The sequence below is a fragment of the Nomascus leucogenys genome, chromosome 2, assembly GCF_006542625.1.
Source record: "Nomascus leucogenys isolate Asia chromosome 2, Asia_NLE_v1, whole genome shotgun sequence".
Lineage (NCBI taxonomy): Eukaryota > Metazoa > Chordata > Mammalia > Primates > Hylobatidae > Nomascus > Nomascus leucogenys.
In genome coordinates, this window is record NC_044382.1 from 19,518,325 (window position 1) to 19,641,691 (window position 123,367).

General features: G+C 39.0%; 1 protein-coding gene and 1 non-coding gene across 3 annotated transcripts; one reads left to right on the forward strand and one right to left on the reverse strand.

Moving 5' to 3' along the window:
* Positions 1 to 25,897: 25,897 nt before the first annotated feature.
* Positions 25,898 to 26,026, reverse strand: LOC115831890. The gene has a single exon (XR_004027379.1). It is a non-coding gene; the product is annotated as a small nucleolar RNA SNORA68 (small nucleolar RNA).
* Positions 26,027 to 47,682: 21,656 nt separating this feature from the next.
* On the forward strand, positions 47,683 to 97,774 carry RNF145 (ring finger protein 145). Of its 2 annotated transcripts, none has more exons than XM_030825777.1 (11): positions 47,683 to 47,743; positions 53,986 to 54,198; positions 62,798 to 62,906; positions 73,983 to 74,074; positions 78,993 to 79,228; positions 81,703 to 81,878; positions 86,060 to 86,200; positions 86,812 to 86,994; positions 92,416 to 92,563; positions 93,551 to 93,907; positions 96,156 to 97,774. In XM_030825777.1, the coding sequence occupies exons 1-11, from the start codon at positions 47,683 to 47,685 to the stop codon at positions 96,519 to 96,521; spliced, it is 2,082 nt and encodes a 693-aa protein (XP_030681637.1). In that variant the 3' UTR covers positions 96,522 to 97,774. The 2 variants fall into 2 exon arrangements, with proteins under 2 accessions (XP_030681637.1, XP_030681632.1); XM_030825772.1 differs by lacking the exon at positions 47,683 to 47,743 and adding an exon at positions 48,021 to 48,368 and having other exon boundaries at positions 53,974 to 54,198.
* Positions 97,775 to 123,367: the final 25,593 nt, after the last annotated feature.

Consider the following 123,367-nt stretch of genomic DNA (forward strand, 5'->3'; position numbering starts at 1 on the left):
CTGTTACATCCTCATGTGGCCTCCAATGACACTTCCGAGGCTGTGTGGGGGACTCATTACCACTGGAAGATGGTGAAAGTTGGGCTTCCCACTTAGCCTTCTCTGAAACCAGCCTGGTGGGGGTTTAGGGGACCCTATAGTCCATCAAGGGTGAAAGTCTAGGCTTCCCAGTCAGCTACTACTGATTGGTGGGGGTGGGAACACTCCTTTTTCTGTGATATTTAGTTGGAGTATGGCAGTATGTCAGAGGTCTCCAAGAACACTCCCAGGTTCAGCATTTCACTAGGAGGACTCACAGGACTCAGTGTATAGTTCCTGTCACAGATAAAATGAGCAAAAGGAATAGCCTCATGGAATGAAGTCTAGAGGAAACCAGGCACAAGATTCTAAGGATTCTCTCCCAGGGAAATTATACAGAGCACACTTAATTTTGTTAACGGGGAACTGTGACAACAGGCATGAATCGTGTCTACAAAGGAAGATTATTAGAGAATCAGTGCCCTAGGTTTTGGGAACAGTTGATTATTGTATTAGTCCCTTTCACTGCTGCTATAAAGAACTGCCCAAGACTGGGTAGTATATAAAGGAAAGAGGTGTAATTGACTCACAGTTCCACATGTCTGGTTTGGCCTCAGGAAACTTACAATCATGGCGGAAGGTGAAGGGCAAGCAAAGACTTTCTTTACATGGCAGCAGGAGAGTATGTACAAGCAGGGGAAATTCAGACACTTAGAAAATCATCAGATCTCATGAGAACTCACTCACTATCACGAGAACAGCATGGGGGAAACCACTCCGATGATCCAATCACCTCCTACCAGGACCCTCCCTTGATATGTGGGAATTACGGGAATTACAGTTCAAGATAAGATTTGGATGGGGACACAGACAAACTATGTCAATCATGTAGATACCCACTGCCTTGCACCTATCAAAACTGCAGACTCTCAGAAGGAAAGCAGCTGTGCAGCAGAAGCTACATTGTTTGCCAACGGTCTAGTCTCAGTGAGCCATTCTTATCATTTGGGGAAAGTTTCATATCTGTGTAGGAACTGTAGGATATTCCCAGATGCCAGCCAAAGACCAATCTTGCAAGCAAGAATTTCTAAGGATAGCAGGCTCAGGCCTCCCATGGTAACTTTTCTGCACATGTGGTTATTAACTAAATGTTTTCTGCCTTACCAGGCTGTTCCTTTCCTGGTCCTTTGTCTAGAGACAGCAGGCTTGGGGTAGGGATGGGGGGCCATTACATGAACCCCCTGGCATTTCTAGGTTGCCTGTATTGCCAGTACGTAGTCTGGGATATATGAAACAAAAAGAAATCCCAAGGAATTTGCTAGCATGTCTTTTAAGGTAAATAGCCAATCTGCCTTATTTCTACCTTCCAGAGTCCGCTTATATTTATTTTACATATACCGTCCAGGGTTTTTAGCTATACTTAGCAGAAGAATAGGGAGACGTGCAACTGCAACTGTCTTGGAACTGGAAATCTTTGTATTACTTTTACAATGAGAAAAAAAGGCATTTTTTTGTTTTCGTTTTGAAAACAAAACATATCTATATATGATACAGCAAACAAAACAAAACAAAACAAAATAAAATAAATAAATAAATATGATATAGCAAGCTTAACCTAAATATAGGGTTGAAAAGTTGCCAATAGGAGTGAAAAACATTATCATGACTTGATTCCACTTATTCTAACAGTAAAATGCATTTTCTCTCATTTATAAAAATAACATATACTTGGCTGGGTGCGGTGGCTCATACCTGTAATCCCAGCACTTTGGGAGTCTGAGGTGGGTGGATCACCTGAGGTCAGGAATTTGAGACCAGCCTGGCCAACGTGGTGAACCCTGTCTCTACTAAAAATACAAAAAATTAGCTGGGTGTGGTGGCAGGCACCTGTAATCCCAGCTACTCGGGAGGCTGAGGCAGGAGAATAGCTTGAACCCAGGAGGGAGAGGTTGCAGTGAGCCAAGATTGCGCCATTGCACTACAGCCTGGGCAACAAAAGCGAAACTCCGTCTCAAAAATACAAAATAATAATAATAATAATATGTACTCATTATAAAAAACTGATTCTACTTTTCTTTGACACAGGTTAATATATTAGTTTTCTTTATTTAGTAAACAAAATGAAAATTTCAAAGTTAGTAAAGATTGCAGGGTGGCAGAATATCTACATTCATTTAATTTCATTATCATTTATAGAGAAGAATATAGAGTAGAAATTTTCCCACAGTCGAAGGGTGGAACAGACCTTCCATAGATGTCCCATGCACAGTTTTAATAGGAACAATAAAATGTATGCTTCTCTTTTATATCCAAAATCATGTGCATTAGAGATAGTATCTTCTTACTTATGGAATAATAATTACAATGTCCCAACCCACAAATTCTAGACTAATGAAACTATTTCTGAGATGAAAATTTTAGCATACTATATTGCTGCCTAATCAACATTCACTTTGAAATCTTAAAAAAGAACATCAAATTGTTATGTTGTAATATTTAACATTATGAGGTAATTTCATTTGTTCATTTTTTTACATCCACAGTGACTCATAAGTGAATAAATTAATATCTCCCATGCTTCAAAAAATATTAATGAAATGTTTAGACAGTTACAATCTAAACATTTACAACCCAACAAGGCAAGCTCTGATTACCAATAAGCTATCTGTAATGACTAGGCTACCTTGTTTTATTCATTATGCTTCCAATCTTCAGGAGACATTTCTTTAGCAATGTGTTTATTTCCAAAGAGCATTAGACAGTATTCTAGAAGCAGCCTTGCCTAAAATTACCCTCTTGACCTTGAGGCAATCAATTTCCCCTGACCTCAATTCTCATTTGTAAAAATGAGTTTATTGAATAGCCAAAAGACAAAAAGATAAATATGTTCTGTATTTCAGAGCCTCTGTGGTTTAATAGTTCTCAAACAACAGCCTATAGGCCTGGGCTAGATTTTGGCAGTTTCCATCAATCTTCCGTTTGCAAAATGAGAAACATAAGAATAACGTAATCCATAAAACCAAATGGAAAAATCATGTTCTTCCCCTTTATTGATAGCTATTATTACTTCCCTGATATCTGCATATATCTCTCCTGGAATTTTCAGAACTTCATCATTCATACTTAAATAAATTTTATAGAAAATTTACATTTAGTATGTAGAATTTATTGAAAACATCAAAGCAGTAATTTTTTTCTTGATACTATATAAATATTACCTCAAGTGACTTGTTTTGAAATATTATTTATGGTTTTAAATAACAGAAACTTAAACATGCTATCTTGAGCCTAAAGGGAGTTGGGGAGAGGAAGCAGGAGAGCAGTATTAGAAAGAGCACAGTACCAGACACAGTTATGCCTGTTGTTGAACCAGGAGTCAAGGTGAGTTCAAGATCCTCAACAATAAATTCTAGATCCATAGACCTTCTCTCAAGAACACTGCCATTCATATGACTCTGACTCCTAGTTTCTGTATTGCTCAGCTCCAAATTCCAAAATCCTGAGATAGAATCTTATTGGCCTCACTTAGGCCACATGTCCTTCTCTGAACCAATCAGTTCTGCCTAAGGGATCAGGTTCTGCCTGAGCTTGCCCCTGTGTACTGGGGAGGGTTCTCAGGGTTGAGACCCTCTCTGTAGGCCTATCAGCCACTCCTGAAGTGAAGTTATTCTACACTGACAGTTAACAGTGTTAATTATTTTCCTAACAAGTCTCAATATTACTTTTCCTTATCTCAATATTCTAGTTAATTTATTATTCATTCACCCACTCTATTTTTTAATGATAGTCACATTTTATCCATAAGAAAATCACTCATTTTCTTCCTCTCCATTCATATCTTAGCTCTTTGGATTTACATTAATTTTAAATTCTACCACCTGGAAACGTATTTTCTGCTGTCACTGCTACTAGCAAATGTAAAAAGTATTAAATAGTTCCAAATTAGTTTATGACTCTCCAATCTTGAAATGCTCCATATTTTAAATCAACATTAATTTCTACATTAATTTTTTTCTTAAAATTACTCTCTCTGAGGTTGGGTGTGGTGGCTTACTCCTGGAATTCCAGCACTTTGGGAGGCTAAGACAGAAGGATCACTTCAGGCCAGGAGTTCGAGACCAGCCTGGCCAACAAAGTGAGACCCTGTCTCTACTAAAAATAGAAAAACTTAGGAGTGATGGCACATGCCTGTAGTCCCAGCTACTCAGGAGACTGAGATGTGAGAATCACTTGAGCCCAGGAGTTCAAGGCTGCAGTGAGCCATAAGCATGCCACTGCACTCCAGCCTGGGTGACAGAATGGGACCCTGACTCTAAGAAAAAATTAATCTCTCTGAATCTGATTATATTTTAATAATTCCAATTTTGATGTAATTCACAATTATTATTATTATTATTTTTATTTTAAGACGGAGTCTCACTCTGTTGCCAGGCTGGAGTACAGTGGCGAGATCTTGGGTCACTGCAACTTTCACCTCCTAGGTTCAAGAGATTCTCCTGTCTCAGCTTCCCAAGTGTCTGGGACTACAGGTGTGCGTGCCACCATGCCCAGCTAATTTTTTTGTATTTTTATTACAGACGGAGTTTCATCTTTTTTGGCCAGGCTGGTCTCGATCTCCTGACCTCGTGATCCACCCACCTGGGCCTTCCCAAATACGCCCAGCCGTATTATTATTATTTTAAACATGGTGAATTTAAACTATAACTTTTTTATCCTCGTGACTTTCCCATAATAATATTCCCAATTAACATTTTAATAATAAAAGCTACTATTAATGCATGTAAATATAATAGATGTGATATTTTATTTAATTCTCACAACCTTTTGGGTATAAAATTAAAATTTTTTGCCTCAAAACAAAAAATGGGCAAACTATAGATTCTGTGTTTTACTTATGGTTTGAGAAAATCACTGGCAGCGATCTGTTTAAAATCAGATTTTGTTGCTCGGTGCTCTGCCTCTGATGTTGGCTTAACTCAGTTTCTGCATCCTCAACAAGGCTGGGGGATGAAAGCCTAAGACTCCAGTTAACAGCCACAGATGTATCATTGTCCCTGCTTTGTAGATGTATTTATTTTTATTTTCAGTCAACGGTCAGCATACCTGAAATCTGGTACTATTTCCTCCAGATTTCCTCTGTAACGACTGATATAGGAATGATGCTTTTATGACCCTGGAAAATGTAACTTTAAACATTAACTAGCTACCTTCTTGCTTTGTATTGTTTTTGTTTGTGTTTGTTTTAATAAACCTCTCTAGTGATTCTTCCATTTTTCAGCTATATCCCACTTCCAGTTATGTTCTGTCTCTGTATAGGCTCACTCTTTGATCATTTTGCTGGTATCCTTGCTATTATTAATGAACGCTGGCACTTGCCAACATCGGTATGTCTAAGAAATGCTCTTAACCCTTTAAAGCAGGGGTCCCCAACCACTGGGCCACAGAAGGGAAGTGGGCCACACAGCAGGAGGTGAGCATGGCGCAGGAGCATTACCAACTGAGCTCTGCCCCATCTCAGATCAGTGGTGGCATTAGATTCTCTTAGGAGCGGGAACAGGAACCCTATTGTGAACTGCGCATGAGAGGGATCTAGATTGGGTACTCCTTATGAGAATCTGAGATGGAACAATTTCATCCCGAAACCATCCCCCCACCCCCACCCCCATTCTGAGGAAAAATTGTCTTCCAAGAAACGTGATCCCTGGTGCCAAAAAGGTTGGGGACCGCTGCTTTAAAGTATTGTCTTTAAGCCCATTGTGCAGATAAGGAAACTGAGACATGGTGATGTTAACTGTTTAAGGTCACACCTCAGGTTTGTGGAGGATTTAACACCCAGGCAGCTTGATTCTAGAGCAACATTGTCCGAGAGAAAGATAATACCAGCCACATATGTGTAATTTTAAATTTTCTAATAACCACAAAAAAAGTAAGAAAAGGAGAGATTGTTAAATAATATTTGGGTGATAATGATATGTCAGTACAAGTTCATTGCTTGTAACAAATGTACCACTCTAATGGGGGATGTTGGTAGTAGGGGAGGCTGTTCCTGAATGGGGTAGTGGGCATATGGGAAATCTCTGTATCTTCTTTTTTTCTGGAGAGGGAGTTTCACTGTGTCACCCAGGCTGGGGTGCAGTGGTGCAATCTCGGCTCACTGTAACCTCCCCCTCCCTGGGTTTAAGCAATTCTCCTGCCTCAGCCTCCCAAGTAGCTGGGATTACAAGCACATGCCACTGTCGCCCACCTAATTTTTGTATTTTTAGTGGAGAGGGAGTTTTGCCATGTTGGCCAAGCCAGTCTCGAACTCCTGGACTCAAGTGATGTGCCTGCCTCCGCCTCCCAAAGTGCTGGGATTACAGGTGTGAGCCACTGCACCTAGCCATCTATGTACCTTTCAGTTTTGCTGTGAACCTAAAACTGCTCTAAAAAAATAATAGTTTGTAACAAGTGCTGTCTCAGTCTTTGTTTCTAGAATTCCTAAAAACACCTAGTGCTTAAGAATATTTTTTCGTAATATTCTGTGGGTTTTTGTGCTTGCCTGGGGTTAACAGTTGAACAGATGATTTATCTTAACAGCTGATTCATTCTCCACTCTGCCCACCCTCCCACAATCAGCAGTTTGCCTATATTTGCAAGTGTTTGTCCTGATGGCATATATACATAGAATTGTGACGGGGAGAATGAGAACTGAACCCTCACCATCACCATGCAGGAATTATTTTTTGTGATCTAGAGTACTCTACAGTTCCTTCAGTCATCATAGTCTTTTTTAGATATCAACAAATCACTCTTTGATTCTGTCTTCTAATTGTTGACTAGATTGAGTGAAGGGAGAGAGGGAGAAAAGTTTGAAGGATGATGTCAATTGGCCAACCAGTCCTTCTGAGTTTTAATATGATGTACACAAGATAAAATCAGGACATATGCTTACATTTGAAATTATCTTCCCTAGCTGAAAGAGAATTAATGAAGAACCATTTGTGGGTACAAATCAGCTCCCCCACTTCTTGGCATATTTCTTTGGACGAGTTACTTCACCTTTTTTTGATTCATTTCTCATATTAGTAAAATAGGCATAATGGTATTTCTCTCGCAAGGTCATTGCCCAGAACGTGGTAATTGCTCAGTAAATGACTTTTAGAGTCTGTATTTTACACTTGCGATTTACAAAACAACCCATGGGCCTACTACTAATTGAATCCAATACATAGATTATTATGTTTCTGAAAAACAAATGCCTGGCAAGGTAATTAAGTTTGCTCAAATCAAACTTAACCTATTATCGAAAAATTCTTGAAAAAAGGGAATAATTTCCAATATTCACATGACATTGCACTGATCCAGCAAAACCCCTCCAGGCAGTCATAGAATCTGGAGTCATTCAAAACATAGTGTTTGATACATTGTGCCCAGTACCTTCTGTTTCTTCCATTCTTTTTTCCTGGAAAAGAAAAGATTACTGCTCTTGTTAATCATGTTTTTAGATCTTGTTTAACATCCTCTCTTGCAGTGCTTGGGTTCAGTTCTTACCTATGTGACTGCTCTTCATGTGCCAGTATTCAAAGGATGAGGCATCCCCTGCCTGTCTGAATGCAAAAGTAGAGTTCTGATGAGGGAAAACAGAAAGAGAGAGATTTCACAGACTTTTCTTTATACTAAATCATGTTAAATTCATTGTGTACTTTATATTCACAATGCATCTCAGTCCATGCTAGCCATATTTCAAATGCCCAATAGCCACATGTGGCTAGTGGCTGCCGTACTGGACAGCTCTGGAATCTGTACTTTTAACCCTTTATTCTGTCTCCCTTTTATTCTTCTATGCTGTATATTTCTTCATTATAATTTTTATAAAAATTCTTTTCAATTTCTCCAAATTTTGTATCACATTGGAATTGAAATAATCCAAAACGTGGCCACGGGAAATTTTAAAAATCAAGCCACCCCCCGAAATATAGTTTTAAGCACCCACTCCAAACTTTCTGAAAACTATTTTATTCATTGTTTGTGGAGAAATATATAGCCATTGGTCCTTTTTCATCTTCAAAACATCACTTAAAATAAGTTTAATTAGTATCTCTGGGTTCAAAATGAAATTTAATTCACTCAACATTTCTTGGGCACCTGCAGGGACACAAACTGTAGTAGTTGCTAACATTAAGACAAAGATGCCTTAAAAGAAGGCATGTATATGTGAGAAGCAGACCGTGAATGTGAAAAAAAATTGTTACCTGCTTTTTTCTATTGTCCTCCACAGTGAAATCTCAATCTTAGCTATCAGTGTGCAATACTACCTCAAAGAAGACTTAAAGTAGATTATAGGCAGATTTTCCCCCCTTTATTTTAAAGGTATGTTTTGCCTTTTTTTTTTTTAATTTGATACAGGGTCTTGCTCTGTTACCCACAGGCTGGAGTGCGGTGGCAAAATTATAGCTCATTGCAGCCTTGACATTCAGGGCTCAAGCAATCCTCCTTCCTCAGCCTCCTGAGTAGATGGGATCACAGGCACGCATCATTACACTCAGCTAAAATTTTGGATTTTTTGTAGAGACAGGGTCTCACTTTGTTGCCCAGGGTGGTCTTGAACTCCTGAGCCCAAACAATCTTTCCGCCTTGGCCTCCCAAAGTGCTGAGATTACAGGCATCAGCCACCATGCCCAGCCATATTTTGCCTTTAATAGGTGTAAGATTTTGATCCTTAAAAGAAAACCTAGGTCCCGAAGGATCCATAGCGTGGCTGACAGAAGAAAAGAATGTAGTTTTCTCCTAGATTGCCTCTTTTAAGTCACCCAGGAAAGGAAATTATTTTAAGACAGCTCTTTTTAAACTGACATTTGTTTAGATAAATACATTAATTATTTAGAGTAAATTCAGCCCCTGCTATACATAAATAAACTGAATTTCAAATGTCTCCATGTGTTTACACAACTGCTCTTACTACAACTACAGTTTGAGTTACTGGGGACTTGTTAAACATCAGCAACTGAAATGCTGTCTTCATACTATCTAGAGATTGAAGAAAATAAAATTCACTTGAAAATAAACTCATAAATACTATCTTAAAAATGATAGTTCTATTGAGCTTCCATTTGAGCAATTGTGTAATCACATAACCACTACAGAGAAACTAAAGAAGAGAAATTGAAAAATACTTTAGAAGATAAAACTATTGCTGTTTTTCTGGACTAACAGAAGAGACTTGTTAAATAACAATGTTGAAAAGAATGTACTTTATGCAGAAATCAAATAAAATGGAGGCAATTTACTAACAAAACTTCCATTTAAATGATGTGTGTTTGTAAAACACTCTCCTGAGAATTATAATTCTATCATGTTTCCATTTGAGTACTTATATAATCACTTAAGAGCAATAAAACTGAAAGAGAAAATATTCAAAAATATCTTAGAAGACAAAGTTTTTGCTGTGCTTCTGAATTATTTTAGTGGACTTAACAACAAAAATAGTATAATTACATACAAATAGAATAAAATGGAAACAATTTGCTTAAAAATTCACATATGGGTAATCTACAGTTATAAAACAATATCGTAAGAATTGTAATTCTCTCTAGCTTTCATTTGAAGCAAGGAATGATCACTTAATAGCAATGAAACTGACAAAATATCAAAATTGCTTATGAAGACAGCAAAAATGCATTTTATGATTCTGATCTTTAGAAGTAGGCTTCTTGGGAGGCAGGATCAATTCTGAAGGTGCATTGCTTCTGTTTTCAAGTTGTGTGAACAGAAGACAAAATCCAGCACTTGTGAAGACATGTTTCTTGTGGCCAGAGAAGGATGTGCTAGGCCATGGCCATCCCCAAGGAAAGAATCCTTGAGGAGGTCCATGATGGCTTTCCAGAGAAGAGAGCATGGCAGAAGATTTGCTTCTCAGGAACATTCCCCTGGGACACATCTGTGCCCTCTGACAGGAGGATGAGGTAGAAGAACAGAGCCTGGGCAGCTGCTTCTTGTCCAGGTGGAAGGGTTGAATCTGGTGTAATTAAATGACCAAGATCATGTGCATTGTCTTTCCTATTGGTCTCCACTTCTGAAGGTGCATGTCTCTCAACATCATCAAAAGAAGGTCTTGAGCACTGAACATCATTGAAAGAAGGCAGCAAAGGAGCACCAGGAGAAACTCTCCCTGTTGTTGTGGAGGAATTTATGTGTCCTGATGGAGTTGGCCTGATGGAGGAATCTGGTCCACAGTAGGCACAGATCCTGGATCCCTGAGCCATCCCAACCTAATGCTCCGCTGTCTTGGTATCAGGGGATCCTAGTATCTCCCATGCATCTGCCAAATTTTCCTTTTGGAATATCAGGGACATAGAGATACTTTATAAAAAGCTGAAACTTAAGTTCTTCATAAATCATTATTTCCCTGAGGTATGGATTTTATTTTCTTGAGTTATCAAAGTTTTTCTCAGCCAATAGAGCTCTCAACCAACTATAAAGAGCTTTTTTTTCCTCGTGATAATTGATAGGATCCAATGGCTTTTTCTAATTTTTCTAGAAGAATTTTAATTTGGGCTGGGTGTGGTAGCTCACACCTATAATCCCAACACTTTGGGAGGCCAAGACAGGAGGATCTCTTGAGGCCAGGAGTTTGAGACCAGCCTGGGCAACACAAGGAGACCCTGTCTCCACAAAAAATAATTTTAAAAAATATTAGCTATGGGCCAGGCGCGGTGGCTCACGCTTGTAATCCCAGCACTTTGGGAGGCCGAGGCGGGCGGATCACGAGGTCAGGAGATCGAGACCACGGTGAAACCCCGTCTCTACTAAAAAATACAAAAAATTAGCCGGGCGCGGTGGCGGGCGCCTGTAGTCCCAGCTACTCGGAGAGGCTGAGGCAGGAGAATGGCGTGAACCCGGGAGGCGGAGCTTGCAGTGAGCCGAGATTGCGCCACTGCACTCCAGCCTGGGCGACAGAGCGAGACTCCGTCTCAAAAAACAAACAAACAAACAAACAAACAAACAAAATATTAGCTATGTATAGTGGTGCATGCTTGTGGTCCCAGCTACTTGGGAGGCTGAGGTGGGAGGATCATTTGAGCCCAGGAGGTTGAGGCTGCAGTGAGCTGTGATCATGCCACTGCACTCCAGCCTGAGCAACAGAGAGAGAGAGGCCCTGCTCAAAAAGAGAGAGAGAGACAGAGAGAGAGAGAGAGAATTTTGGCTAGGATTCTGAAGATGTCTAGCACTTCAGATGCATGACTGATTTTTTCATCTGCTTTGGAAAGATTCTTCTCTTTCCATAGTAAATCACTTTAAATTGAATCTTGCATAACCATTTTATTTTATTGATGCAGTTTAGTAATGACTAAGCTTCTGCTGAAGCTCTGAAATCTCACTTTCAAACTGGATTTTTCAGACTGCAATGAAGCTAGTACATTTTTGAGACTTTTAACATTATCCATAAGTGCATTTGTTATTTTGACTTCTTCAATAATTTAGTGTAGATTTTATTGCTTTTTCCTTCAAGAGTTTTTAAAGATACATTTACCACAGCCATATAAATCCAGCTTCTTCAGAACTTCATTGTAATAACATAGATGTTAATCTTCATGACCTTGGATTAGGCAGTGGTTTCTTAAATATTACACTAGAGGCACAAGAAAAGAAAAAGAAAAAACTTGGACTTCATCAAATGTAAAAACGTTTGTGCATCAAAGGACAGAATCAAGAAAGTGAAAAGACAACCCACAGAATGGGAGAACATATCTGCAAATCAGAAATCTAATAAAGGTTTATTTATACCCAGAATATATAAAGAACTCTTACAACAACATAAAGACAACCCAATTAAAAATGAATAAAGGAGATGAATGCACATTTATCCAAAGAAAATATAAAAATAGCCAATAAGCACATAAAAAGATGCTCAACATCATCAGTTGTTAGGGAAATGCAAATCCAACCACAGTGAGATACCACCTCACATCCTCTATGATGGCTGTAACAATAATTTTGTTTTTAATGCGAAATAAGTATTGGCAAGGAAACCTCAAACTTGAACCCTCAAAACCTGCTGATGGGAATGTAAAATAGTCTAGTTGTAAAAAAAAAAAAAAACATTTCCTAAAATAGTTTCAGACAGAGTTACTACAGTATATGACCCAGAAATTACCCACCCGGGAATATATCAAGAGAATCGAACCATATGTTCAAATAAAATCTTATACACGAATGTTCATAGTAGGCATAGTTTATAATGGGCAAAAAGTGGAAACAAGCTACATGTCCATGAGTGGATAAATGGTATGAACAAAATATGGTAGACCCATACATTGGAATGTCATTCAGCCATAAAATGGAATGAAGTGCTGATACTTGCTACAATATGGATGAAACTTGAAAACACTATGCTAAGTTAAAGAACCTACACAAAAGGCCACATAATGTTTCAATTTATATAAAATGTCTAGAGTAGGCAAATGTATAGAGGCAAAACTTAGATTAGTGGTTATCAGGTGGAAGTGGGGGCAGGAATTGGGAGTGACTGCTTAATGTGTATGGAGTTTCTTTTTGGGGTGACAAAAATCTTCTGAAGTTAGTAGTGATGGTTGCAGAACATTGTGAATGTACTAAAAGCCACTGGTTTGTATACTTCAAAGTGTTTTTAAATGTATTTTATCTCAATAAAAAACTTTATTAATCCTCAACACAATCTCCATTGTCTGAGGCATTAATTATTAATATCTCCAATTCCCAGATCTCATTGTCCTATATAAGAACAGCAGCTCAATCTCTCATCTTCTGTAAGTTTTTTTCAGTTTATTCACTTTACTCACTCTTTTTTATCTTAGCTTCTTGTGAAAGCAGATTTATGCTTTTATGAAAATATGCTTTCATCCAGGCCATCTTTTATTGCCACCTTAAGTTTTTTTTTTTAATTTATCTGATATATTTTAAAGGATGCTTTCGTTGCAGCTACTTGAACTTGGATGTTCAATGCATTTTCTAAAGACCAGGTCTCTCTCATAATCTCTTTTAACCCAGAGTAAAGACGGATATTTCCAGATTTTTTGCTTATAGCCACCAGTTTTTGTATATATTATCATTTGTTCTCAAGTCTGGCTTCCATTAAAGTAGATTGAAATCTTTCAAATTCTATTCGAATGAGGCTAAGCTTGAAAAAAAAATTATGTTTTTCCTCCAGGAAGGCAGAAAATCCAATAGTCCTCTATGTTTACTTGCATAAAGTTCTATTTTAATAATTAAAAATCTGACTATGACTGAAAATACCTTTATATCCTATAGCAATTGGTGGGGGTCTGTGCTAAGGTTTGAGAAGCACTGCTCTGAACTGTTTCTCATGCTTCAGGTATCAGCTGACGTGCACTTTCTCAGGAAGGCTTTTGTAATCCACAGTCTTGAGTCAGGCCCTTAATTATGAACTTCAGATAAGCTCCATCCTTTCCTTCAAATATTTATCATAGTTTATCATCACATGCTCACTTCCACCCAGAGGTAGCTATTATCCTAAATTTTGTGTTAAGCCTATGTTTTCCTTAGACCTTACCACACATCTAGGTAGCTCTAAACAAACTATTATTTGATTTTGTCTGTTTTTTAAACTATGTCTATTAAGTCACATCATATGTGACTTTCTGTGACTTACTACTTGGCTTTCACTCTGTGTTGTGAAATTCATCCATTTATTATGTGTAGTTGTAGTGTATTCATTTTCACTGCTGTATAAAATTCCATGATATGGATAGATGACAATTTTGTAATCCATTTTAATGTCAATAGAAATTTCAATTGTGTCAATGTTTTTTGCTATTAGGAACAATTATGGGCTATTGTGCAATGGAGTTTCTTATTGTGTCTCTTGCTTCACATGTACAAAGAATTTTTTTTTAGTTTAACCTTAGGGGTAGAATTGCTTGGTATATGACACATACTTACTTGACTTTACTAGGTGATGACAAATTGCTTTTCAAAGTTGTTGTAGCAAATCAAACCCCCACCAGGAGTGTGTGAGTTTACAATGCTCTACATTCTTGTCAAAACTTGATATTGTCTTATTTTTACGTTTATGCCAGTCTGGTGGATTTAAACAGTTTCTCATTGTGGTTTTAATTTGCATTTATCTGATTACTAATGAGATTGAATCTTGTTTCCTATGTTTCTCAGCATTTGGATTTCCTCTTCTGTGAAGAGCCTTTTGCTCATTTTCTACTGAGTCATTTGTCTTTTTCCTTATTGATTTGTAGGAATTATTCATAGACTCTAGATACTGATTTTTGTGCATTATATATAACTATCTTCTCCCAGGTATGGCTTCTCTTTTCATTCTTTTTACCATGTCTTTTATTGAAAAGAAGTTGTTAATTCTTATGATTACGTTTTGCTTTACAGATGGTTCTTTTTGTACCTTGTATAACAAAACCTTTCCTAACCTAAGGTCATAAAGATATTCCAGCCGGGCATGGTGGCTCACACCTGTAATCCCAACACTTTGAGAGGCTGAGGCGGGCAGATCACCTGAGGTGAGGAGTTCGAGACCAGCCTGGCCAACATGGTGAAACCCCGTCTCTACTAAAAATACAAAAAAATTATCTCACGTTGTGGCAGACACCTGTAATCCCAGCTACTTGGGAGGCTGAGGCAGGAGAATCGCTTGAACCCAGGAGGCGGAGGTTGCAGTGAGCCGAGATTGTGCTGTTGCACTGCAGCCTGGGCAACAAGAGTGAAACTCCATCTCAAAATTAAAAAAAAAATTTTCATATTTTCTCCTGAAAGTCTTAAGGTTTACATTTGGAACTTCAGTGTTTGATCCATATGAAATTGAATTTTGAATATGGTGTGAGGCAGGAATTCATTTTCATATGAGTCTTTTCTGGTGTAAAGCAAGCCTGGGGGTAAGCGATTCAACCATTCTACTCTGTGGTATATTTTCTAGAAAGACACTCTTGGGCAGATGAAGCAGGAGAAATGCATGAACAAGTTCATGGAAACATTACTCATAATAGCAAAACACTGGAAATGCCCCCAAATGTCCATGAATAATACAGTGGACAAATATTGGGTTGGTGCAAAAGTAATTATGGTATTTGCCATTACTTTCAATAATAATAATAATAATAAATTGGTATATGTGCCTACAATGCAATACCATACAGCACTAAAAATGAAAGATCTATAGCCACACATAGCAAAATAAATCCTTCCAAAACACCTAATTTTGAGTAAATAACCAGATTGTAGAAGAACTCATAAAGCAAGATTCCATGTATGTAACATTTAAAAATAGAAAAAATTGAACAACACAGTAGAGATATGTATGTGCATAAACTATAAAGAAAAGCAAGAGATTGGTTAATAAAAACTTAAGAGCAGTGATTGCCAATGGCTGGGAGGGAGGTGCCTGAAGTCAGGAATGGACACACAGGGTGCTTCAGAGCTAGGAGATGGGACATGTCTCCTCTTTCTTTCTAATTCCAACTATTCCATAATATCGCTCCCAGTGCTGACTTCCTGAAGCCCAGGTCTAATTATGCCACATTAGTGACCTTCTTACCCTCCAATCATCCTGTAAGTATTGGAGTTCCTAGAATTCTTTCCTTGGCTCTCTTTTTATCTCATGTTACAGGGTGATCTTAGTGGGTGATTTCATCCATCCCCATGACTGTCAACTGCCACTGAAGTGGAATGACTCACACATTTGTCTTTCCTAAACTCCAGACCTATATATATAGCTACTGAGTAGATATTTCCATTTGCATGTTCCATAGTGTCTCAGACTCAGTATGCCTGGTGTTCTTACAAAAAGGGGAAATTTGGACACAGAGATGCACACATAGGGAGAAGGCCATGTGAAGATGGAGGTGGAGATTAGGTGATTCAGCAGAAGCCAAGGAGCACCTAGAGAGCCAGCAAACCACCAGAGCTTGCGGACAGGCCTTCAGAAGGAACCAATCCTGCTGACACCTTGATCTTGAACTTTTAGCCTCCAGAGCTGTGAGGCCATACATTCCTGTTGTTTAAGCTCCCCAGTTTGTGGTACTGTGTTCCAGCAGCCCTAGAAAGTGAATGCTATATGCACGCTTGCCATCCCAATTTTCACACCCAGTAATTGATCCTATAAAAATAATTGCACAAGTGAGCAAAGGAGTTATCATAAGGATATTGACAACAGTAGTGTTTATCATTTACAACAGAGAAAACAACCTAAATGTCTTACAGTGAAAGAAAAGTTCATAAATTATAGTACATTCACACAATGGAAAGTCATGTAGCTTTTCAAAATGATGTTGTCAGTATAAAGCTTGAGAGGGAAAGACATTTGCAATAAGTTGCTTAAAGGGGACTACAAAAGAGTATGTATATATATATACTATTGGCCATTTTTTGCAACTTATATATATATGCGTGTGTGTGTGTGTGTTATAAATGCATAGGAAAAAGTCTGAAAGTGTGTCAACATATTTACAGTGGTAGAATTTCAGGTAATTTACATTTTCCTCTCTTTGCTTCTCCATATTTGCTTAAGAGATGTGGTTTAAAAATTAGCCCGTGAGGGTTCCTTGTTTTCCCTCTCCCCATTGCCCCTTTTAAGATTGACTGAGTAGATCACAATCCTTCCATACCTTGGGAAGGAGGAAGAAAGAATAGGAAAAAAGGGGAAAGGACAGGAGAAAAGGAAACATAAATTATCTATTAAAGAACTAGGGGATAAAAAAATATATTTGTTTGTTTGCTTATAAGAGGTGGGGTCTTGCTCTATCACCCATGCAGTGGCACCTTCTTAGCTCACTGCAGCTTTGAACTCCTGTGCTCAAATGATCCTCTCACCTCAGCCTTCCAAATAGCTAGGACTGTAGTGGTGCCCCATCATGCCTGGCTAATTTTTTTTTGTAGTGGTGGGGTCTTGCTATGTTGGCCAGGCTAATCTGGAACTCCTGGCCTCAAGGGATCCTCTTGCCTCAACTTCCCAAAGTATTGGGAATACAGGCCAGGGTTCCCAGCCAGATTCATGAATTTAGGAAGCAAAATATAAGGATAAAAAGGTTTGGGGAGGTAGAGTTGTGAATGAGATGCTCTAAAGCAATATAGGGTGTGAGAGAATTGTGGAAGAGAGAAGAGAGCATAGGAAGAGTATTCTCAGGGGTTACAAATGGGATCCTTTTAAACAATTTCCAAGCAATGCTCATGAAAGCTCAGAATTTCATGTTTTATCATTTTTAGCTGTTGGGATTGTACTTCTTTGAATGCAGCATCAACATCATACAGAGAAAGGATTCAATGAGTCCAGGATTTATAAAGTCACTTTTCTACAATTAGCATATGGGTTCCAGTTTGCAAACTGAAGTACACAAGAAATATTACTTTATTTTTCTCTATCTTCATTTTTATTTGTTGTTATTATTCCTCCCAGTGGCAGAAACTTGGCCTCAGGCAACTAAGTTTTCTGCTTGAGATAATATTCAAGTGGAGGTTGGGGTGGGCAGAAGCTTAGGTAATGAGGTTCATGTGGAATGCATCCGGGCCAGAGGTCTTAGGACAATGGTATCTTTTAAGATGGCCGTCATCCTAGCTGACCTTAAGATCTGCATGATCCCATCTGTCAACCCAAGTCCCTGTCTTTTCTGGTCTGGTGAGTCTCTTTGCTGGGCCAATTCTGTTTTTGAGGCAAGGGAAACACTCACTAAGCCCCTCAGCCACACTGGGCCATGACTACCATATTCCTCACCACACTGTGCTGTGGGAAAACTCTGGGGTCTTGTCACCTGCAGGGCTGAATATGTGAGTTAGGTAGGGGCCCATAGATCCACTTACACCATCAGATCGTTAATATTGTCAAATTGATTGGATTGAAGGATGCAAAGTATTCTTTTTGGGTGTCTGTGAGTGTATTGCCAAACGAGATTAACATTTGACTCAATGGACTGGGAGAGGCAGACCCATCCTCAATGTGGGTGGGCACCATCTAATCAACTGCCAACTTGGCTAGAATAAAGCAGGCAGAAGAAGGTGGGAGAAGCTGACTCGCCTTCATCTTTCTCCAGTGCTGGATGCTTCCTGACCTTGAACATCGGACTCCAAGTTCTTTGGCTTTTGGACTCTTGGATTTACACTAGCAGTTTGCCAAGGGGATCTCTGGCCTTTGGCCACAGACTGAAGGCTGCGCTGTTGGCTTTCCTACTTTTGAGGTTTTGGGTCTCGGGCTGATCCACTACTGGCTTCCTTGCTCCTCAACTTGCAGACGGCCTATCGTGGGACTTTACCTTGTGATCGTGTGAGTCAATTCTTCTTAATAAACTGCCTTTTATATATACATATATCCTATTAGTTCTGTCCCTCTACAGAACACTGACTAATACAGATTTTGTTCCTGGAGTGGTTCAAGAATTTTAAGGATAGAGTTCTTTAGTTGGTTTCAGGGTTTCTGGAATTGGCTGCTTAATCTGATTAGACCCAAAAATGCTAAGGCCTCTACTTTGAATAGTATGGAAAACACTGATAGTCCTCGGTGTGAACTGTTTAGAGAGTTATGCAAAATAAATGCATTTGATACTCCTGATTCACTGCTCTGCAGAGGCAAGGAGTTTAGCGACTCTATACATAATACTTTTGACTATATGTGGAGAATCAAGAAATGTCATAAAGTTGTTTGGTTGCTCCTAAGTTTGCTGGACAAAGTGATGAAAGAAAACGATAAACTCAGGAATTCTAACTCCTGGCTCCAGAAGGAGATACTGAGTCCCAAATCTTCTAAGACTGCCCTAACAGAGAGTTTTATCTCCCGTATAGAAAGAGCTGAAATTGTGGAAAAACAGACGCAAGCTCTTATCATGTGAGTGGCTGACTTGCAATAAAAGGTGAATGCATATCCTTGCCAGGTGTCTACTGTTAAAGTGAGGGCATTGATTGGAAAAGAATGGGACCCTGCAATTAGGAATGGGGATGTAGGAGGTCCCTGATGAGGCTTGAGACACTGAGCTTCTAAATTCTGATAAGGCTTTTTTGCCAGAGGAAACAGCCTTCCCATCTGCAGTGGTAGCAACATCTCCCCCCACCACCCATGCTGCCATCAGCCTTTCCACCTTTGTCTGAGGAGATTAACCCTGCACTGCCTGAGGCAACAGTGATGGCCTCCCCTGAGGCAGTTGCCAGGTAAGAGAATGCTGCTTCTCCTCAGGACCCACCCCCAACACCCCTGTTTGCTTCCAGACCTATAACTAGACTCAAGTCCCAGCAGGCTCTAGAGGTAAAGTTCAGAGTGTGACCAATGAGGAGGTGCGCTACACTCCAAAAGAAATGAGTTTTCTAATTTATAAAGCAGAAATCTGGAGAACAGTTATGGGGATGGACTCTAAGGGCATGGGATAATGGTGGAAAGAACATAAAGTTGGATCAGGCTGAATTTACTGATATGGGCCCACTAAGCAGGGATTCTGCATTTAATGTTGCAGATCAGGGAGTTAAAAAAGGTTCTAATAATTTATTTGCTTGGTTAGCTGAAATATGGATCAAAAGATGGCCTACTTGGCTGGGCGTGGTGGCTCATGCCTGTAATCCCAGCACTTTGGGAGGCCAAGGCGGGCAGATCAGTTGAGGTCAGGAGTTTGAGACCAGCCTGGTCAACATGGCAAAACCCAGTCTCTACTAAAAATACAAAAATTAGCCCACTTGGTGGCACATTCCTGTAATTCCAGCTACTCAGGAGGCTGAGGCAGGAGAATTGCTTAGATCCAGGAGGCGGAGTGTGCAGTGAGCTGAGATCATGCCACTGCATTCCAGCCTGGGTGACACAGTGAGACTCTGTCTCAATAAAATAAAATAAAATAAAATAAAATAAAATAAATAAAATATGGCCTACTATGAGCAGGCTGGAAATGCCTGATCTCCCTTGGTTTAATGTAGAGGAAGGGATCCAAAAGCTTAGGGAGATTGGAATGTTGGAGTGGATTAGTCACTTTAGACCTACTCATCCCAGCTGGGAGGGTCCAGAAGATATACCCTTCACCAATACTTTGCGAAATAGATTTGTGAGGGGAGCATTTACATCCTGGAAGAGCTCTGTGATTGCTCCTCTTTGTATGCCAGATCTTACGTTGGGAACTGCAGTCACTCAATTAGAAATGTTAAATGCAATGGAAATAATTGGATCCCATAGTGGCAGGGGCCAAGTTGAGGCACCCAACCATCAAAGGCAAGGTGGATGTAGTTACTATAATGGACAGCAGAGGCAAAGCAGCAATCAGAATAGTCTGATTTATGTAGAGCTCTGGCTTTGGCTAATTAATCACAGTGTTCCTAGAAGTGAAATGATACGAAGCCTACTCCATGCTTACTTAATTTATGTAAGCAGAAAACTTTCAGGCTGCATGGACAAAAGACTAATTTGAATTATAAAAATAGAGAATCATGGCCTGTCAATCAATTTCCAGACTGGAACCAGTTTACAGACCCAGAAACCCTTGAATGAAAGGGAGGCCGGTTCTCCTTGAGGAAGAACCTCACTATACTACCAACAATTTATGCAGTTAATCTTTATCCCATCCTTCCCTAAGGAGACCTCTGGCCTTTTACCAGGGTAGCTGTGCACTGGGGAAAGGGGAATGATCAGACCTTTTGGGGACTACTGGACATTGGCTCTGAGCTGACATTGATTTCAGAGGACCCAAAACATCATTGTGGTCCTCCAGTTAAAGCTTGGTTAGCTGAAATATGGATCTTATAGGGCTTATGGAGATAAGGTAATTAATGACGTTTTAGCTCTGGTCTGACTTATGGCAGGTCCAGTGGGTCCCCAGACTCATCGTGTGGTCATTTCCCCAGTGCCAGAATGCATAATTGGCATAGACATACTTAGCAGCTGGCAGAATCCCTATATTGGCTCTGTGACTGGTAGGGTGAGGGCTATCACGGTGGAAAAGGCCAAATGGAAGCCATTAGAGCTGCCTCTACCTAGAAAAATAGTAAGTCAAAAACAATATCACATCCCTGGAGGGATTGCAGAGATTAGTGCCACCATCAAGGACTTGAAAGATGCAGGGGTGGTGATTCCCACCACATCCCCATTCAACTTTCCTATTTGGCGTGTGCAAAAGACAGATGGATCTTGGAGAATGATAGTGGATTACTGTAAGCTTAACCAAGTGGTGACCCCAACTGCAGCTGCTGTACCAGATGTGGTTTCATTGCTTGAGCAAATTAACACATATCCTTGTACCTGGTATACAGCCATTGATTCAACAAATGCCTTTTTCTCCATTCCTGTCCATAAGGCCCACCAAAAGCAATTTGCCTTCAGCTTGCAAAGTCAGCAATATACCTTCACTGTCCTGCCCCAGGGGTATATCAAGTCTCCAGCTTTGTGTCATAATTTTGTTCACAGAGATCTTGATCACTTTTCTCTTCCACAAGATATCACACTGGCCTATTTTACTGATGACATTATGCGGATTGGACCCAGTGAGTGAGAAGTAGCAAACACAGTGGACTTATTAGTGAGACATTTGCATGCCAGGGGATGGGAAATAAATTCGGCTAAAATTCAGAGAACTTCTACTTCAGTGAAATTTATAGGAGTCCAGTGGTGTGGGCCTATTGAGATATTTCTTCTAAGGTGAAGGATAAATTACCTCATTTGGCCCCTCCTACAACCAAGAAAGAGGCACAACCCCTAGTTGGCCTATTTAGATTTTGGAGGCAACACATTCCTTATTTGGGTGTGTTACTCCAGCCCATTTATCAAACGACTCGAAAGATTGTCAGTTTTGAGTGGGGTCCAGAACAGGAAAATGCTCTGCAACAGGTCCAGGCTGCTGTGCAAGCTGCTCTGTCACTTGGGCCACATGACCCAGCAGATCCAATAGCGCTGGAGGTGTCAGTAGCAGATGGGATGCTGTTCGAAGCCTTTGGCCAGCCCCCATAGGTGAATCACAGCAGGGGCCTCTAGGATTTTGGAGCAAGGCCCTGCCATCTTCTGCAGATACCTACTCTCCTTTTGAGAGACAACTTTTGGCTTGATACTGGGCTTCGGTAGAAACTGAAGGTTTGATTATGGGTCATCAAGTCACCATGCGACCTGAGCTGCTTAGAAGGCACAAGTAAGTTACATAAGGAAATGGCTCAAATGCCCATGGTCTCCACTCCTGCCACCCTGTCTTCTCTCCCCAAGCCTGCACCGATGGCCTCATGGGGAATTCCCTACAATCAGTCTACACAGGAAGAGAAGACTAGGGCCTGGTTTACAGGTGGTTCTGCATGATATGCAGGTACCACCCGAAAGTGGACAGGTGCAGCACTACAGTCCCTTTCTAGGATATCCCTGAAGGACAGTGGCAAAGGGAAATCTTCCCAGTGGGCAGACCTACCCTCAATGTGGGTGAGCACCATCCAATCATCTGCCAACTTGGCTAGAATAAAGCAGGCAGAAGGTGGTGGGAGAAGCCGACTTGCTGAGTCTTCCAGCTTTCATCTTTCTCCAGTGCTGGATGCTTCCTGCCCTCGAACATCAGACTCCAAGTTCTTCGGCTCTTGGACTTACAATAGTGGTTTGCCAAGAGGCTCTCGAGCCTTTGGTCACGGCTTCCCTACTTTTGAGGTTTGGGGACTTGGACTGATCCACTACTGACTTCCTTGCTCCTCAACTTGCAGACTGCCTATCGTGGGACTTTACCTGTGACTGTGTGAGTCAATTCTTCTTAATAAACTCCCTTTCACAGACATATTTCCTATTAGTTTTGTCCCTCTGGAGAATCCTAGATGGGATTCTGTCATTCCCAGATTTTTCCAGGGTTTCCGCCATTGCTTCCCCATTTTCTCACCAACTTCCTTTCAACACACATGACATGGCTTTGACTTCTTTCTCATAGACACTTACTGATATTTTAGTTTTCTGCATTATCTCCAGTTCTTTCTCTTCCTTTGGTCCTGGAAAATCTTGCCACAACTTTGTGTTGTCGAGATTCTTCTTAGGCCTCTGAGCATTTCTTCATTGTCTTTTTTTTTGGATATTTGTTCCATCATCTGTCCACGAAATATTCAGCTTCTAGCATTCCACTTTTGGCCCACTGTCTTTCTCAGTTTTTCCCAGGTTACCTCATCCACTCTCAAGGATTTAACCGCCACTTCTATGCTAATGACTTTTGAACCTACAGCTTTAGTCCAAAATCCATGTCTTGTTGCTGTATATCTGTCCTTGATCTCCCACAAGCCAATAAAACTCAACTTGTCCCAAATTCTATATATCTTCCGAAAACCTGTATTTTTCTCTTGCATTCTTTCTCTTCAGTGGTGGATATAATTACAAACTGCTTGGTTATTAAGGAAAAATGCTCAGTGCTTTGAGGATGTTTAGTAGAGGCACTCTCTATCTGTCTAGGATGGGGAGGGGGATGCAAGAAAAAGTTCTCTCACTTAGATATTATTGAGGCTGACATCTCCAGATCTGCACAGCTCAGGAGTCTGACTGCATCACTTCCTTGCCCCAGACCTTCAAGAAAAACATGCAGTGGTGTACCCAGGGGGTGGCCACTTTGATAGAGAGGAGCATGTTATCATTGTTTAGCATCGTTGGCAATGTGGTCAGTTTTATTATTGTTTTCTAATACTCAGCAGACAGTCTACCCACTTTTTGCCTGCACCCAGCATGATCCACTCAAATTGCCCTACTCCTTGGTACTCCACTGAAAACTTGGAGGCCTCCACCCTCCTCTCCTTATCCCCATCTGCCCTTCAGCCAAGGCTCTAAGGCCAAATCACTCTGTTGTTCCTCATTTCTGTGTCTTCTCTCACACTCTTCCCTCTGCCTGGAATTCCCTCTACTCCATACACACACTGTAACTGGTTTACCCCTACTCTTTAAGATTCAACTTAAATATTGCTTCCCCCAGGAAGCTGTCCCTGCTCACCCAAGGCTGAGTCACATGCCCTTCGTTGGGCTTCCATGGTATCTTCTAAATACTAAATTTCTGCATTGGCCACATTGTACTCTAATTAATCTGTTCATGATTTTGTCTCTCTCAATTACTGTGTGCCAAATGAAATAGTCTTATTCACTTTTTTATTCACTGAGATCCGAGGAAACACTACATTATTCATTTTCATATCTCCGGGATCTAGGAAAATACTTGTCACAATATTGATGAGAAAGGTGTTTACATCGTGTTTGTGACATAAGCTTTAAATTCTGCCGAACACTTATTTTCATGGGAAAAATAATATTTGGAGTATGCCCTTAGGGTCTCCCTCCACTTCCTTTCCTGGTACCCTTTAGAAACCCTTATGTGAACCTTTCACATATATACGGAAGGCTCAGGTTGGTCTTCAACACCACTGCCTTGATGCTACAAATTTACAAAGTGGAAGACATTTTTCAGTTTTAAAGCATGCTCTTCTCCAGCTCTCTGCAGAGCTTCTGTTTCTGCAAGACAGTGACTGAGAGTCTGGTATTCAATTATTATTTTATTCATTTAACTGCACCAGTAAATAGTGATAGAATTCAGAACTCAGAGCTACCACAATATGGAATTTTTAAAAGGCACTTGAAATCCTTGACGGCAGAAGCAGGGACATTTAAAATACAGAGGACAGGCAACCAAATTGTGAAATGTTCTCTCTGTAATCTTCATCAAAGATATATGCTTTGAAATGATTCCTATTCCAGGGAAGAAAATACAATCTGCTCCTCTCTTCCCATTACCACTATTTACAAAGCACCACCAAATCTTACAGATATTTTCTTCCCAGTGTCTCTCATAACCATTCCTTTCTTAAGGTTTCATAAGACCCATATGAATGTTCTTTGACATCATATCATATTATATGCAGTGATTCTTTAAATAGTATTCCAGTGTTGAGATAGTGAAAAGCACTGGTGTGCTGGTAAATGTTTCACAATCAGCTCTCTGGGGAAAAGAGGCTCTATTGGTAGTGTTTGCCAATCTCCATGGTGTAAATACTCCCACCAAGGCAGATTTCAAGCTATCAACTTGATGTCACTGAATCAGGAGCTGGGGAAAGGTGGAACCCATTGTCTCTACTGAACCAATACAATCTGCTGTATATCAGCTCTAGCACATTTCTGGATGGATGATTAATTTTTCTCAAGCACCATTTAAGACAGGTTATTCTCAGATTCAGAAATCTACCCAGACTTCTACTGTCTGCCATGGAAATAGAAAAAAAAAAAACAGTCTGTCCACTTTTCCCTATCACCACAAATACTGTGTTGGGCTACTTGATTGGTGTCTGCATTAGCTAGTTAAATGATCTCCTTGGTTCCACTATTACCTTTACAGTTCTTCTCCCTACAGCAACCAGAGTAATTGGTTAACACTAATTTGATTGTGTTACCTGCCCGGAGGCAATATTGCATCACACCAGGAACTATGCCACTGGTGCAACACGGAGTTGTGCAATACCCAGGCTATTCAACCATACCCAGCACCCCGACCTCTGTTTAAAATCCTCAGAGGTTTTCCATTACATTTAGGGATTTGTATAATATTTGTGTTTATATAACATATGGTTTAACCTGGTCTCCAAAGGCCTGCATGATCTGAGTGCAGCTTCCTCTTCTGTCCCATCCATGCCACTCTCCCTCTGACTTACTTGGTTCCAGCTTCTCTGAACTTCCCAAATTCCTTCAATTCCTCTGCCATACTAAGCCCTCTCTAGGATCCCACCTGGACCGCTCTTCTTTTTGATTTTTCTCTGGTTAAACTTTCTTTCTGAAGTCTCTGCTCACAAGGCACTTTCCAGAGAGATCTTTGAACCCCTGATCTAAATTAAGCCCCTTCAATTAGTCTCTTTCATGGCACGTTATTTTTTCACTTCTAAGCATTATAGTGGGTACTGTCATTATGAGTGTTTTGGTGTCAATGATGGCAGGCTTTTTTTAAATTTTCACCAGGGATGTAGAACCTCCAAATTTACTGTGAGGGGCACAGCCACAGCCCCGCAAAGGTGACAAGATGTGCTTGCTGTTTGCATCTGTTTAAATCATCACTATAAGAAAGTGATTCTTGGGTTTAGGTATGAGTGATAGCAGTTTTTATGACCAGAAAAGATTATTTATGATGAGTTTGGTTTTTAGAAATTAATATTCCATTTAAGGTTATAAGATCAAATGACTATTTGTCCTTAAGCTTTAAAATTAAAAATAAAAATCACATTGTTCTATTAATGAATAAATAAGACTTTAACAGTCACTTTTAAGGGGGCCTTTGATTAATGTGTGACCCTTTTTACAAACTTTATTTTAATTCTGTTTTTTTTTTTTTTCTTTTGAGACGGAGTCTCGCTCTTTTGCCCAGGGTGGAGTGCAGTGGCACGATCTTGGCTCACTGTGACTGCAACCTCCGCCTCTCGGGTTCAAATGATTCCTCTGCCTCAGCCACCCAAGTAGCTGGGACTACAGGCACGCAGCACCACCCAGCTAATTTTTGTATTTGTAGTAGAGATGGGGTTTCACCATATTGGCCAGGCTGGTCTCGAACTCCTGACTTTGTGATCCGTCCGCCTTGGCCTTCCAAAGTACTGGGATTACAGGTGTGAGCCACCATGCTGGCCAATTTTAATTCTTAAACATTAAAAAATTACATTCATACATTTAATGTACTTGTTTTCATTTTAAGTCATTCAACTGTGTAACAAAAATAATTTAAGTAACTCTAACATATGAAACATAAATATGGTGAATATTAGGTTCTTCTGAATGTTCCAATAGTATCTTTAAATTTAGTAAAGTTTTCTTATACATTGAACTTAAAGTCAGAAGTTAATCAATTATTCAATTAAATATTATACATTAAATTATAAAGCAATTCTGTTTGATTCGCTCATCTGCTATTAATAAATTCTCCAAATAATTACACATATTCTAAATAGCAAGTGCACAAGGTGTTCCTCAACTTAGCATGAATATATGAATACAATGGGTTTGGCTTAATCAGTTTTCATAATTCACTCTTTTATTTTCAATTACAGATCCTCCTAGAATTAAAATGGGCAGATAAAGCAGACAGTTATACCACACCAAACATTTGGTGTAGTTTTCAGGAGGAGGTCACTGAGGATACAAATTGACCCTGGATTTGGTTGGGACTCAGGGTTTTGTGTTCTCCCAACATACTGAGGCCCAGTTATGAGGCCTAGTTATAGGAATTTCATAGCCAGAAAGGGTCCCATGTTCACGTCCCTAATTCTAGTGAAATCTGGGTCTGCAACCCCTCTCCTAGGTTCTTTCACTTTGAGATTGGATTGATTTACTCTTTGAATGGCTTTATTCTATTCTAAATTATCTTCTTATTCTTCTGAGCAGGACAGGCTCAGCTCTTATTGATATATAAATAGAATCCAGTTGGAATTCCATAAATCTCTTTGTAGTTTTGTATAGCTCTATTTACAATGGTAAGATTAGTCTTAATGACAGGAATGGATCTCAATCTACAAACACAGTTCTGCAAAAACTCTTATTTTCTAAATATGTGACTCACCATTAATTTAATTAATTTTTCTAGGTGAACACAAGGCATGGGATTGTTACTTGCTACAAGGCAAGACATACAGGAAAGGGCTGGCAGTGACTCATGGTGTTAAGGTACCAGGGCCAAGTTACCCACCTACTGGAATTTTTTGTTCTGGGGGCTCACTTTCTGGGATCTAGGGGAGTTGCAGCAGTAGCTGCAGCAACAGTGGATGATAATGAGCAACAGCAAGAACAACACGGTGCTGACGAAGGTGAGGAAGATAATGTAGGCAGCAGTGTCCCACTTGGACTGAAAGGGCTGATCCCTGTCAGCTGTTGGTCTCCCCACACTTCCAGAGCCATTACCCCCAGCTCCTCCATGAACAACAGATCCATTTTAGCAGAAGCACCCTGGTGCCACCTTTTAAAAATATACTAGACAAGCACTGTGAAACACATGGGCACTCAGCCACTGTTGACTTTGTGAACAAAAGAAAGAAAGAGAGGCCGGGCATGGTGACTCATGCCTGTAATCCCAGCACTTTGGGAGGCCTAGGCGGGTGGATCACGAGGTCAGGAGATGGAGATCATCCTGGCCAACATGGTGAAACCCCATCTCTACTAAAATATAAAAAATTAGCCAGATGTGGTGGCGTGTGCCTGTAGTCCCAGCTACTCGGGAGGCTGAGGCAGGGAATTGCTTGAATCTGGGAGGTGGAGGTTGCTGTGAGCCGAGATCACGCCATCGCACTCCAGCCTGGGTGACAGGGCGAGACTCTATCTCAAAAAAAAAAAAAGAGAGAGAGAGAAAGAAAGAAAGAAAGAAAGAAAGAAGAGAAGAAGCAAGGGAGGGAGAGAGGAAAGAAGGGAGGGAGGGAGGGAAAGGAAGAGTAGGTTTTAATTTATAATTTGAACCCTTATTCAACAGGAATTGAAAATGATATAGAGTCAGTACTCACCCTTCCCTTTCCTCCTGAGATTTCATCTGGGTTCCAGGTGAACTCAGTGACATCAAGTTGGACAGCTTGAGACTTGCCTTGGGTGGAGTAGTTACGCAGGGAACAAGGGTTTCCAAACCTTTAGAATTTCCTAATAGGACTGTCTTTTGTAATTCATAACATGCCTCTTTGAATCATACCTGACCGGATGCTAATGAGAGAATTCTTAACCTCTAGAGAGCTTCAGGATAGAGCTGATCACCAGGCGACTTTCAGCCCCATCCCCTAACCCCTAACCGTGGGGAGGGGAAGAGGGTCTGGAGATTGAGTTCAATCACCAATGCCCAATCAATCACACCTACATAATGAAACTTCAGTAAAATCTCTTGCACAACAAGGTTTAGGGATCTTCTGAGTTTGTGAACATATTGATGTGCTGGGCAGGTGGATGCCCAGATTGGGCATGGGCTTTCTGTCCACCTTCTACTCCCTTCCTAACTCTATGCATCTCTTCCATTTGGCTGTTTCTGAATCGTATTCTTTATAATAAAACTGCTGTGCTAAGTATAGTGCTTTCCTGTGTCCTGTGAGTCTTTCTAGTGAATTATCAAACCTGGTGGAGAGTGGGGAGTGATATGGTTTGGCTGTGTCCCCACCCAAATCTCATCTTGAATTGCCATGTGTTGTAGGAGGAACCTGGTGGGAGATAACTGAATCAGGGGCTCAGTTCTTTTCCATGCTGTTCTTTATCAGCATGATATGTCTTTATCAGCAGCGTGAAAACAAGCTAATACAGGGAGGGTCATGGGAATCCCCAAATTTGTAGTTGATTGAGCAGAGGTTCAGTTAGCTTGGAACCCCATATCCAGCTAACATGTGAAGTGGAGGCATTGTTATGCAACTGAGCCCATAACTTGTGAGGTCTGCACTGACTCCAAGTAATTGGTGTCAGAGTTGAATTGAATTATTGGACACCCAGTTGGTATCAAAGAATTGGAGAATTGGTGGTCCTTGGAAAATGACAGATTTGCTGTCAGAAAAACAATGCTGTGCTTCATTGGAGCACTACTCCTGTGTGCCTAGAGATCACTTTGCTCTTCTGCACCAAAGAGAAGCACAGGCAGAATCTGTGAGGTTTCAAAGTCCAAGTGCAAAGCCTTCTACAAAGCCATTTCTACTCAATGTTGGTCAACTTGCTGGGCTGGGCCTGGAGAATGTGAGCACCAGTCTCCTCTGCTCTTATGAAGTCCAAACTAATCTTGAATTTGTCATCCCCTGGAGCTTGGCCTGGGCAATGAGATGGGGTGGAGGCTCCATTTTGCCAAGATCTAACACCACCTAAGTTCTAATCACTTCCCTCTGACTCTCCTCCATACTGGGGAAAAGTTGCCAGTCTCTGGGCCAGAATAGCCTTGCTCTGATTCATTGAGTATCTTCTCAAATCACTATTCATGACAGAAGTTATATTCTATGCCTACTGAAAACTGGGATTTTGGAACTCAAGAGCTAGGACAAGGTTTTTGTTAGTTATATATTGGATTCTGCAATTCATCTATATTCTGCATCATTACATGCAGAATACTGAGCTGATTGAATGGGTAAGAGCCAAAGGAGAACAAATAATGCTGGGAACAAAACACACAATGAGTAATTTTCCAAAATATTAACTCAGCACACACTTTGACCATTTGTATTAATGCTTATGGAATAGTATTTGATGTCAGTTTTCCACTAGACTGTAAATACCATGAGGACAGGGATTATATCTTGCTTGTTCATTATTGTACAAAAAGTACCTAGAATAGTACCTGCATCCAAAAGAAAATCAATAAAGATTTGTTGAAGTCATTAATGAATTTAAACTCCTTAGTTTGACATTCAATATCTAAGTGATGACTCCCTGCTCTCATAAGCTAATTTTATTCCTGTAGTCACCAACTTTCTATATCACCTGAATTAATACAGTTATCAGCTTCTATCTGTCACTTATTTAAGATCAGATCATTTATTTGAATATATTGTTTTCTTTGCTAAAAATGTCCTTTCTCCACTATAATAAAACATCTTCCCCTCTTTCAAACTATGCCTTAAAACTGATCCACAAACAACCTTCCATGATTGACCTCACTTGTCTGTACACTCAGTTTCATTCACTCATCCCTTTAAAAATATATATTGAGTAATTAGTCTGTATTGGACACCATTCTAGGCACTGGGGATACAAATGTAAATGAAAAGCTCTCTGTCCAAATAAATAAAACACAAATGAGGTATTTTTAAATAGTGATAAAGGCTATTAAAATACAAACAGGCCAGGCGGGGCAGCTCACACCTCTAATCCCAGCACTTTGGGAAGCCGAGGTGGGTGGACCACTTGAGGTCAGGAGTTCGAGACCAGCTTGGCCAACATGGCAAAACCCGTCTCTACTAAAAATACAAAAATTAGCCGAGCATGGTGGCAGGTGCCTTAATCCCAGCTGCTCGGAAGGCTGAGGCAGGAGAATTGCTTGAACCCAGGAGGTGGAGGCTGCAGTGAGCCGAGATCGTGGAATTGCACTCAAGGCGACAGAGTGAGACCCAGTCTCCAAGGAAAAACAAACAAAAAACGTAGGGCAGTGTGTGAGAGAAAGTGATCAGGGTACAACAGAACAACATTAGATAGTGATTCAGGAAGGCCCTAGGCTGGGTGCTGTGGCTCACGCCTGTAATCCCAGCACTTTGGGAGGCTGAGTTGGGTGGATCACCGGAGGTCAGGAGTTCAAGACCAGCCTGGACAACATGGTGAAACCCTCTTTTCTAAAAATACAAAAATTAGCCAGGAATGGTGGGACACACCTGTAATCCCAGCTACTTGGTAGGCTGAGGCAGGAGAATCCTTGAACCCAAGAGGCAGAGGTTGCAGTGAGCCAAGATGGTGCCACTGCACTCCAGTCTGGGTGACAGAGTGAGAGCCTGTCTTGGAAAAAAAAAAAAAAAGTCGTGATTCAGAAAAGTCCTGTCTGAGCATGTGATGTTTGAGCCAAGGTCTGAATGAAGGGAAGATGTGAGGATAGAGCATTTCTGCTACCATTTTTGTCAGGAGAGTGAACAGGTGCAGAGGGCCTGATGCAAGCATGGGTTGGGGTTCCTGGAAAAGCATAAGTGAGGCCCATGACTCAAGCTGGAGAACTAAGGAGAAGAGTGGTAAGAGATGAGAGCAGAGAGGCAAAGGTGCCAGGTCAGGCTGCGCCCTGTGGGCAAGGAACAGGAGTATGCATTTTGAACATAAGGGACACCTGGAAGGCTCTGAAACTGGGCCATGTCGTGGTCTGATTATCTTTCAGAAATGTATCTAGCCACTGGGTTAGGGCTAGACTACAAAGGTGAAAGCAAAAAGACTAGGTAGAATTTAATTGCAGTAACATGAAATGATAGCTCAGCATGAACTAGGATGGTAGTGAAAATGGAGAGAAGTGGACAGATTGGAGACCTATGCTTGAGGTCAAGCCAGTAGGGCTTGCTGATGGATTGGCTGGGCACGGGAATGAAGACTAGGGTAAATGGGGAAACAGGAGTATCAAATTTGAACTTGACTTCTAGATCTGGGTTGGTGGTGTCATACGCTGAGATGTGGAACCAGGGAAGGAAAGATTAAGGTGGAGGTAAGGGGCAGGAGTCCAACGTTCTATTTAATTCACCTCCAACATGCCTATTAGACATCTAGGTGCAGATGTCGAGTATGTGTTGGGATATATAAGCATGGATCCCAGAGGAAAGGCAGAACAGGTGGTGGTGAAGAGAGCAGACTCTGAACTCAGCTTAGCCAGTTTCAAACCCTGGCTCCTACCTATGTAGGCTTGAACAATTTACTTAAACTCTTTGTGCCTCAGTTTCTTCATCTATGAATTGGGGATAAAAACAGTACTTACCCCGTAAATTTGTTGTGAGGATTAAATGAGTTAATACATATAAAGACCTTAAGACAGGGTCTGGTATGTAGGGAGTGTCCAGTAAGTGTTAACTACTATCATCAATAAGAGGCTGGGATTTGGACACAGCTGAGGGTACAGCTGAGGGCTGGAACACAAATTTGGGAGTCATTAGTGGAATTTTAAAACCATGGGAGTGGATGATATCCCCTCAGGATCTAGTGTGTTTACAGAAGGCGAAAGGGCCCTGAGCCAAGCCTTGGGTCACCCCAACATTTACAGCTAAGGCAAAGTAGCCCTCAAATGAGAGTGAGAAAGAACAGCTAATGAGGTAGAAGAAAAACTGGGAAGGCATGCAGTCACAGAAACTGTGGTAGGTTAAACAGTATTCTCCCCAGAATTCATGCCCATCTGGAATTTCAGAATGTAACCCTATTTGAAAATAGGGTCTTTACAGACTTAATTAGTTAGATCTAATAAGTTCAGATGAGGTCATACTGATTACAGTGGGTCCTGAATCCAATGACTGGTGTCCTTACAAAAAGGCCATGTGATGACAGAAGCAGAGACTGGAGTGAGGCAGCTACAAGCCAAGGAACACCAAGGACTGGCAGGAGTGACCAGAAGCTAGGAATAGTCAAGAAAGATTCTTCCCTAAAGACTTCAGAGAGAGCATGGCCCTGCTGACACCTTGATTTTGAACTTATAGCCTCCAAAACTGTAAGGGAATAAATTTCTTTTATCTTAAGCCATTCAATTTCTGGTCATTTGTTACAGCAGCCTTAGGCATCTAATGCAAAAATCAGGAGGAGAAAGTGTTTTTAAAAGGAGGAGATAATTGGCTAGGTGTGGTGGCTTACACCTATAATCCCAGCACTTTGGGAGGCTAAGGCAGGTGGATCATGTGAGGTCAGGAGTTCAAGACCAGCCTGGTCAACATGGTGAAACCCCATCTCTACTAAAAATACAAAAATTAGCCAGGCGTGGTGGCACATGCCTATAATCCTAGCTACTTGGGAGGCTGAGGCATGAGAATCGCTTGAATCCAAGAGGCAGAGGTTGCAATGAGCCGAGATTGTGCCACTACACTCCAGCCTGGGCCACAAGAGCAAAATTTCACCTCAAACAAAACAAAACAAACAAACAAACAAAAAAACAGGTGGGGAGATGGTCAACTCTTTGAAATGGCTGGTGACAAGTAGAATAAGATCAGTACTGACAAGGGACCACTGGATTTGGTGAGGAAGTCTTTCATGATCTTGCTAGAAAACTTTCAGTGAAATATTTGGGGTTGAATTCTGATTGGAATGGATTAAGGGGAGAATAAAAGGTAGGAAGTTGAGGCAGTTGTGATAGACAACTTTTCAGGATATTTTTTGTAGTGAAGTGGAGGTGAGGGTTGTGAGGCATGAAATTCAAGGGGGGGATTTTTTTTAATTTTTTTATTTTTAAGGGACAGGATCTCACTCTCACCCCGGCAGGATGCAGTGGCACAATCATAGCTCACTGCAGCCTTGAACTCCTGGGCTCAATCAGTCCTCCTGCCTCAGCCTCCCCAAAGGTTGGCACTAAAGGTGTGTGCCACCATGCTTAGCTAATTTAAAAATTTTTTTTGTAGAGATAGGATCTTACAAGGTTGCCCAGACCAGTCTCAAACTGCTGGCCTCACACAATCTTCCTGCCTTGGTCTCCCAAAGTGTTGGGATTGCAGGTGCAAGCCACCGTGTTTGGACACATTTTTTAAACAACCGCCATTCTAATCATGTTTGTATGCTAGTGGAAATGACCCAGTAGAGAGGGGACTTGATGGTATGAGAAAGAAAGGGATTTATTTCAGATTCTAAATGCTGGAAAAAAAACAAGAGGCTGAGATTCAGATTGCTAGTGGAAAATCTGATCTTTGGTTGAAGCCAGGGAACCTCTACCAGGGTACAAGAAAGAAGGCCTAAAAGATCGCTATGGTCTGGTCATTTCATGGTAGATAGACAAGGGATTTGATGGATCACTTCGATTTTCTTCCTTTTTTTTTTTTTTTTTTTTTTGAGACGGAGTCTTGCTCTGTCGCCCAGGCTGGAGTGCAGTGGCGCAGTCTCGGCTCACTGCAAGCTCTGCCTCCCTGGTTCACGCCATTCTCCTGCCTCAGCCTCTCTGAGTAGCTGGGACTACAGGCGCCCGCCACCACGCCTGGCTAATTTTTTGTATTTTTAGTAGAGAAGGGGTTTCACCGTGGTCTCGATCTCCTGACCTAGTGATCCGCCCGCCTCGGCCTCCCAAAGTGCTGGGATTACACGCGTGAGCCACCGCGCCCGGCCGGATCACTTCGATTTTCTCAGCTACTCACTCAGCTGAAAATAGTGGAAGAGAGAGGATGGATGGTGTGGAAGGTTTGAGAAGAAAGCAGAGCATGCCCCTCTGGGAGTAGGAAACAAATGTACCAGGACAATGCAGTGGGATTGTGGAGTGGGCCTGAAGGCTCAGATTTGAGATTTGTGATTAGTTGTGTGATTTATCCAGCAATATCAGCCACTCAGGTGCAGGTGCAGAGCAGACAGAGAGCCAAGAATCCTTGTAAGTGGCACATTTAAATGACACACCATAGAACCTATGGGGGGTGAAGAGAGATGGCAGGACATAAGGAGAAGATGTAAAGAGCTGGTAGGGTCCGTGGATTGGAAGCTTGATGCTGAGAAGAACACTTGAGTAAAGACACTATTGGCCGAGCGCAGTGGCTCATGCTTGTAATCTCAGCACTTTGGGAGGCCGAGGCGGGCGGATCACGAGGTCAGGAGATTGAGACCATCCTGGCTAACACGGTGAAACCCCATCTCTACTAAAAATACAAAAATTAGCCGGGCGTGGTGGCGGGTGCCTGTGGTCCCAGCTACTCGAGAGGGTGAGGCAGGAGAATGGTGCAAAACGCGGGAGGCGGAGCTTGCAGTGAGCCAAGATCGTGCCACTGCACTCCAGCCTGGGTGACAGAGCGAGACTCCATCTCAAAAAAAAAAAAAAAAAAAAAAAAAAAGACACTATGAAAAAAGGACCAGAACCTTAACAGGAGTGGTCAGCAGGAAAGATTATTGAAAATAAGGTTTTTGCAGCCAGGTGCAGTGCCTCACGCCTGTAATCCCAGCAGTTTGAGAGGCTTAGTAGGCAGGCAGATCACCTGAGGTCAGGAGTTTGAGACCAGCCTGGCCAACATGGTGAAACCCCGCCTCTACTAAAAATATAGAAATTAGTTGAGCGCGGTGGTGGGTACCTGTAATCCTAGCTACTCAGGAGGCTGAGACAGGAGAATTGTTTGAGCCTGGGAGGTGGAGGTTGCAGTGAGCCGAGATCGTGCCTGCACTCCAGCCTGGGTGACAAAGCAAGACTGTCTTGAAAAAAAAAAAAAAGGAAAAAAAGAAAATGAGTTTTTTGGAAGTTGATGACAAATTAGCTGAAGACATACTATAGACAATCTCCTAAGTGGAAGAGAGAAGGAGTGAGAGATTCAAAAAGAAATAAACCGTGGCTCATGCCAGAAAGAGTTTATAATCAATTAAGGGATAAAATATGTACCAAGCAGCTTTATAACATGGCAGCATACGTAGGTCCATCTATCTAACTGGGTCATAAGAGGCTTGAAGGCAGAAATTATGTTACGGTTCATTTACATCACACTTAGCATCTGCAGGAATCGTGTGTTCTAATTCACTTATATGGCACCTAGCATCTAACAGATGCTATGAATATGTGCTCAGTAAATATTGACTGATAGTATCTTTAGTATCTTTGAATAATGAAGGTATAAGCATGATAAGCCAAAAATAATAATAATAACAATGATGATAGTAAGTGCTTATCTTCGTTTGGGCTGCTATAACAACATATCTTAGATCAGGTAATTTATAAACAATATAAATGTATTGCTCACAGTTCTAGATGTTGGCAAGTCTAAGATCAAGGCAGCAACGGTTGTCTGGTGACAGCTTGTTCCTGGTGATAGTGCTTTCTACGTGTCCTCACATGGCAGAAGGCGCGAACCAGCTCCCTCAAGCCTCTAATTCCATTTATGAGAACAGAGCCCTCATGACCTAATCACGTCCCAGGGACCCCATCTCTTAATACTATTGCAGTAGATAATAGATTTTAACATATGAATTTTGGGGGAACATAAACGTTCAGACCATAGCAATGCTGCTTTCCTTGTGTGAGACATTGTTCTAAGTACTTTATATGTATAATGACACATCTAATCACAAAATCCTGTAAGGTAGGTGTTATTAAATAGGAAATTAGCCAAAGAAAAGTTGAGTACCTTGGCCAAGGTCACACAGCTGGTAAGAGGCAGAACCAGGCTTCGAACCCAGTTAGAGTAACTCTAGTCTGCACTCTCCTAAACGCCACCTCCATTTCCTATTTAGAAAGAGTAATTAATTAGCCACACTCTACTCAGAAGTCTGTGACCCGAAGCAAACGTTCTTATTTTGTGAAACAATGTGGAGACATTGTACTAGTTTGTTCTCATGCTGCTAATAAAGACATACCCGAGACTGGGTAATTTATAAAGAAAAGGAGGTTTAATGGACTCACAGTTCCACGTGGCTGGGGGAGCCTCACAATCATTGCAGAAGGTGAAGGAGGAGCAAAGGCATGTCTTTTTTTTTTTTTTTTTTTTTTTTTTTTTGAGGCAGAGTCTCGCTCTGCCGCCCAGGCTGGAGTGCAGTGGCGTGATCTCGGCTCACTGCAAGCTCCGCCTCCCGGGTTCACGCCATTCTCCTGCCTCAGCCTCTCCTAGTAGCTGGGACTACAGGCGCCCGCCACCACGCCCGGCTGATTTTTTTATATTTTTAGTAGAGACGGGGTTTCACCGTGGTCTCGATCTCCTGACCTCGTGATCCGCCCGCCTCGGCCTCCCAAAGTGCTGGGATTACAAGCGTGAGCCACCGCGCCCGGCCGCAAAGGCATGTCTTACATTGCAGCAGGCAAGAGCACGTGTACAGAGGAACTGCCCTTTATAAAACCGTCAGATCTCGTGAGACTTATTCACTATCACGAGAACAGCATGGGAAAAACCTGCCCCCATGATTCAATTACCTCCCACTTGGGAATTATGGGAGCTACAATTCAAGATGAGATTTGGGTGGGCACACAGCCAAACCATATCAGACATCAAAGAAAACTCACAGGGGCCTGGTGCAGTGGCCCACGCCTGTAATCCCAACACTTTGGGAGGCTGAGGCGGGTGGATCACCTGAGGTCAGGAGTTCAAGACCAGCCTGGCTGACATGGTGAAACCCCATCTCTACTAAAAATACAAAAATTAGCTGGAGTGGTGGTGCACGCCGGTAGTTCCAGATACTCGGGAGGCTGAGGCAGAATCGCTTGAACCCGGGAGGCAGAAGTTGCAGTGAGCCGAGATCACGCCACTCCACTCCAGCTAGGGCAACAAAGTGAGCCTTTGTCTCAAAAAACAAAAACAAAAACAAAGAAAACTCACAGGGAAGATTCCTGAAGTGTGATTGTCTTTTGTTTATATAGTCATTTCAGGTAAAATAATCACTCATTCATTACTAAGGAGACACGAGTGGGGCTTGAGTTCTACACTCTGTGAACAAACTCATCACCTATCCTGGCATTATCAGTGGGACAGGAAGCAGGTGCAGCATAATGGGGGATATACACATAGAACCCTGACAAGTCTGGGTTGTATCTGAGTTCTGCTGCTGCTAGCTGTGTGACTCCGGACAAGTTACTTGACCTCTCTATGCCTCAGTTCTCTCATTTTTAGAATGGCAATAATTATACTATCTACTTCATAGGTTTTTCATGATAATTAAATGTGATAATTCATGTAAACTACCTAGTACAGGACCTAAAACATAGTAAATGCCCTAAATGTTACTCTTCTAAGTCAACTCCTCAGCATTTCCCTGATTTCCGTGTTAAAGTCCAAACTCCTTCGCATGGCATGAAAAGTCCCTCCTTAACTCCTGGATTGGCCCAAGCTTACCTCATCTTTCCCTCCATTCCCTCTGTAAATCTGAGATCCAATCATAATTGTTTTGTGTATCATTTCTTATATGAACTTTACACTCTGGAAGTAACTCCCAAGATTCGTGACGCAATCAAAATGCAATCTGATTTTATCACTCACTGTCCCTTTAAGTATTCAGAAGGAGTAATTTTTTTCTGCCTTCCAATGGAAACTTGGACAGATATCAAGAATTCTTAATTAGTGGGCAGTCCTACTCACTTTAAGTAAAAAATCAGTCTGGCTTTGGTAATTAGAAATGTGTCAAGATATTAATTAAATGCCTCAATCTCCATTCAAAAAGTGAGAGTTCTCTGCACCTGTGAGGGCCTGTGGTCCCCTTATGCTCTCTCTCCCCCACTTAAATCCTCCCCAGGCATCAGCAGCTGCATCAGACCCCACCTGGACAGAAGCCAGCTGAGGCAGTGCAGGTTGCTGGTGGTCTTCAGGTTGTCTGCATCTGGGAGGTGCCTAAACTTGGTTCTTTCTCTTCAGGGTGCACATCTTTTTTTAAAATATATAGCAGTTTATTAAAAAGAATATATGGATATGCAGCAGTAAGTGACAAAATTGATAAAAGAGGACCCACAATATCACTGATACTCCTATTACTCCATGAAACTACTCCATGCAGTGATTTAGAAGGGACCCTGGTTTGTAGGGTGCACAGATTGCTTCACATTATAGAATATATAACACATAGGAGTTGTAATTTCATAGAATCTGAACAGTCGGCATCACTGCTACTGATATCTTAACTGGTAGAAGCTAGCTGGCTTTTTATAACTGATGAACTATTGTGAGAAGCTGTTGTCTCTCCATGGGTTGTTTGAAGATTTTTTTTTTCTTTTTTTGAGACTGGGTCTGGCTTTTTTGTCCAGGCTGGAATGCAGTGGCGTGATCTCGGCTCATTGCAACCTCCGCCTCCTGGGCTCAAGCCATCGTCCCATCTCAGACTCCTGAGTAGTTGGGAGGGACTACAGGTGCATGCCACCACACCCGGCTAATATTTGTATTTTTTTTTTTTTTAGTAGAGATGGGCTTTCGCCATGTTGGTCAGGCTGGTCTCAAACTCCTGACCTCAGGTGATCCACCTGCCTCGGCCCCCCAAAGTGCTAGGATTACAGGCGTGAGCCACCATGCCCGGCCACGCCCAGCTCATTTTTGTATTTTCAGTAGAGACATGGTTTCACTATGGTGGTCAGGCTGGTCTTGAACTCCTGACCTCAGGTGATCCACCCACCTTGACCTCCCAAAGTGCTGGGATTACAGGTGTGAGTCAGCACCCAGTCAGCTAGCTCCTATGTATTTTTCAACACTCAGAATGTCTCTCCCCACCACCTCAAGAACCCACAAATGGACTAATCCCACCCACTTCACACTATTTACATTTTCACGGTAACCTTTTCTCACCTCTATCACAACTAACCCACACCACTTTGTACATCTGTGATAACCAACCTACATCATTTGTGTCTGTCCCCACTCTAAGACATTGGAAGGTCTTGGGGTCAGAGACTCTTGAGATTTACTGTTACATCCTCAAAACCTAACATACAATAAAATGCAAATTTCCGGCCTATGTGGTGGCTCACACTTGTAATCCCAGCACTTTGGGAGGCTGAGATGGGCAGATCATTTGAGGTCAGGAGTTTGAGACCAGCCTGGATAACATGGTGAAACCCCATCTCTGCAATACAAAAATTAGCTGGCCATGGCAGTGGGCAACTGTAATCCCAGCTACTTGGGAGGCTGAGGCAGGAGAATCGCTTGAACCTGGGAGGCAGAGGTTATGGTGAGCCAAGATTGTGCCACTGTGCTCTAGCCTGGGTGAAAGAGGGAGACTGCTCTTCAAAAAGAAAAACAAAAAAAAGTAAATTACCATTAGCAATAGCATGAGGCATGGAGGAATTAATGTAATAAGAGATATGTAAGATCTCTATGTGGAAGCTAAAAACTTCAGCAGGATCTTAGGAAACTCAACAAGCTGATTCCAAAATTGATATGGAAATGCAAAGAGCCAAGATCCTCCTAAAAACAAAACAAAACAAAGAAAACCAAGTGGGAAGATGTGCTTTACCACATATCAACTTCTTAGAGTCACTGGAACAGTTTGGTGTTAGCACAAGGATAAACAAAGAAACCAGTGGGATAGAATAGAAAGTTCAGAAACAGATCTGTTCAGATATGCGCACTCAATTTATGACAGACATGGTGCTATGGAGCACAGAAAAAACAGGTTTAAAACAAGCATTACACATAAAAAATATTAAATTTAAACTAAAAATTTATCTTCCTCAAAAGACATCATTTTGAGACTAAAAAGGGAAGCTACATAACAGAACATTTTGCTTGACATATAATTGACAAAGGACTTGCGTTCATAATATGCAAAGAATTACAAAAGAAAACAACAAGCAAAGGACAACGTAAGGGAAAACTGGGTAAAAGATTTGAGCAATTCATCAAAAAGGAAATCTAAAAAGGCCCCCAAAATACAAAAAAGTGCTCAACTTTATTGGCAATTAGGGAAATGCAAGTTAAAAACCCCACTAGAATGGTTAAAATTAAAAGGTCTGACAATACCAATCATAGGCTGGGAGACAGGGCAACAGGAACCAGATTGCTATTAGGCAAGCAAGGTGCTGCAATCCCCTTGAAAAACAGTTTGGAGTTACCTAAGAAAGTTGAAGATATGTAGCCCTGTGGCCCAGCAATTCAAGGGAAATGTGTACGTGTGGTCACCAGGAAGGCAAGTGCAAAAATGTTGACAGCAGCATGATTCACCATACCAATAGCTCCAAACTGAAACTTTAATGTTCATAAATTCAATGTTCATAAGTACTAGGATGATTAAATCACATTCTATTCATATGACAATTCTATACTACAATAAAAACGAAATAACTGTAGCCTCACGAGAACATAATTGAATCTCACAATGTTAAGCAGAAAAAGCTAGTCGCAAAAGAATATCTAGGCTGGGCATGGTGGCTCATGCCTGTAATCCCAGCGCTTTGGGAGGCTGAGGTGGATGGGTCATTTGAGGCCAGGGGTCCGAGGCCACCAACATGGTGAAACCCTGTCTCTACTAAAAATACAAAAATTAGCTCGGCATGGTGGTGCACGCCTGTAATCCCGGCTACTCAGGAAGCTGAGGCAGAAGAATTGTGCGAACCCAGTAGGCAGAGGTTGCAGTGAGCCGAGATTGCACCACTGCACTCAAGCCTGGGCGACAGAGAGAGGCTCTATCTCAGAAAAGAAAAGAAAAAAAAAGAAAAAAAAATCTAATACTTGATTATTTTATGCAATTTATATAGCATCAAGAACAGGCAGAACTAGACTACAGTTTTTAGGAATTCATAGGTGGTCAAAGAAAGAAAAGAAAGTGACTACATTAAAGTCAGGAAAATGATTACCTTTGGGGCTAGTGAGACAGCTGTGAATGAAAGGGCATGTGAGGGTCTTCTGGGGTATGAATGAAAGGGCATGTGAGGGTCTTCTGGGGTGTGGACAAGCTTATATTTCTGTATAGTGGTTAAATGGTTGTATTTCATAATAGTATGTGGAGCTGTACAATTGTGTTTTTATGTACTTAATATTATTATTATTAGTTACCTCCTTATGTTCATAGCAGCATATTATACTCAGGGATGGGTGACAAGCAAATTATAAGGATTGAATTCCTTGGGACTCTTAACTGTAAAAATAGAAAACACAACCCAAACTGGCTTAAGCCAAAAAAGGTAATCTATTGGGTAATATAAATTAAAGGGTGAGGAGGTCGGCATGCTGGCTTCAGATAAGGCTTAGAGCTCTTACACCGTGACCATGTCCTGGTTTCTTTTTTGTCTCAGGTTCTCTTTCTTCTGTTGGCTAAATCTTCAGTTGGTTCTTTCCTTTTGTATCCCAGATAGCTGCCAGTAAATTCCTGGGATTACAGCTTTCCTTTTTTAGGTCTAGCAGGAAAGAGAAACTTTGCTCTTCCCATAGCTCAGTCAAAACCTCTGATGTTTAGTCTTACCTCTGATTGGCCCAGTGTGGCTCATGGGTCCTTCCCTGGACTAAGCACTAAGGGAGAAAGGATAAACTGGTGGAGCCCATTCCTGGCCAGTGGCCAACAGACCACCTGTTTATTCAAGGTTCAAGTTGGTATTAGAAAGAAGAAGAGGAGAAGAATAGTGAGGAGGTAGCTAACAAATGTCTATGACAATCAATGTCTATTTTATTTAGTTGAATATCATCACACATAAACAACAACACACAGTTTTGCACTACTCCCTACCTCAGGCTTAATCAGAACCAAGGCAAAGAAAGTAGCTGGGTAGAACAGAGGTGCCAGTTGAGCTAATATCTGAAAACAACAGCAAAAATACAATTTTTTTCTGCTGATGTTAGTAATTCTAAACAGTCACAAGTGCTCAGATTGATGAAAAGCAAAGCTGGCTTGTCAGATTGAATCTTCTTTAGAGATATTTTGAGGTGAACTGAGAAAATCTGAGTATTGACTGGGCAGTAGAGGATTTAGAGAACTATACTCCATTTTCTTAGGTGCGGTAATGGTAATTGGTAAAATTTTTAGAAGCAGCAGGTTGGAGTATTTAGGAGTGAAGTGCGTTGATGTCTATAGTTCTCTAAAATAGCTTAGCAAAAGACACACACACATAGATAAAGCAAACATGCAAAAATTACCAATTGTTGAATTTAGATGGTATGCATATGGGTGATCATTAGAATATTCTTTTAATTCTATATGTTTGAAACTATTAAAATGTGGAGAAATAAAAAATGTTTTCAGAAAAATCTGAAAATTCCAAACAAACAAAAAAGCTGACTTATTTCTATGCTTTCTCTTCTTATAGTCTCAGGTATTAGTTCCATACCAGGGAGAATGAAATACATTTACTTTGGTGTTAAAACAATATAAGTTCTATTGCTGTTTTCAATTATCCACGAAAAGTGTTTATTCAGCACCAGCTATGCGTATGAATCACTTAGTGTTAATATAAAGTTACAATTTCATCTTTATCTCCCTATTAGAGAATAAAAGTTGACAACCAAATACTACAGACAGAAGGAAGGGAACTAGGCCAGGTGCTGTGGCTAATGCCTGTAATCCCAGCACTTTGGGAGGCCGAGGTGTGTGGATCACTTGAGCCCAGATCAGCCTGGGCAACATGGCAATACCTTGTCTCAACACAAAAATTAGCTGATGCGGTGGCATATGCCTGTAGTCCTAGCTTCTCAGGAGGCTGAGGTGGGAGGACTGCTTGACCCTGTCTCGAAGAAAAAAAAAAAAAAAAGAAGGAGGGGGAACTATTGAGGACTTTGTACCAAGAATATTAGCATACATCATTTCATTTATTTTTCACAACAACCCTACGAAGTAGATACTATCACTATCCCTATTTTATAGACAATAAATGGAGGTGTTCTTAAGTTACGTACACTTGGCACAGGGTCCCATAGCTAACAGATAGGAGGCATCTGAATAGAAGAGTAAATCTCTCCTCATATACTGCTGGTGGGAATGTAAAATGATGCAGCCACTTTGGAAGACTATTTGGCAGTTCCTCAAGAAGTGAAACCATAGAGTTACCATATGACCCAGCAATTCTACTGAGACAAATGAAAATGTGTCCACACAACTTGTACATGAATGTTCATAACAGCATTATTCATAAATGCCAAAAAGTGGAAATAACTCAAGTGTCTATCAACTGATGAATGAATACACAAAACATGGTATATCTATCTATACAACGGAATTTTTATCTGGCAAGAAAAGAAAATTAAGTACCAATATAAGCTACACATGCATGGACCTCAAAAATGTTTTGTTAAGTAAAATAAGCCAGACACAAAATGCTACATATTGTATGATCCTCTTTATATGACATGTCCAGAACATGCAAATCTGACAGAAAGATTAGTGATTGCAGAATAATTAATGATTGCTTAGGGCTGGGACAAGAAGGTAAGTAACTGCTAATGGATATGGGTTTTTTTTTCCCCAGCGGGAGGTTATGATGAAATGTTCTGAAATTGATTGTGGTGATGGTTATACAACTCTGTGGATATACTAAAAACCACTGAGTTGTACACTTTAAAACAGGTGGGTTATATGTCAATTAAGCTGTTTTATATATATATATATCTATATAGATATATTTCATAGATATATATATAGATCTATATATAGATCTATATATATTTATCTATATAGATATATTTCATAGATATATATATATAGATCTATATATAGATCTATATATATATCTATGAAAAAAAGAGTGAACCTCCCTTTACTGAATAATCTTGCCTAACAGAACTATAGTTTTCCTTGTAGAGTTGGCTCTCAAAATCAAACCATGAGGGCAGCCAGGTTGAATGGATTCTATATATTATCTAGACTCTTCTAATTAGGGAGTTGATTATTGAACTGGATATCTTTGAATATCTGGTTGTTTGAATTGGATAAAGAAAACCTCAAAGTGCCCCCAGAAAACATTAGGAACAAGAAAGTGCGTGAATAAATGAAGACATGAAAATTCTCCCTCATATTCCCAATGCTGGCTATCCAAGGTTCTTTGGATTTTGGCCCCATCACATGAAATCCGTTATATGATTTTCTCTAGATTTTGAAGGCAGTGCATAATAAAGTGGCCATCAGTTGTCTGCAGATTTGCAACAAAAGACTGTTTCTATGTGACTATTAGCAATAGTTGGCTCTATCCGGAATTCAGGAACGAGTCTTTTGGAAAGGCTAGAACTGGAACATATATGCACTCTTTCAAACTTTGTGCTGACTTCCTCCTCAATGTTGGATGCATTTAGACAGTAAGGAAGATAACCTTTCGAATCCTGAATGGTCTGCCATTGGGCAGTCATAAACATACCACTTCTTTCCTTCCAGCACCCTGGGCAAGTTCCTTTTATGACCAAGCTGTGGCATTTAGACATTTCCTTACGTTTCTTCCAGGTACTTAACGACAAATTTAGCTCCCGGCTTTTCCTGATTTGGGTGGGTTTCTGTGCCTCTAGAAAGCACTTCCTCTACACTTGACTGAGCTCTTTTATTTGAGCTGCCCTCTCTTCACCCACCCCACCCCCACTTCTCTTTTCTTTTGCGTTTCTTTTTAGTTCTGTTTGATTACCTGCTTCTGGAAATGTGGAGCTTTCCCATAACTGGATTAGCAGCACTATAATACCAGTAACCCTTTCATTACTAGAGTAATTTTCTTTACTTGTTTTGAACTTCAGCATTTACAGGCAGCTGCTATTAAGTTAAAAGGTAAAAAGACATGTGACTTTTTCCTGCTTTTACAAGTCCAGAATACTTACAGTGAGGGTTACAGGGCTTTGAAGCCATTTCCCCCACTTTAAAAAAAGGAAAGGTAAGAGCTGAAGTAGGTCTCTCCTCCATTTAAAACACAAATCCAGTTAGAGACCAGCCTGACCAACATGGAGAAACCCGGTCTCTACTAAAAATACAAAATTAGCCAGGCGTGGTGGCGCATGCCTGTAATCCCAGCTACGTGGGAGGCTGAGGCAGGAGAATTGCTCAAACCCAGGAGGCGGAAGTTGCGGTAAGCCAAGATCACGCCACTGCACTCCAGCCTGGGCAACAAGAGTGAAACTCCGTCTCAAACAAACAAACAAACAAACAAAACCACGCAAATCCAGCAACCATACTTCCTTTTAGAATCACATTTTCAGGATTCTGCCATTTATCCAAGAATAATAAATAAATCAAGTTAGAATTTAGTGTTACGTTCATTTTGACTTCTTTGTAATCTGTTTCTGGCCTTAGGTTTTCTTGACTCAGTCAGATGTAAAGTTGTTAAAACAGGGAAGGGATCAAGGGATAAGGCCTTGCTATCTTGGTCCATTTCCTATTCCAGTCATTATTCATGTGGCCTCTGTAATTTTTTTACTTACCAGGCTAGATAAAGAGAACTGCCTCCCTGGGATGTGACAGGATTTATGACTCTGTTGAAGTAGTCTGAGGCACCTGCATGAAAGGTGGTTATAGTGAGTTATGTACACAATTCCCACACATTTTTAACACTTGATTCCTACAGAGCTATCAAACTAATGGAAGGCAAGTTACTCGGAGTTTGGTTGACTGATACCTCCAGGGATTGCATTTTCTAAATACAGAGCTTGCTTTCACAATTTTAGCAGGATACAAGAGTGTTCAGAATTGGGGGTTTACCATTCAAAGAGCAGAGGCCAGGGCCTTGAATTTTCAAGGAGGGTCCTCAACACAGACATCGAGATTACAGTACATTAATTTCTTTTGCACATGAAGAAGTTGAGGCTTCACAATTTCAGCATGACCCAGTATAGTTGCAACATCTTACCCGTCACTGGGTGTGTATCTTCTGTGTACACTGGCCCTTTCGACATCTAAGGCCAGGCTAGGTGTTCATAGCACCTGGCTCCCCAGGAACTAACGAAAGAGAAAGCAAGAAACAGTGGAGGGGTTTTGGTGGTGGTGGAAGACAGGGGAGATAAAAGTGGGGGTTGCAGAAGGTCGTGGTGAGGCAGAGTGGTAGACAAACCGGGAATGAGAAGTCTTGCCAAGCCCAGAAGACTATCGTTGTGTAAACACACAATATGCTTCAGGCTATGTATTGTGGGGAACAGTTCCTGCCCTAAAAGGTGTGGACATTTAAATTAGGGTAGGACTGCGCATCTGTGATAGAGACTAGCACAGAGACAGAACAAATGGAACTCCTCTACGTTGGGGAGGGGAAAATATACATTAGCCTGTTTTGAACCTTAGGCCAAGACAAGACAAAAACACAAACACCATTTAATTTCATACTGCAATAAAATTCTTTGTACCAAACCACGGGATCAAAATTTTTTCTTTTTTTTTTTTTTTTTTTTGAGACGGAGTCTCGCTCTGTCGCCCAGGCTGGAGTGCAGTGGCGCGATCTCGGCTCACTACAAGCTCCGCCTCCCGGGTTCACGCCATTCTCCTGCCTCAGCCTCCCAAGTAGCTGGGACTACGGGCGCCCGCCACCACGCCCGGCTAATTTTTCTGTATTTTTAGTAGAGACCCGGTTTCACCGTGTTAGCCAGGGTGGTCTCGATCTCCTGACCACGTGATCCGCCCGCCTCGGCCTCTCAAAGTGCTGGGATTACAGGCTTGAGCCACCGCGCCCGGCCTCAAAATTGTTACAGATACTCAGTGAACAGTTCCAATGCATTCATTCATCCAGTCACTTACTCCACAGGGGTTTGAGTGCCTGCACTCGGTGCTGGGCACGGCTGAGCCATCCCAGACGCAAAGGAGTTTACAGTCTAGTCCAGTCAGTGACGAGGTTAAAACGAATTCACGTATCATTCCTACTGCGAATGCACCGGGACAGGATCAGCCCTTCAAATTCTCCCACGTGGTCCCTGCAGGTGAGTGTGGGTGTGAGCGCTTGCGGCCCGTGGTGTTTGGGAGTGAGAGAGCACGTGTGTCAGAATGGCGCGTGTCACAGTGCGCGTACAGGTGTCTCCGCGGTACGCCTCTCCATGGCCGCCGGAACCGGGCTGTAACGGCTTGGCTAGCCTTATGTCTCCCGCCCACGCACTGGAGGCGGTGCGGAAAGCACTCCGCGGGCGCGATTGTGAGTGAGCACGGGCGCGCGCGGGGGGGCGGGGGAGGGGCGCGCCGAGCTGGCTGGGCCGCGCGCAGGCGCAGAGTGCGGAAGTCGGGCCGCGTCCGCCGCAGAGCGCCGGGGGCGGGAGGAGCGAAGGCAGGAGGCCATGGCCGCCGCCGCCGGCGCCGGCTGCTGAGGGGCTCGGCCCGCGAGCGCCTGCTGCCGCGGACGATGGTGACCGTACGGGCCGGGCCGCTGCCGCTGCCGCTGCCTCCGCCTCCCCAGAAGCAGCATCCGAGGCCCGGCGCAGAAGAGCCGCCGCTGTGAGCCGCGCCGTCCGGGCCCCCGCCGCCGCCGCCCGAGGAGAACGGGAGGGCGGGCGAGAGAGCCGGGGAGTTGCGGAGCCCGCCCGCCGGCATCGCCGCTCCCCAGGGAGGGAGTCCGCAGCCTGAGGTGACCACGCCGCCCGCCCGGCCCCTTCCCATCCCCGCGCCCCCCGGCCGCTTCCCACGGCCTCCCTCCCCTCCCCCATCGCGTCGCAGGCTCCTTCCTCTTCTCCCTGTTCGCCCTTTTCCTTTTATCTCGCTTCACCTCCCTCTTCTACCTAGCCTTGGAGGAGTCCACATCCCCTCTTCACCCGCAGCACTCCTCCCTCCCATCCTCCAGCTCCTCCCGCGGTGCTCGCCTCCCTCCGACCGTGCTCTCCCCTCCTGGGCCCCACGCAAAGCCCCCTCTGCTCCAGCTCCCGGGTCTCGGCTGCCGCCTCCCCGCCCTCCCATCCCTTCCTCTTCCCAGGGCCTGGAGCGGTCCCTTACATTCCTGAAATGCCCTTCCTCGGGGCTCTCTCCTTTTGCCTCCCCAGCATCCCATTTCTAGGCCTTTTTCAAGACCCTTCCAGAGCGGCCCCTTTCCAGCTCCCTTTCTCGTTTCCATTTCCAACTTTGCCTCTTCGGCCTCTTTGTTCACTTTGCTTCCAAGCTCCCCTCCCTCTTTCCCTTCGTCTTACCCTTCTTTGATCTACGCAGCCCCAAACTCAGGCTCCCCGCTTTCAGGTGGTGCGAGCTTGTTTGGGGGTGCGGAAGGGCCTGCCAGTCCATTTTTCGAGGGGGGACCCATTGCTCTGCATCCCGTCCGTCAGTCCCTTTTTATAGTAAGAGGGCTCCTCATCCCTTCCTTTTTGTCCCTGTGGTTTCCTCTCTCTTGCCATCTCTTCTGTCTTCTCCCTCCAATTCTGCTTTCCCCACCCAAGGACCCTCAGACCCGTGAACCCCCCTTCTGGAATGAGTTCCCTTTCTGTTCGGGGATGCTGAACTTCGCCCGCGTTTTTCTTCGCGAGCCTTTTGGTACGTGGCATGGCGCGACAGAGTCAGCACCCTTGGCGAGATAGGAGGGGAGCTCCCGAGCCTCTTTCCTGGCAGAGTTTTTGCTGAACGTAATCTCTTAGCCCCGCGGCGGCGGCCCGGTTGCTGCTGCTACTGCTGCTGCGCTGCCTGCTTGCCGCGAGCTAGGTTGGGGTTACTGTAGTTCAAACGCATGTGAGATCATCAGGCATTGTGGGAGGAGGTGCGGGGAGAGAGGAAGGGGCCTGTGCAGTGAGCAGGCATCAAAGATTAATGGATGGCCTTGCGTCGCAGTCTGCAGTAAACAGGAAACTAGTCTGAAAGGGAAGGAGAGGACTGTGTGTCTTTTTATTTTTTAAAATACGGAGTGTGCAGTTTTACTGAATCTTGAATCATGCCCAAAAGAATGAGCTGTCGGTGCTGCAGTCGTGACCCAGGCTGAGCGCCCGATGGCAGAGGTAGCAGTTTTATTTCCTCTCTCTGTTCCTTAAGTTGAAAGATGGCCTTTGTATTCAGAGTAGACTCCCTGTCTTTGCGGTTTTGGAGATGATGAGAAACCACAGAATTGCTAGTAGTTTATGTGGAGATCAGGTACATACAAAGTTAGCTAGCAACGAGTGGGAGTGGGGAGGACCAGCTATATTTAAAACATGTGCCATTGCTTATGTAAGAAATGCGTTCTCTTTCCTGGTATCTCAGTTCTGGGCTTTTACTTAGAATTTTAGGCTCCAGCTTTGTGCTCTTAACATTTTCAGTGAGGCCTACCATCTAACAGATGGACAGCCCGAAAATTTACTTTTCTTAAGATCAGTTTCAGTTGATGGTAGAATTTTTTTTTTTTTAACTGGTTGGGAGAAAGAAAGGAGATAATGGTGAATGATGATTTTTGTTTTTCTTTTTTAGGGGGAAGGTGTAGAAGTATTGTACTGAATAGTTTTAAGTTGGGTCATGTGTCATTCTTGTTTTTTGTCTTTTTAAAAAAAGATTTTAGGAGGTGTGAGTACTTTTTTTTTTTTGAAGAACTATGTCAAATAAGAGAAATGAAAAAATCACATTTTTCATTTCTCTTATTTGACATAGTTCTTCAGAGATGAGGTGTGACTTTAAAAACCTACGTTTTTCTCATTCAGGACGATTTGGTTTCTTCATATTCAAAACTAAAATCCCATATTTTCAGGAAAGTGTAGAATGAAGCTGTGTTTTCTAACCCACAAATTTCAATGGTAAACTGTACAGCATTATATTTCTACAAGACATTACTGTTTTCATAATTACCGATTGCTGCTTCTAAGCCTGAGAAGGTCATTTAATGAACTCATTGAGGTCTCCTTTTTGGTTAGCATTTGTTGCACCTCTCTTGTGGTTTTTGGAAAGAAATGCATTTTTTTTGTTTGTTTGTTTGTTTTTAGCTGTTTTACTGTGTAGAACATCTTTAAGTTTGAGTCACATTTAGTTTGTTACCTGCAGAGACATCATGTTGGAGTATTACTTTCCCAGTTCTTTTCAAAGTTCAAGGAGGACATTTTAAAACCTTGCATGGAAGATAAAACAGTATAGGAAGATTATATATTTGGCTTTGGGTGTGTTAAACCTTTTGGTTTTTTCTGCTTTCAGCTCTCCTGCTTATTTTCTAGGATTATTTGGTATTATTTTGTTTTCAAGAGAATATTGAGCTCCCCTGTACTTTAGAATATGCTGATTAGCTCTGTCTGACGATAAATCTGGAACAGGATAAATTAGGCAACATTATAAAGGTATTCTCTAGATCAGGAGAGAAGGCTCCATTTTACTTCGTGTTTGTATGATAAAGTGATTTGGCAGGTGTGAGTAATTGCAAGTACTTGCAAAGAAGATGAATATTTTAAAGTTTTGTTTTGATGTTGGTTTAGTGTGTGGTGCTAAAGTGTAGTGTAAAGTACCTATTTGTGATGGTAACTATAATGTGCTCTTTTACTTTAGAAAGGTTCAAAGTGATAAGGTTTTGAAATTTTTTTCTCTTTGATTTTCCATGTATTAAATTTGTTTCCTCAGTGCCTTTATACATGACCAGCTTGCCACTGACTTGCTAAAGTAACATTCACGTATAGAAATAAATGAAACATTTAGTTTCGTTTATTTGGGCATATTTAATTCTATCCAAAGTCCTTGTTAAAAACATTTCAGTCTCGAGTTGACTATGTAGTAGAGTTGGGGATCTTGGATATTGTTTTTTATTGACAGCTTTCGGGACCCAGTATTTTCTCTTTATAGAAATAGAAATATGTCCTGTTTTCTGTTTCTTATTATATTTGTTAGGCAGGAGTGGTGGGTGGAAATAAAGAGGGAACATGTACCATTCTGCTAATGGGCTTTTGTAATAGAGATGATCCTCTGTACGGATTAGGGAGTTTTTCTTCCCTAGCAGATCTTGATTTCTAAAGCAGGATTAGTTATTTGTTTAGTTTAAATTTTCTTCTTTACCCGTTTAGGAGCCACAATAAATGGTGAAAATGGGCACATTTTAAAATAGCAAAGCATTGAAAAAAGAGAAAGGTTACAAATCAAATGAAATAAATATGGGCTACAAGTGTTAAATCAGTAATAGCTCCTCCCTCTCTTGTTACTTATAAAAACAGAGGTAATGATTTATATTGGATTCCAGAATATAGAAAAATAGTTACTTTTCGATTGCAGCGTAAAGACTGTCAGTAATACTGTCATCTCAGTACGTGGTGATTTTCAAATATGGTGGCTGGTGGTTTGTGAGAAAATCTATTCATATTACTTTGAAATAAATTCCCAAGAGGGTATTGGGTTATCAGTTTTCTCACCAAAGTAAGTATTTCCAATGTAATTCCTGAAGTTATCTAGATGGCTTATACATATTAAAATGCATTAAACTTTTTACCAACAATTTCTGTGAATATCTTGGTGTATTTTTTCCTGGGATTAGAAAAAATAATAATATCATGGGCTTTGAGAAATTTAGATTCCTCAGTGGTTGGTTTGCAATAAATATTAAAAGTTAAGAGATTTTATTTTTCAGTGCATTTTTCCCCCTTAGGACATGATATTTAGTTCTGATTTTCACAATAATATTTTTCTTATGTAGGAAAATATGAAAATGATCTTGTTCATGTGAAATAATCAGAATTGCAGTACTTATCTATAAAAATGTTAAGTCTATATTATTGGTAGGCTATATATATATAAAACATTTGGGTTATGGGAATGGTTGATATATGGTTATTGAAAGGCTTTTATTAATAGTGTGCCAAGTTGGGTTGCCTTTAGCTTTTTAACTATCTGAACTAGGAAGCTATGAAAATTGGAGGGTAAGATGGAAATACTGACAAATATTTAACCATAGCATAGCAATCTGTCACTATAATTTTCTACAGAAATAAATGTTTTCGTTTGTCCTGTAATGTCTGAAATTACTGCCAAAGCTGGAAATGTGTTTAGCTTTCTCAGCAAAATTCTTAAAAGGATACTGTCAGAGCCAACAATCCAGAATTATCTTTACTCTTTAAATTGTTCTTTACCCACTTTTGTTGGCCTTTTTTTTTTTTTTTTTTTTTTTTTTTGAGACGGAGTCTAGCTCAGTTGCCTAGGCTGGAGTGCAGTATCGTGATCTCTGCTCACTGCAACCTCCGCATCCCAGGTTCAAGCAATTCTTCGGCCCCAGCCTCCCGAGTAGCTGGGACTACAGGTGTGCGCCACCATGCCCGGCTAATTTTTGTATTTTTAGTAGAGACGGGGTTTCACCATATTGACTAGGCTGGTCTCGAACTTGTGACCTCATGATCCACCTGCTTCGGCTTCCCAAAGTGCTGGGATTATAGGCGTGCGCCACTGTGCCTGGCCTTGTTTGCCCTATTTTATTTTTTTTTGGATTAATTTGAAGTTCTACCATATAAAGCAGTATAGCGTTGAATTGTCCCTTTAAATAGTAAATTGTCCTGATAACTGCCTTTCATTTCCTCCACCGCCCCCCCTCCCCAACCCCCTCACTACTTATCATGGTCTATGCAGAGACAGGGGCTACAGACTCAATGCCTGGCTTCTTCCATGTGCCTGCTTATCTGTGTATCAAGGGAAGAATTTGATGAACACTTGAAGGCAGATTATGGGAATTTTAGACCATATTTAACTTTAAAGATTCAAGGAAATGATATTGTAAATAATGTTTCCTCTACCTGTATCTACATCATGAGCTCTCTGGATTGTAAATTTAGCACTTCAATTTTGATTGTAAGTGAATAAGGAAAAGCATAGAGTACAAGATGCTACAAACCAAACGTGCAGTTATCAAGTTTTTATTGAGTTGCTTAGGCTTTTTCATAGAGTAAATATTCAAAATTCACCCTCTTATGAGCTACATAAATCACAGTTTTATTGGAGTGAGTGAATTTTTCAAGTTAATTTCATACAGGTTACAGTAGTCTTATAGAGTGTTTTGTTCCTAGATTTGGAGTTAGTGGCCTTTTAAAAAATTAGTTTTGAGGCCAGAACATTTAATCAGAATTATAAGATTGGACAGAACTGAATGGGTCAATGTGAAAACACAATACAGAGGTTATTTCATGAATATCTAAAAATAGTAGATGTGGCTGAGAAGTAGTATTATGCATTCTCACATAGTTTTGTACCGTGTGTGACAACCTATTAGATTCGTGAAAGGATATCTAAAAGCGATTTGTATTGACATTTTATATATTATGTCTTCTGAATTTTAGGTCTTCTCCAAGAAAAAAAAAAAGAAAAAAAAAAAACCAACATGGCTGCAAAGGAGAAACTGGAGGCAGTGTTAAATGTGGCCCTGAGGGTGCCAAGCATCATGCTGTTGGATGTCCTGTACAGATGGGATGTCAGCTCCTTTTTCCAGCAGATCCAAAGAAGTAGCCTTAGTAATAACCCTCTTTTCCAGTATAAGTATTTGGCTCTTAATATGCATTATGTAGGTGAGTGTCTACATCACATTTTCTAATCTTCTAGTGAGCATTCTGATTTATGTCTTAGTATCTTTTTTGAATTTGAGTAAAGTGAAGTTCATTTTCATTAAGATGATAGTGATATAGTTATTGATGAGTGTTTATGAATCTTGATAGTTTTGTCTTATTGCACAGGAATTATTAACGCTACAAGAAAGTAGGCAGTATTGGATTTATTTTACTGGATAAAACTGGAAGGCAGAAGAAAACATTCTAGATTTTAATATGATGAAATATAAACAATGAGAAATACTTTTAGAGACATTTGGCCCCTTCTAATTTGTCCTCGTTTCGGGGTTTAGTAGTAATTCGGAAAGTAAGCTTTTTAAAATGCAACATTCTTTGTTGTTCCCTGAGACAAACGAAAACATTAACATCAGCTGAAGATAAAGTGTTCAGTTAAATGAAATGTGGGAAATGATACTATAATATTTTGTTCCACAAAAAAAAATCCTCCTGGAACTATAATTTTTTTTTTTTTTTTGCTTGAATCCCCTTTCAAGAAAAATGGAACTATCATTGATATGCTATGGGGTTAGTGGTAAAAATAATGATGAGAGATTGAAGAAATTAAAGTCAAGAAATACAAGCATGAAACAGATAAAATTTATCTAGAATAAAAGTCGTGATCCTTACTTTTTAGGTTAAGTTTTGGTTTATTTGTAATGTATATAGCAATATATTTTATTAATGTTGTGATTGCAGAGTTCCAGACATGGTTTGAATGGTACTATAGTGGTTTTGCTAATATTCTATTATTAGAGTTGCCCGTCACAAAATGTATCTTTTATAAAGTCATGAAGAGTTGTCCTGTCTCTCTGAGATTTATTTTTATCTATAAAAGGACTTTCTGGGTTCTAAAACTTAGCCCTGAGAACATTCCCCTACATCCCTGAGAGGTAAGCTGTTGTGGAAAGAAGTATGATGTAGTAGAAAAGATGGTGCACTAGAAACAAAATGTTTCGGTTCAGTAAACTCATCTTTTGTGGATGGCACTACCTTGGGAACGTCTCTGAAATGAGAAAGTTCCTTTATGTTGCAAAACACTGTAATTCTCAGCCTTTTATGAAAGGCTTTGTATGTTAGCCAATTTATGGAAAGTAATTCCCGTCAGTTGTAGAACAGTTGGGTACTTGGCTTAGATTTTTAGATTAATCAGCAAAGTCATACATACTGTTGTTTTAAAAATGTGCTTATATATTATTTCTGAATAGGTTGAAATATTTATTATGAAAACAGCTGCCTGATAACCAGAATTAATTTTAGAAATTGAATGTTTTCGAGTACAATTGAAGTTCATAATCTGTTTTATAATTTTGGAAAGTCAGTTGAGCCATCTTAAATATGCGCACTCCATGCCAAAGTAGAGTAAGCTCAGTGGTTGCATGAACAGATATTTTCAGCTTGAACAATGTTTTAGTTGGAGTTACCTTTGTCAAAATGTTACATAGTGTTTATGTAATGCTCCTGTTTACAGAATTTCACCCTCAAATACAAATCAAATTTCACCCTAATAAAATAATGTATTTATATTCAGAAATAAAAAAGCATAAAAAGTATTTAATGAAAAGTATCTCCCTCCCATCTCTGTTACTCATTCACTGAGTTCTCACTCTGAACACCATGTAGCTTTTATTTCCTTCTGTATAATTCTAGAGATATTTTTATGTATATATAAGTAAATATAAAAAATATATATTTCCCCCCTTTTTATACAGATGTTAGCATGGTATACATGGTTTTGAATCATGGTTTTTGTTTGTGATGTATGTGGAGCCATAACTACTGCTTTTAGATATTTATGAAATAGAGTCTTGTGCTCTTTTCTTAGGATGACAGTCTGCCGGATCTTAAAGACTCTGAGTAGATGTTGAGGCCTCATTTCTGCTCTTCCCGATTGCATTTTACATTGGCATAGTATCCTCGTATGGATATACCATAATTTATTGAACTAATTACACCATTGGTGGACATTTTAGATAGCCTGCCTTCTGCTATTTTGTACAGTGTTGTGCTAAATAACTTTGTATAGCTATAATTTCAACAAGTACAAATATAACCTGGGTCTAAGGGGTTACTAGAAGCGAAGTTGCTGGGTTAAAGAGTACAGTGGTCCATCGGTATATGCTGGAAATTGGTTCCAGGATGCCCATGTACACCAAAATCTGCGCATACTCAGGTCCCTCAAGTGACCCTGTGGAACTATGTATGCAGAAGGTTGGCCCTCTGTATATGTGGGTTTTGCATGTTGCAAATACTGTATTTTCCATAAGAGTTTGGTTGTAAAAAAATCTACATGTAAATGGACCCTCACAGTTCCAACCTATGTTGTTCAAGGGTTATCTTATATATATTTGTAGTGTTGACAGATAGTACTTTCCATAGGGTTTTACTATTTTTTACCTCCAAAAACCGTGGTTGAGAGTTCCTACAATCCTATATTCTTATCAAAACAGCCTGTTACCACACATATTTTGGCTATTCCAATAGGTAGAAAAATTGATTTTTTTAACTCAGTGTAGTTTTAGTTTGCATTTCTATTATGAATGAATTGAACATACACATACTGAAGAAAAACCTGTATTTTCTCTTCTGAGAGTTGTCAGTTTATATACCTTGCCCACTTTTCTGTGAGATTCTTTTTTTACCAATTTGTGGGAATTTGGTATACATTAGGGAAATTAATCCTTTGTGATAAATTGAAAATAGTTTTTCCAGTTTCAACTCAGTGATTTTGCTTATGATTTTTTACATTTAGAAGGTTTTTAAGCTTTAGTATTTTGAGTCAATTAGAAAAGCCTTCTTTATTCTTGAGTTTATAAAGAATTCTGTTGTGTTTTATCTTACTATTTTTGTGGTTTTATTTTTACATTTAAATCTTTGCTTCATTTATCTGTATGAATAGTGTTATAGATATAATTTTATTTTTTCTAGATAACCACACAGTCGTCCTCACCTATTTGTTTAGTCCATTTTTTTCTCATTATATACTGAATTCTCACATATATTTTGTTTCATTTTTGAACTTCTCTTCCTTTAGTCTGTCTGCCTGTTTGTGAACTATTAACATGCCGTCTTGTTTGTTGAGGGTTTAGATTATATTTTACTATCTGATAGGGTTAGTCCTTTCAGTTTTCTTTATTTCCTCCTCTGAGCTTTTTTTTTATGGTTAGTTTTCTATGTGAATTTAAGAATTGTCCCAAAATTGTCTAGGTCTCATTCCAAAAACAAAGCAACCCATTTGATTTTTTTTTAATTTAGATTGCATTATTACTAATTTTGGGGGTGGGTGGGGAGGATGGGTTCTTGCTGTGTTGCCTAGGCTGGCCTGGAACTCCTGGGCTCAAGTGATCCTCCTGCCGCAGCCCCCTGACATTTATTGTTTCTAGGTATTTTATCCTTTTTATTGCTATTGTAAGTGGGAGTTTTTCCCCCTTTATATCTTCTAATTGTTTGTAATTAAGAAGCTTAAAAATTAAGGGAGGGAGCAATAAAGTTTGTATTTAATGGAATGTAATTGTGTCTTCAAACTTAGAAGCTTTCCAGGGTGGGTTCTGCTGAAAGAGAAGTGACTGTCCACTGTTTTTTGGAGTGTAGGATATGAAAAGAGAAATAGAAGTAATATTGGTAAGGTAGAATAGGGCTTTTGTGAAGAATCCTGAATATATAACAGTAGATATTGTGTTTAATTCTATAGGTCGTGGTGGGTCAGTGGGGATTTTAGAGCAGATGAGCTGCATTTTAAGATTGATTAGGCAGCGTTTTATAGGATGATGGATTGGGGAGGGGAGAAACTGGAGGTAAGAAGACCAGTTAGGATTTTAGGCAAGAGGTAATGAGAGCCAGAACTGACAAGGTAGAAATTAGAAAGGAAGCAATGGATGTGAAAATCCTATTGAAACTACCATCACTAAAATCATTAGTGAATTAAAATGTAAAATTCAAGCCTCATTTATGTCCTAATTCTACAGACTTTTCTATGTTTATGGAGCTGTTTGCTACTTCCTCTTTCTTGAAAGTGTTTTTTTTTTTTTCCTAATTTTTCTCCTAACTCCCTGACCATTGCTTCTGATTCTTTTGATTTGTTTTCTTTAGACTTCTCAACTGTTGATATTGCTCACAATTTGTGTTTAATTTTAATCTTTTGTTGTTTGGGTGACCCCACGTAGTTTGGGCTATAAATCTCTGTCTCCACTTTACACTTTTTTGACCACTGTAGTCTGGAGTTGATGTTCTTCCTCTGTGATTCCATGGAACCAGTTCACATCTCTACCATAGCAATTATTATGCTGCATTCTAAGGGTCCATATGCTTATCTGTTTTCCCAACTGTTAATAGATTGTGAGCTCCTTTAAGGTAAGAAGGGGGTTGTTTATTATCTCAGTATTCCCAGCACCTAGCTGGTGTCCAATAATGAATGAATTTTATATATATGTATGTATGTACGTGACAGGGTCTCACTCTTGCCCAAATTGGAGTGTAGTGGTGTGATCATGGCTCACTGCAGTCTCAGACTCCTGGGCTCAAGTAACCCTTAGCTGCTGGAGTAGCTGGTACTACAGGCATATACCAAGGTCTTGTTTTGTTACCCAGACTAGTCTCAAACTCCTGGTCTAAAGTGATCCTCCTGCCTCAGCCTCCCAGAGTGCTAGGATTACAGATATTAGCCACTGTGCCCAGCCCTGAATGAATGAATTTTGAATTACTTCTTAGACATTTCGACCTAAATAGCCTATGGACATTTCAGCTTGTTGTCAATCACTGAACTCTTTTTCTCACCTCAGAAGTCTTTCTCCTGCTGTGTTTCCTGTCTTAATAGCAGAGCTGTCTTCTTGATTACCCAAGCTAGAAACATCAGATCTTCACTTCCTTGTTCTCAACTAGTCACCCATAAATAACCACTAAGACCTATTTAAATATGTATCTCATGGCTGACTGGCAGCTCCATACCCAAAGCCACTGTTACAATCCAGGCTGTCATCTTACCTCTGGTCCTGCTGGTTACCCTACAACTACCATAATGTTTAAATAGCAGAAATTATTAGATTCATCAGTGTTCTTTTAATAAGCAAGTCATCATTTTTGTTTTTTATTCTTTTTTCTGTTCTCAGAGTCTGTTCCCATAGGTCATTATTTCTTTTATTTATTTATTTAGAGATAGGGTCTCACTGTCGCCCAGATTGGAGTGCAGTGGTACGATCTTAGCTCACTGCAGCATCAACCTTCTGGGCTCATGTGATCCTCCCACCTCAGCCTCCTCAGTAGGTGGGACCACAGTTGTGTGCCACCACACCTGACTAATTTTTTGTAGAGACAGGAATTTGCCGTGTTACCCAGGCTGGTCTCGAACTCCTAAGCTCAAGTGATCTTCTGCTTTGGCCTCCTAAAGTGCTGGGATTACAGATGTGAGCCAACACATCCAACCCTTATTTTTATAGAGACAGGGTCATGCTCTGTCACCCAAACTGGCATGTAGTAGTGCAATCATAACCTCACTGTAACCTTGAATTCCTGGGCTCAAGTGATCCTTCCACCCCAGCCTCCCGAGTAGCTGGGATTATAGGTGTGCACCACTACACCTGGCCTAGGTCATCATTTTTAAATGCTACTGGTCTTGCTTTTTAATTAAAATTGCTGTGTATAATTTAAAAACTAACAGCTTTGCCATTATCAACTTAGTTTGTTATGGATCATTTGGTTAATGCTGTAGAGTGAGTTGTGATGCATGTTTGTGTCAATAGTATTTTTGGCTTGCATTTTTTAAATTGTTAGATTATATATACATCGTAGTTCAGATGGTTCATTCATACTGCTCTCATAGTTAGTATTCATCATCTCTCAAAGTTTTCTTACACAAATATTTTGTTATCACAGTTATTTTTCCACTGGAATATGAAAATGGGGTATAGATGAGCAATGGTGCTTTTGTTGTTTTGGTTTCTGTTCTCTTACCTCACCTAAATAGATGTTGAAGAATTTGAGAACCATTAGCTAAGTCTAAACTCTTGATTATTGTATTTAGGCTTTATATTGAGGCTTTAGCTGCTAGTTCTTTCAGCATCCTCTCCCAATCTTTCTGTTAACATCAAATTCTAGTCCAACCTACGGAATTTACTGTCCCCTGAAAGTTATGCTTTTATGGTTTTCATGCTTGATGTTCTCTTTTCCTAGAATGTTTCCTTTTCTTCTTAGCCTGGTAAAGAACCATTCAGCTTTTGAGATGCAAGTCAAGCTTAATCACTTAACCATAGCCCTTCTAATGTTCATTTATTATAGCATCAATTTTGTCTAATAATTACTTTTGTCCATGCTTATCTTTTCACTAGATTATTATTCACATTAATTTTGGATCTTCCATGTCTAGGAATGCAAGTGGGTCATACTTTACACATAATAATCTTGATTGAATGACTGGATAATTGAAGGAATGGATGAAATGAATATGTTTGATCTAGAAGATTTGGCCGCTGATTTTATATGCAATATATAGGAGAAAGAAAAGACAAGATCGTTCTGGAAAGGAAAATGACAGTTTCGTTAAAAGAGAGTTTAAGGAGAAGTTTCATGTAATAGACATTAGAAAATCCTTCGGCTACAGTCAGTGGAAATGCTTAGTAACTATATTACATATCCTTTAAAATACCTCTAAAGTCATTTGAGATAGGGGTTAACAAAATTGGAGAAATTATTTTAAGAAATAAAGAGTAAATAAAAATACTTATCTCTGGCTTTTGATGGACTGTCCTTGCAGTTAGGACGTGTAGGAAATCCTCAGTTCTATTTCTTTAGTCCCAAACATGCTCATGTTTTCTTAGCTTTTGGCATGATTGATTCAGCATGAGAGAGGCAATAGGGGATAAGTAGGAGTACCTGTGCCTTAATAAAGATTCGTAAATTAAGTGGAAGATGGTTATAGAAGAGTAGACTGGGTCCAGATTGTGTAAGACCTAGAATGTCAGGTTCATAACTTTTAGAGCAGGAGAATTGTCAAGTAAAAGTGATGGTGTTAGGAATATTACCCTGGTAATTAAGTATATCAGGGGTGTCCAATCTTTTGGCTTCCCTGGACCACATTAGAAAAAGAATTGTCTTGCGCCACACATAAAATATGCTAACACTAGTGATAGCTGGTGAGCTTAAAATTGCAAAAAAAAAAAAAAAAAAAACCTCATAATATTTTAAGAAAGTTTATGAATTTGTGTTGGGCTACATTCAAAGCCATCCTGGGCCACATGCAGCCCATGGGCTGTGGGTTGGACAAGCTTGAAGTATAGGGTATACAAAAATAGAGACTGAAAGAAGGATGGTAGTATACTGTGCATTGCAGAGCAGATTAGGATATGGGACATAGAGATTGGAATGGAAGGGTAACACATGAGAGGAATTTATCAAGGAAGGCTCAGCAGGACTTGATGATAAGAGAGAAAAGATGACAGGTTTTGAGTCACTTTGAGTTACTTTGTTGAGGGAGGAGGTGGGGAGCACAGTTTGTACTTGTTGAATATGAGAACATTTAAGTGGAATATAAGGTGTCATGAGATGGGATGTCTGCTTAGACTAAGAAATGAGGATATGTTTTTGCATGTATAATAAGTTATCAGTAACTTTGCTGATAACATTTCTAGAAGAGATGCTGATATTTGAAGTTACAAAATATGTTGTTTGCACTATGTACTTTATATATAGAGAAAAACAGTTGTTTAGGAACCAGATTTCCAGTGTTTATTGGAAAGGGTGAAAAGAAATGAAGGGGAGAAGTTAGAGGGTAAGAGGAAATCCATATCAACAGACCCAAAGAGTAACAACGTTTTGATGGTAGTTGCCTGGATATTGGGGATCAAAAATAAGCAGGATGTCTTAGATATGATAAGTAGGCAATTGTTGACTTCCAACTTTCTTTAGAGCAAACAAGTTAAGGGGGTTTGTAAAGGGATTGTAGATGGTAAAGGGAAGAATAGATGCTTAGAAAATAGAAGCATTGGGTATAGATCTTTTCAAACATTTGACAGTAGAATGAGAAAAATAGTTAATAGGAAAAAAATCGCTGTGAAAAGAAGTTTTTTTTTTTTTCTCAAGATGGGTAAAAGCCCTGCACATTCTTTGAAACAAAGGTAAGGAGTGATGTCAGGGGGAACGACTGAAAGTATAGGAGATAGAGAGTCTTCAGGGGTTGGAGAAATAAGGTCTTGAATCACATGGAAGGGGCAGCCTTGGAAAGAGACATTAAGACACCCGGTTTTTCCTCTGGTACTAGAAAGAAAGAGAGAATTGGCATAAAACAAGTAAGTTGATATCAAGGAAAGTTAGATGATGGAAGGAGTTGTGTTACACATTTGTGTGATATATTTGATTATTAGAGAAATCTACAAAAGAAGTGAAAAACACAATATGTTTTCAACAACAAAAAATCCATAGTGGTGTCACTATGCTAAACTTACTTTGGTAAGTATAATAAAAAACCTCAGAAAGTACTGAAACCTATTTGGAAAATTATCTCAAGCCCTTTCTTTTATTATAATTAATTGGGAAACTAAATTAAAATTGGATTTTATTTATCTTTCTGCTACAGGTTATATCTTAAGTGTGGTGCTGCTAACATTGCCCAGGCAGCATCTGGTTCAGCTTTATCTATATTTTTTGACGGCTCTGCTCCTCTATGCTGGACATCAAATTTCCAGGTAAGAATATGACCCCATTTTTGAAATGTATGACTGAATTTAAAGTTTTCTTTTGCCAATAAAATACTTTTCATGAACTCTGTTAAGTAAAGCTAAGGCTTTGGTAGGTCCAAAACTGGTTTGATACTCATTTTCCAAATCTTACACAGGATTAATAGCTGGTTTATGCTGACATTTTATTTCTGCTTTTAAAAACAAGCTTAACATGAAACAAGCCTTAAGGTTATGTTTATAAAGATATCCTTGAACTGGCTGGGCGTGGTGGCTCACGCCTATAATCCCAGCGCTTTGGGAAGCGGGTGGATCACCTGAGGTCAGGAGTTCGGGACCAGCCTGGCCAACACGGTGAAACCTCGTCTCTACTAAAAATACAAAAATTAGCCGGGCGTGGTGGCGGGCGCCTGTAGTCCCATCTACTTGGGAGGATATCCTTGAACTTTCCCGTCTTGCCTGATAAAAGAACTTCTAAAAGTAGGGTGTAGGAGCATTTTAACAATTATAGACTTCATTACTTTAGGAAATCAATTTATGATGTATAAGAATCAGCATAAGATGCAGCCATGTGGAGTGAATGATTGATATACATTATCTTGTGAGGTTGATTTGTATAGCTAAACTTCTATCTCTTTAGCCATATTGTCTGTGTACCTAAGTCTGCTAGATCTAAATTTTAGGACTTGGGTCTGCCAATGAATATGAACTTCCTACTTTGAAACAGAATGTTAAAATATAGGTGGACCAAAAGTTACACTATAAAGCAGTGGGTTGGAATATATTTTGGAGGTATAATTTCTTTTGAAACTTAAATTTTATAATTTTTGATAGAAAGGTATTTACCATATTAAAATATATTCCCAATTCTAAGAGGAGTGACCTTGCATATAGTACAAGCCATAATAAGAGTCTGAAACAGATTTTGGGGTAGTCGAAATTTAATCTTAGAGGTAGCATTTTTACATTATTAGAATTACATTGTTGAGTTTTTAAAAACATTAACTTTTTCTGATTGTAAAATTATGGTGCTCACTATAGACAATTTTTGGAAAATACAGAAAATGTAAAGGCATTTAATAATCGTCTGAAATTATACCACCCAGAGATAGATGTGTTAATATTCTGGTACTTTCAGTTTTTAAAATACTGTTCAATTCTCACCACCTCTGTGGATATGAAAGGATGAGTATAACTAAAATCACTGGGTTTTTCGCCCCTCTTGTTGAAACAGGACCACCAGTTCTCTTTAATGTTTTGTCTAATTCTCAAAGTCCCAGGGTGTTTCCCAGAAGCTTACTCTTCTTGCATTTTCCTCCTTTATTCCTTCCTGGTTGATTTTCTATGCTCAAAATGGTGCCTGGAGGATGCTGTCTTACTCTTTAACTTCTGCCACCATCCTGCCCAGGGTAGGTCCTGTGATGTCAAAGTTGCAAAATCTGGAGCTGGCAGAGTAGTGTTGCATTTCTTGCAATTCTCACAATGTTTAAATCAAGCTGTGTTCCCTTCAAGAATGGAGACAGTGACATTCCCCGTTTTGCATGACAGAAGTATGTCACTGTGTCTTAGACTCCTTCATGAAAACAACTTAGACCTTGTCCTGTGGCATCCCTCTCCATAGAGCCAAACTAGGAGTCCAAGCACCAATACTGACACAGACATGATGGGTTTGTCATCCTAGTACCACCAGCCCCCACACCTCACACAGTCTGTTCCTGTGGCCTTAGCCCGATACCTCTGAGTCTCAGCTCAGGCTGAGGATGGAGACACTTTCCCATCTTTGCTTACTCTTTTGTAAACAAAAATTGTATCTCTAGAGTGTAATGCAGTCATTAGGGTATACTGAGCTCTGGAGTAACTGTTCTGTTTTGTAAATGAGTGCCTGGGCACTTATTTTTCGATAGATGGATGGTTTGGATAGGTTCAAATTCCAGGTTTCTTATTTACTGCTCTATAACCTTGGGTGTCATTTCCCAGAAGGATAAGCCTTAGTTTTTTCACGTTAAAGTGGTAATAATGTCTTAAGGGGCTGTTGTAAGATCAAATAAGATAAGGTGTATAAAGCTCTTATCACAGTTTCTGACATAGTAAGTGCTTGGTGAATTCTTTTGTCTTGTTTTTATCACATAGCAATGTTTTGTGAGCATTTTCTCGTTGTTAATCTTTAAAAAATGATTTTTAAATGGTATTTTATGTATAGCCATATAATATCTTTCTAGAGTTGATAGGATTTTGTTGATTAATTAAGAAAATATCAAAGTTGAAGGTAGACCTATTAATATTGTTGCTTTTATTATAGCTACAATTCTGGGTAAAAAACTGTGAGCCTGCCCTTTCTCATGGTTTTTCCATTTCCATTTGCATTTGTGGTGTAGTGATGGCTAAAACCATGTAGCTCTGTTTTTATCTACAGTGCTATGCTCCCGTGGTATCATGAGAGTTTGATTCTAGGACCTCCTGAGGATACCAAAATCTGTGGATGCTCAAATACTGATAGTATTTGCATGCAACTTTTGCACACTCCCTTCCATGTACTTTAATTCATCTCTGGATTATTATAATACCTAATACAATGCAAATGCTATGTAAATGATTTTTATACATTTTTTATACTGTATTCTTCAGGGAAAAATGACAAAAAAAAGTCTGTACATGTTTACTCCAATTGCAGTTTTTTTTTTTTCTGAATATTTTCGATTCTTAGTTGGTTGAATCTACAGATGTGGAACCCAGTGAATATGGAAGGCTGACTGTATTACCAATCCAGGCATTTCTAGAGAGGTCAGGATTCTGGTATATAAGGAAAAAGGGGACCTAAGTAGTTTCAGAGGTAAAGAAAGGATTTTTTCTGACCACTCTTGTGGCTTTTTGAGCTTTTTAGTTTCAGTTTATGAAAATGACTTTTTCTAATGTTTCAAGTTTATTTTCATTACTAGGAAATTAAAGCTTATTTTAAATAATAGAATTTTATTTTATTTATTTTTATTTTTATTTTATCTCAGCTCACTGCAACCTCTGCCTCCCAGGCTCAAGTGATTCTCCTGCCTCAGCGTCCTGAGTAGCTGGGACTACAGGCATGTGCCACCATGCCCAGCTAATTTTTTGTATTTTTAGTAGAGATGGGATGGGGTTTTACCATGTTGGCCAGGCTGGTCTTGAACTCCTGACCTTGTGATCTTCTCACCTTGGCCTCCCAAAGTGCTGGGATTACAGGCACGAACCATCGTGTCCAGCCTCAATAATAGGATTTTATTAAGTTTTAATAAAATTTTATAGTAGGCAAAAATACTTCCCATTCTTATTTCATTTTGATTTTTTTTAACGTTCCTTTGGGATTTACAGATGAATAAAAGGAAGTAGGCAAACAGCTAGGAAGGGACAATCCCAGACTTTAACTTGAATCCATGTTTTCACAATCTAGTTCATTCCACTTAGGTAGGCAGCATGGTTAATGGAAAGGAAAATTAATTTTAGAATCAGACTTGATACAAAATGTTTCCTTACCTAGTAAATATGTTACCTCAGCAAGTTACTTCTTTGAAATTGTAGACTAAGCTTGTCCAACTCCTGGGCTGCATGTGGCCCAGGATGGCTTTGAATGCAGGCCAACACAAATTCGTGAACTTTCTTAAAACATGAGTTTTTTTGCTTTTTTTTTTTTTTTTTGCTCATCAGCTATTGTGTGTTTTACGTGTGGCCCAAGACAGTTCTTCTTCTTCCATTTAGGCTCAGGGAAACCGAAAGATTGGATACCCCTTTGTAGACAATGCCATCTTGTGGAGTTTGTTTTGATATAAAATGAATGAATTTCAAGATACGGCATATTTTAGTATTAATATTTTCCTCTTAGTATAATTTATACTATATGATAGTGTCTTACAAAAGGCTAGTAAAGATGTGTTATCCTTGAATTATTCATAACATATCACAGTTAATAAATACCAAGGTTTGAACATGTAACATTTCTAAGACATTGAGGTTGAAGGTTTTAGTTTAAAAAAAATAATGGTTCAGATTTCTGTGGAACTTCATAACCAAGTATCTTTTTTTTTTTTTTTTTTTTGAGATGGGTATCACTGTGTCACCAAGGTTGCAGTGGAGTGGTGCAGTCATTGCTCACTGTAGCCTTGAACTCAAGCACCTCAGCCTCTTGAATAGCTAGGACTACAGGTATATGCCACCATGCCTAGCTAATAAAAAAATATTTTTTTGTGGAGATGGGTTTCTTGCTGTGTTGCCCAGGCTGGTCTTGAACTCCTGCTCTCAAGATAATCCTCCTGCCTCAGCCTCCCAAAGCTTTGGGATTACAGGTATGAGTCACTGTGCCTGGCCCCAGGTATTTTTTTTTAAGTAACAACTTTATCGAGATATTCACATACCTGATTAAAGTATATAGCTCAAGGGCCTTGTATGGTGGGTCACACCTGTAATCCCAGCATTTTGGGAGGCCAAGGCAGGCGGATTGCTTGAGCTCAAGAGTTGGAGACCAGCCTGGGCAACATGGTGAAACGCCTTCTCTACAAAAAATTAACTGGGTGTGGTGGCATGCACTTTTAGTCCCAGCTACTTGGGAGGCTGAGGTGGAGGATCGATTGAGCCTGGGAGATTGAGACTACAGTGAGCTGGGATTGTGCCGCTGCGCTCCAGCCTGGTGACAGAACAAGACCCTGTTTCAGAAAATATATATGTATACAGCTCAGTGGTTTGTAAGTACATTCACAGAGTCGTGCAAAACATCATCAAAATTCATTTTAGATTTTCATCACCGCAGAAAGAAACTTCATACCCATTAGCAGTCATTCTATATTTCCCACCACCCTCCCTGCCCCCAGCCCTTGGCAACTGTCAGTCTATGATCTGTCTTTTTTTATTGACCTTTTCTGGATATTTTATATGCACTGAATTTCACTTAGCATGTCTTCAAGGTTCATGCATGTTGCAGCATGTGTTGGTACTTATTTTCTTTTCCTGTCTGTATTCCATTGTATGGATGTATGTCACATTTTGTTTATACATCCAATTATCCATTGATGGACACTTGGATTGTTTCTATGTTTTAGCTATTATGAATAATGTTATGACAATTCATGTACAGGTTTTTGGGTAGACAAATGTTTTTATTTTCCTTGGACAAATACCTCGGAGTGGAATTGCTGAATCATGTGGTGCCTATATTTAACCTTTTGAGAAACTGCTAGACTGTTAAAATGGCTGCAGTGTTTCACATTTCTACCAGCAGTGTATGAGGCTTCCAATTTCTCTACATTCTTGCCAGCACCCATTGTTGTCCTTTTTAGTGGAGCCATTACAGTGAGTGTGAAGAGGTACTTCATTGTGCTTTAGATTTGCATTTCCCTGATGGCTAATGAAGTTGAACATCTTTACATGTGTTCATTGACCATGTGTAAATATTGGAAAAATGTTTTCACATCCTTTGCTCAGTATTTAATTGGGTTATTTGTCTTTTTCTTGCTAAGTTGTAGGAGTTCTTTATATATTCTAGATACAAGTCCCTTATCAGATCTATGATTTGCAAATATATACAAGTCCCTTATCAGATCTATGATTTGCAAATATATACAAGTCCCTTATCAGATCTATGATTTGCAAATATATGCAAGTCCCTTATCAGATCTATGACTTGCAAATATATACAAGTCCCTTATCAGATCTATGATTTACAAATACATTCTTCCATTCACTGCAATCTGGTTATATCAAGGCATAGTTTATTATGCTCCTGAGAAGGAGAATCAGCACTTATAATAATTTTAACAATTAATTTGGTACTTAAAAAACTGGCTATATCCAGCCTCATTGGAAACAAGAAAAAAAAAAAACCAGCTTATAGAAAAAGACATTAGCAAAAATTAATTTTCTAAGTTGAAAATTTCATAAACTTTTGAAAAGCTGGGTTTCTGTTTTCCCTTATGTGTATTTACGTAATGAAGCTTATTATCCTGAAATGACTAAAAACTTGTTTAGAATATGTCTAGAATGGATATAGCTTGCAGTTCGGAAGAATTAAATGTCAGAGATTCATGGGTTCAGTCAATGTCATATAAATATTTAATATTAATATTCTAATTGAACTTAATAGAATTTGGTAAATGTCAGTTTACCAACTTGATAAATTGTTTTTTGTTTGTTTGTTTTTTGAGATGGAGTTTTGCTCTTGTTACCCAGGCTGGAGTGCAATGGCGTGATCTCGGCTCACTGCAACCTCCACCTCCTGGGTTCAAGTGATTCTCCTGCCTCAGCCTCCCAAGTAGCTTGGATTGTTAAAATGAGTATTACCGTTTATATTTTAAACTTAATTTTGACAGGAATAAAAGTGACCAGTTTCACTGTGTGACATGTTTTCTGCTTTTGAACATTATCAAATACAGGCACTCAATATCTAGGAGGCCAGAAAGAAGCTAAAGAAAGGGTGTCAACAGTTTAAATAAACTGGGTAAATGAATTATTCAACTGCTAGCACAGTGCTGAGGGTATGGTAGGTATGTTTGTGTGCGTGTATGTGTGTTTAGTAGGCATATAAGGAAATACAGGTATTTGAACATCTGAGATTTCTTGTACCAAGTGGTGCTTCTTGTTGCCCATATTGCAAAAGATAACTTGGCACACCTCTTTGTTTTGTGTGAAAACAAGTTAGGTTTCTTTGGAATTAACGTTCTTTAAAAGCTTTAAGTAAATAGCCAGAATGTACAAGTTGTTCCTAGGTTGTCCAGTGTCTGAGTCAGATTGCTGAAGAGACTGTTACAATAAAGGTCTTTAATTAGCTGAAGTGGTAAGCTACTAGGTTTTGTTCTTGGTACCCATTTATTTTTTGTAACATGTGTACTTCTCTTTATAAGCAAGAATTTTTCTAATTGCAAGCTCTGAGGCCCTTTTCTTTTTCTTTCTTTTTTTTTGAGACAGGGTCTCACTCTGACCCAGGCTGGAGTACAGTGGTGCAATCTTGGCTCACTGCAACCCCTGCCCCTACCAGGTCCACACAATTCTCCCACCTCAGCCTCCCAAGTAGCCGGGACTGTAGGCATCAACACGCCCAGCTAATTGTTGCATTTTTTTTTTTTGTAGAGACGGAGTTTCACCATGTTGTCCAGGCTGCTCTCCTGGGCTCAAGTGAGCCGCCTGCCTCGGCCTCCCAAAGTGCTGGGATTACAGGCTTGAGCTACTGTGCCCGGAGGCCCTTTTCATAGATCTTGTACATTCCTCGTGGCCCTTGTTTGAGTTAAAAGAGGGGAGGCTATTATACAGGACTAGGGAAGTAGATTTTTCAGTTTATTAGTGCCTTGGGGTGATTATCAGCCTTCCACAAGTGAAAAAACATTTAAGAAGGAAAATATTTTATTCAGTTATAAGTAGATTGGCAGGAATTCTTGTTTCTGAAGATCTTAAAACATTCTACCTTTTAAGTCTTCTGAAATGAAAAATTGTAATGGTTCTCTTGAATAGCTCACCTGAGTCTTAAGAGAATCATATGATGTTGTTAAAAGTTAGAATTTTATGACTCTTGCCTTAAACTAATTTTTCACCTAAAATGACTCATGGAATTTTGGATAATTCTCACTTTGGATCCTTCTTATTTAGGCTTACTGTCTTGTTTTTCTTATGTTGTGAATGACCATCCCTCTTAGGACTGATTTACCAAGAATTCTCAATGCCAGCATGAGATACCTGGAATTTGTGCATAAGTTAGATATAGAGATTTTTGTTAACACTGATTCTTATTTCAGTTCTTCTCTACAGTTTGGGATGGGATGCCCAGATCCTCCTTTTAGAAGTGACAGCTCCATGGTGGTTATGTGGCATACTAGGTAGTTTAGCTGTCACCAAAACCATTGTTTTGACTCTGGCACGCTAAGCTGAGCTGGCCTAAAGAGAGAGTCTGCAGGCTTTCTAGGCCTGGCTGTTTTTACTGAGGTGGGGCTTTTTCGTGAGTCAGCCAAATGGAGGATTTTGGAGGACTGTATTGAAAGAGAGGAATTGAGCAAAGGGGAAAGGTTCTAAGGGGCCTAGGGATGATGTTAATTTTGAGGCTATGATGAATGATACAAAGACTCAAGTTGAACAGGAATGTGGGGGGCAGTACAGTACTGGAGAGCTAATCCTAGGATCCTAGAGGAGGACAAAGTAAGGAGAGCAAGTGGGAGGAAACCACTTAACATCAGGGCTGTCATTGTGGCCTAAAGGTTGATTATTTATTCTTCTGGAATGCGGACCTCCCTTAGTGTCCTATAATCACAGCAAATCGCAAAGTAATGAGTATAGAGAAAGCAAAAATAATTAAAAAGAAAATAATGGAAAGGATTACAAAGTTAAGAGAAGGCTTAAGAAAGGAATGAAATATAGGGTTGGATAAAAGAAAATGAAATAGTTAAAACCTTTTGTAATAACCATATGAAATAGGAGAAGTAAAATAAGTAGTATTTAAGGTAAAAAAGTAAAAGGCAGATAGAAATATTATTAGTTAAATGAAAAAGTTAGAACCTAGAAATAGAGAATAAAAGATGTAATTTTTAAATATGCTGTGAATTTAAAATCTTTTTATGTATCAATAAAAAAGACTTTAAAATCCTCACAGCATTCTATATTTTTTCTTACAGCACTGATCATCATCATAATTAAATAATTATAGGACTAAGTATTTATCACCCCTCCCTGTTTGTAAGTTGCATGCTAGCATGGACTGTGCAGTATTAGCTGAGTCTAGCAGACTGCCAGCATTTATGTATTCAGTAACTTCTTTTTGAGTTAAAAAGCAACAGAGAATGTTAGTTATCCCTAGAAATTTTGTCGTGTGAAATTAGAATTTAAGATAAGAAACTCTAAAGAAAAAGAAGTTTTTAAAAAGAGGATAAACTAACGTAGGCTATGAAAAAATGCAGAACAATTAACAAATGTCTCAGCAATCAGAAATTCTAGCATGATGTTTAGTTTGCTGAGCTTTATTATAAAATATCAATAATATGTGACAAAACCAAACAGTGGAAAGAAAACATGGTAGGGACCTCAATTCTTCTGTCTTTTCTTGTCCCTCACGAAGAGATACATGAGACTGAGGCCGTTCTGGGGCACTTTGTGGCTTTCTCCTTGGGGATAGTGCTCTTGGAGCTGACTTCTCTCCCTTTTCTAATGTAAAATTCCTATAAAATTAATCATTTTAAAGTGAGCAGTTCAGTGGCATATAGTACATTCATAATGTTGTGCAGCTGTCACCTTTATCTGATTCTAAAACATTTTCATCACCCCAAAACAAAACTCAGTACTCATTAAGCAATTACTCTCATCTCCCCTTCTCCCCAGCCCCTGGCAACCACCAATCTGTGTTTTGTCTATATGGATTTTCCCTGGCCCCTGTTTAAATCGTATCTGTTGGAGAGAGATATGCTATGACCAAAAAGAAATTATTGGGCTTTAAAGGTCTAGATAGTACTGACACTCAGAGTTGTATCTCTTTTAGGTATAAATTTATTTTTCAAATAGCATTTTAAAATACTTTGTATTAATAGTATTTATATATGCATTTTATTCTAATTTCATAATTCTTTTAATTTTTTAGTTTTCTAACTATATAATTCCATTGATGGTTACCTATAGTAATCAGATATTTATGTGTTATTTGCATTTGTGTCTTTCTACATGAAAACAAGGTTACTCAATATTGCACAGTTGACATTTTGGACTGGATAGTTTTTTGTTCTAGGGGCTAGCCTTTGCATTGAGGAATATTTAGCAGCATCTTTGGCCTTTACACACTAGGTGCTAGTAATACCTCTCCCCAATTGTGGCAACCAAAAATGTTTCCAGACGTTGTAGAATATCCCCTCAGGAGCAAAATTGCCCCTTGGTTGACAACCACTGCATTACAATAATTCTTCTTGAGAATTTGGCTTTCTCTTTCAGTAGAAAGAGACAATTAATACATTATGTGTTAGAAACCATCATCTAAGAATGATAAAGGAGAATTGCTAGATCACCCATATAACTTAGTCATACATTTTTATAATCTCAGAAACTGTTTTAATTCTTTTAACAATTTTTAGTTTTAAGTTTTGATTCTTTTTTGGAAATACCCTTCCAGCTGATTGTGTAAGGGTCTTTCCTTGTTTGGCTATGCATTGCTAAAGGAATTCCACTTGATTGCCTAATGGGAAGTCATTTCATGGAAAAAGTAAATACAGCCATATGAGTTTGTTTGGAAATACTTGAAATGTTCTCTTTTAAATACAATGAATAAAGCATTAAAAGTTAAAAAAAAAAGGGAAGAATTTTTTTACACAAACTTGCCTTCTTTGATGCCAAAAATACTTCAGACAAACTGTCTTCTAGTACTACCATTTAACTTACTGATAATAAACTAAATTCTCCCTGGTTGTGCTTCCCGCCTGTTTTCTGAGTGTGTAAAGGGTCTTTGGTTATTACTTAAAGCTTACTATTTCTCAGTAGTCACACGTTAAATGAGTTAAATTTTAAAAGGAATATTTTGTTTGATCTAAAATTTGCTTTAAAGTATGTAGCCTACTTAAATATTATAATTATCATCTTAGATTTCATATAGGGTTGAAAATGATAATTTTTAAGGATTGTACTCCTATCCCCCAGTTTTCTAACTAGTTTGTGGTTCTACTTGGGACTAATAAAATATAATTGGGGCCAAAACTTTGAGGGAAATAAGATGAGGGTGGGGTGATGGTGGTGGAAGATAGCCAAAAGAGGAGATATTTGGTGTAATATCACTAGATATCATTGGTTAGTGTAGTAGAGTTGAGAGAGATCACCTCTCAATTGGGTTTTTACAGGGCATAAAATATTTAATAACGCCGTGAGAAGAAAGAAAATTTCATAATGTGGAGCTTTGGCAGCTTTCTCTGTATGGTAAAATTCCATTTCCGTAAGTTGTGTCTGTTTCTAGTGCACAGAAAACAGATGAAGGCCATTTATATATAATTCTTCATATCTAAATTTTTCCTTAGGTATGGAAAGGGGTATCATTAACATAATATGCTTTTATAAGCATATTGTGATTCCGCTAGGAATGTATCTAATATATACATTCTTACCAATTTTCTTATTTAGGGACTATGTGCGGAGTGAACTGGAGTTTGCCTATGAGGGACCAATGTATTTAGAACCTCTCTCCATGAATCGGTTTACCACAGCCTTAATAGGTAAGTATTATAAAAGAATTAAAGTGTAGGTAGGAACCGACCAGTCTTACTAACTTATAAAATTCGTGCATGCTCATTTGTTTTTAAAACGGAATTCTCAAAAGTGATTCATGGTGACTTTTCCCACATATAACGATTGTTTAGTGGTTTTTTTTTTTAAGTCTTCTTTTCCCCATGTATAGATTATGTATTTATAGTCATATTGTACATAGTGCACAATTGCTTGTGTTTTTTTAAGGGTTTTTTAAGTATTTGAGAAGATTAATTTTTAAATAGAGCTAATTATTACTTTGGAAGATTAACATGAAACACGTAATATCTTAAATTTACTTATTGCTGTTGAAAGCCATGACCTTATTGTCAAAAATAAATGTCCAGAAACATCAACAACTTGAGATGTGATTGAAATATTCAGGTAGCAGAATGTTAAAAATAGAAGTGTTGGCTAAGGCCTAAAAACAATATAGATACAATTTAAAGTGAAGTACCAGACCCCTGCTACCAGAGTGTACCATGCCAAAATGCAAAAAAGGAAGTGAGAGAAAACCTGTTTTGTGACTTTGAAACTCACCCATGTAGAAGGTGTTAAAAGGCCTAATATTAGAGATTAGAGGAGGATTTCTTCAGAGAGAACTCTTTTTTTCTGAAATACTTCGCCAGCCCTTTACACTAGAGGATTCACTGGGGGACCATTTCGGGAGTTATGTGTCTTGTGTGGTGAAGGGGGGAATGCTGTGGTGTTTGGTTACATGGATAAGTTCTTTAGCAGTGATTTCTGAGATTTTGGTGCATCCATCACCTGAGGAGTGTACACTGTACCCAATGTGCAGTCTTTTATCCTTCACCCACCTCTCACCTTTCCAGGAGGCCAGAATTCCACTATATCATTCTTGTGCCTTTTCAGCCTGCAAAATCTAAAACTACATTGTCCAAAACTAGCCACATGTGGCTGGTAAGCACTTGCAGTGTGGTGAATTGAGATTAAGGTGTGCTGTACGTGTAAAGCACATACTCAATTTCGAAGACTTGGTACAAACCAGGTTAACTTTTAATATGTCTTGTTAACTTTTAATATAGATTGAATGTCGTCTGTATGATGATGTTTAGGATATGTTAGGTTGTATAAAATATATTGTTGATTTCACTTGTTTCTTTTTACTTTTTGAAATGACACTAATAGAAAATTTAAAATTATATTTGGCTTACATTATAATTCTAATCTGATATAAAGGACTAGCAATAGGCTAGTTGCTTGTTGAGTGTTTTGACTGTGGAATGAAAATGACTTACAGGGTTTTCCTGTATCTTCTGATACAGGAAATTGTAGAGCAAAGGATATAAGTTTCTTGTGAACTAGACAAGGGCCCCAAAAGTCTGTGTAGGATTTTCTTAGGTCCTGTTCAAGAAGGCCTTTTAGAGGGATGAGAAGACCTCAACAGGGATTGACCTTCCAGATTCCCAGGAGCTGAGAAAAGAGCCAAAAATGGCCACTTGAGGGTGTATACCAAGCACCAACGGTACTGCTGCAGGCGAGAGAGCCACAGTGGTAGGAACGGTTTCAGAAGAACCCATAAAAGTGTCCAGGGGAAAATAAATCAGTTTTAGATACCTCAAGTCTAGGAAGCACCAGTAACAACCACATCATTATAAGAGTCCAGTTAAGTAGGAACCTGCCTACTTCCCTCCCTCTCCTTCTTCCCTACCCACTTCAATCCTGGGTGAGTCAGAGAGAGGGGGAGAAGTGCTAGGTCAAAAGAGAGAAAGAAGCCAGCCACAGCCTGTCCATCTCCTCTCCCAATTGCAGGTTTTCTATCTTAAAGCATAAAGGTCAAAATTAATGCTTTCCCTAGAATGCCTGAACTCTAGAGTAAGGGATAAGTCTCAACTTTAAATCTATTTGGAAGTTTCAGTTATTATTAAATTGAGACAGTAACCTAAGCTAGAGTAGAAAAGTTATGGGACTTGCCTTGGATTTTATCTAGGGGCAGGAAAATCACTAATCTCCACAGAGTGGATTTTAAAAGACAGCAGAGGACAAAAATAATGTTGCTTTATAACTATCGTTATGAGTTGGCATATTTATTAACAGTAACATTCAATAATGAAAATATTTGCTAAGTTAGAAAGCTTATAAAGTTTTACTTTATGATGGATATACTTGTATTATAAATATGAAGCATATTTCTTAAAACTCTTCTTATCAGTGGCCATGGTCTTCTGTTTACTTAAGATTCAACTTTCCAAAGTCCATAAACTATTAAGGAACATGTTTTCTTCCAACTTAGATTTTAAAATAATTTTCTGGTGTTTTTCTTCATTTCAGTAACAAACTTTTTTGAAAAACTAGGTAATTTTAATATGCCATGATTTCTTAGGGTTGCCAACTTCTTGGAGATATTTCTAATAGTGGAATCCTGAAATCTAAAGAGTACATTGGGATTTTGGTTTATGCAGAGTTTAAAGTTGAAATAGGCAAATCAGAAGACAAACAACTTATTCTTTTGTAACTTCAGGGGAAATTCCACTAACAATATGACTCCTTCCTTCTTTTACCTCAGCAGGAGTAGTCTTCTCTTAAATATGCCATATGAGTCATATTCTTCTATGAAAGAAGATAAAGGGAGTCTGTAACCCCAGCACTGAGGACCACATGTGCTGGCATAGACTTAAGGGAATTTTCAGAGCTTGGAGGAAGTTTACATTGTGCTCAACAAGGACATTTAAGTTTCATAGCTATGAACACTTGGTGGCCTCTTGTTTTCTATATAATTAGGAGTTTTTCTTTTCTTTCTGCCTTTATGATTATTTTTCACATTACTTTAGTATCAGTTTTTTAAAGGCCAAAATTAATGCTTTGTGAGATAAAATACCGTATGTATTTATGACATAGTAGATTGTTATAAGTGTTTGGTCTTATGTAAAAATGGTTGACATTTTTGTATTTGTCTAACACAGATTGAATTTTCCTTATTCAAAATGCTTGGGACCATAAATGTTTTGGATTTCTGATTTTTTTACATTTTGGAATATCTGCATTATATTGCTGTTTGGAAATCCTTAATCCCAAAATCTGAAGTCCAGAATGCTCCAATGAGCATTTTCTTGGAGCATCATGTTAGATTTTAGGGCATTTTGGATTTTAGATTTTTGGATTAGGAATATTCAACATGTATATGGATAGAATACAAACAAGTCCCAAATTTTCATTTTGGTTTTCATTGACAAGAAGTGAGAGAATATGACTAATGATTCTAAATTAATCTGGAAAATAACATTCCGTAATCTCCAAGAAATTCTGAAAGGAGCAATGAGAGAGGACTTGTCCAATCAGTATGATGGAACAGGGTGGTACCATCATTAGAATAGATCACTGAAAACAAAAAGTAACAAGTTCTTATATAGACCTAAATATGTAAAAGAGTTTGGAGTTTACTACAGTGGCATTTCAAATTAATGAGAAAGGAATGGATGATTCCAGTAGCCAGTTTTGAGATAACCAACTAAACACGTACAAAAAACAAACTTAGATCTTTATTTTCTTATTCCACAATAAATCAAATGTATTAATTTTTAAGTTAAAATTAAAAATTAGCGAAAAATTACTAAAAGAAAATACAGCTATTTGTATAATCTTGAGTGGGGTAGCCATGTAATAAGCCATGGCACTAAAGGTGGGTACCATTAAGAAAAAAAATGGTTTGACTATTTTCAATATATACTTTCATAAGAGAATAAAGTTATTTAAAATATTAAGACAAGGGACATATTAGAAAAATGCAATCATGTGACTAAGGATTACTATTTCGATCAGGCAGTAGGATACATATTCTAGTAAAGAAAAAAAAATGGGCAAAGAATGTGAACATTTCACCAAATAGTTGCAAATGTTTTTATATACTTATTGATAATGTTCAGTGCTGCTAGTAACCAACAAAATGCCAATTTTAAAAAATTTGGGAAATATTCCCTGTTCTTCCCCTCTCTAAATTATACTCACTATGGCAAGTTAATAGAAAAATGGCCACATTATACACTGGTAAATTGTTGCTGGAGGGCAGTCTGACAGTGTGTCAAAGTCTTTAAAAATGTTTTTTTTCTGATTCAGTAATTCCTAACCTAAGAGAATATTAGGAAATGTGTTCCAAGTAGTTTATACAAGGATGCCATAATGTAAAAGCTTATTCACACAAAGCATTTTATAATTATGGAATATTTGGAAAAGGCTAAATGCAAATATCATGTCACATACATTCAGTGTACCCCAGGGTGTTCTTAGGGCTACCTTTGGGTTGTGGGATTTTAAGAAACTGAGAGTTTCCCATTTTGTTTCTCTGTGTTTCTGAGTTTAATATAATGATCATGCCTAATCCCTAGTAAGAAGAATTTATTTAGTTTTGAGTTTTAACTTATGATTTAGTTATTTGGGGCAGTTTACGTGGCCCTCCAAAAATAAAGATTAAAAAATTATCAGAACAAATATTGTTGCAGTATGATCTTGAACAAGTAATTATATCTCTTGGATTTTATGCTTTCACCTATAGACCAGAACAGTTAAATACTGAGTACCTTTGGAAAAGAAGCTATGTATAAACAGTAGCAACTGAATTGTCACAATACTGAATTAAACATTGTTTAAAGTGTTCTTCATATTATACATGCCATCACAGACGACCAGTGGAGATTTATGCTGCTCTTTCCAGATCAGCCCTATGGAATTAGTATTCAAAATTCACAGAACATGTGAATATGTAATTATAGTCAGATGAAGTTAAAGTTTCATTTAAAATATTATCTACGAGATTTTAGTTAGATTTCTTCAAAAGTTGTGTTATTATCCTTATCAACAGTGTTTTTTGTTTGTTTTTATTTTGTGGATGCCAAATGCTCAAAATTAAATGTATTCTATTCCCTATTTTAGGTCAGCTGGTGGTGTGTACTTTATGCTCCTGTGTCATGAAAACAAAGCAGATTTGGCTGTTTTCAGCTCACATGCTTCCTCTGCTAGCACGACTCTGCCTTGTTCCTTTGGAGACGATTGTTATCATCAATAAATTTGCTATGATTTTTACTGGATTGGAAGTTCTCTATTTTCTTGGGTCTAATCTTTTGGTACCTTATAACCTTGCTAAATCTGCATACAGAGAATTGGTTCAGGTAAGACTGACAACCACAAACAGGTAGATAAAATTCTACATAAATGTTAAGTACATTAAAGTTACAGTTCATTTTTATTTCACAGTTACGGTACCATTCGTTTTTGCAGTTTCAAAACAGCAGCTATTTTCAGCCCAATTAGGAGCATCTGAAAGATTCTTGATTATGTTCTGTTGAGAAGGCAGTAAAGTGAAGTGGTTCTCTTAAAGCAGATTTATCTGAGATCATACCCTGATGCTGCTGGTTCACTAGCTGTGTAACCTTGTGATAATTGCGTTACTTTGTGTAAAACGGAGCTAATAATGAAAGCTGTGCTTTCCTCATAGAGTTCTGTGAGATTTAAATGAGTTTAGTACCAGGCAGACAATGTTCCATATGTGTTAGCTATTGTAATGAAGACAAAAATAATAAAGAATTGAATACCTGTAAGTCAAATCCTGCTTTTTCCTTCTGATTATAGTCTGCTGTGACTATAGTTTCTTCCCTTTGTGTGCCTAATTTAAACAGGAAAGTTAAATAGTTCTGGGTTATAATATGATAGATTTCATTTAGATACAGTACTTGAATTGACTTTGCCAACATAACATGCTTTTTGTAAAAGTTTCTCCCCTACTTTTTTCAGCCTTTGCTCTAAGATAAATTACTCCCAGATACAAACGATACACATTTGGGAAATAAATGTTTCTGTTTGGTTTAATTGATAGTTTGTAATATATAAAATAGATTTTAACCTGACATTGGTATAAAAAGAGAGTGTTAAAATGTCACTGTCTTCCACCTCTTGACTGTGTCCTTAAGGTACAGGAAGCTCTCAGATAGAACAAACTGATACAGCTAAGTGAGGTATTCTCTTGTGGCCCCAGGGGCAGATCTTTGAGAATACTTTCTCTAAGCTTTTGGCCTTAGCCTGATTCTATCTTCGTCTTACACAGTGATTAACTTGGGCAGTTTTCCCAGGAGTAGATCTTCCAGAAAAGGGATTATTTCTATAGTCATTGAAGAGTGGCTTCATGGGGAAGCAGGGCAGGAAGGGTTATAGTTGTATTCAGGGTAAGAATGACAAATTTAAGATACATATTTTTTCTTTGAATTCAGTCTTATGAGGGTTATCTTAGTTTGTAATAAATAATGAATATTCAGTAAATACTTATTGAATATTAAATATTTATTGAATAACCTCAGCCTTCATTTTTTAATGTCATGTTTAGTTGGTTGCCGTAAGATTCATACATCAACTAGATGTAGTTGTCGGAAATATAGGGTATAAAATGTGTGACCAGGAAAGAATTAGATAAGCAAGAAATGGAAACAGACAGGTTTTTTTAGTGGTCTGTTTCTTGAATGGAAAAGAAGAAAAGTATTCTCTGCCTCTTAATGATGAGTTTGCCTGATAATAATTTCACAGCTAGTTGGGCAGTTTCCTTTTTCTTTTAAGTCACTGGGGAAAATAGAAGTTAATAGACTGAGTTGTAGAAAAAGCCTTTGCTTTACTGATGAAAGAATTTTAAGTTTAGAATAATCTGCAAGTCAATTTATTTTAACTTAATACTTAAAGATCTTTATACCTTATTGAAACATTTCTGGTATCACACTGAGAGATTCTAGCAAGACCAGTTGACTGCTAGATTTTGGTTTTGTAAGCTGCCTGGCAGAATTCCTGCTGTGTCACCAGGGTCTGGTCCGTGACATAGTAACTCTAGAAACTTGGTTACACCTATGCTCTTAGATTGAATCAGATTCTGTGATTGATTTTTCCTAATCAGTTTCATAAGAAGAGTGTTTTATAAACTAGAAAACTAATTTAGTGAGTTGCAGATTATTAAGCCCCCTTTTTTTTTAAACATATATCCTTTTCCTAGTGTTACACTTGGCAAACCAAATGGAAAAACATAGCTTGATAAAAACACAGTAGGAGGAAGGGGAATTGATGTGTATGGGAGAAAAAGACTTGCTAACTATCTTTGCTCTGTAAAAATTTTTTCCAGTGATTAAGTACTCTTTAAGTACTCTTCTTCCATTGAACTATTTCTCATTTGTGACATTTCTGAATAAACCCTGGAAGTTTTTACTTTTACATTTTTTTCCTAGTGCCTCAAGCAGTGTTGTATTGATTCATGCTAGTCGTGATTATTTTCATTAGACATGAGTGTTTACCATGTCTCCTCAAACTACCTTTTAAGGTTATTTTGTACTGAATATGACCTTATTTTGACCTTATCCCTGAACTATTAGGGCAATTTACTGTTGCTATCGGATAAGTGTGTGTCAAGTGTTAATAATAATGCAAAATTAGTAAGTTTTAAAAAACATACTATTTATTAACTATATAGGCTAACTTTAAAGGAATTTAGCTGAAATAGTCTTGGAATAAAAGAAAAGCTATTTAATATTTTACTTCTGATTTGACTCTTAAGTGTTTAAAGTGCTTATCGATGGTGATGCAGGAAGTTTTCCTATCTTATGTTTTTATTTAGGTAGTGGAGGTATATGGCCTTCTCGCCTTGGGAATGTCCCTGTGGAATCAACTGGTAGTCCCTGTTCTTTTCATGGTTTTCTGGCTCGTCTTATTTGCTCTTCAGATTTACTCCTATTTCAGTACTCGAGATCAGCCCGCATCACGTGAGAGGCTTCTTTTCCTTTTTCTGACAAGGTAATTAATAAGAGCCTATGATACTATATATAACCTTAGAAAGAGAAAACTTTGATCTAGGAATAGTAAGTTTTGCAGATTACTTTTATCGTTCATGTTACACAACTTCGTATTTTGTTAAGGTAGGATTTTCATTCACAGGATACCTAGGTTTGGCAATGCAGGGAGGTGCTAATATAATAATGTGGTTTATTTGGCTGCACTTGGACCAGAGTGTAGCAAATGATTTGTGGAAAGGTACATAGCAAATTGTAAAAGTATTTTTTCAATTTCAAGTTAAAATTATTGGGTCAATTAGAAAAAAGTATATTGTAAAAATAACATTTATTGAGTATTTAAAATGTACCATACCATTAAACACTTTGCCTCACATTAATCTTTACAGCAACCCTAAGAGATAGGTGCCTTTATTATAATTATCATTTTATAGCTGAAGAAATGTACCAGGAATAACTTGCCCCAGGTAACACTGCCAAAAGAAGCAGAACTGGCACTCAGACCCACCTGAGTTCGAAGCCTGTGACTTACTCTGTGTACTTTGCCTATGTCACTGTTGCCTTCAGTATTGAGATAGAGTCCGGTAATTGGTGAAATGGGTAGATAATAGTACTTTACTGTCTAACCGAGGGGTGTTCAATCTTTTGGCTTTCCTGGGCCACATTGGAAGAAGAATTGTCTTGGGCCATACATAAAATACACGAGCGCTAACAATAGCTGATGAGCTTTAAAAAAAAAAACTCGTAAAAAAAAAATCTCATAGTGTTTTAAGAAAGTTTACAAATTTGTGTTGGGCTGCATTCAAAGCTGTCCTGGGCTGCAGGTTAGTCAAGCTTGGTCTAACCCAAAATGATGCTAAGACTCAGTTTTTAATATTTAGGGGTTTTTGTTTTGTTGTGTCTTTTTAAATCTCATGTCATTTGAGTCATTTTCCCATTTTATTGTGAGCTTATGCTAGATCCACATTTGTTATTTTTTCCACTCTTGAGTTTGAATCTTATATTCTCAGAATCTAGTACCTGAATATACATCTTGGTTCCCCCGCTCATTGTCACTTTAAAAAGTAGGGATGAAAATTTGTCCTCCTATAAAGTAAATATAGGTAGATAACAGTTTTAAGTTCTAGTTAATAGTCATTGTTTCTCAGCCATCCAGTATGATGGAAGACTGTACTAAGTGGTGTAGGCTATGAGAAATTTAAGACAAGTTTACTATCCTTAAGGAGCATGTTACTAGGAAGGCATTAACACAAATGTAAATATCATTAAAAATATACGGGACAGAAACCTGTTTTAACAAATAAGTGGGATAAACTTATATTGGTACTGAATCAGATTTTGAACTTTCTAAAAATGAATAACAATTATAAGTAGCTTCTATAAACATGCAGTAAGTTGATGTCAAAGTCAAATACATTTTAACGATTAATTTAGTGTTAAGTAAATTTGACTATTTGTTTTTGATGTAAGTATTATGGAGGTTTTATGCAGACTTTTTTTTTTGAGATGGAGTCTGGCTCTGTCGCCCAGGCCGGAGTACAGTGGCACAATCTCGGCTCACTGCAACCTCCGCCTCCCAGGTTCCAGCAATTTTCCTGCCTCAGCCTCCCAAGTAGTTGGGATTACAGGCATGCGCCACCACACCTGGCTAATTTTTATATTATTAGTAGAGACCATGTTGGCCAGGCTGGTCTTGAACTCCTGACCTCTGGTGATCCACCCACCTCGGCCTCTCAAAGTCCTGGGATTACAGGTGTGAACCACTGCGCCTGGCCTGAAGACTTTTAAAATGACCCCAAAAGTAACTGAATTTAAAGAGAAAGAGAGACAGTTCTGTGTTTAGGATAATAACCTCAGCGTGAGACTGAATTGGTGGTGCTTTAAACCAGATTGTTACCTGCTGCAAAGCACAGTAAGATGAGATATAGCATAGTGCAATAGGCTTAACAATTTACTAAGCCATGAATGCATTTGGACTTACTTACAAAGTAAGAAAATAATATTCAGATATTCTATGAAGTTTAGATACCTTGCTAACATAATTTTTTTCTCTTCATCTTCTATGCATAGCCAGGATAGATTGCCTTTTTTCATGATAAGAATGTTGTAATTTGCTTTGAGAAGTTCCCATATTGGTTCTTTTGTTAATTTATATCTCTGTAAGAGTTATTCTCTGTTCTTATTTATGCTTTTGTGTGCCGGGTAATGTTTATGTTTCTTTGCCAGAAAACAACTTATTTAGAAAAAGAGATTGGGAGCTTACCAGAATACCCTGACTAAACAAACACACCAACCAACAATAAAGCACACAAGATCAAACTGCAAATCAAAAAAAAGGGTTTTTTTGCAGCTAGAAAATAGAAATTAAGATTTAATAAAAATGAGTTACTGAATGAAGAGAAAGCAAAGAAAAATTTTATAAATTTTCCAAACTCTTTCACTTCCCCAAAGCTAGGTCGAAACCTTTGGTATTTAGTATGCTCTCTTTTGAAAAATAGCACCACACTTTTTTTTCTAAAATAAGAGAAAAAGAAAGTGCTCTATTTCAATACGTGATTAAATCATATTGTCCGGGTGTAAAAAATTTCTCTAAATATGGAGAAGGGTCCGTAAAAATAGAGAAATAGTATGGACCTTAGGTTACATTTTCAGCCTTTTTCAGTAACAATGAAGTAAAATTTTAGTTGGTTTTCAGCCATGATTCTCATGTTGTAAAATTATACACAATTTGTTTAAAATTGTTACTAATGATTTCAGTGTGAAAATGCCAAACATTTCAGAAATTAAATTTGTAGGAATGTCATAAAATTAATTATTTTTTTCTAGTTATTAGCCACCATGATTGGTAGATATTTTGGTTCCTAACAGAAAACCAGACTTTTTTTCTCATCATAGTGTACATGGGTACCATGTAAAATTAGATGCTTTCACATAAAAACCAACTAATAAGCAATTGTGTAGGAAAGATAACTATATAGAAGCATGGAGCTGCATAGTAAAGGACAAGCATTGATTGCCTGAATGAATTCCTCATACATATAAGTGAAATTCTTCTTTGAAATTTAAATCTTAAGATGTAGATACTATATAAGGGCTGGGAGCATTAGCTCAAGCCTGTAATCCCAATACTTTGGGAGGCCAAGGTGGGAGGATCGCTTGAGGCAGAAAGTTTTAGCCCAGTTTGGGCAACATAGCAAGACCTTGTCTGTATAAAGAATAAATTAGCCAGGCACAGTGGCACGCTCTTACAGTCTTAGCTACTTGGGAGGCTGAAGGGAGAGGATTGCTTTTGCCCGGAAGTTCAAGGCTGCAGTGAGCTATGATTGTACCACTGCTCTCCAGCCTAGCAACAGAGCAAGACCCTGTCTCAAATAAATATATGTATATATAAGATAGATATTGTGTAAATGCTAAATCCATCTCAGTACATAATAGTACATGTATTTATAAAATACATAGAAGTTAGTATCTAAGAAGTTCAATGAAAATATTTCCAAGTTCTAATGTAATGTCTTCCAGTTATCCTTATGAATAGTATCATAGCAAACTTTTATGTTAAAAATTAATATTAAAATTATTTTTAAATAGTCTTGGATCAAATTCTTGGGCATGCTTTTGAAGTAACTCCTTTTTTAAAAAATGCCTTTGTCTCAACCTAAATTTTAAAATACCAGTAGTATGTAAGATACTGATGGAGTAGGAGGAGTGATACACCCTGCTCCATAGCAGTTTGGTCAAATAAGGAGTCGCAGCAAGTATTCATATTATAATGTAGCGCAGTGAACAATTTGAACAGCCAACATTTTTCAGGAAGAACAGTGGGCAACTGTACAAGCTTCTTTTGAATACTTGTCAGCATGCTAATTATATATTTCTTAAGATGTGAAGATTTAGGCTCTTTGAATTTTACTATATTTGAAGATGATAGATAATAAAATAAGACCTTGTTTCAGATCTGGTGCTATGTACTGCATATTTGCCAATGAGATAGAAAAATGTGGGTTTGAAGATGAATAAGATGGTTAAATTATTAATGGAGTAATTGGGTGATTTCACCTCAAATTTTGGTTTAGGATGTTTTAATTAATGAGGATCAAATCAAGCTTGGTGATTATTTAAAGTCCTTAATGTTTTTACTCCAAATGGAAAGTTTACGTCTGTTAATTTCCCCCTCTTTTTTTCCAGTATTGCGGAATGCTGCAGCACTCCTTACTCTCTTTTGGGTTTGGTCTTCACTGTTTCTTTTGTTGCCTTGGGTGTTCTCACACTCTGCAAGTTTTACTTGCAGGGTTATCGAGCTTTCATGAATGATCCTGCCATGAATCGGTAAGTTCTTCCTTGATTATGTCTAGAAATGTAAATACTATAGATAACTTGAGGAAGTAATGATGAATTTCTTTGGCTGATGAATTTTAGAAGAAATGGGATTGGAGAGTTTTTTTTGAATGGTTGCAACATTTGGGTTAAAAAAATACATTTCCATGTTAAAGATGTATTTGTATTGTATGTATTAACACATTATGGTGAATATTGGACACCTTCCTTTCCTAGATTTCTTTAAGAGATTTTCAGAAGCTTGCTTTTTCCCATTTGAAGTTTAGCCTTGTTAAAATCTGATTTCTATACAGTATTTGATATTAATATCTGGCTCATTTACAAAGTCTGGTTGGAAAACTTCTATTTGTCTTAGACGTTATTATTTTTGCCCTCATCGTGTGGTAAAATAATAGCTATTATGCCTTTGCACATGTAGTGATATATATGACTATTTCATTAGTGTTATAAAGTTAATATACTGATCAGGTTTTTAGTCTGGATTAAGTCAGAATAGATTTTAAAATATGTAACAAGAGTCTAAGCCTTTGGATTATTTTTCTCTTTGAATTAAATGAGATTCAGATTATTTTATGTTTTCTGAAAATGTATGCTTTTTTTAGGGGCATGACAGAAGGAGTAACGCTGTTAATCTTGGCAGTGCAGACTGGGCTGATAGAACTGCAGGTTGTTCATCGGGCATTCCTGCTCAGTATTATCCTTTTCATTGTCGTAGCTTCTATCCTACAGTCTATGTTAGAAATTGCAGATCCTATTGTTTTGGCACTGGGAGCATCTAGAGACAAGTAAGAAACCTCTTAATATTCTTTAAATTAACTCATGTAATATTCTTTACATGCATTTGTTGTCTAAATATTTAGGGAATATTTAGAGATAGAAAATGGATATGGGTAATTGGTATTAGCTTAGGTTAATTCAACAAGTTTATGTTTTTATTTTTCCTATATGAGATGTTTGACTTACTTGACTTTTGTTTTTTTCTCTCAAGATTTTTTAGTTAAAAATCACATCAAAGGCCATGTAATTATAAGTTAACTTTTTCTGCTTCAGATGAATTTAATACTTTTTATATTTGTCCAGTTTTAAAATTAATAACATAGAGCATAAAATTTAGTCTAGCATAAATGTAATAAATAATATGTAATTTTATTCTGTGTAAATTAGTTAAAGGAGAGAAAGCATTAAGTGAAATGCAAATGAAGGAGAGGAAAAATAGAGGCTCTCAGGTAATCATAAAATAGACATTTATGGAAAAACAGCCTAATTTGATGGAGTTTTAGACAATTTCAACTGACTGGATTATAAGGATTCTTGACAATTTATAGGACCAAATGAAATTAATAGTTGGATTCATATACATCTTGCATTATAGTAAAATTTTAAACTCTGTATATTTTATTGATACATAGTATATATTTTTGAGGTTCATGTGATATTTTGAGAGCTGTATACATTGCATAATGATTAAATCAGGATAATTGAGGTATCCAGAAATTTTTGTGAGGGATAAAAGCCAAACTATTATTTAGTTCCTTAAAGATACAGTCTTTTTATTGTAGTTTATACAAGGAAATTCTGTAAGGAATTTCTTAAAATTCGGTGTCACTGTTTTTTTTCTAGTGCTCTGTCCGCATTCTGATTATTGATTATAGAAATACATCTGAATTTATTGCCTCTTTGGTAGCCTTTTATAGTAAGGGAACAGCTAATCTCTTGGGAGGTAGAATTGTATCAGCTGATTTCTAAAACATTCCAAATTAGCATTTTAATTATAGTACATCAGATTCATCTTTGTATCCCCATAACACACATTGCCAAACATTCTATATAATTTTCTCAAGTGGTAGGATGGCTGAAAAATCAATTTAAATAAGCTCAAACTCTTAGACATGTTTCAGATTTTCTTAATCATCATAATTGATTGTAGTTATTTCACATTTGTTTGTGAGGTTTAAGGTTTCTTGACTGAAGCGTTTAAAATGTTGAACTCAAGGGTGAGCGCAATTAAATAGCCACTTAGTAGATCTGAAAAGTAGATTTCTTTGACCTAAGTACAATCAGTATTTTGTCATCTCTGTCAATGTCATTTGTTATTAATTACACTAATTTAGTATATATTGATAAAACTAATATTTAGAAAAGAGATATAATATGTTGTTCCACTACTATAAGAATCGGTAGATGCTGTTCTGGGTCTTCCCAGGATACTGAACTGTCCTCACTACTGGCTTTCTCCAAAATTAGATGCAGAGGAGATTGAGAGAAAAAGGAGCAAACTGAGAAGCGTTGTATGTGGGTCTGGGGTACTTTGAACTGGTGTCTGTGTTATTCCTTGTGGCTGCAGCTGCATTAACCTGAGGCAGGAGAGGCTGCCCTCTTGGCTGTGGGAAGAAAAATAGACATGAACTGTTCTGTTCTGTTCTTCCCTCCCACCATTGCCTACAGTAATAAGAGACTAACCATCAGCTACATGCCAGTACTTTTTAAAACAAATGAAATAAAGTTAAGAGAAAAATGCCACTTAACCACAACTGACTCAAGAACTAAAAAGTTGAATAGTTCTATAACAGTTAAAGAAATTAAAGCAGTTGGCAAACTTCTTGAGCCAGATGATATTACAGGCAAGTTCTACCAAATTCCAAAGGACAGTTATCCCTATTTTATTTATTTATTTATGTTTAGAGATGGAATCTTGCTATGTTGCCCAGGCTGGACTTGAACTCCTGGGCTCAAGCAGTCCTCCTGCCTCAGCCTTCTGTGGAGCTGGGACACGTGCACACCACCACACTTGGCAGATTATTTAAAACAAATACTTTCAAACTATAAGAGGAATACCCCCCAGTTCACTCTGTGAAGTCATTGTAATCCCAATATTGAAATAAATGAGGCAATTTTTAAAGTATTTCACTCATGGCAGGAGATATTGTGAGACATTTGTAATGTTGGCTTAAGGTAGACCAGTGGAATAGAGACCCTAGACTGACCCACATATGGGTGGAACTCTGGTATATGACAGAAGTGGCATGCCAGATGAGTGGAGACAGGTGCTACTCTATAATGAAGCTAGAAAAACACTGGATTCCTATCTCGCATTATAAACAAAATAACTCCAGTATGTTAGGGACTTAAATGTCGAAAACAGAAAGTTAAAATTCCACTGAGATTAGTATATGTTTGAGTAGGAAAAGATTTCTTAAACTGACAGAACTGACTATGGAAGACTGAGATTGACTATGACTATGAAAGAAAAGATTAATACATTTAACGATTAATATTAGAATTAATAGCAGTTTTTAAGTTAGAAATGGTCATTACAAACTGGAAGAAAATATTTCTAGTATGCACTCCTGATGAAGAATCGCTCCTACACATCAGTCAGAGAAATGGACAAAAAACTTGATGAGGCATTTAGGAAAAGAGAAAAATGCAGACATGAAGAAAGTTCAGCATCATTCATGATAAGGGAAATGTGAAGGCTACAGTGAGATACTGTTTTACACACAATCAAAAGGAAGGAGATAGAAAGGGGAGGGAAAAAGTCTGCCAATATCTATGATGGGGGAAGTTGTAGCTCCACAGGATATCCCATGGTACTGATGAGATTGTAAAGTGGTGTAGTCACTTTGGAAGAGAGTTTGGCATGATCTCCTCATAGGTATATATTCAAAGACTTTTGCATGTGTACAGTAGGAGACATGTAGAAGAATGTTCGTAGAACAGTTCACCTCACCAGAAGCCTGGGAACAACCCAGATGCCAATGCAACAAGAAAGTAGATGATAAAATGTGATAATAGTCACAGTGCTATGTTAAAAATAGTGACCCACAAATCAGTATGAATGATCATAGCAGCACGAGGTAAAAAAGTAAATCCAAAAAGATCATAATGTAGGATATTATTTTTATGTTAAAAACAAAATTTTAAAATTTGTAATGCTTAGAAATACATATAGATAAAACCAAACTATAAAAAGGGAAGCAGGCAAGAGAATGAAGCACACAGGATTCAAGATAGTGGTTTCGTGGGGCAGAGGGGCGAGAACATGGTATATATAGGCAGGCCTGCCCCTGTCATTAGATGTGGTTTATTGTCCAGGCCTTCGCCTGTATGTGGGAAGTGGGTTCATAAATGCTTGTTACATTATTGACAATAGTTAATTAGATTACTGACTAAGTAAAAGGAGGGACATACACAGACCAATGATGATAGTACATCGTCAATCAAGGATTGTGATGAATTCAGTTCAGTGTACTGGGAATTAAAAAAGGAAAGGAAAAGCATCCTAATTCTCAAGTTAGAGGACAATTAAGAGATGATACTACTAGTTCATGAAACAATTTTTCTGTTAATGAAATAGTTGTTAAGGGGAAAATCTTCATAAATATGTCTTTGGAGTTGCTTGAACTGTAGGTAATTTCCACGTTTAGCTTAGGAGGATGCGTGAGTTAGTTTTAGCCATAGAAATGATTGGTTATTTTATCTGTAAATTTTATTGCAGTTTTTAAAAAGGAATATTAGAACTATAGTCTACTTATTCAAATTATGTAGCAAATTTTCAAAAGGCAAATACCTTAGGAAATGGGTTGTCATTTTTATAAAAAGTGCTTAACCTATTAATTGCACAAGGTTTCAATGTAACTTTCCCCTATTCTTTTTATATTTTATTTGAAATTTGCTTTTATTTAATTTTAACTATTTAGATAAGGACATATATGTGTGTCTATGTATATGTTTGTGTGTATATATCCACCTGTATTAAAATTAGACATAAATGTAAAACTCTTGACATAACGTTGTATATACATTTCTGTGTGTGTGCTTAAATATATGCATGTGTTTATAAATATGTACATATTTCATATAAATCATAGCTGGCTTGATTTAAAAAAATATATTTAAGGTTTTAAGGCAGATTGCCCTATTAGATCTATAATTCATCATCTAACACAGTACAGCTACTGCCTTTCTTTAAAAAGTTAAAATTGCTGAATCTCAAAGCAAAGCTACTGACAAGTTTACATTTGTTCCTTAATTTCTGATTATTATTATTATTATTATTAGTTTTGACAAGAAAAAATGTAAAACACTTTCCAAAGTATGCGGCTTTAATTTTCACCATAATAATTAACTTTCTTCTCTGAATTACTGATTATGATAGGACCACACTGTATAGCATTTGACCTTGTGTGTGGTAATTTTTATTTCCTGACTATATTATAATTAAAGGTAGGAAAGATGATTTATGTTATTTGTGTCTCTTTGAGATGCTTTACCTGGATTTGAGAACATATCACAGATGTTGATGTTTAATTAAAACAGCTTAAATTTTTTTGTAGCCATGAGCTTTATTTCAATTGAAAGCCAAAGTTGTTTAGCTTGAACTAGCCTAAAGGGTTTAGAGAAATGGAGGGCATGATGGAGGAATTTCTAGTGGGACGTAAGAGTGCTTGTGTTTTGCTGAGAGGGCAGTTAGTTAACCAGCTTGGTTTATGAGGAACAGATTTGACAAGCTTGGATGGAAAAATTAGGAGTGGAGGACCTCAAATGCCAGACTCAAGAATTTAGAGACAGTGTTGAAAATATTACGATAGTAGAGCTTTAGGAAGATTCGTCTGGCTGGTAGTGTCCTGGATAGACAGGGCTGGAGGAGGGAGGAAAACCAGCTAGTAGATCTTACACTACAGTTGCTCTCACGTCTCCCACTTACCCTGACCACAACACATGTGAGGATGAGTATACCTGCTCATTGGAGAGTCATTCGTGTTAGTCACACTGCACTCTCTGTAGCAGAGATTCTCATCACAAGTGGAATGAGTGGGAAGAGGGTGTCATAAGATTTGAAAAAGACCACAGATTATTCTAATACTCACTCCCTGTCTTAACCAGGAAAAATTATTGAAATTGTTAAGGTTTAAGGCTACAAAAGCCTGAAATAATTTGAAATTGCTAGGAGTAGCAATTGAAAGCAAACTATTGAGGAACAAAAGAAAATCAGCTGTACTTTGCAATTGACTGAGTGTGGTGGCTTTGACATGCCAAGCCTCTGTGACTTGGTCTGAACTCTAGTATAGTAACTGGTATGGAGAAGGGTGTTCAGTGGGAATTTGTGAAATTTGATCTTGGCACCAGAGATGTTAGCTGCTGATGTGAGTGGTTGTGCTACTAGGTGGCAGGCACTTAAAAAGAATAATTTTGTCTTTCTCCAGGAGCTTGTGGAAACACTTCCGTGCTGTAAGCCTTTGTTTATTTTTATTGGTATTCCCTGCTTATATGGCTTATATGATTTGCCAGTTTTTCCACATGGATTTTTGGCTTCTTATCATTATTTCCAGCAGCATTCTTACCTCTCTTCAGGTAAGCCTATGATTAATTAACACTGTATAATAACTGATTTTGTTATTTTTCCTCCCAGAAAAGGAATTAAATTTTTTCAAGATGAATGATTGTAAGTGGACTATTCAGGTGATAACTTCTCTCTCTCTTTACTAGAACACATTACATTTATTTGAGCACAGGAGTTAGATGGCAGGTTATGAAAATATTACATAAACCTATTCATGTCACTGTATTTTTTATGAAGGTAATTAAGCCTTTCAGTTTCTCTTTTTCAAAATGGTATGATACAGAGATGTCATATAAATCTTAAATTGATAAGTAACTAAAATATTAAAAGTTTTTAGAGCTTGTGTTAGAGCTTATTTGGAGTGTGTTTTTTAAATTAAATTCCACTCAAAAATACCAATAGTTTCATGACGTATATAAATATATATGTATATGATGTGTATTACACACATACAGACATGATACATGTTTCACAGACATGCACACACAAAATATTGCCCTAGAAATGATAAGCTTATTGTAACTTAAAGGAATATCTTTGCTACCTAAGTTAAGAAGTAAAAGAAAACATAACACAGTGAAGAGTTATTCATTATTTTTTGCAGAAGTAAAACTTCTTTGAGAGTTGTAGAACAGGAATGACTATGGTATGAGGAAAATTAAGATGGAGTTGATAAGGTTTGGTGACCTAAGGAATAAGGGAAAAAGATGAATCAAAAAATTGATTACTCATCAGAATCATTTTAGGAAAGTCATGTCTGACGGTGTGGCTTTTTGTTATCTATGCCTGGATTACTAAGATCACCCACATTTTAGTTACATCAGTGTCTTCTCTTTAGAGTTGATTTTTTATTTATTAAAACATTTTTTTCCCTGGATACTCTTCTGTATATTTGAAATATTGCATCCTAAAAACACCAAGAATGTGTTATTGTTTAAAGCCTATGAAAAAAGTATCTTAGTGATCGTATTTCAAGATACGTACATTTTTTTTTTCAGGTTCTAGGAACACTTTTTATTTATGTCTTATTTATGGTTGAGGAATTCAGAAAAGAGCCAGTGGAAAACATGGATGATGTCATCTACTATGTGAACGGCACTTACCGCCTGCTGGAGTTTCTTGTGGCCCTCTGTGTGGTGGCCTATGGCGTCTCAGAGACCATCTTTGGAGAATGGACAGTGATGGGCTCAATGATCATCTTCATTCATTCCTACTATAACGTGTGGCTTCGGGCCCAGCTGGGGTGGAAGAGCTTTCTTCTCCGCAGGGATGCTGTGAATAAGATTAAATCGTTACCCATTGCTACGAAAGAGCAACTTGAGAAACACAATGATATTTGTGCCATCTGTTATCAGGTAACTCCTTCAATAAGAATCTGTTTGGGTAAGTCATACAGTATATCCCTTGGGACTGTAACCATAGGGACTGTAACCATATTAACCAAATTCAACTTAAATTTCTAGGCAAAATTATCTTCTGGATTAAAAAAATGGACCTCAGAAATTATATTACAGACCTGATAAAATATTTCCATTTTATTTCTAAATTAAGTTTTACATTTAGTCCCTTGGGTTCTAATGTATTGTTGTTTTCAACATTATTGCTCACCCATAAATAAAGGAAAAACAGGTCAGGTGCATTTTATATTTACTCCTGAATACACACTCACACGGACTATTGAATATACTATCCATGAGGGGTCAGCAACTCCTGAAAAGTGGTGTGCCAAAATTCTGACTCTTTTCTCTCTAGTATTCCCAGAGTGGGGAAGAAATATTCATGTACCTAGCATAAGTAGAGAGAATATGTGCCCACCTGTGGGTTGCTAAGTATCCGAGGGTACAAGCATTTGGTGGGAGTGGGTGAATGTGGTAAAGGCTACCAAATTGATGTAAAATTGAAGTTGGCCTACCTATAGTCTTTAGCACATGCACCATAAAGAGCCTGATGATTGCCTTCTATTACAAATTAAAGGTAGTACTTAAATCACTTTGTAAATAAAACAACAACAAAAAGACCTAGAGTTTAATCATCAGTCACCTGTGCAAGAGGCTGCACTGTTGGAAATAATGGACAGAGATGATGGCCAACAGCAGAAACTATGTCCCATTTTTAAAGTCACTCTCAAAGAGTGTAGGCTGGTAGAATAAAACTATAGACAGTGTCAACAATATACAGGGGATATTCTTACTTCAGGATTGCTTTTGTAGTTTAGGCGGGGTATGTATGTATTTGTGTATATTTAACTTTGTGCATATTTAAATAATTTTTTTCTAATAGTAAAATACAACTATCAATTTTTTATTGTGATTAGAACATACTTTTTGATCCTAGCTAAACAATGTTCTCCAGGTGGTTTTGCATTTGAGGGGTCTGAGGAGTAATGTAGGGTTCCTGCCTCCCTTCAAAGTAGCCATTCTCTTAGTTTATTATTAAAGTGAACCCTAGCTCTTTTGTGCTAGGTAGCCTCATTGTACTCAGGACAAAGCACATCAAAAACAGAGTCGGAGCACCTCAGCTTCAGCCGCTGATGTCTGAATATTCCATCTCAGGGATTCAAGAGTCCTGTTTGTATTTCCTGTTGTCACATCACTTTTTTTGAGGTGCTAGAACTACCTGTTGATATCACATCGAAAATGAGAGTAAAACTGCTTATCTTCCCAGCTGGCTGCTTTTCCTTGGATGGCTTTCTGCTTAAAAGTTGACTCCCAGGTGTTACCAGTTCTTGGCAAGGAATTTCTGGGATATCCACACCTGCTTGTTTTGGGACTTTAAACAAAATTAATGGTTGATTCACGAAACGTATGTCTTTATAACTTTAACTTCATGTTTTCAGGCTTCTCTCTTCATATATATCTTATGCAAGGAATATTAATGCAAAGTACACCACTCCTTATTCCAGTGGTTATCAAATGTGAGTGTATAAAAGTCACACAGGTGGCTTGTTGTAACTATAGATTTTACGAATCCCGTCGTTACATATCCCACTTCAGTAGGTCTTGGGTGGCCCAAGACTATGTGTTAACAAGTGGTTCTTATGCAAGTTGAGAAACACTGGCTTGTATAGACCAATTCTTGAAAACTGGGTATATACATTGTCCCTAATGAGAGATTGCCACTTCCTTGCCAATACCCTGGTATTATATGGCCGATTTTGTCTCCTTGCCAATAATTTCATCATAATCTGTTCAGCTGTGTTGAAGCAAAACTGTAGAAAAAGTCCTGTCTTCATCAGATTTTCTGAGGTTGTAATTATACTCTCTTGTCATACCAGTGGAGACCCAGTAATCATACTGCAACAATTGTGTAACACTTGCATTTCATACTAAGGCAAAACCCAGTTATAAAGGTAGCTTCTTCCTCATTTTTTGGTTTTTCCTTCACTTTTAGAAAGTACTTAGCCAGTACTTCTTGCATTATTTGTATAAGGGGGATCTGTGATGGCAGCAGGATTATTACTGATATATAAAGTAAGTTTTATTCTAAGATCTGTTACAAATTTTCTATTGTGGGAAAGAAATGTTAGAACCAGAACTTTGGGGATAGCACCAAAGATTCTAGAATACAGACATTTATAAGGTATCTTTTTCCCCCCGCTTTTAGGACATGAAATCTGCTGTGATCACGCCTTGCAGTCATTTTTTCCATGCAGGCTGTCTTAAGAAATGGCTGTATGTCCAAGAGACCTGCCCTCTGTGCCACTGCCACCTGAAAAACTCCTCCCAGCTTCCAGGATTAGGAACTGAGCCAGTTCTACAGCCTCATGCTGGAGCTGAGCAAAATGTCATGTTTCAGGAAGGTACTGAACCCCCAGGCCAAGAGCATACTCCAGGGACCAGGATACAGGAAGGTTCTAGGGACAATAATGAGCGCATCACCAGACGACCAGATAACCAGGAAGGGGCTTTTGACCCCAAAGAATATCCACACAGCGCAAAAGATGAAGCACATGCTGTTGAATCAGCCTAGAGGAGAAGCAGCAGGAATGATGCTTTGATACTCTGGAGGAGAAGTTAACTCAAGATGGAATTCATGTTCTGATTTGAGGAATGAAAATGAGATGATCAGGCAGGAAACTGACATTCCAAGGATCTAATCCAGGAAGTACTCTCAGTGGGGACCACCTACTTTCATCCCCTGACATTGTGGGAGAAATTTTGCAATGTATGCTAATCAAAATGTATTCGTATGTTCTATGCTGATGTTTTATAGAGGTTTGTGAAGAAAATTCAGCCTCAACAACTTCAGAAACTGCCCCTGATATGTGTGAGAGAGAAATAAAATCATTTTGAGTGTTGAAGGGACTGAGGAAGTGAGGATAAAGAGCATGAGGACAGCATGGAAAGAAGGAGGCAGAAGTGGAACTGAACTTTCACTCTCCATGGGACAGATCACTCTCATTATCAAGTCTGAATAGCAACCAGCCCTCACCTCCACCCCATTTCTCCTCAGTTGATTGGAGCTCAGTCAGGTGATTATTGAGTCTTGTACAGCACTGAAATGAAATCAAAGATGAAGAAGCATTGATTGTATTCAAAGATTGAAGCACGCTCATACTTCATATGTGCTTTAGGGAAGGGGTGGGTGGGCACTTGGGCCTTGCGGGTGCATTCATGTAATCTGAGACTCTTGAACTTTATGACGGAGTCTTCAATATTTTGATGTATATGAAACTTTTGTTAATATGTTGTATACTTCGCTGGCTGTGTGAAGTAAACTAAAACTCTAATGAACACTTTGGAGTCCACTTTAGTGAAGGAGACCAAAGTGGGAAGGGCTTTAGGGCACTGATGGAGGCCCTGGGTGTACTTTTCAATCCTGTGTAATGTTTAATTCTTGCAACTGAATCAAAACAGTGTTAAATTATGGCAATATTTGCACTTTGGGAATGAGTACATAACTGTATGATCACACTCTGCAAATGCCACTTTTAAAGCTGTTAATAGACTTTGCACCTTTGACAAGGATATGTCATATTTAAATTTTTACATTCATCATGGCTACAGGTAGAACTAGGGAGGGGGGAATGTAATTTTTTATGGGAATTTTGATATGAAAAGAAACTAGTCATTTATTTATACAATAGGCTTGGCTCAAAAAGTGTTTTTCAGACCTCGGTATTCCTAATGTGGGATGTGACTTTATTTTATTTTTAGTAGCAAATTTGGATGTAGACTGACAGACATAGCTGAATGTCTTAATAAATTTAAATTTGAAGATAATTATGTTTTGTTCCTGTGGTTTGTTGTCATTATAAAGTGCTTTTTTTGAAGTTCTGTTCTTAGGAGGTTCTGTTTTTAATTTAGTTGGACTTACATGTTGATCCTTGTCAGAAATGCCCTGTAGATGGCAAAACTCTTTGATTGAAAAGGACCATTTCTTTTGAAATCTTCTACACTCAGTGTTAGCAAACTTAGCTGTGCTTCAGAAGTGTTTGGGGAGCTTTTTATTTTAAAAAAAGTATACATTTCTGAACCTTACTTCTGATTCAGATTGAATCAGCCTTTTGGGGTGCCTGAGCATTTCAGAGCTTCTATCCAGCTAGCCTAGCACTAAGGCAGTATGACTTGTTGAGGGGGGAAAAGTATCTAGGCTAGAATTCATTTCTCCCCAGGTGTAGCTGGAAGTTTATCATCTTTTTGGTGCTCCGTGTTAGGCAGAAGACAAAGCAGATAGCTCCCTCTAGTGGTAGGAAGGCTGCTATCCAAAGACCTAGCAGTAATGATCTGGGATTTTAATAAATACTAGAGTTCTTTGGAATCACTTTCACATTATAATACACTTTTTACTTCTTAATAGCAAATAGATCCCAGCTGTACATACCAAATTAGATGAGTGTGTTAGTAGCCTTTTGGACAAATGTCACTGTATTTCAGGAGGAATATATTATGTGGTTGTAACAGAAAACCTCAAAATTATAGTGGCTTTAAAACCACAAAGATTTATGTCATGCACGTACACTACAAGGATATGCTGTTTGGTGCAGACACTCAGGGATGTAGGCTGGTGGAACAGCCACTATTGAACTTTCTGGATGGTCATGCCAAAGGGAAGACTGCAAGGCTGTACACCAGCAATTACACGTTCCTCCCTGGTATGGACATGTCACTTCCACTCACTCCCTTGGCCAGAACTTCTGGTATGTAGTTCTGGTATGGCCCCACCAGCCACAACAGCACAGAAGCTGTCTTCCACGTCCTAGAAAGAGAGCATATCAGTGACCAGCACTCTGGTGGAGCAAGACTTCATTTTATAGATTATTCGAAATTTGGGAGCACACCTGTGAATGGTTCCAAATATACATCAGTTGGGAACCTCTGACTTAATTTGTTATTTGTCCTTACCCACTGGACAGTAGCATTGTATAATGCCATCCATATTCAAAATCTAGCCATTTCGTAATAGCTTCCAACTCACTGCAGAGTTTTTGACTTAGGAAGAAGACAAAGTTTAACCACCTGGTTTGTTCTACTGAAGAGAAAATGAGAAAATTAGATTCAGTTCCTCTTGTAGTATGCTTGATCAAATTGAGAGAATCATCAGTTCCCTTATGAGTCCTTTTTAGGTCACTTTACTTAATGGTTTCAGTGTTTTCAGACAGTGCATACCTATTTTCAAGCATCAGTATTCCCTTAAAAACTTTGTAATAAGGTCTGTCACCTTACGCACTTTGCCATCAGAATTAGTACTGTGACAATCCTTTATCAATCCTCTTGGATTTAGGGAAATGGGCAGCACAGAGGGATAAAAGGGGCTTGCACTAAGGGCAGGAGCTCTGGGTTATAATTTTAAGTCCTCTGTGATCTTTGATTAGCCTTTGTTTTTCTGGGCATCAGCCTCATCTGAAAAAAAATCATCACTGAAGTGTCATTCTGTTTCAGGTTTTGCCCATCTGTATTTGTAATCCTCACCACTGACTGAGTAATGAGCTTCATATTTTTTAACAGTTTTAAACTAGAGACAGATGCTTCATATTTTTTTTGATGTGCTGTGCTACATATTAAACTTCCCTAAGATTCGGTTCACCACTGTGTTCCCAGTGTCTGGTATAGGGCAGGAGCACTCTAAATATCTACAGAATGAACAAATGAACTTAGCAGGTGGCTCCTCATATCCACCCTGTAGTGGATTTAAAAATAGCAGAGAATTCTATTCTTTCCAGAGGCAGAGAGTATAATATTGCATGGCAACTAAATGAAGTCATTTCTGTGAGTGGGTTTTGATCATCTTAACTGATCAGATCCTGAACTCAGTTTCTAGAGCAGAAATTACAAATTTGGGGCCTTCTGGGGGAAATCTGGGCTGATAAATTTTGCTTTGTTTTGTTGTTTGGCCTCAATGATACATTTATTTTACTTTATTTTTTTGAGATGGAGTCTTGCTCTGTCACCCAGGCTGGAGTGCAGTGTCACAATCTCAGCTCACTGCAACCTCTGTTTCCTGGGTTCAAGTGATTCTCCTGCCTCAGTCTCCTGAGTAGCTGGGATTAAAGACATATGCCACCACACCCAGCTAATTTTTGTATTTTAATAGAGACAGGGTTTCACCAGGTTGGCCAGACTGGTCTCGAACTCCTGGCCTCAAGTGATCCACCCGCCTCAGCTTCCCAAAGTGTTGGAATTACAGGCATGAGCCACCATGCCCAGCCTCAATGGTACATTTTTAAATGATATTTTAAAAAATATTTGAATCAGTTGCCAACCATTTAAAAATTGCAAGATTGTATATGACAAACTCAATTTATATCTTCTTGTGAAAAATTGGAAGTGCTGGCTGCATAGGCCACTCATCCTTGCTTGGCAACAGTCAGCACTGGGGTGGGCTGAGTTTCTAATTCACCCCTGTTCTCTCCACCATAGCTTGCTCTAGCAAATTAGATTGCTGTCATCAGACTCTTCTGTTTGCTTACTAGATGCCGTAAGTGAACACTGGGCAAGTTCGACATCTCATTTAATCACAGTCAAATCCTATATGAATATGTATAGTGCAGATTTTCGGTATTGATTAAAGTGAAAAGATTAAAAACCAGAAGCAATGTGTATAAATTTGACATTCATTTATGGAAGTATAGAACCTGTTTTTCTTTAATGACAGGAGTGCAGTAAAAGAAAAAAAAATCAATGAGCAAGTGTTTTATTTGAAGATATTTTCAATTTGGATCTATGCTAGAATTTTGCATTTTGATATCACCAAGTTGTTCCATGACCAGTGTTTCTCAACCTTTGATGGGCATTGGAAGCAGGTTGGGAAGCTTGTGAAAAATACAATGCCGGCTGGGCACAGTGCGTCAAGCCTGTAATCCTAGCACTTAGGGAGGCTGAGGCGGGTGGATCACCTGAGGTCAGTTCAAGACCAGCCTGACCAACATGGTGAAACCCCGTCTCTACTAAAAATACAAAATTAGCCAGGTGTGGTGGCACATGCTTGTAATCCCAGCTGCTTGGGAGGCTGAGGCAGGAGAATCACTTGAACCTGGGAGGTGGAGGTTGCAGTGAGCCAAGATCGTGCCACTGCACTCCAGCCTGGGCAACAGAGTGAGACTCCATCTCAAAAAAAAAGAAAAATGCGATGCCTAGACCCAGTCCCATAGATTCTGACTGGGTAGGTTTGGGATGGAGCCTGGTATCTTACCTTTTCCAATTTTTCAGATGATTCTGGTTCTATGGAAATGTGAGTACCTTTCATTTAAATATTCCTGCTATTTCAGTGAGAGGGGGCTCCTTGTTCTTGGATCTACCGTTTTTATGGAAGAAGATTCTTAGAGAAGAAATACACATGAGGTTTGCCTCTGGGAAACACTGGTGGTTAAGGATTTCAGCAAACATTAACAACCGATGGGGTTTCTGCAGTGAAGCAGCAAAGCCTGGCTGACACATTATGCAGGTGTGCATGTGCCATCTGGCCTAATCTACCAACCTTTTTTGGTTGGTTGACCACCCAAAAGTGTCTCAAGCTACTTATATTTGAAGGTAAAACACTGTTAGCACCTCCTCCACCTCCCCTTTCCCAAGCATATAGAATTAAAGAATCACAGAATTTTGGAAGCAAACCAGCCTTCAGAGATCTAGATCAGTGATCCTACTTTACAAGAGAGCCAATTATCGACGTGCCCAAGGCCACACAATTGATGGCAAAGTGGGGAAGGGTGCTCAGGTCTCCTGAATCCAGTCCAATGCTCTTTCTGTTACACCTTCTCACCTCAAAAATATCCAAACACCCATGTGTATTTTGTTGCATTCAATAAAATTTATATTAACTTTAAAGATGTTACACGGGAGATGTGAAAATCTGAAACAATTTCTGAGATATTATAATATTTAAAATTATCAATTTGAGATCAAACGTCTGGCAAATTATGTAAAAAGGGAAAACAAACAGTAAAAAAATATGGGATGTAGAATAAATCTTAGTATATGGCAAGCCACAACCCATCAAGATTTGGAGTTGGAAACTGTTGGCTACAAAATACCCTCGTACCATTTAATATAAAAATGCCTTCTGCATATTAGTTAAAACCAGAGATCCGTGCAGACCGTGTAATCACACTATTTGCAGGAACAGATGGGCTGTGTTTAAAACAGGAGTCAAGCCTTAGTTTAGAGAGTTTTAAAATATAAAACTGCTTCCGTCCCAAGTATTAAATTGTCCTAAGAAACACATGTGAGGGATAGATAGACATAAACATTGTAAATTCCCATTTTCTTCTCTAGTTGATTAATTAATCTTTTCTGAAGTCGTCTTCCCAAAATTACCTTGAAACTCATCCCCTACCCCTAAAAAGAAAGCCCAAGTTTTAAGGGGGCAGTTATATTTATTTTTGTAATTATGAGCTACATTGTGCAACTCAAACAAATAAACTTGCGAGATGGTCACCTCTGTATGTGTTTTGGTGCTAGTGCTGTTGCTGGTGGGGGACTGATATCAGAAAGGCCATGTATGTTAGAAAAGTATGTTCACAAGAGAAGGAAGCCAATTCGCTGAGCTAACTTGTATCATAACATTTTAGACTTTCAACCTGTATCTCACAGGCTTACAGCCTGCCTCCATGCCATTGCCATTTATCTTTTGTTATGGGTTTAGGTTTTTTAGTTTCTTCTACATTTAAGAAGAAAAAAAACAAATATAGCTTGAACAAATGACACCTGATAAATGAATATGCTCAGCTGGGTGAGGTGGTTCACACCTGTAATCCCAGCACTTTGGGAGGCTGAGGAGGGAAGATGTTTTGAGCCCGGGAGATTGAGATCAGCCTGGGCAACATAGGGAGAACCTGCCTCTACAAAAAATTAAAAATTAGCCAGGCATGGTGGCATGTGCCTGTAATCCCAGCTGCTCGGGAGGCTGAGGCAGGAGGATTGCCAAGCTGGGGAGGTCAAGGCTGCAGTGGCTGTGATCATGCCACTGCACTCCAGCCAGGGTGACAGAGCGAGACCCTGTCTCAAAATAATAATAGTAATAATAATAATAATAAAAGGAAAAGAAATGCTGCCACCAAAGTGTACTTGTTATTTCAAGAGAAAGGAAAAAACAACTTTCTTTTTAAAAAGATGAGACACAATATTAACTACTTAGAAAAAGAACTTGAATATTTAATTAATTAATTTATTTTTAAGACTGAGTCTTGCTCTGCTGCCCAGGCTGTAGTGCATTGGTGTGATCTTGGCTCACTGTAACCTCCGCCTCGTGGGTTTAAGTGAGTCTCCTGCCTCAGCCTCCCTAGTAGCTAGGACTGATCTGCCCACCTCAGCCTCCCAAAGTGTTGGGATTACAGGCATAATCCCACCTCACTTACAGGAGAGCCACCATGCCCAACCAGAACTTGAATATTTTTAATGTAATATGGGGCCGAAATATACTTCTTAAATCACACATGCAAATAAAACATTTTGCTTAGTCAAATGTATGTGCATATATAGATTACATTCCTCTTAGGAGATGTGTGGATGCAACAAAAAAAGAAAACTGCAGCCCAATATCCCTGATAAACATAGGTGCAAAAATCCTCAACAAAATACTAGCTAACCCAATCCAACAGCCTATCAAAAAGATAATACATTATGATCAAGTAGGTTTCACACCAGGGATGCAGGGATGGTTTAACATATACAAGTCAATAAATGTGATACATCACATAAACAGAATTAAAAACAAAAATCATATGATCATCTCAATAGATGCAGAAAGAACATTTTATAAAATCCAGCATCCCTTTATGATAAAAGCCCTCAACAAAGTTGGCAAAGAAAGGACATACCTCGAAATAATAAAAGCCATCTACGTCAAACCCAAAGCCAACATCGTACTGAATTGGGAAAAGTTGAAAGCATTTTCCCTGAGAACTGGAACAAGACAAGGATGCCCATTTTTACCACTTCTATTCAATGTAGTACTGGAAGTTCCAGCCAAGGCAATCAGGCAAGAGAAAGAAATAAAGGGCATCGAAATTGGAAAAGAGGAATTCAAACTGTCACTGTTCACCAATGATATGATCATATACCTAGAAAACCCTAAAGACTCATCTGAAAAGCTCCTAGATCTGATAAATGAATTCAGTAAAGGTCTCAGGATACAAAATCAATGTACAAAAATCAGGGGCACCACTATACATCAACAACAACCAAGCTGAGAATCAAATCAAGAATTCAATCCCTTTTACAACAGCTACAAAAAAAAAAAAAATACTTAGGAATATATATAACCAAGGAGGTGAAAGATCTCTACAAAGAAAACTACAAAACACTACTGAGAGAAATCAGAGAGAACACAAATGCAAACACATCCCATGCTCATGGATTAGTAGAATCAACGTTGTGAAAATGACCATACTACCCAAAGAAATCTACAGATTTAATGCAATTCCCATCTAAATGCCATCATCATTCTTCACCGAACTAGAAAAAACAATCCTAAAATTCATGTGGAACCAAAAAAGAGCCCACATAGCCAAAGCAGTACTAAGCAAAAAGAACAAATCTGGAGGCATCACATTACCTAACTTCAAATTATACTACACTGCTATAGTTACCCAAACAGCATGGTACTGGTATAAAAATAGGCGTGTAGACCAATGGAACAGAATAGAAAATCCAGAAATAAAGCCGAATACAGCCAACTGATCTTCAACAAAATGTACAAAAATATCAGCTGGGGAAAGGACACCCTATTCAACAAATGATGCTGGGAAAACAGGCAAACCACATGTAGAAGAGTGAAACTGGATTCTTATCTCTCACCTTATACAAAAATCAACTCAAGATGGATTAAAGACTTAAATCTAAGACCTGAAACCATGAAAATTCTAGAAGATAATATTGGGAGAACTCTTCTAGACATTGGCCTAGACAAAGAGTTCATGACCAAGAACCCAAAAGCAAATGCAACAAAAACAAAGATAAGTAAATGAGACCTAATTAAGCTAAAAAGCTTCTGCACAGCAAAAGAAATAATTAGCAGAGTAAATGGACAACCCATAGAATGGGAGAAAATATTAGGGAATGTAAACTAATACAATTACTATGGAAAACAGTATGGAGACTCCTTAAATAACTAAAGGTAGAACTATCATTAGATCCAGCAATCCCACTACTGGGTATCTACCCAAAGGAAAATAAGTCATTATATGAAAATGACACATGTACACTCATGTTTATAGCAGCACAATTCACAATTGCAAAAATATGGAACCAACCCAAAAGCCCATTAGCCAACAAATGGATAAAGAAAGTGTGGCATATATATATATATATATATATATATATATATATATATATATATATAAAGGAATACTACTCAGCCATAAAATGGAACAAAATAATGGCCTTGGCAGCAACTTGGATGGAGCTGGAGGCCATTATTCTAAGTAAAGTAACTCAGGAATGGAAAGCCAAATATCATTTGTTCTCCCTTATAAGTGAGGGCTAATCTATGAGCATGCAAAGGCATAAGAACAATACGATGCATGTTGGGGACTTGGGGGAAAGGGTGGAAGGGGGTGAGAAATAAAAGACTACATATTGAGTGCAGTGTATGGTGCTCAGGTGATGGGTGCACTGAAATATCAGAAGTCACCACTAAAGAACTTATCCATGTAACTAAAAACCACCTGTATCCCAAAAACCATTGAAATAAAATAAAAATTATAAAAAGATGGTTGGATGGAATTCAATAAACTCAGATGCAATGTGATACATTCAGAATCTAGTATGAAAGTACCATTTGGCCAGGCGCGGTGGCTCACGCCTGTAACCCCAGCACTCTGGGAGGCGGGAAGATCTCTTGAGAAATTTGAGACCAGCCTGGGCAACATGACGAAATCTTGTCTCTACAAAAAATATGAAAAATTAGCTGGGTATGGAGGCACAGTTTTACTCCCAGCTGTGGTCCCAGCTACTTGGGAAGCTGAGGCAGGAGGATCGCCTGAGCCTGGGAGGTCGGAGCTGTAGTGAGCTGTGATTGTGTTACTGCACTCCAGACTGAGTGATGAAGTAAGACCCTGTTTTGGAAAAAAAAAAAAAAAAAAAAAGGACAATTAGTAACACGTCATTGTATGACATGAACTTTGAGGGTCCCCCACCAACTGCCCCCCACCAGCATGGGGATGAGGAGGCCAGTGTGTGCCTAGTCATTTTCACTGAATTAACCAATTCTTGCAGTGACTACTACCATGTACTTAGAGAGAGAAATAGTCTGAAAACTAGAGAACTATTTCCCTTTCCTCTCCTCCTTAGGCTTTGACCCCCCAGGCCTTATTTACCCTCCGTTCTGGTCAACTGAGCTAATGGTCCATGTTATCCAAACATCTGACACGTACATCCAAGGGAAACACTATGTCCTTTTTACTTTCTTTTTTAAAACTATACTATTTATATTTATTTATTTAGTTAGTTATTCTAGTTTTATTGAGGTATAATTGATGAATGACAATTGTATATATTTAAGGTGTACATGATGTTTGATATGCGTATATATTGTAAAATATCACCACAATCAAGCTAATTTACATATCCATCACCTCACATAGTTTCCCTTTTTTTCCCTTATGTAGTGAGAACACTTAAGGTCCACTCTAAGCAAATATCAAGTATACTATACGGTATTATTAACTACAGTCACCATGCTGTACATTGGGTGTCCAGAATCTATTCATCTCATAACTGAAAGTCTGTACCTTTGACCAACATCTCCCCATTTTCCCTAGCCCCAATCCCTTCTGTTTCTGAGTTTGACTTTTTTGCATTTTATGTATAAGTGAGATCATGTGGTATTTGTCTTTATGCATCTTATTTCACTTAGCATAATGTCCTTCAGGTTCCTCCATGTTGTTGCAAATGGCAGGATTTCCTTCCTTTTTATGCTGAATAATATTCCATCATGTGTATATATGTATGCACACAGACCACATTTTTTAAATCAAATCATCTATCAACAGATAGGTTATTTCCATATCTTAGCTATTGTGAATAATGCTGCAATAAACACAGATATGCAGATACCTCTTTGGGCTACTGATTTCATTTCCTTTGAATATATACCCAGATAGGATTGCTGGATGATATGGTAGTTCTATTTTTAATTTTTTGAGGAATCTCCATACTGTTTTTCATATGGCTGTGCAAGTTTACATTCCCATCAATGGATTACAAGCGCTCCCTTTTCTCCATATTCTTGCTAACTCTTGTTATCTTCTGACTTTTTTTTTTTGAGACGGAGTCTCACTCTTGTTGCCTAGGCTGGAGTGCAGTGGCGCGATCTCGGCTCACTGCAATCTCTGCCTCCCAGGTTCAAGTGATTCTCTCCCCTAAGCTTCCCCAGTAGCTGGGATTACAGACACTAGCCACCACACCGGGCTAACATTTGTATTTTTATTAGAGACGGGGTTTCACCATTTTGGCCAGGCTGGTCTCGAACTCCTGACTTCAGGTCATCTGTCTGTCTCGGCCTCCCAAAGTGCTGTGATTACAGACATGAGCCACCGTGCCCAGCCTCTGAATTTTTGATAATAGAGCGTCTATTATAACAGGTGTGAGATGGTATCTCATTGTGGTTTTGATTTTCATTTATCTGATAATTAGCAAACTATATCCTTTTTACTGATATTCTCCAAGAAAACAATAGCTCACACTCTGTGGCCTTCTAATCCCTTTATGAATAACTCATGAACTCCTTAGAACCACCTGTAGGCATTATCATCTACATATCCAGATGAGGAAGCTGAGGCAGAGTTCGATGTCTTGCTCAAAGTCCACAGTAGTAAGTTCTTGCACCTACGCAGTCTGACTTCAGAATCCACTTAACCAATACATTACAGTGTTTATTCACAGACATGTATTTTTCGGATTTTTCATTCTTGCACTTAAAATTGGAGGAGGTAGTAGGGAAAGCATCTTAGGAAGTAACTCCTGGATGCTTTTATGTGCTGGGGACTTCACCGGTTTCATTCATTCAGTAGCTGCCACAAGATGACCCCCACCCCGAAGACCTCTCACCCCTGTTCTTTGATATGGACACCTGACATTTTCTCCAGAGTCCCACCCCCAAGCCCTCCCTGTCCCCAGCTAGTAGCTTGCTTTCCCTACGTCTCCATGGCATCTCACCAATACATATTTGTAAGTAGCCCTTAGGAACCAGATGCAGACTAACACCAGACATCACCCCTGCCCTCACAGAACTCTCATGGGACACTTGGAAGACTCACAGTTAAATGATAACAATAAAGTGTGATTTTTTTTTTAAGGGAGCACCAAACTTTTCTACCTATTCGTGGCTGTTGGCAAAGTCCACTGCTCATAAGTTCAGTCACTAAAGATGGATTTAAGCTTGTCGCTCCCAGATTCCTTTTCACCAGATGTGGGAAAACCTTCAAATCTTTACAACTGAGTATACTTCCTTGTCTTCTGTGAGGCATAGCCCCTGCTCCCCCAAAACCAGCTTTATCAACACTGTGGAGACAGGTTCTCAGACTCAAGAGAGAGTCCCTTAGCACAGCGGTTCTCAAACTTTGCTGCATATTGAGATCACCTGGGGTCCTACACCCAGACATTCTAATTTTGTTGGGCTAGGGACTGGAATTCTTAGAAGCTCCCTTAGTGATTCCAGTGTGCACCAAATCTTGGGAATCACAGTGTCCCAAGAGATCAGCACTTTGCTGTTCTGTTGCCATTGACACCTGAGATTGATCTTCTCACGACAGTGTCCCTGGTTTGTAGCATGATTTCCTCCACTCTGAACAACAACCAATCTTCTCTTAAATCAGCATCAGGCAAGTTCATTGACTTTCATGCTGCGGCTAATTTTGGGGCTCAGACCTGGCGAACTGGCATCTGTGAGCTGAATCTGACTGGCAAACTTCTTTTGTTTTGCTTGGATGGTGATTCTAAAAAAATTGAACATTTAAAAATCAGGCCGGGTATGGTGGTTCATACCTATAATCTCAGCACATTGGGAGGCCGAGGTGGGAGTATCACTTGAGGCCAGAAGTTCAAGACCAGGCTGGGCCACACAGGGAGACCTGGTCTCTGTAAAAAATGCAAAAATTAGCTGGTGCGGTGGTGCACACCTGTAGTCCCATCTACTTGGGAGGCTGAGGGAATTCCTTGAGCCCACGAGGTTGAGGGAGGCTGCAGTGAGCTGTGATCACACCACTGCACTCCAGCCTGGGTGACACAGTGAGACACTGTCTCGAAAAAATTAAAAAGGTGAGATTTCACACAAAAAGTATGGATTCCTGGATTCTCTGGAAAAATTAGAAGGTCTCAGCCCATTTCCACCATAATATTCAGCAGGAGCCCAGGGGCTTCTGCCCTTTAACAGGCACTTACTCCCTCCCACCCATCCAGTTCACTAGGTCCTACCCAGATCCCATCATTTATATTATCTGTGACCCCTGAAGATCATTATTCCTTTTTGGTAGTTGCTTTTTTTTATTATTATTATACTTTAAGTTTTAGGGTATATGTGCACAATGTGCAGGTTTGATACACAGGTATACATGTGCCACGTTGGTTTGCTGCACTCATCAACTCGTCATTTACATTAGGTATTTCTCCTAATGCTATCTCTCCCCCAGCCACCCACCCCTCGACAGGCCCTGGCATTTGATGTTCCCCACCTTGTGTCCAAGTGTTCTCATTGTTCAGTTCCCACCTATGAGTGAGAACATGCAGTGTTTGGTTTTCTGTCCTGTTGATAGTTTTCTGAGAATGATGGTTTCCAGCTTCATCCATGTCCCTGCAAAGGACATGAACTCATCCTTTTTATGGCTGCATAGTATTCCATGGTATATATGTGCCACATTTTCTTAATCCAGTCTATCACTGATGGACATTTGGGTTGGTTCCAAGTCTTTGCTATTGTGAATAGTGCTGCAATAAACATACATGTGCATGTGTCTTTATAGTAGCATGATTTATAATCTTTTGGGTATATACCCAGTAATGGGATTGCTGAGTCAAATGGTATTTCTAGTTCTAGATCCTTGAGGAATCGCCACACTGTCTTCCACAATGGTTGGATTAATTTACCCTCCCACCAACGGTGTAAAAACGTTCCTATTTCTCCACATCCTCTCCAGCGTCTGTTGTTTCCTGACTTTTTAATGATCACCATTCTAACTGGTGTGAGATGGCATCTCACTGTGGTTTTGATTTGCATTTCTCTGATGACCAGTGATGATGAGCATTTTTTCATGTATCTATTGGTTGCATAAATGTCTTCTTTTGAGATGTGTCTGTTCATATCCTTCACCCACTTTTTGATGGGGTTGTTTTGTTGTTGTTGTTGTTGTAAATTTGTTTAAGTTCTTTGTAGATTCTGGATATTAGCCCTTTGTCAGATGGGGAGATTGCAAAAATTTTCTCCCATTCTGTAGGTTACCTGTTTACTCTGATGGTAGTTTCTTTTGCTGTGCAGAACTCTTTAGTTTAATTAGATCCCATTTGTCAATTTTGGCTTTTGTTGCCATTGCTTTTGGTGTTTTAGTCATGAAGTCTTTGCCCATGCCTATGACCTGAATGGTATTGTCTAGGTTTTCTTCTAGGGTTTTTATGGTTTTAGGTCTAACATTTAAGTCTTTAATCCATCTTCAACCAATTTTTGTATAAGGTGTAAGGAAAGGATCCAGTTTCAGCTTTCTACATATGGCTAGCCAGTTTTCCCAGCACCATTTATTAAATAGGGAATCCTTTCCTTATTTCTTTTTTTTGGTCAGGTTTGTCAAAGATCAGATGGTTGTAGATGTGTGGTGTTATTTCTGAGGCCTCTGTTCTGTTCCATTGGTCTATATCTCTGTTTTAGTACCAATACCATGCTGTTTTGGTTACTGTAGTCTTGTAGTATAGTTTGAAGTCGGGTAGCATGATGCCTCCAGCTTTGTCCTTTTTGCTTAGGATTGTCTTGGCAATGCGGGCTCTTTTTTGGTTCCATATGAACTTTAAAGTAGTTTTTCCCAATTCTGTGAAGAAAGTCATTGGTAGCTTGATGGGGATGGCATTGAATCTATAAATTACCTTGGACAGTATAGCCATTTTCATGATATTGATTCTTCCTATCCACGAGCATGGAATATTCTTCCATTTGTTTGTGTCCTCTTTTATTTTGTTGAGCAGTGGTTTGTAGTTCTCCTTGAAGAGGTCTTTCACATCCCTTGTAAGTTGTATTCCTAGGTATTTTATTCTCTTTGTAGCAATTGTGAATCAGAGTTCACTCATGATTTGGCTTTCTATTTGTCTGTTAATGGTGTATAGGAATGCTTGTGATTTTTGCACATTGATTTTGTATCCTAAGACTTTGCTGAAGTTTCTTATCAGCTTAAGGAGATTTTGGACTGAGACGATGGGGTTTTCTAAATAGACAATCATTTCATCTGCAAACAGGGACAATTTGACTTCCTCTTTTCCTAATTGAATGCCCTCTATTTCTTTCTCTTGCCTGATTGCCCTGGCCAGAACTTCCAATACTATGTTGAATAGGAGTGGTGAGAGAGGGCATCCTTATCTTGTGCCAGTTTTCAAAGGGAATGCTTCCAGTTTTTGCCCATTCAGTATGATATTAGCTGTGGGTTTGTCATACATAGCTCTTATTATTTTGAGATACATTCCATCAATACCTAGTTTATTGAGAGTTTTTAGCGAGAAGGGCTGTTGAATTTTGTCAAAGGCCTTTTCTGCATCTATTGAGATAACCATGTGGTTTTTGTCCTTGGTCCTGTTTATGTGATGGATTACATTTATTGATTTGCATATGTTGAACTAGCCTTGCATCCCAGGGATGAAGCCGACTTGATCATGGTGGATAAGCTTTTTGATGTGCTGCTGGATTCAGTTTGCCAGTATTTTATTGAGGATTTTCACATTGATGTTCATCAGGGATATTGGTCTAAAATTCTCTTTTTTTGTTGTGTCTCTGCCAGGCTTTGGTATCAGGATGATGCTGGTCTCATAAAATGAGTTAGGGAGGATTCCCTCTTTTTCTATTGATTGGAATAGTTTCAGAAGGAATGGTACCAGCTCCTCTTTGTACCTCTGGTAGAATTCGGCTGTGAATCCGTCTGGTCCTGAACTTTTTTTGGTTGGTAGGCTATTAATTATTGCCTGAATTTCAGAGCCTGTTATTGATCTATTCAGAGATTCAACTTTTTCCTGGTTTAGTCTTGGGAGGGTGTATGTGTCCAGGAATTTATCCATTTCTTCTAGATTTTCTAGTTTGTTTGCATAGAGGTGTTTATAGTATTCTCTGGTGGTAGTTTGTATTTCTGTGGGATCGGTGGTGATATCCCCTTTATCATTTTTTATTGCATCTATTTGATTCTTCTCTCTTTTCTTGTTTATTAATCTTGCTAGCAGACTCTCAATTTTGTTGATCTTTTCAAAAAACCAGCTCCTGGATTCATTGATTTTTTGAAGGGTTTTTTGTGTCTCTATCTCCTTCAGTTCTTCTCTGATCTTAGTTATTTCTTGCCTTCTGCTAGCTTTTGAATTTGTTTGCTCTTGCTTCTCTAGTTCTTTTAATTGTGATGTTAGGGTGTCGATTTTAGATCTTTCCTGCTTTCTCTTGTGGACATTTAAATTTCCCTCTACACACTATGTGTTCCAGAGATTCTGGTATGTTGTGTCTTTGTTCTCATTGGTTTCAAAGAACATCTTTATTTCTGCTTTCATTTCATTATTTAACCAGTAGTCATTCAGGAGCAGCTTATTCAGTTTCCAGGTAGTTGGGTAGTTTTGAGCGAGTTTCTTAATCCTGAGTTCTAATTTGATTGCACTGTAGTCTGAGAGACAGTTTGTCGTGATTTCTGTTATTTTACATTTGCTGAGGAGTGCTTTACTTCCAATTATGTGGTCAATTTTAGAATAAGTGTGATGTGGTGCTGAGAAGAATGTATATTCTGTTGATTTGGAGTGGAGAGTTCTGTAGTTGTCTATTAGGTCTGTTTGGTGCAGAGCTGAGTTCAAGTCCTGGATATCCTTGTCAACCTTCTGTCTTGTTGATCTAATATTGACAGTGGGGTGTTAAAGTCTCCCATTATTATTGTGTGGGAGTCTCAGTCTCTTTGTAGGTCTCTAAGCACTTGCTTTATGAATCTGGGTGCTCCTGTATTGGGTGCATATATATTTAGGGTAGTTAGCTCTTCTTGTTGAATTGATCCCTTTGCCATTATGTAATGGCCTTCTTTGTCTCTTTTGATCTTTATTGGTTTAAAGTCTGTTTTATCAGAGACTAGGATTGCAACCCCTGCTTGTTTTTGCTTTCCATTTGCTTGGTAGATCTTCCTCCATTCCTTTATTTTGAGCCTATGTGTGTTTCTGCACGTGAGATGGGTCTCCTGAATACAAATACAGCACACCGATGGGCCTTGACTCTTTATCCAATTTGCTAGTCTGTGTCTTTTAATTTGGGCATTTAGCCCATTCGCATTTACATTTAAGGTTAATATTGTTATGTGTGAATTTGATCCTGTCATTAGGATGTTAGTTGGTTATTTTGCCTGTTAGTTGATGTGGTTTCTTCCTAGCTTCGATGGTCTTTACAATTGGGCGTGTTTTTGAAGTGGCTGGTACTGGTTGTTCCTTTCCATGTTTAGTGCTTCCTTCAGGAGCTCTTGTAAGGCAGGACTGGTGGTGACAAAATCTCTCAGCATTTGCTTGTCTGTAAAGGATTTTATTTCTCCTTCACTTATGAAGCTTAGTTTGGCTAGATATGAAATTCTGGGTTGAAAATTCTTTCCTTTAAGAATGTTGAATATTGGTCCCCACTCTATTCTGGCTTGTAGGGTTTCTGCAGAGAGATCCATTGTTAGTCTGATGGGCTTCCCTTTCTCTCTGGCTGCCCTTAACATTTTTTCCTTCATTTCAACATTGGTGAATCTGACAATTATGTGTCTTGGGGTTGCTCTTCTGGAGGAGTATCTTTGTGGTGTTCTCTGTATTTCCTGAATTTGAATGTTGGTCTGCCTTGCCAGCTTGGGGAAGTTCTCCTGGATAATATCCTGAAGAGTGTTTTCCAACTTAGTTCCATTCTCTTCGTCACTTTCAGGTACACCAGTGAAACATATATTTGGCCTTTTCACATAGTCCCATATTTCTTGGAGGCTTTGTTCATTTCTTTTTACTCTTTATTCTCTAATCTTCTCACTTTATTTCATTAATTTGATCTTCAATCACTGATATTCTTTTTTCCACTCGATCAAATCAGCTATTGAAGCTTGTGCATATGCCACAAAGTTCTCGTGCCATGCTTTTCAGCTCCATCTGTTCATTTAAGTTCTTCTCTACACTGTTTATTCTAGTTAGCCATTCGTCTAACTTTTTTCAAGTTTTAACTTCCTTGCGATGGGTTAGAACATGCTCCTTTAGCTCAGAGAAGCTTGTTATTATCCACCTTCTGAAGCCTACTTCTGTCAACTCATCAAAGTCATTCTCCGTCCAGCTTTGTTCCATTGCTGGCGAGGAGCTGCGATCCTTTGGAGAAGAGGCACTCTGGTTTTTAGAATTTTCAGCTTTTCTGCTCTGGTTTCTCCCCATCATTGTGGTTTTATCTACCTTTGGTCTTTGATGTTGGTGACCTACAGATGGGGTTTTGGTGTAGATGTCCTTTTTGTTGATGTTGATGCTATTCCTTTCTATTTGTTAGTTTTCCTTCTAACAGTCAGGTCCCTTAGCTGCAGGTCTGTTGGAGTTTGCTAGAGGTCCACTCCAGACCTTGTTTGCCTGGGTATCACCAGCAGAGGCTGCAGAACAGCAAATATTGCAGAACAGCAAATATTGCTGCCTGATCCTTCCTCTGGAAGCTTCATCCCAGAGGGGAACCCGGCTATATGAGGTGTCTGTTGGCCCCTACTGGGAGGTGTCTCCCAGTTAGGCTACATGGGGGTCAGGGACCCACTTGAGGAGGCAGTCTGTCCATTCTCAGAGCTCAAACACCATGCTGGAAGAACCACTGCTCTCTTCAGAGCTGTCAGACAAGGATGTTTAAGTCTGCAGAAGTTTCTGCTGCCTTTTGTTCAGCTATGCCCTGCCCACAGAGGTGGAGTCTATAGAGGCTGTAGGCCTTGCTGAGCTGCGGTGGGCTCCACCCAGTTTGAGCTTCCCAGCCACTTTGTTTACATACTCAAGTCTCAGCAATGTCCGATGTCCCTCCCCAGGCCAGGCTGCAGCCTCGGAGGTCGATCTCAGACTGCTGCACTAGTAGTGAGCAAGACTCTGTGGGCGTGGGACCCACTGGGCCAGGCACGGGAGAGATTCTCCTGGTCTGCTGGTTGCTAAGACCATGGGAAAAGTGCAGTATTTGGGTGGAAGGGTACCATTATTCCAGGTACAGTGTGTCATGGCTTCCCTTGGCTAGGAAAGGGAAATCCCCCAACCCCTTGCACTTCCTGGGGGAGGTGATGCCCCACCCTGCTTCAGCTTACCCTCCATGGGCTACACCCACTGTCAAACCAGTCCCAGTGAGATGAACCAGGTACCTCAGTTGGAAATGCAGAAATCACCCGTCTTCTGCGTTGATCACACTGGGAGCTGCAGACCGGAACTGTTCTTATTTGTCCATCTTGGAACGGACTGGTAGTTGCTTTTGTTTATCTTTTGCTGAATTGACTGTATATACACAGTGCTTTCCTACCATGGTTTGCTTCAAAACAATTTCTACTATAGAACCACCAATCTCATTTATGTGCATGCACACACACACATGCACACACACACCACTTTCCAGGTTTGGTATCCTTACTTTCGTATTCATTTTTTTCAGATAACTTCCAGTGCTTTTTTTGTAGCTTCCAGATGGCACAGGGTTAGTGGTGTTTTTCAGACATCACAAAACTAAGCAGAAACCCCAAAGCATGTAGCAGACCAAGTTCTAGAATTCAAATGCCTACAGGGATCAGGTAGATGACATAAGGGGGTAAAAGAGGCCAGCCAGCTGAGGACCACAGAGACTCGAAGAGCACTTGCTCCACTTGCAGGAAGCAGCCCTCCCCAACTACCCTCCAGGAGTACAGATCAACAGAAATTCTGCTGTGATGAAAATGTTTTGCAGCTGGGTGCGGTGGCTCATGCCTGTAATCCTAGCACTTTGGGAGGCCGAGGCGGATTGATTGCCTGAGGCCAGGAGTTCAAGACCAACCTGGCCAAAATGGTAAAAACACATCTCTACTAAAAATATGAAACTAGCTGGGTGTGGTGGTGGGTGCCTGTAATCCCAGCTACTCGGGAGGCTGAGGCAAGAGAATCACTTGAACCCAGGAGGCAGAGGTTGCAATGAGCCAAGATCATGGATTGTGCCACTGTACTCCAGCCTGGGCAATAGAGTGGAACTCCATCTCAAAAAAAAAAAAAAAAAAGAAAATGTTTTGCATCTATCCTGTCCAGTACAGTAGCCATTAGCCACATGTGGCTATCAAGCAGTTGAGTGTGGCTAGTGAGACTGAAGAATTTTACATTGTAGTTCATTTTTATTAACTTAAATTTAAGTAGCTATATGTGCCTAGTGGCATATTCTAGATCATCCAGGAACCCAATCCATATGTTTAGTGAAGTCTTTTCCATTTAAAATATTGGCTCCATTTAAAAAAATGTTATGAAAGCCAGTCAGGTGCGTTGGCTCACGCCTGTAATCCCATCACTTTGGGAGGCTGAGGCAGGTGGATCACTTGAGATCAGGAGTTCAAGACCAGCCTGGCCAACATGGTGAAACCCTGTCTCTACTAAAAATACAAAAATTGGCCAGGTGTGGTGGTGGGCACCTGTAATCCCTGCTACTCAGGAGACTAAGGCAGGAGAATCACTTAAACCCAGGAGGTGGAGGTTGCAGTGAGCTGAGATCACGCCACTGTACTCCATTCTGGGTGACAGAATGAGACTCTGTCTCCAAAAATAAATAATAAAAAATGCTATGAAAACCAAGCAAAACACATTGATGGGAGGAATTATAATCTGTGACCATCCATTGGTGTCCCCTACCATGGATTAATGAACAGTCAAGGGCAGAGGGAAAAATACCTTGCACATCTGTTGGTAGAAAGCAAAAAGTACAATTAATGGGTTATTTCCCTGAGGCATAGCCTTACTTGCACCAATGAATGTTTATTGGTTGAAAATTTGTCAGTGGCAGAGCTTATATACATCTCATCCTGTCCTATGAACGCACATAGCATCTGACACGTAGGCCGAGACATAAAGGATGAAGAAGTATTTACATGAGTGAGATGAGTGACGCAAGGACCCAGAGGCAAGAGAGAACATAGCTGGTTGGAGACTTGAAGAAGTTTTATGTGTTTGTTCTGCCCACTATGGCAGCCACTCCTCATATGGCTTTTTACATTTGGATTAAAAATGTTTCAAAAATTAAAAATTCAGTCCTTCAGTCACATTAGCCACATTCCACATGCCCAGTGGCCACATGTGATCAGTGATGACCTTGGACTTTACAGATACAGAATATGTCCATTATTGCAGAAAAGTCTATTGGACAGCACTAGAGCTTAGAGGCTGGAGGAGGCTAAGGAAAAAGAGCAGAGAGGGAGCATCATGAGAGAGGAGGCTAGACACATACTCACATCCATGAGGTCATGGGTGGGTTGGTATACCACCTTAAGAAGTTTGGACTTGGTGCTGAAGATTTGCCTTTCAGTAAACTCACACTGCTATTGGGCGGACAATGGACAGGAAGGAGGACAAGAGTGGATGCCAGAGATCACTCGAGAGATTGTGGCAGTCAAGGTAAGAGAGGAGGATGCTCAGGGACCAGACATTCTCCATGATCCACAATGCTTCGCCCAGGACCTATTGTACAGTCATCACTTATAAGTGCCAGGTCTAGAATATTTACTCAAAATAACCCTCATCCTACAGGCGAGGAAACTGAAGTTTGCATGGTTAAATACCCCACAGACCAGACAACTAGTAAGTTCCGGAACTGCGATTCTAACACAAAGGTATGTAACTCCAAAGCCTAAGATACACACACACACACATATATATAATTTTTTTTTTCTTTGAGATGGAGTTTTACTCTGTCGCCCTGGCTGGAGTGCAGTGGTATGATCTCAGCCCACTGCAACCTCTGCCTCCTGGGTTCAAACAATTCTCCTGCCTCAGCCTCCTAAGTAGCTGGGATTACAGGCACACACCACCACACCTGCTAATTTTTGTATTTTTTAGTAGAGACGGGGTTTCACCATGTTGGCCAGGCTGGTCTCGAACTCCTGACCTCAATGATCCACCCGCCTCGGCCTCCCAAAGTGCTGGATTACAGGTGTGAGCCACTGCACCCAGCCCAGATATTTTTTATTGTTGCTTTTCTTCTCTATACAATGTTTGTTTCCTAGAAGAGACAGCAAGGAACACAGAGACAGGAGCAGGAGCTCTAGGCCTGGCAGAGTGAAGTGGAACTGGAACTTCCCGGAGGGTAGGGAAGAGGCTCTGCATCACAGTCATGTGATCTGAGGAGCACTAACCCCACACCACCCTAAATGTCATGTCTGGGAGGGTGCTGTGTCACTCAGTTCACACCTGGTACCAAGTTCTGTCCCGTTTCCTTTATTTTCAAGGCATATGTAGCAATGTGCCTATTAATACACACAGCAGGCTTATGATGAAGGAGAACAACCTAAGGATATGCAATACACATTACCTGTCAATTGACGTTTTGCTAGTGACCAATTCATTCCCTTTTGCATCAAATTCCCCCCCAGATCCAGTGACTCACTCTCTCAACTGCATCCTGCCCAGCACTTCAGTTTCTTTAGAGGGTGGAGGAGGCTAAGGAAAGAGGGCAGAGAGGGGGAATCATGAGAGAGGAGGCTAGAGACACACTCACAACCATGAGGTCATGGGTAGGGCTGGTGCACCACCTTAAGAAGCGACTCCAGATCCAGTGACTCACTCTCCCAACTGCATCCTCGCCAGCACTCCAGTTTCTTTTCCTTTCAAGATGAGGATAATTATATTTCAGAGCAGCTTTTGTTTATTTGTTCATTGCCAGCTTCCTCTAGTCCAAACATAGATGGTTGGTTGGTTGGGTTCAATGCCAGGACCCAACCTGGATAGCCAGTTTTCTGTATGTGATGACATTAAATGTGTGAGCTTTTATAAAATTGTGTGTACCTTTTAGGAATTTTTCAGGCATTTAGGGAATTTGAACTAGTAATTTATAATAGATTTCCATGACTAGCAAGATAATTCCATAATGAAAAGAGTGGGGCTTTATCTCAAACTGTATGCAGCAGTGGAAAGAAACTTAACAGGACTTTGACATTCTCAAGCTTCTAGGTGCAAATTTACTTGCTTATTTTGCTTTTTTTTTTTTAAAAAAAAGACAGTTTAAAATTCTTTAAAATCTTATTTTACCTTTTTTTGTAACTTTTATTTTGATTTAATTTCAAATTTACAGAAGTTGATAGAACTTTTATGTATCCTTCACCCAGATTCACCAGTTGTTAACATTTTGCAACATTTGATTATCCTATTACAATAGGATGTATTTGATTGTATTTCTTCACAATACACACACACATACTCACACTATTATTTTTGAACCACTTGAGCATAAGCCACAGATGTAATGCCCTTTTAACCCTAAATATTTCAGTGTGTATTTCCTAAGGCAAGACATTTTCTTACATAACTACAGTAAAATGATCAAAACCAAAAAATGTAACACAGATACAGTATTATTATTTAACCTGCAGTATCTACTTCACAGAATTATTTAACTTTCACCCATTATCACAATAATGTTCTTCATAGTTGTTTGCAGCACCTCCCCTGACGTGCCTTGCAGAATTGACCCCGGGATTCTGCATTGTGTTCAGTTGTCATGTCTCTTTGGTTTCCTTAATCCGAAACAATTCTTCATGCTATTTTGACTTTCAAAACTTTTATATTTTTATTTATTTATTTTATTATACTTTAAGTTCTGGGATATATATGCAGAACATGCAGGTTTGTTACATAGGTATACATGTGCCGTGGTGGTTTGCTGCACCCAGCAACCCATCATCTACATTAGGTATTTCTCCTAATGCTTTCCCTCCCCTAGCCCCCCAACCCGCGACAGGCCCCGGTGTGTGATGTTCTACATTTATATTTTTAAAAAGAGATACATAACAATAGCAATAGATTATAGATTTAGACATAATCTATACATGCATATGTACTCTATAATATATCTAAAGATATATAATATCTACTATATAACCTATTCATGATAGACTCATGAATTCTAGATCCATAGATTGTAGATTGTGTAAGCATTCATGAGTTTATTCTAATAAATAAATACAAACATGCATAAGCGAATTGGGAAAGCCCCTCTTTCAGTAAAATGTTAACTAATAAAATGGAGAAAGGAACGACAGAATTAGAAAATTATCATTTTGCAACTATTATAATAATAACTGATTTAGGCAAGAATTATCCATGGATACTAAAACTAGTGGATGAAAGTTTGAAAAGGAAAATGATACTTATATAGTCTCAAAATATTGCCCCTCAAATCATTGATTAAGAAAGGGAAGAACAGTAACTCTATAGGAGATAAACCTGGGAGATAACACAGTAACCAAGTGACTGAAGTTAGCATTGCCAATAATAGAATAAGCCTTCATTATGTACCTCTTGACATAATGCACTAAGGAAGACACCCCTTCACCTATGAGATATTCTTGTTAAGAATAATCTAATCATGAGGAAATAGACAAACCCACACTAAGAGATATTCTACAAAACAATGTTTCCTTTTTAGCGACAAGCCTGCTTAAGTCAAGGGTTGTATCAAGAGTTGCATTTTCACAAGGTAAACCACGAGATACTATCTTACAACAGTCAGACAGAATAGCAATTATTAAAAAGTCTAAAAGCAATAGATGTTGGCAAGGATGTGAAGTAAAGAGAATGCTTATACACTGTTGGTGGGAATGTATATTAATACAACCTATATGGAAAACAGTATGATTTCTCAAAGAACTAAAAATAGGACTACCATTTGATCCAGCAATCCTGCTACTGGGTATAAACCCAAAGGGAAAGAAACAATTATATAAAAAATATATTTGCACTAATATGCTTATCGGAGCACTATGCACAATGGCAAAAACATGGAGTTAACCTGACTGTCTCCATCAATGGAGGATTGGATAAAGAAAATGAAGTAAAGATATATCACGGAATACTACTTAGCCATAAAAAAGAATAAAATCATGTCTGTTGCAACAACATGGATAGAACTGGAGGCCATTATCCTCAGTGAAATAATTCAGAAACAGAAAGTCAAATACCGCATGTTCTCCCTTATAATTGGGAACTAACCAATGGATACACAGGAACATACAGAGTGGAATAGACATTAGAGGCTACAAACGGTGAAAGGGTGGGAGGGTCGTGAGGGCTGAAGAACTACTTGTCGTGTACAATGTTCGCTGCTTGGGTGATGGGCACCCTAAAAGCCTAGACTTCACTACTACGCAGGTAAGAAACCTGCGCTTGTACCCTCTAAATACGTGAAAATATTTTTAAAGTTGCATTTTCAAGGAATACCACTAGATGTCACTGTGGTTTTGCAGGTTGCACAAATTTTATCAGTAAAGACTATAAATTCCTTGGTGGCCTGCCTCGACTTTGACTCGTTTCTAGACTGGGCACATTTAGCCAATTTCAACACATATAGCCTTTGTGAAGCCTGCAAATTAAATAACGGTAAAAGCAACGAGGAAGGAGGCAGCCGGTTTAAAGCTTGTTTCTGCCGTTACAAGCCGTGGGAGCGGGGCAGTTCCTGCTCTGTCTCTGGACTTGGTTTCCACAAGTGGAGGAGACTTGGATCGCCTGCTCTTAGTCTCTTCTAGCTCTCATAGTCTATGACTTTAAACAGATGTTTTCTCAACTAAAATTACTTCAGTGCCCCTTACAAGATTTTTGTCCAACGACATTGAACCCACTACTGATTTTTGTCTTTGTTTTGTTTTGTTTTTTCACTCAGAGCTTTTATTTATATAGTACTTGTCTTTAAGTTGACTCAGCTTTTTAAAATGTAAATAAAGAAAAAATATCATAGGCCCATCACAAGTGGAAACCAGTTCACTTGCCATAAATAAAGGTAACTACAAAAATAAATGTAATAAAAGCAACGTAATATAATTAAATTCAAGCCATTGTTTGCCAAAGGCTCACAAGGTGAGTCTACTCTTTTTTCCTCAGTTTTTTAAAAGGGAGATTTGGAAGTGTTGAAGAGGAGTTGAAGACAGACCAGCCCTGAGACTTTCGTTTCAATGTCAGCAGAAGAATCGAGACGGAGAAGACCTTTCTCTCTGTGCAGTTCACAACACCAACCACAATACTTCATGTACCATCCAAAACCAGTCTCATGCTTTCATAAGCTGTTCTAAGCTATAGGATTCTTTTTCTTCTTTTTTTTTTCCTTATTCTTGATTCTTCAATATTTCTAAAGGGCATGATTGGAAATCATACATTATTAAATGTTTTCTTCAATATATATTTAAGCTTTCATTTTATTTTGGTATCCACTTCAGTTTTGTATTGGTTTAACTTCCCTTTAATGTTTATTTAAATTTGCCTTTACATTCAGTCTTCTTCCACTTAAAACACTCTCTTTTTAACAGAGGAGATGATATATACCCCTCTGCTGTCAATGTCGAAGCAATTATGTGCCACCAAATGGCTTGTGATGTGCCATCTCCTCCTGATAAAGGCTCATGATAGATAGGATGTGGCAGAGGTCAGGAATTCTGCTGAGTACAACCTGAGGGTATTCTTCAAATTGCTTGAGCTTTCTCCAAATCCCCTAGGACACAATCAGAAAACGAGTCCCCTTTAATTTTGGTGCAGAGCTTTTTTCTTCCTTCTTCACAGAGATTCAGAGTGAAGATGCGTTAGGCTGAGCCATCTAATTGCACTCTTTACTCCCTAACATTAGTTTAGCCCTTCTCTGCTTTGTATAATCTATTATAATTACTAATTTGCTGGCCACAATTAGCATAGGGGGTTTAATAGAAGCAGAAACAATTTCTTAGCTGCCCGATGTTACTAAATAATTTAAAAAGGGGAAGACAACGAATTTCCATCAAATGTGCTTTATTTTCTTAATGCCTGTGTTGCCATTAAGGAAAACCATTATAAGGTAAAGAAATCAGGAAATTCATAAAGATCAATACACCAATTATTTCCTGCATTATAAAAGTTACCTTTTCATAATTTTCTTTTCTTGGTGGGGTAGATTTAATTTGCTATTAGAAATTCAAAAGCTGAGAGGTCAGTTTCACTGTTCAAAACAGACTGCTCTTTGTCTAGCAGGAAACAATGTTTTCCCAA

Coding starts and splice junctions, on each gene's coding strand:
- RNF145 (XM_030825777.1), top strand. CDS start 47,683: ATGCACCGGGACAGGATCAGCCCTTCAAATTCTCCCACGTGGTCCCTG. Junction 92,564..93,550: donor GCATTCTTACCTCTCTTCAG/GTAAGCCTATGA, acceptor TTTTTTTTTCAG/GTTCTAGGAACACTTTTTAT. Junction 93,908..96,155: donor TTTGTGCCATCTGTTATCAG/GTAACTCCTTCA, acceptor CCCCGCTTTTAG/GACATGAAATCTGCTGTGAT.